This window comes from Xenopus laevis, chromosome 9_10L (genome assembly GCF_017654675.1).
Source record: "Xenopus laevis strain J_2021 chromosome 9_10L, Xenopus_laevis_v10.1, whole genome shotgun sequence".
Lineage (NCBI taxonomy): Eukaryota > Metazoa > Chordata > Amphibia > Anura > Pipidae > Xenopus > Xenopus laevis.
Genome location: NC_054387.1, coordinates 93,084,219 through 93,224,186, shown reverse-complemented (window position 1 = coordinate 93,224,186; position 139,968 = coordinate 93,084,219). Strand labels below are relative to the sequence as shown.

General features: G+C 37.1%; 3 protein-coding genes across 7 annotated transcripts; 2 read left to right on the top strand and 1 right to left on the bottom strand.

The window, feature by feature from the left end:
- The first annotated feature begins 50,629 nt into the window (after positions 1-50,629).
- LOC121398035 lies at positions 50,630-58,066 on the top strand. Of its 2 annotated transcripts, none has more exons than XR_005964084.1 (2): positions 50,630-57,709; positions 57,955-58,066. XR_005964084.1 is itself a non-coding variant. In XM_041576455.1 (2 exons), the coding sequence occupies exon 2, from the start codon at positions 51,566-51,568 to the stop codon at positions 57,404-57,406; it is 5,841 nt and encodes a 1,946-aa protein (XP_041432389.1). In that variant the 5' UTR covers positions 50,630-50,913; positions 51,159-51,565; the 3' UTR covers positions 57,407-58,066. The 2 variants fall into 2 exon arrangements, 1 of the variants encoding a protein (XP_041432389.1); XM_041576455.1 differs by having other exon boundaries at positions 50,630-50,913; positions 51,159-58,066.
- Positions 58,067-59,959: 1,893 nt separating this feature from the next.
- trpm2.L (transient receptor potential cation channel, subfamily M, member 2 L homeolog) lies at positions 59,960-114,030 on the top strand. Of its 4 annotated transcripts, none has more exons than XM_041576759.1 (35): positions 59,960-60,025; positions 60,177-60,400; positions 61,698-61,867; positions 63,239-63,327; positions 64,649-64,820; positions 67,733-67,913; positions 68,180-68,343; positions 70,539-70,719; positions 73,441-73,502; positions 77,582-77,782; positions 80,582-80,684; positions 81,281-81,402; positions 81,750-82,100; positions 83,316-83,453; positions 84,071-84,200; positions 85,116-85,261; positions 86,369-86,481; positions 86,926-87,018; positions 88,917-89,154; positions 90,305-90,423; positions 91,543-91,675; positions 92,152-92,323; positions 92,778-92,961; positions 93,740-93,921; positions 98,494-98,626; positions 98,799-98,886; positions 100,031-100,118; positions 101,103-101,245; positions 103,550-103,626; positions 103,716-103,817; positions 107,882-107,968; positions 108,227-108,332; positions 110,125-110,226; positions 111,112-111,228; positions 113,627-114,030. In XM_041576759.1, exons 3-35 carry the CDS (start codon positions 61,715-61,717, stop codon positions 113,750-113,752), a joined length of 4,596 nt encoding a protein of 1,531 aa, XP_041432693.1. In that variant the 5' UTR covers positions 59,960-60,025; positions 60,177-60,400; positions 61,698-61,714; the 3' UTR covers positions 113,753-114,030. The 4 variants fall into 4 exon arrangements, with proteins under 4 accessions (XP_041432693.1, XP_041432692.1, XP_018091702.2 ...); XM_041576758.1 differs by having other exon boundaries at positions 67,730-67,913; XM_018236213.2 differs by lacking the exon at positions 86,926-87,018.
- Positions 114,031-115,440: 1,410 nt separating this feature from the next.
- LOC121397968 (olfactory receptor 5V1-like) lies at positions 115,441-116,358 on the bottom strand. The gene has a single exon (XM_041576292.1). The coding sequence runs from the start codon at positions 116,356-116,358 to the stop codon at positions 115,441-115,443; it is 918 nt and encodes a 305-aa protein (XP_041432226.1).
- Positions 116,359-139,968: the final 23,610 nt, after the last annotated feature.

Here is a 139,968-nt window from a genome sequence, read left to right as displayed (position 1 = left end):
GGTTTAAAGTGGCGAAGTATGTAGTCAAAGTTTTTTTAAAGAGACAGTACATCGACTATCGAATGGTCGAATAGTCAAACTATTTTTAGTTCGAATCAAAGTCATATTCGAAGGTCGAAGTAGCCTATTCGATGGTCGAAGTACCCAAAAAAAACTTAGAGATTTGACGTTTTTTATATTCGAATCCTTCACTCAAGCTTAGTAAATGTGCCCCGTAAAGTTGCTGCAAGAAGAATTGACTTTAATTTTGAGTGAGAAATAACTTGAGAAAAAAATGGCCATTTACTTTAATGCATTTGGACAAAAAGTCGCCGAGACAAGAGTCCCTACAAGAAAAAAATGCCTATGTACTACTTTAATGCATTTGGACAAGAGAAAAAAAAGTTGCATGTGTAAAAATCTGTCTCGCGTCAAAAAAAATCTGTCTATTGACTTCAATGCGTTTCGCAAATTTTTCAGGCGAACTGAAACGGGACAGGTTCACTCATGAATATTTTGGAATCTAGCATGCTTTAGATTTATTTTTATGCGATAAGAATTTAGCTGTAGAAGGTATCTCATATCTGCAATGCTTTCCATTCTGAAATGTTTGCTCTTTAAAAATCTGTTGAGCAGAGCACAGAGAAAACACGTGTATCTTTTCTTTTAAAGGGGTGGTTCACCTTTAAGTTATGTTATATTAAAGAATGCCCATTTCTAAGCAACTTTTCAATCGTTCTTCATTGCTTATTATTTATTGTTTTTTAATTATTTCCCTTTTTCTTCGGACTGTTTCTAGCTTTCAAATGGGGGTCGCTGACCCCATTTAAAAAAACAAATGCTCTGTATGGCTGTAAATGTTATTGTTATTGCTACTTTTTATTACTCACCTTTCTGTTCAGGCCCTCTCCTATTCATGTTCCAGTCTCTTATTCAAATCAGTGCATGGTTGCCTAGCATTCAAATTGCTGAAATTGTAAACTGGAATGATGCTGAATAAAAATCTAAATAAGTAAAAAACTACAAATAATAAAAAAGTAAAACCAATTTCAAATTGTCTCAGAATATCACTCTCTGCATCATACTAAAATGTAACTCAAAGGTGAAAACCCCCTTTAAATGGATTATGTATTCAGAGAGATTCCATAACACAAAGACATGCAGTTCTTACAACTGTAAAATGTAAAAGGCATATTGACTTACAAGAATGTCAATTCATTTTGACAGCCAGTGGCTATAAATTCACATGTTTACTGAATGAGATATATTGATCTATTTGAAGTACTTGGGAACACCATCTGCAATGGTCATTGGTGCATAGATCTATAATTATGAACTGACAGAATGAGATAAATACATGTTTTACTGGAATTGCTGCCTAGGAAAACTGTTTTAACAGGGAGCATCAGAAAATAAACTCATACAGATGCGTACATATCAGTATATAAAAAAACACACATAAACATCTTTCTTGTACATGAATCCATTTAGCTGGCAAGAGGTGAATCAAAAGTCTTTGTTTTGGATGCAACTGAAAGGGAAACCCCAGGAAATATTATTTTTTAACGACACAGGAATGTGACCTGTTATAGCATTGAAGAAAGAACAGGGCTGCCCGGCACACAAACGGATCCACAGGACCAGAAAAGTTTTAAGTCAACAAATATTTCTTTATTTTACAAAGTTAAAAGTGTATATTTGCATTTCCATTCACCCTGCGTACCCACCAGGGCACTTAATCATTGCATAGCCCATGGATCCATTTGAGTGCTGGGCAGCCCTGTTCTTTCTTCGAATTTTCTGGCTTGCCGCTCCCTGGGGGTCTGGGGCTGGTGCACCCAGACCACATCTACTATTCAGAGATATTTAAAATATATTCTGGGGCACCTTGTCTCTCTAACCATTGTAACCTGTTATAGAATGCTTGGGACCTGAGGTTTTCTGGATAATGTATGTTTCCATAATTTGGATCTTCATACCTTAAGTCTACTAGAAAATCATTTAAACATTAAATAAATGCAATAGGCTGGTTTAGCCCCCAATTAGGATTAATAAACAGGTACTGTTTTATTATTATAGAGAAAAGGGAAATCATTTGGTAAAAATTGAGTCTGAGTCTGAGTCTGAGACTGCCTTTCCATAATTGGAGCTTTCTGGATAATGGGGTTCTGGACAGGCCTGGACTGGGAGTCAAAATAGGCCCTGCCATTCCAAGTACACAGAGACCCAAACAGCCCTCCTACCAGCCCACTCTATGGTAACTTTCTATTGAACCATACAGCAGCCCCTCTGGCATTTGCCAGAACCCACAGATTGCCAGTCCGGGCCTGGTTCTGGATAACAGATCCCATACCTGTACTTTTAGGTAGAAGATCTAGTACTTTTTAATAGTGATAGCACCTTACTCAACTCAAGTAACAAGGCTAGGGTGACAACCTGTTTTGGGCAAGAAAAAGTTTGTTGGAACATTTTGCTGCTAATTGTCCCTTTACTCAGGAGCCCATGTTGGGAGATGACTATCCCTATATGCTTGTCCATAGATGTCAACGCACCCATTTCCCCTGCAGTTACCTGCTTTCTAGTGCATATTGGCAAACAATGTTCCATTATTTTAGCAATTGTAGGTAGAGGAATTAATGTTTTCCCCAAAAACCTTTTATCCCCAGGAAGGAAGCTGATATTGTAAGAGTGACAACCAATATTTCTTCCACCCTAGAAGTGTTTTCTGGTCATGTAGAATTAGAAGAAGGTGATCAGGTACCTTATTTTGAGATTTTCACAGTTTTAGCACTGCTCACATGAGAGGTCTCATTCTGGGCAAGGCTCTAGAAAATATAAAAGTCAAAAAACAGGAAAACACAGTTTTCAGGGATAAGGTGTTCCAAACATCGCCTAGAATCAGGGTAATTTAAAGTGTGAGATTGTAGAATCGCAACAGTATAGAAAGCCAGTGTTGGATAAGGCACAAAGATAAGATCATTTTTGAATGAATAAACCCTACGGGAAAAATCCTTGACACATTTCTAGTCTCCCAAGGTGCTTTATATTGTTACCTAGCCCCATGTAAAAGTAACGTTTAAGCCACATTGGGAGTCTAATATTCGGTAATGACTTATGTGAATGTATGAAGTCGGAAAGTTTGATGCCTGCCCATGTTTACTTAGAGATGTTAGGCTCTAATAGGTACCTGACCAATCTAGATTTCACTAAAGGTTATTGACATGTACCTTACAATTATTGAGCCAAGGAAAAGACCAGTTACTTTACTCCTGAGAGTTTTTTATTATACACTGTACTGACATTTAGTTTACATGTTGTTGCAGCTAATTTTCAAATGTGAATGGACTCTGTTTAAACCCCAAAGTCGATATTTGGAAGATTTGATTAACTCCAGCCCTGATTGGGATTGTAATTTAGCAAAAGTACAGCTGTTCTAGACTCTGTACAAGAGGCAGGACATACTATTAACCCCAATAAAGAGTGCAATGGGATGGAAGAAGCCAGTTACTTAAATGGGTGGTATTATGCTGTAGAATTGACTGTCATTATTTATTTTTTATAGCTTTTGAATTATTTGCCTTATTTTTTTGACTCTTTCCAGCTTACAAATGGAAGTTGTTGATCCCCCCATCTAAAAAAACAAATACTCTCTAAGGCTAAACATTTAGGGGGTTATTTATTAAAGTCTGAATGCCATAAACTCGAAAAAATGTTAGTTTTTTACTATTAAATCCAAATTTTTAGTGGAAAAAAAACCTAAAATTTTTCAGAATTTATTAAACCCCGAGGGTGTTAAAAGTCAAAATAAAAAAGTACTCCAACTCAGACGTGTCGAGTTCATGTAGAAGTCAATGGGAGACTGTCTGAAGATCTCCTGATCTGTGCTTAGTTTCGTGCAATAATCTGAAGAATTTGTGGGGTGAGTGTCAGAAAATAAAGAGAAATATGCTCATGTCCGCTCAAGTCAAAATCAATAGGTGTGGGGATTTACAGGGAAATGCAGATGCTCTCTAAACAGTGCATTGTGAGATGGCCTATTATGCATAGCCACACAAGCTGAGGAAGAGAGGGAGAATGTATGAGCCAGAAACTATTTGAAGGGAAATATGTTTTGCCTAGGCTCCTTTCTTATTTACTGATGTACAGAAGCACTCAAAATATTTAATTCCAGAAGAGCTCTATTATGATTTTTAATATGTACAGTTATGGGATATATTATCCAGAATGCTCTGCACGGAGGGTTTTCTGTAGTTTGAATCTCCATAGATTAAGTCTACTAAAAAGATTATTCCTAATAGGATTGTTCTACCTCTAATAAGGATTAATTAAATCTTAGTTTGGATCAAGTACAAGATACTGTTTTATTATTACAAACAAAAAGGAAATCATTTTCAAATGTTTTAATTATTTGATTAAAATTGAGACTATGGCAAATGGCCTTCCTGTAATTCGGGGGGGGGGGGTCTCTTAAGTACTATACAAATTATACAGAAAAGGCAACCAATAACCCTACCCAAAAGAGCTAAAAGCTCTATAGCTGGCATATAAGTAGCCTGTCAGTAACCTGCTGTCTGTAAACAAGGACTTACACACAGAAAACCTGGGAAAATATTTTTTGTTACTGCAGAGGTACTGTAGCCAAGTCATTATTTAATGAATTTATGCACTGGAAACCCATTAGATAAACCCTATTAGGGAAACAGGATCAATTGAAGGAATCTTACTGGGCCTTGTGTGTTTGATCACTGTAATAATCCAACATTTTCATTCTGTACTGTATGTTGTTCTGATCCCACTTACAGTGTTAATTGCTAACACATTGAATGGTCCCTGCCCTGTAGAGCTTACAGTTTTAGTAATTATAACATCTCAGTAGGAAAACAGGAATCGTTATACTGTAGTTTTATGTGTGCGTAAGATACTGAAATAATAATGTACAGATGATTTAAATGCTGCAAAACGATAAGCCCTAATCAAGAAAATAATTCAGGCGCTGCAAAAGACAAGCCGTGACACTTCACATGCAGTAAATTTTTTCGAGGTAGTGTAGCTGGAATGAACAGTACTATTTGTTTAGGTTGTTTATATATCTTACCACTATATGCTGGATCACTGTGAGACAGATAAGCATCCATATATCCCATGAGTCCCATCCTCTGCTGGGTAAATTGCTACTGCTATGAACATTATCTGAAAGCCAGATCCCCAGCAGAACTCCTGTGGGGTTCACATTTTAGTTCCGACACTGATTCTGAAGAAGTTCCTCATAGAAATGTATTATTATTTATTTACTTGCTAGGCTGCTGTAAATCTGGGGATGTATGAAGTTTACAAATTTTATTTCAATGTTGTCTGTTCTACGTAAGCCAAAACTGTTATACAAATATGTTAAATATATATTAATACAGTCGTAGTAATTCATGAATGCTCTATGCAGAAGTGACATTGTTTTAATTTTTTTGCTCTTTTTATAACTCAGTTCTGTGTGTAGCACTAAGTCAAGAAAGTGCTGCTTGCTTAGAGTGACGGGAGAGGGTTTCTTATGTTCTCTGTGCTGCTGCCACAAGCTACTTCATCTTCAAAATCTTATTTCTGGTAGCAGTAAAGCTGCTGGCATATGGGGCATAGTCTACACTGACAGAGCCTGTCATTAGAATGTAATTATGTTCAGAATAAGCAGAAAACTATAGGCAGTTTCCTTTAAAAATAATGACAGGCTCCACACCAAGATAAAAATATGCCCCATGTGCCTTGAGTCTAATAGCCCCCATTTTCCAGCGAAACACTGATTGAAGTCGCATTCACAGACTTATATGACATTATGATTGGCCAGAAGGCACAGGCATATCTATATATACAGTATACTGTATATATACTGCGATCTTGAGAATTTAGGGGAATTTATGGGAAACTGGGAATTTGGATGAGAGCTGACTATATTTGTTTAAAGGCAATTTGGAAGAAGGAAGAAAACAAGAAATTGTATTATCTGAAATGGATGTAATTCAGAACAATGGATGTTTTTTTCAGTCCGAAAAAAGTTCTAGCGGTCTAGCAAAAAAACTAGGCATGATCAGTGCCACTTATCTAAATTGCTTATGATTGCTTGAAGAAGATCTTTGTATGGAGTGAGCACTTTCAGCAGCCACACAAATGTGAAGATATCATAGCCTTCATTGCATGACAATAAAATAGACAGAACTGCCAGGACTGATTTAAAGCCTGCAAAGGAAAAGAGATACTATGATCATAACCTTTTATTGTCTCATCTTTCTCATTATAGTTCTGTTAACCAATGATCTGGCTGCTGCATAATAACACAAGAAAAGAAAGTACCACTGATAACTGGATTTTTTTATTGGGTTACAACAAGTTAAAAATCATATGACTATAGTAAATAGGTTTTAATTTATCAGGAAATCTGAAATTAAAAAAAAGTTGCTATGAACGCAGCAAGGTCCACAGTGTATCATTTGCATGCAAATGTCTTTTTTTGTTACCTAAAATGCAGTGTTTTTCCCCATCATGCAAAATAGCATATGTCTTGGTAAATCAAACAAATAAATTATGACATGTCCCCCCTCATTTGTGTTAGAATGGCATCGCTTCTTTGATGCGGCTTGCGGCTACTGCAACCTGCTAAGGGATTTCTGGAATTAATCTTGGCCTACACGGACAGTAACCCCCTTGCTTCAGTGCATGCACATACATGTAATGTGTCAGAGTGGGATGAAGCAGTGCTGAGCTAAGTCGGAAATAAAACACAAAATGTGAGACATATTAACTCCCCCCCCCCCCAACAGTTGCTTCCACGGGGTGGGAATGATTACCACACAGGAGAGTGACTGAAGATCCTCCTGAAGCTATGAACAAGGGGGAGGCAGAAAGTTGAGCCTTAGTCACTTGCCTCTTCAGCCTACTCCTAGTTCCTTCCCCAAACCCCCAGAAACAGTCAAGGGGGCAGATTTTCTAAAGGGCGAAGTGGCTAACTCTAGCATCAATCCGCTAGCGTACCACCCGTAGGGACATCGCCAACTTACTAACGGGCGACAATTATCTAGCGAAAGAGACAGGCGCTAGTGGTCATTCAATAAAACATATATTGCTTACGAATGCAATTGGTTAAAAATGTCAGTCTCCTAGATTATTTCTTGCCGATCCCTTCACAGTCTCTCAACTGTATAAAAGTCCAAATCAAGCATATATATATTCCCAGGGGGATGTATATAAGAAGAGATCAGCGCCTGTGGCAACAGAAATTAAAAACAAGCATAGCGTAATACGTTCATAAAAAGGGATGTCACCCCGTGTATATATTAAATTATTGATAGGTGTGTTCCCCCTTTCCTTCGGGTAACTATTGATGGAAGAATAGGTTAAAAATAAATGTGGATAGAGAAGGTGTCTTTCCTATAAAACAAGGTCTATTCCAGGAATAAAGCGCCTCCACCTTCTGTGCAGATTGCCTACTTACAAACCACTGCTGTGGTATTATGCATGTAGAGAGAAGCCCTTTCTGGTTCCTCCTCCGGAGTCGCCGCTCCTTCCAGGTTCCAGACCAAGAATAGAACCAATAATAGAGTAATAACGTTTTTATTAAAATCTAGTTAAAATCAGTTAAAAATTTTGCACTCACATTTACCCTCACGGGATATACGCATTCAGTCCAACAAAAGTTCGTATGGGGTCCCAGGGGATAGTCCTGTCGGCTTGCTCCAGATTCCCTCGTGGTGCCTTTCTTGGGCCATTGTGTGCCCCAACTGTGCCTAACGCGTTTCGCTGTAATCATCAGCTTCCAGGCGTAGTTCCTGTTGGTTCCTGTCCTGTCCTGGTGGATATACTTTGTAAGTATATGCACCAACATTTAACATAAAGACGTCCATACAACTTTAAATTTCCCACCCTATGCAAATCGACCTGAGTGCAAGATCCCTAGCGAAGTTTCACTAGGCAGAAATGAACGCTGCCGCTTCTTCTATCAAATGCTAACATTGCAGAAGTAACGCTAGCAAAAAGTCGCCAGCATTCAGCGCTCACGACGAAACTCTGCATTTTAGTGAATTAGCGTAGTCTGAGCAGATTTTCACCTGGCGAAGTGTTGAGCTGGGTGCGAAGTGGACACTGGCGAATTTTCGCCGATTAGTAAATCTGCCCCATGGTATTTGTTTCACTTATAGTTACAGCAATAATATCAAAAGGCTCCAGACACTCTAGGAAATCCTCATGGCCACATGCAGGGGTGCTCTACCAACGATGAGAGTTGAGGCACTCGCCTCAGGCGGCAGCGCCCCCCCCCCCGGTTGCCAGGAGTGGCAAAAATGCCGCTCCTAGTAACTTTAAAAGCTGAATTTCTGGTTTTTAAACCAGAAATTTGGCTTTACAATTGCAGAGAGTGCAATTTTCACTCTCTGTGCTAGCGAAGCACATTTCAAACGTTGCCTCAGGCGGCATAACAGGCTGGAGCGTGCCTGGCAACACGTATAGAGTTAGAAAACTGTTTATTCCAATTTAGATTAAAAAGTATACCTCTCCATTGGCCCTACCCATTATTGCCCCATAGGCACTTTGTCATGATTATAGTTACACCAAAGATCTGAGACAATTAATGCAGAGTGCAAATATAAGCATGTACAGTGATTTACCACTGAGATGGATTCACAATAGAATTGAATTGATAATTTGTGTGATGAAGAATAAAATCAACCTCCCAAGTGGTACCACCCTTCTTTCCTAACCACTGGCATCCATCCTTCCAAGCTAACAGAAAATGCAATTTCATACATACTTGAATAATGGGATTTAAAACAAGTATAACTGGCAACCACTAGTGATGAGCAAATCTGTCCAGATTCACTTCTTCGAAAAATTTGCGAAACTGCAAAAGAAATTTTGAAATGGCAAAAAATTTGCGAAACACAAGTCAATGGGCATCAAAATAATATGTACTGTTAATATGATTGAAGTTTGTTAGAACAGCACCACCTGCTGGTCACTTTCCGACGATGAAGTAGTCGAGTAAATCAGGAGAAAGAAAGAGGGTTGGTCTGATCTTTTTCTGGTTAGCATTTGCTGAATAAAAAGCATCAAAATCACTGCACGTTGCAGTGCCATTCGGATTATGGTTTAATGGAATGGGGACAAACCTTATGTCAGTTTCAGCAAGGACAATCATAATATAGAACATTGTGAACTCATTTATAAACATTGAATTTAATCTGTTGAAATTATTTGATTAATGTGAGATCATGTAATTAGCCCAAAAAAAAAGTCTACCTCTACAGTTCTCCAGTAATAATAGCATATTCTGGAATACACATACAAATTCAACATTTATGGATTCTGAAAACAGATGTACGTATAAACTGCAGAGCTTTCTTGTTTGGGTTAACAACTATACCGCCATTAAATAAACATGAATATGCAAATAAATAAGGTTCCCTGTTTTATGCTTTGTATGAGAAAATTGGATATTATTTTTAGTTGTTTATGTAGCATTGTATGGCAGTTATTTCTGTCTGTGAATCTTTCATTACATTATGAAATACATGTTTTGAAACATCCATTATAAATCAGTGTACAGCAGCCATTTCAAATATTTTGAGTATACATTTTTTTGGATAAAGCCAAGCTGAAAGTTTTGGTGAAATGATTTGCAATTGCTTTGTTTAGTTCTCTATTTTTAGATTAAAAAAATTTAAAAAAAGCAACAAGAAAAATATTCCATTATACTTGATAAACATTTAAAGGGTCATTCTACAAAGATATCTTTTTGTTGTAATACAGAACTAAAGCCCAATGTTATCCACTATATGTTATTCACTATGAGGAATCAAGATGCAAAATACAAAAAAGATGCCCGCCCAAGAGGAAATGTCCCTGCCATGTTTGCAGAATGGAGTGCAAAGTCCCACCTATATACAGTATGTATGCAGTACTGACAGGGCTGAATACTGGACAGGTGGTACATGATGGGATATGGGAATTCCTTTGCATCTTTGTGTTCTATTTACTTGCCTGGCTTGCAATGTAGTTGCCAGTACATTTGTAATTACGTACCTGTTGTTTTGCCCCTGGCCCATCTCCAGTCCTTGCCTGCAGGTTAGCCCTTTTCTCTCCTTCCCATCTGCTGGATTCTGATGTATTGGCACCCAATCTGTTCCACGCTGACCTCTTTTGCCATTGCCTTGCTCTTCTTGCTTTACTCTCCCCAACTCCCTGTGCATCACCCCACGCCTAGCACTGTCCCACCCTCCATTAAACCAACCTTATATTTCTTCTAAAAATGTAACAGAACATTTACAGCGGAAGGTGGATTATTTTATTTACAAGGACCTAACATAGAGTATCTTCAATTTCCCTGAGACTGGGCTAGCGGGACAGCGGGAAAAAACCTGGAGAGCCCCGGCAGTCCATGCCCACTCCATTCCTAAGACTTCTTTGCACTGCTTCCTGGCCTCCCCACAGCCCTGATCCCAGCCGCAGGAAGGGTACAAGGGGGGGGGGGGGGGCGGAGTTCCAGCTGTGTAGGGGGTAAAGCCTGTGTAGAGAGGCCTGGAAAGACCCATGGGGTTCTGGACCCCCCCCCCCAGTCCAATACTGCCTGTTTAGCTAAAAAAATAACAAAAACCATAGATGTTTCATGTTTAAAATAATATACAAAAAATTGTTCAGCATAAGCCCTATGTATTAAACTCATTTTAAAAAAGGGGTGCCATTTATCTAGCATAGAGCACAGTTTACATTTGCAATGAAATTGGGTGGTTTATGTATTGATTTTATAGGGTTCAATTATGAACCCAGAGATTTCGTGTGCTATTTTCACTTATGTGTGTTACCCTTTCTAACCCTCTAAAAGAAAAGCTGTTCTCAGTTACTGGATTTCAGGTCAGTATAAAATTGAGTCAAAGTAATAACTTCAGCTTTTGAAAATTATGCAATTTTTCACGCAGGGTTAATGCAAATATTAAATGAAAGCAGTGTGGAATAACACTATGTCTGAGACCAGCAAGGTAATGTAAGGACAGAATATTACCAGCAGCACCTTAGGTAAATGTCAGATATGACATTCAGCTTTATTAAATGTTTGCCTGAAATACAGAAGTCTAGTATATTCTATTATGAAAGGATATGTACTGTATTTTAAACCCATCATTTAAAAAGCTCAAAATACTGCAATTACCTTTATTGTCATATTTAAACAGTTTTTAATTTTGTTACTGGTAATATAAATGCAAGGCTTGGTACATTAGCCAGCTATAGTTTAGCATTAGGAATAAAGCTGCACAGATTTACTAGTGAGATACAAAAACAAAACCCCATAGACTGTATGCCACCTTGTGATACATTTAGGCATTGCATCAGGATGGAAAAAATTTATATTGAACCCTTGAACGTTTTTGTTAATGCCGTGATATCAAAAAGATAATATCTTGAACTTGATGTTATAGGATAAGTAACGTTAAAAAATGTATATAAACTAGTGTAATGCTTCTGAAGCAAACACACCAATTTTACCAGTACAGCCCAAAAAGTACATTTTTTATTACCTATTTTAAAACCCTTTTGGTTTAGTTTTTTTGGTGTTCTTTTAACTTATTCAGCTTTAGTTTAAGCAATACCAAAATGTAATTCAAAATTCGCAAAAAAATTCATTGCCTTTGACATTTTCATTGCATTTGGCATTGGCATTGCATTTAGTAGCATGATGCATAGCATAAACGTGTAGTTGCCATATGGCATGATGCTCCACATTTTCAAAAGTGCCCTTAAATGTATACCTTGGTTACCAAGCATTCTGGACAACAGATGTGATACCTGTAATGTTATGATATGTATTTCTATAATGTCAACATATTTTGTAATGGTGCACATGGAGGCACTTACCGTACATACTCGAGTATAAGCCGATTTTTTCAGCCCCCAAAATATGCTGAAAAACTCTACCTCGGCTTATACACGGGTCAAGCGCAAAAAATGGTCACCGGCGTCTAAGAATAGTCGCCAGCGCCTAAGAATAGTCGCCAGCGTCCAAGAATAGTCGCCGGTGTCCAAGAATAGTCTCCAAGAATATTCACTGGCATCCAAAAACGAGATGCCGGCACCTCCAATGGTAGCAGAAACCCTCAATTTTTTGATTGAAACTTACCAGAAGCTGCTGCATTTCTCACCCTAGGCTTATACTCGAGTCAATAAGCTTTCCCAGTTTTTGGAGGTAAAATTAGGTACCTCGGCTTATACTCGGGACGGCTTATACTCGAGTATATACGGTAAGTATAGAAGATCCAGAGCCAGATTTACATAGCAGGCGTCCCTAGTCTCGATGCTGTTCATTGCCCCCGTCCCCTACCTCTGTGCATATGTGCAAATTTTCACTATCGGGTCCAGAGTACTGGGGATTGGCGCACAGGAAATCGATTGTATCTCCTGTGAATCCCCAGTGCTTCCAAACCAATGTGGGTGTGGTTGGGCGGCATGCCGCTCCACTAAAATTCTGCTGTCCTAGGTCCTTGCCTTTGTGGCCTTTCCATAAACCTGATAAAATGTATGATAGAGACAAACTAGTGTTGACCCCTCCCACGTGTTCATTAAAGGGGAACTCTGGCTTCCAAACCAAAATTTGATAAAGAAGCCCACATAACACAGAAACCCCTAATATACCCATCCCAGTTACCTGTTTCTTCAAAAAGTTTGAATAAATGCCATTTTCTATGCTGAAAACCAACTTTTTAACAGTTCTTCTCTTTCTGCATCATTTGAAATCCTGGCAGGGAAGGATGGACTAAAACACTACTCCACAGCTTACAGACAGCAAGCAGAACTATCTAACCCACAATGCATTGCACTGTGATGTTCCTTTCCTTATTGAAATCATGCGTGCAAAGTTGCTTGAAATTATATTTACTTTTCAAAAAGCAAATTCATGGCAGTTAATAAGAAAATAATTCAGCTTTTGTGAGGAATTTTTTTTGCGGTAAATTTTGGCTAACTCATAGGCTTGTCTATCGCGGAATCTGCCATGCACATTGAAGATCCTGTATTTCAGTTTCAAACAAATTTAGGTAGCACACACATTGTTCAATTCTTAATGATTTGGGTGCACCTCCCTCAGTGTCCTTCCAGCACTCCGGAGTTTAATTAAAATGCCTTTATTTTTAGTAGCAGGGCAACGTTTCGAGCCTGTAACGGCTCTTTATCAAGCTAACATACAAGTGTACAAAATCTCCTTTTATACTTCTTTGTTAGAGCACCACCTGGTGTTACTATAGCATAATGCACAATACAATATATCCATCTGTGATACAAAGAATTGACTTATCTGTTGCAGTTTCAATTAGAAGTCCATATTTCACATGTAGCCAAATGTATCCTCATAAAAGCTGTGAAAAAAGAAAGGTATTTAAAACCATGTTGAGAGCACATAAATTGCCTTAAAACAGGAGACAGATTGTATTCCATGTTTAACCCATTAGGAGATAAACTATCCAGTTTACGAATCCAGCATGCCTCCCTGTATAGCAATTTCTTTACTCGGTTACCACCCCTTGTCATCCTTGGAACCACATCAACAATCTGGAATTTTAACAGATGTACAGCATGTCCTGCTTCCACATAATGATTGGCTATAGGCTGGTCCAACCTTTTACATTTTATTGCTGATTTATGTTCCCTGATCCTATCCCATACGTGTCCTCTGTATTTCATGCATAATGCAGAAAGATGTTATGAATCACCTACTTACTGTAATTTCATTCCTTTTTGGCAAAATTTATATTTTCTGAAAAAGTGGAATCCCTTGGTAGTTTTATCACTAAAAACCCTAAGGAGCTGATTTATCCAAGTGTAAAATTAGAGCTTACAACTAAAAAACTCACTTTTTATTCAATCCTTTCGGATTTTTTTGTTTATATTATGTAGATCGGTATAATTACATATTGTGATTTTTTAGAAGCATATTTATCAGTGGGTGAAAGTTAACATTCGTTGTTTGATATATACACTTCTAAATGAATAGAAAGCAATTCTCACTTCTGACCCTTAGGGTCCAGCATTAGAAGACAGGACTTGAGAATCCCAATGTTAATTTCACATTCACTACTCAAAGAGCTTTGGTAGCTTTTCAAAATGCATCTTTACATGCGAAACATGTTAATAGTTATATAAGGAATGTAATGATAGAAAATAAAGTACACTGGAGAAAAATGCTGTAAAAGGACATTAAAAATAAATGAATACTTCTCTGTTGCCAAGTGCATCCTATCAACCGGGCCGAGCACTGGGAATCAGTTTTTTAGATCAAATAGCAGAACTACATTTTTTCCACTTTCAGTGTTTTTTTTACCTCAGTACTTGGAAACATGGAATACAAATCTGTTTATAGTATATTGGGATCATTTTGGCAAAGAATAATATATTTTGTTGTCCTGACTGTGTTAACTCTAAAGCCAGAAAAAATCCCGGTTGTTTTGTCTGTTTAAATTACATTAATAGCTATTCATCAACTTTCCAGTGCCTTTATAATATGTTGCCTGTTCCCATGTTGCTTATGATCAGTTCCTATGCTGGTATTAGCATTGTTACTACTCTGGCTGACATTATTTATCAAAATTCGCGTTGGTGAGGTTTTTTATACCTTGAATAAACCCTGTTGATTATTTATGAAAATTTTTTCGAATCAGTGCATTCGGGAAAAAAACCTGAACTTTTCGAGTTTTCAGTGAAAGAACTCGAATTGCACGAATTTATCAAGTGTTCGAGCACACACCACTGAAAAAAACCCATTGACTTATACATGACCTCAACAGGTTTTAATTGTAATTTGTTTGGCATAATAAATCTCAAAATTCAAGTTCTTTTTAAAACCCCAAAAATAGTTTTTTCTTAACCTGAAAATTCGAGTTTTTACTGAAAACTACCCTCGAAAACTCGAATTTTTCAGGAAATACACAACTTGACCTTTAATGAATAGGGATGTCGCGGACTGTTCTGCGGCGAACTTGTTCGCGTGAACATCGGCTGTTCGCGTCCGCCGCAAGTTCGCGAACGTCGCACGACGTTCGCCAATAGGCGTTCGCGTCAAAATCGTTCGACCATTCGACCATTCGACCATTCGGTCGCTAAAATCGAACGATTTTCGTTCGATTCGAACGAAAATCGTTCGATCGAACGATTTAAATCCTTCGATCGTTCGAATCGAACGATTTTCGGATGTTCGAAGTTCGCAAACTGTTCGCATTTTTTGCCGGTGTTCGCGAACGGCGTTCGCGAACACATTATCGGCGGTTCGCTACATCCCTATTAATGAATAAAAAATAAAGACTGTGGGTACATGGGCTGAAGGCTCCACTGCTCTCAGCCTGTGTATTTGAGGCTGAGAGAAGCAAATCTACACAGTGTCACTGCTCAATTGAATTTAATCTGATCCGCCTGCATGCACACACATTCTGTGAAGTGGAAGCAGAGGGCAGCCAAAATATGCATCTCTGGGCTGACCTCCACTGCAAGTGTGCTGCGGATCAGATTCAAATCAGTTGCACACACAGAGCAGATCTGTTTCTCTCAGTGGATACATTAGTTGATACATTTCTTATCTTTGTCCCTGCTGAGCAGAATCTCTGAGTTTCATTACCGGCAGCTGTTATAGTTGATACAATAGTTGCTTATATTCCAGAGATGCTCAGGGTCGGACTGGGAGGCCCGGGGCCCACCGGGACTCCAGTCCAGGGCCCCCCTACAGGCCCCCGTCCCCCTGCTGCAACGCGCCGTGCAGCGCCCTTCAGCGGTCGCCCCCTCTGTGTGCATGCGCACACGGCGCTGCGTCTGCACGCATGCGCAAACGGCGCTGCGTTTGCACGCATGCGCACACTGCGCATGAACGAAGATCCTTTTTTTTTTTTTTCAAAAAACAAGCATCGGGGGAGGGGGCCTGGCCCGGCGGGGGCCCACGAGAGTCGGGGCCCACCGGGTTTTTTCCCGGTGTCCCGCCGGGCCAGTCCGACACTGGAGATGCTGCTGAGAAATGTATCAACTTATGTAGCAAATTGTAACAGAATCTGCTCCTGAATGACTGAGCTGCCAGACTGAAACACCAGAGACCGGAACAGTAAACTTAAGCTTCAATTTTGGAAAAACAGTCAAAATTAAAACATGGAAAGCAATTGAAAAACAGTCTTTATTTCTGGGGAACAATCTGAAAACTACTGAATTGCAAAAAGTGTTTGGAAGATGAACAAATCCCTTAAGGGCCCTGGGGAATAGAGAACCCTTGAAATCATTACTTTAATGAAATCCCCACAAACTACTTGTTAGCTCTTTTGAAGTTGCACAACTTTCAGTTACAAATTTCCAATAGTAACAATTGTGTAGTTGAAGTTAGCTTTAGACATGCGGATGATGGAATTGCCCTTCTTTGTTACTTGAAAAATTAACTTGATGAAAAACACCCTTTCACATTTCTTTGCCTTTATAGAAGCCTTAATGGGCTCAGGGAATCCTTTATGAGACCTTCTATACAGATTGTTCTGTATAAATGGGTTTCCTGTCAACATGCCATATTGGCCTGAAAAGCAAATATATATTTCCATCATGTCTATTCTGGCTTTGTATTACATAAAAGAAATCTCAATGTCATGACCAAGTGGTTGAAGTGTTCAAAGCTTTATTAAGCTAAGAATTAATCCTACAATGAAACATTTATTGTCAGTTAGTACCAAACCAATATATCTTATAATAATAATATAATAATAATAATAATACACATACCCAGCCAATAAAAAAAATATAGACAATGTGGCTGGAAAAGTAAATTGGTTCTAAATATACCTAATAATACAAATTACAGTGTGAGTGAGTTTATCCTACCATATCCAGATTAGAGGTTTGTAGTTATATACCATTCAAAAATCTATGTTTGTGTTTGCCTAAATATGATGTATTAGAACGTATTTTATGTCTGGTACAGGCAAGCTTTTTATAATGGAGCCAAGCTGCCTATGTGTTCTGTATCCAGTATATAATGGATGAGATTACATTGCACAAAGTTGAGAAGTTCAGCTAAATCAATCAATCCATTTTTTGCCAAAACAAAATGTTTGATTTATTAGTAAAGACTGAAAGAAAAAAAACAGCTGTATAAAGCAGACATAGTAATGTTGTTGACAGGACCACAGAAAGGATGTGACTATGGGTGTCTGCAGAAGGGGGCAAGATGGCACAGTTGCCCCACCCTGACTTATTCAGCAAGTTCCAAGAAAATGTTTGTAAATTTGATTTAGAACACAAAACATTTTTTATACTTCCTACCCCAAGGCGAGCCTTAGTCATCTCTATTCACACAGTGATATCGGAAGGGACTAAATAAAAGTTAATTGGTAGGCAGCAGCTGATTGGATGAGCTAAGAACACACAGGCACTGGGGAGTGTTCATTGGCTGTTACCATGTTAGCGGGAGGGCTTAGGATGGAGGAAGTGTGTGTTCCTGAATTATATGATGTTTTAATTAAAGTGAATCAGCCACCTATGATAAGTAGAAAAGAGTAACATTTAATAACAGTTGTAAAAGTTTTCATAAATGAAAATTAATTTAGCTAGGAAAGTATTATTTTATTACCATATTATACATAATTAGGTTATCTACTGCATTGTCATGAATAGGTTCATTTTCTGTGGTAGCGGCCCCCAACCTTTTTTGGCCCGGCAAAAATTTTACAAGGATCAGGGGGTGGTCGGGTATAGGGTCGTAAGGTGGGCGGCGTCCAATTCTGGCGTGCAGGCGTCCAATTCGGCACACCACGTTAATCGGTCGATAGGCTCGGCGGGGACCCCTGTACTGTGGGATGCTACCCTGTGTTACAGTAGCTTATACCCCCCCCCGGGAAATTTTTCTGCAGATTTCATGGAGGTGATGTGTTTAACAGTGATTCAGAGTTGACCACAAATATTGTGGTCTGGCATAAAGGGGCTTTTCACTGAGATAAGGGCCAATGATTATAGTGGGAATGGAGGAGGCAAGTGAAGAAGTATGGTCAAAATAATCAGAGCAAGAAGGAACTCTTGAAAAAGCCTCTACTATTTCAGATAACCAATAAATAAAATTGTTGGTAATTGCCTGTTATTATAGCACTGCTTTCCAAAACAATCTGTTAAATATGGTTGGATAGAGATCTAACATTTTTAAAATGATTTCCTTTTCTCTAATATAATAAAACAGTACTTTTTACTTGATCCAAACTAATAATTAATCCTTATTGAAAGCAAAACCAGCTTATTGGGTTTATTTAATGTTTGCATTATTTTCTAATAGACTTAGCAATAGTGATCAAAAATACAGAAAGACACAGGTCCCGAGCATTCTAGATATTAGATCCCATACCTGTACATACATAGCCACACATGTAGGCAGAATGCAAATAACTATAGCAACCAGACTAAAGAAGGTTCCCCCCCCCATTTTTTTAGGTCACGGGGTTGCATGATACTATAAGCCTAGGGGAGGTGGGGAAATGGCCCCTGAAGCACAGACTATCCTGTTTTTATTCAGTCTATGAAATCAGATATTTCTGTCTAAAAAGTCATATAGCAATACATTTATATTTATTTTTTTAAGCTCAGATAGTTCAGGAAGCCCAACTGTCAAGAAGGAAGGTATATATTTTCCCTTTAAACAACCATTTATCATTTGCCTATCGAGCCAGTAGCCAGCAGGTTAATTAGTGCAGTAGTTATTGCTTTGGTATATGTATTTCTAATCTTGCAGAGTGAGACAATTCTTATGACATCTAAAATTGTGTAACAGAGTAGTTTAGCATTAAGGAGATATTTAATTAAGGATTCTGCCAGTGATCTGTCCAATCAATTGGATTAATAACTACAAGTACAAAACCAGCTTTCTAGTGTAAGCGATTGAGGACAAAGTGACACTGAATATATAAAACCCCATGGTAGAAATCTGATTTCACTCAATGTTATTTATGTAACAACGGTGTTCATTAACTTTTTATTGTATTCACAGTTGATTTATTTCTCTTACAGGTAAATTGATTCTTTGGATACTTTTTTTTGTAGCGCTTACTAATAAATATATTTTGTTTCGGCAAGAAATACTAGATTGACTGTATGGAGCTTTGTTATTTATCCACTGCAATGCTGTTTGGTCCAACGGTATAGTTGCTATGATTTAATATCTTGTGAACATCTGCAATATTAGTTCATAATAAACAGAGATGTGTCTTGATATGTTTCATTCCTCTTTCTTGACATGCAAGAGTAAAAGGGAATTTTATAACTTATTACTTATTCTATCTATATAATGCTTTTTTGTCATGGGGCTGAAATCTATTAAATATTAATTATGGCATTACTTTAATTATACTACAGGGGTAATTTGCAATTATTTTGCACTTTGTCCACTGTGCGGGGCATTGTGTAAATAGCATACTCTGTTAGTTGGTGTATAAGTGAGGGTGGGTGAGGCAAGTAGGCATAACCTCCTGCATCATTCAGAAGCACGAGGAATGGAAAGGCAAGGGGAGCTGTCCACATCAGGCCTTACCCTACAGGGATGAACTGCATCGCCTGATGTTGAGCAGCAGACCCCTGGGTGCAAGAGCTTCCTACATGAGCACTAATGGATCACTCTTGCACCAAATAGTACTTTTGCACTTGAGTCCAGTGGTTAAGTAAATGACCCACAAATAAATCTTAAATGGCAGGTGATTGTCCACACATATCAAGGATCTACCTTAAGGATTTGGACAGTCTCTGCCACCACTGCTGGCCCGGGGACTATGGGGCCCATTGGTCCCATGTAAGGGGTAGAAAAAGTTTACAATAGATGTTATATGTAAATAGTTATTCCAGTCACTAGATGGCACTGCTAGGTAGGGAACCCCCTTAGGTAGGTTCTAGCGCAGGCTCTTAGTCTGACTTAAAAGGGGACTTCCTTTGCTAGTAACAGTGTAAGGAGGAAAGTAGTAGGCCATGCTCTCGTTGGCTAATGTGAGATGAGAAATGTGAATGGTCCATATCAGTAATGTACCAAAGCAATCCAAACAGGTTAGCTAGCTAGACAGGTCAGACCTCTGAAGCTCACTGTAAGTAGTGAGAGATAGTTACAGAACTGACAGGCAAGCTAGTTGAGCAACTGAGACTCCAACGAAACAGTAAGAATGTGGCTAGCTCCCCAGACATACCTTTCATGACAGGGACCCAGTGAACAGAAACTACTACAAAACAGATCCTTTTACCATATAAAGGGAACCTCTTATTCAAACTGTCTTCTGTGCCTGTAGTCTGAGTGTTACCAATAGAGAAAAGGCAGAAAAGTAGGTAACAGGAGAGGGCCCAGAAGCCCGGTAATCTTTGTTCTGTTTTATTAATATCAACATTGGGATTTGTATAATAACTTTGGAGAAGCTGTGCTAGTGACTGTGAATAAAGCTGATACTATGTCCATATGCAAGATTGTGTGGATCTACAGTTTATTCTCCTCTAAGTGTCTCCTCTATCAGCGCCCTCACTCTATAACAGTGATGGGTTCCCTAAGGGTTAACTTTGTCATTTACTACAAACAATTATTTTTTACAATATCGCACCCACTGCTGCCAATAGGAGGAGCAGGCATTAACACAAAACGTTGCCAATGCATTCAGCATTAATGTCCAATACAGACACATAGGGCAATCTGCAAACGATAAGCCCTTTTAGCCAAGTAGCAACTAGCAATATACCATTTAATAGGTAAATTGGCAGCTCAAGACATAATTTAACAAGCAAAAAGTTTGGCCCATGTGGAAAAGCTACTATCTTCTGCTCTCTCAGCTGAATCTCCTCTGTTACTTTCCACCCCAATCTAGCTGCCCATAGCTAGTATCATCAATGGCCATATTATATCCAAAAATCAGGTGAGAGGGAGTGGGAGTGGTGAATGGAGCAGGGGGGAGCTGTTGATTGGTCTGACATTGGGCGAGCAGAGCACTTAGCAAGAGAGGCAGGGTGTATGTGCTACAGGGGAGGGGGGTGCTGGGAGAAACATCTGAATGGCATTGTGCTTCTATATGGTCATGGAACTCCTCGGTGACTGATAATATCCTTATATTTTACAGTAGGGGGTACTTTATTCACTATATAATGTACCCCCTACTGTAAATAAGGCTATTAGATGTTACAAATGAATTGGTTTATCATATTTAAGCAGGGGGCCAAAGATTTGTGTATGTAAATTGAGGCCCATGGCCCACCCTACAACTCACCTGCTCTGGCCCTGTCCCACCTGCACTAGATGGAACTTATGGGGGGGGGACTGGAACAGGGAATCATGGAAGATTGCAAAGGGGAGGGATGAGAGGGTTCAGATGGTCCTTAATGGACCCTATCTGTCTAAAGTTATACTACTTTTTTCTCCAGCTGTGGATCCCAATTACAATTTATTCTACACCTTATCGTGTTTAATTTTTTGAGTTGTAAGAATTTATTAACACTACCAATACAGAATATTTTTTGGGTAGGTCTGTGCTGTTACTTCTGTAGCAGGGGGGTTTCTGGTAATAATCAGTTGTAGGGTTGGAGGTAGTGCACATTGCAATGGACAAATTAATAAATTGCTCAAGTGAAAGGTGTGCAAAATAGGCTCACAGTATGGGGAGAAGTGATTGAGTAGTTTAGCCAGTTGCTTTGAGACAACCAGAAGTAAGCAAGCAGAGACAAAAAAATACAGCACTTTCTGAAGACAGTGGGGGCAGCAGGGGTGGTTGAAGCCAGAAAGGTGGGGGGGGGGTGTAGCAGCCAGAAGCAGGGGAAGTTCTTTGATGTGCAAGTGGTGTGTAAATGTGTTTGGCAGTAGCTAACAGTAATAAGGAGGTTGTGCGTGGGGGAAACAACAGGTGACAAATGCAAGTCAGTTTGTGTGTTTCTTATTAATGACTTGATCTGACATCAGAATGCACTGTTTAAAAGGATATAGTACACAAGAGCCATGAATATCCATTAAATTATACACATATAAATGGTGCCCGTATAATTCCAACCATGGTCAGGGCCTATATTACAAATTTACTGGCAATGTTGGTGTCGTGTTCAGTATCCCAAAACAAGAACAGATGCCAAGGTTCCAGTCACGGCTCACGCTTCTGCTTTTAACAGCCACCTTTCACAGCGGGAGGAGCCCTTCGCTACTTTGATGCCACCAGGACTTAAAGTGAGAGAACCAAGGAGAGAGTTCTGGGCAGACAAGGGAACAGGAACATCGGACTGGAGTAACAAGGGAAAGAGCTAAGCATAGCCGAAGAACGGGCCACAGGTGTCCCCAACGCCTTCCAGCAGGAAGGCGCCTTCCAGAAAATTTTCCCTACTGTAGATTATTTAAGAATATGATATATTTAGTTTTATTCTATTACTATTTATTTCTTTGTTAAATCATACTTACTTACAGGTATATTTAAATCTAGCTAGCATTTTTCAACATTGTCTTTGAGCAGCACCAACTGTACACATTTTGTCCTGAATGAATTCCATATTTTATTCATTTGCAACACAAGGCTTGCATTAAAACTTCTCTTGGTGCTCTAAAGTGAGCATGCCCTAGTTATTGCCTTACTGCAATATGCTGTGACAGCGCTTACAGGCACAAACATGCAGCAATACTGCCTAGAAGAAAAGTATGCACGCTGCGCCCAGAGAAGTGCCTAGAAAAAAAGTGAAATCAGAAATACAAAACACAACAGCAAGCCTTCCAAAAATAAAACTGCATTAATAAGCCACAGAAAATGAGCCAGCGTAGCATTAAAATCAAAACACTGCAATTCAGAAAAGCTATTTTCCATGTTAAAGGAATAGTTGCTGCTTTGTAAAATATACAGATCATTCTTAAAGGAGAACTAAACCCTAGAGATGAATATTTTATATAATAAACTTACTTAAATTAAAACAGCCTAAAGGTTCAGCTTCTCTAATAGCAATGATCCAGTTCTTCAAAGTTGTCACAGGGGTTTCCCATCTAGGATTTTGTGACATGCACATGCTCAGTGGGCTTGAGCAGCTGTTGATATGCAAAGCTTAGGGGTTGTTGCAAATCACCAAGCAGAAAATGAGGTTGTCTGTAATATAAGCTGATGCTACAAAGCTGATTATTAAATTCTGATGCTAATGATGCTGGTTTCTAAGATGCCATGTACCAGTAATCTGAATTCTTTACTAATCAGCCTTATATTGTGACATATGATGAATATTCAGTATATTGTGTGTTGGCCCTAAGCTCCATAACTGACAGCAGCACAGAGCATGTGTAGTGAATCAGCAGAGAAGGTGCCAATGTAGAAAAAAACATTCCCTTCCCATAATGTACAAAATCAGATACTATTAAATAATACTGTTTCCAAAGAAAGTGCAATTTTTAATGAGCTTTTTTTTTGCTTTATTAAATGTGGCAATTAGTAAGAATGATTGCTTTGAGAAGTTGAATTACATTCTTTACTATCAATGGTACTCCCATACAGTATGTAGTAAAAAGCACTAAGTTTGCCCAGTGGCAGTAACCCATAGCAACCGATAGAATGCTTGTTTTTAAATAGGTGACCAATAAATGCTACCTGATGATTAGTTGCTATGGGTAACTGCTTCTGGGCAAAGTAAGTGACTTTTATTAAATAACACCCTTGGAGTTCATTGTCAGCACTAAATTACATCATATACCACTGATTTATGATGTTAAATGATCATTAAAGAGGTCTTTGGAGAACTTAATTCATTCCAAATTATTTTGTGACATGAAATGTAATATATAAGCTGCAGTCACACTGATTATGTTTAAATCATTGTATGTCATAACAGTATGCATGCTTACTAACAGGCTAATGGCTGAAAAAAGCAATAACCAAAACAGCAGCAAAAAAGGATAAATATCTTTTATCATATGCTATTTAAAGTGAGGGTTGCTGCATTGTTGGGGCTTCATTTTATTCAAGGTTTTGCTTTCCCTGGTGCTAAGTAACAAACTTTGATGGGGCTAAAAGGCTTAAAGCAAGTTTGCCATGAAATGCAATGATTTTCAGTTAGATTTCCATCAGTTTGAGGTGGGTGGATATTAATGAGCTGGAGAGAGTGCAGAGACAGGCAACTAAACTGGTAAAAGGGATGAATTAATTAAACTATGAGTAAAGACTATCAAGGTTGTTTTTTTCTGGAGAAAGGGTGCCTGCAAGGGAAAATGTTTACTCTTTTCAAGTGCATTAGAGGACATTACAGACAGATAGTGGGGGATCTTTTTTTCACATGAGAAAATAACCAGAGGCCACCCCTTTCAGAAACAGAACTTTCATTAGAAGCAGCAAAACATCTTGTTGGGGTCAGCGAGGTTGTGGAATACCCTGCCAGGTGATGTTGTGATGGCTGCTGATTCTATTAATGACAACCCAAATTAACTATGCATCTATACAGCTAAATTGATTGTTTCGCTGTACTTGGCAGAGATTGTGGGCCTTGGCAGTATGTTTTTTTTGTATTTTTTTTTTTAGAGCTGCATTAAACTTTGATATGCCTCATTGCACTACACAGACATTCTGGTTCCTGGCAGTATAAAAGTGGCAGCCAAACTGAATATGTTTTACTGTATTTCCAGAGACTGGGTAAGACTGTGACTGCAATATCTGCAGTTAGATTAGCATAGGTATGTGTGTGAATACTGTGACAAGCTGGCTACCTGTACACACAGTTTTTGGGGGGAAATTAGCTATGGTAGGCAGGTCACCATAGGGTCAGGAGCATAAAGACAGGGACACCATGTTCTTCAGGCAAAAACACAGGTTTATTTTGGCAAACTCTTTCCAACAAAAAGATGACAGGAACACAGTTCATTAGTGTTTCAATTATATAATTCAATATGTATATAATCGTTGTCTGATTACTATCATGAAAAGAAAATACCAAAGGGGTTCAGGATAAACAATACACCAAACATAGCTCCCAACATTTTGGAAATAAAGAGTGACAAAAAAGTTGGCGCACGCAATTTTTTGACCACACCCTTTTTGTGGCCAAACCCCTTAATTACTATGTCCATTTTACAAAATTTGGCAGGTTATGAAAGTTTCAACATATTTCTGTGTTTTTTTTCTCCGGTTATACAGTTTTGCTAATGAAGGTGAATTGCCCTTTAAGATGTGAGTCTAACTACTCCCAAGGGACCAGTTATCTTATATTGTTACAATTACTTATTTGCTTGTCTCAAAATTGTAACAAAAATATTTTATCTGCAGCTGTGACTGTTCTGGGCTCTGTGCCAAAAGAAACATTGTTTCTTTTTCTGGCTGTTCAGTGCAGAGAAAAACGGGACTTTCTAGTACAAACAAGGGACTGCAGGTTGAGCTGTCAAAAGAGGGACTGTCCCTCTAAAAAAGGGGACAGTTGGGAGGTATGCTATAGGCAGAAATAATTCTGACTTCTCCAAGCGCTGGTGTCAGATCCTTGATCGTTGCTCTCTGGACCTGATCCTGCTGGAATCAGGTCCAGAACTTAAGTTGGTGAGAAGTCATCTTGAAGCATTTCAAACTGTGCTCATTCCTATTATAGCAGCGGATAACAAAATCGACTGGCAGGGTTGGCTGCAAGAACAGATAACTAAGCACAGGGCAGAGATGATAGCATTCAGGAACTACAAGAGATTGAAAGTGTACCAGGACTACAAAGAGTCCCGGGTATATAGCTAATTATCGGGCACTAGCTCCTTTACCTCTGGTATACTAGCTCCTATACCTCTGGTATACCGATCCGGAATCAATGGATCAGACAGTGAAACTGAGAGCGGAACTTCAAGAGTGCTGACCGGATGCAGTGCGTCACCTCCCGCGCCAATGACTTTTTTAGAGGAGACCGTCACCAAAGATCCAGGCAAGCCAACCGCCTGGCAGGAAGTGGCGGCAGGAAGCACATCGCCAACACACGCTCACGACATCAAGCCAGGCAAAGGGAAAAGCCAACCTAATCTTCAACCTGTCAGCATACGCACCCACACCTGCAGAGATGGCTTTGCTGCGCAGAGGATTGAGCTTTGTTCCAATGGTGAGTAATCATCCGTTTGAACATGTAGTAGATAACTATAAATTTACACACAACTGAGACTGCGGGAACATTTCCATACGGAAGGCAAGACATGGGGGGTTGAGATGCATTAACAGAAGGGAAGGGGGAATGACCCTGGTGATCAAATGCATGGAGTACCTGTGACAACATCTTCAAACCCAAGAGCACATATGATCCCCCTCTGGTAAAATCTTCCATCGACTGTTGAACAATAATACACTGGCTGGAGTATCAGAATAAGCGCAAGTGGAGGGGTAACTTAAGTCCAGTAGAAAAGGACGCTATTTAGCCTTTGAAAAATAATACAGATTTAATAATCAAGAATGCAGACAAGGGAGGTGAAATAGTGATTATGTACTACAGTTACTATAAAGCAGAGTTCTTGTCACAATTATCGAATACTGACGATTATGGTAAGATCACCTTTCACCCCACAAGTAAGTTTAAAGGGGAACTTAAGACACTTATCAATCTGGGGATATCACATGGTTGGTTATCAAGAGAGATGTTAGAATATTTAATGCCAAGTAGTCCAGTTCTTCCGGTCATATATACACTACCAAAAATACAAATACAAATTTGGAAAGCCCTCCTGGGAGACCGATTATAGCATCCACAGGGTCACTTAATGAAAAGATTGTGCAGTTTTTGGATGTTTTGTTACAACCATGTATCACCTCCATCACCATTTATTTAAAAAATACTACTGATTTTTTGAATGTGATCAGAAGTGTTGATTTGCCTGTTGATAATTTACTATTGGTTAGGGTGGACGTTCAAAGCTTATACACCTGCATACCACATGATACAGGTTCAGAGTCAGTAAAGCGATTGATCACAGACAATTCCAATTATAATGGTCCACCCGTGGAATTCATTCTGCAACTACTTGAGTTTGTTTTAAGGAAAAATAATTGAAAATTTGAGAAACAATTTTATATACAGCGGACAGGAACAGATATGCCTATGCAACTGCGTTCATGTGCGACTTTGAGAGAAAGCATATCTATGGTCACGAATTTTTAAGAAACAAGTTTTTACAGGTGCTGCAGAGACGGTCTTTTTTTTCTTTGGACTGGTACACCAAAACAATTGGAATTGTATGTGGATAGCCTTAATAAGCTAGATACACCAATTAAGCTTACGATGAACTACAGCTCACAAGAGAGAGTTTTTTAGATGTCCATGTTTATAAATTGAACAAGAGATTACAAACACGTATTTACACCAAGGACACGGCTAGGAACACATTGTTACACTTTACAAGTCACCATCCCAAGCATCTACTTAAGCATCTCCTTAACCTTAACTCAGTCCCAAATGATGTGAGTGGTCCGGATTGATAGCTATCCCAAACAGAAAGAGGAGGATGTAGGAAAAATGGGCCAGAAGTTTTTGGAGAGGGGTTATCCTCAAACACTGATTAAGAAAACTATGGATACGATAATGTCTCTGGATCATGAACAATTGTTAAAGAAAAAGGTGAATCAGTCAGAAGGTGAAAGTAAAGGTGACATGTATTATGTGATACCTTGGGACAGAGGGTTCCATGCAAACCCAGGTTTAGCTACTCTAGAAATACCAGCCTCAAGGAGCACTTAAGTCCCTCTGACCCAGTGGGGAAATATACACAATCCCAAATGCAACATTTTCTAATACCTCGTCCAGGAGTATACAAGTGCATGGTTGTGTATTAATAATAATAAGTTGTGAAGTGTAAAACACTAATTCTGGGAGCAGAATTCAGGCACCCAATGATAGGTAAAAAGTATTAAATCAGGCATAGGATGACATGCAGGCCAACCATGGTGGTGAATGTCATCAAATGTCCATGTGGTCTCATTTATTGCAACAAAACCGAAAAAGAAAGGATCAATATGCATAGGGCCAGCACCAGGGCAGCACTGGATATGTAAGATCCTGATAAACAGGACATTGCCCAGCAACCAGTAGAAAAACACTGACGAGAAACTAGGCATGATCCTTCCCAATTTAAATGCATGACCATTGAGCACATACCTAAACCGCCCAGGGGTGGTGATATCGAGAAGCTGTTATTAAAACGCGAAGCTTTTTGGATTTATAAGTTGGATTGTGTTACCCCTAATAGGTTAAATGGACAACTGCAACTAAACTGTTTCTTTACCTAACTTTGTTTTCAGACATGGTTTCATGACATTTACAAATTCTGTATTATTCCACTTTACAGGAACCTAAAAAATAATATCTATTTGAATAGGAAGTGAATAACCTTGTAACTCTGTAAGTAAAGTTGTTCTGTATTGTTTGTATGTAAAAGACAAAGTTTCTTTTTGTAAAATACAAAGATTCATTTATATTTTGCCAAACGAAGGGGTCGGTGAGTTCCGAAAGCTTGCAATTGTTTTCTATTCAGTTAGCCAATAAAAGGCATCACCAAACTTTACATTTTCTGCATTTTTTCAATGGCTAACACGGTACAACATTTCAAAACCTTGAAAATGGACACATTTCTATACACCTGGTGATGTGAAGAAATATTGCACATGTTGTTTGAATGGAGAAGGAGAAAAACCTTGTACTGACATTCTTAATATGGACTTATGACTTCATCTTTGCGCCAGTATTCACTAATGGGGATGGGTACTTAATTGCAACACTCATACTGCGCAATATCCTTGAGATAGGTCCCCATGTGGGGCCGAAACGCCAGATAAGATGTAAATTTGTGTGAAATAAATCAACATATATTCACAAACAACAGTGAATGCTGATCCTCCATTCATAAACTGCAACATATTTGATCTTGCACCTCTGGCTTTATTGGTTTGAGTGCGGGAACTGTGGGACATTTTATATATAATATTTTAGCACTTTAATAACACATATATAAGAGATTTTAGCACTGTATTTAAATTTATTAATAACCTAATGTATTTTATATATGGGTGAAAAAATGATATTGTGTAATATCACATGCTAACACTAAATATGCTGGCCAGCCATACATTGGTGATGTCACTGGCACGTTACAAACAATGTGGGTGGAGGCTATTTTAGTTGTGATTTGATATGTATCTGTACCTTGAGAAAGGTCCCAATGGGGGCCGAAACGTCGGTTGTGCATACCTTGCTATAATACAAAATTTTTTTTGCAAAGACCCTTGGTGTTGTTTTTCATTTTTCGTACATGTTTTGGTTTTACGTGCACTAGGGCAGCTATGAGGTAGCTATATGGAAGCTGCTGCTTTCAGTACGTACTATATATATATATATATATATATGCGGTATATCACACAATGTGGGTTCTGCAATGACGGCCCCATGGGCTTAACTTTTCCTGTGCCGGAGGTTGGTGGCCGCAACTCTAGTGCAGAGAGTACAATTGGGCTCTCCTGCACTAGAAAAGCCAAATTTACAGTGGGAAACATTTTTTAGCTCTTAAAGGTACCAGGAGCGGCTTTTTTGCCACCCCCAGTAACCTACCCGCCGCTTGCCTCCTGAGGTGAGTTTTTCGATTCACTTCATTGGTGCAGCGCCCCTGTATATATATTAGCAGTGAGCATGATTTGAAGGTGTTGAATTTGATAGACTTTTTTTTTTCCCAAATTAAAGGGGTGGTTCACCTTGAATTAACTTTTTTTTTTTATAGTTTTTTATGGTTATAGTCACTGGACCCATCTAAAAATCAAAAACAAATGTTTTTTTAATCAAATAATTATTTTTTTTATCTTTTTCTCTTTAATAATAAAACAGTAACTTTTACTTGATCCCAACTAAGATACTGTATATCAATCCTTATTGGATACAGAACTAATCTTATTGTTGTTGTACATATCATTCTGGGGTCTGGCGGTTTGTTGGAAAGGAAGTAGCACATAAGCGAAAGGTATCTTTTAGATTGCACACAAGACAGGAAAAAATTGCGGCTTGATCCCACTAGTAAAGGATTTAAAATTTCCAAATGTGGCTCACCCAGTGCAAAAATTGGACCTGGGTGTACAAACCCCAGGTCTATCACGTTCAGGTGCAGCATTTACACACCTAAAGCATGAATTGAAAATTATCGCAGTAAATGTACCACACTCACCGATGGCATCTGGTGGCTCGGGTGCAGCGCCCCCGAACCCGTAGCTTGGGGAGTAATGTCGATAATTTGTAGAAAGGACACGCACTCCAGGAGCCAGTCGGTGACGATAAATGAGACTTTATTCCAAAAGAGCTAAAACAACGGTCCTAACGCATTTCATATCTGAAGATACTTAATCATAGGTACCAATGATTAAGTATCTTTGGATACGAAACGCGTATCTTTTAGATTGTAAGGTTTATTAAGCAGGGCCCTCTTTACCTCTTCAATTAGTTCTGAAAAGAGGCATCCCTCAGGGGCAAGGTAGGGGATTGCCATGGGAAGTCAACATAAGGAATTTACCCATTTGGCCAAGGTCTTGAGGACCAGTACCTCAGATAATTGTCCAGGTGAGAGTCATGATAGCCAACGTCATTTCAATAGGACAGCTAATGCCAGGGTCTGTTGATGGGGAGACATAGGAGTTGAGCTCTGCAGGGAAGGAAGGAAAGAATTAGTACCATGGTGGGCAATTGGAGAAGTTATACACACTGTGGTTCACTGTTGTTGTTCATTTGCGTATCTATGACTGTGATTCAGAGCTAGACCAACAAGTAGGCATCCAACGCAAGTCCTTGTCCTTACTCCATACAACCACCTTAACAAAACCCCGCCCCCCCGCACACAAAGAACGATGTTATGGTCTTTGTACCCTAGACATCTGTTTCTTCTGCCTACCCATAGTTCCAGCCCTGGGCTGGTGTAAAACAGGATTAGTGACTGTGAATAATATAGTGAATAATGTACCCCCTCTTGTAAAATATAAGGATATTATACCGAGGAGTTTCATGACCATATAAAAACACGAGGCCGAAGGCCGAGTGTTTTTATACAGGTCATGGAACTCTGAGGTAACTTATAATATCCTCATATTTTTCAACTGGGGGTACTTTATTAATTATAATACACAAATTTTAGTGAGTCATGTGACAGAAATTACATCACTACTCACCGTTTATAACTGATGACATCACTACTCACCGTTTATAAGGATATAATTTACAAGATATTCATGGCTTTTGTGTATTATAATAATAATAATAACTGTTCCTGAATTTGCAATCTGCAAGACCTATGTGGCTCTCCAGTTTATTCATTACTAAATGTTCAGAGAAAGAGTCTCCCAGTAACTGTACTGTACACTAAAGTCTTGATTTGGCAATCCTACAACAAAAGCTATCATTCCCCTGATACACCATGATACAAGCTGATCCCAATTAGCAGAGTTAGGGTAGAAACACAGACTGCCTAGGTGGATTCCTTGTATGAGAAAGCACAGTGCATTCAGCCTGCTTCTGTAGCAGAGAGGAAATGTCAGTGAAACCTACAGCAAAGGCCCTCGGCTCAAGCCAGAAAACAGGCTGCATTTTAAAGGAGTGGGACAAACAACTTTGGAAATTCAATGTTATGAATTGAGAATTTGCTTTTAAGGAGATTTTAACCCCTGTTTTCTTTATTGGGAAGTTACCAGATGTAGACCCTTTTCCCCCGGCCTCCCATCACTGTAAAGCATTCCTAGGTTTTTGTCATTTCTTTATCTGAATGCTCAATGCACACGCACAGACATAAAACATAAAAACATGATCAGCAGAAAAAAACGGCACCTGTCTGAACTGTTAGGGCAGAGACACACGCTCAGATTCGGGGAGATTAGTCATCTGGTGACAAATCTCCTCTTCTTTGGGTTGACTAATATCCTCGAACTGCCTCCACGCCAGCTAGAATATAAAGTTTCTTTGTGAGGCAACTTCAGGCGACTTTGGAAAACGAAGCGTTTTGAGTGCCATCTCGCCAGCGATTTTCATTCTAGCCGGCAGGAATGCAGAGGATGCAGTTCGGGAAGATTAGTTGCCACGAAGAAGAGGAGATTTGTCGCCGGGCGGCGTGTCTCTGCATTTATAGGAACATTCTGATAGTGTTACTCCCAGAAACACAGTAAAACTAAAAAGAGGACTAAAAGAAGACTTTTTTTTGTTAAAAATATGAATTTTGCTTTTAAAATTGGCTGCTACATACAGATTTTTCTGATAAACTCTTTTGATATGGACATGGTTAAATATTAAACATGGTTTCACTGCCATCTTGTGGACTATGCTTGAACTTATCACAAATTGCATTGTTCTTGTAAGTTTTTTCCAATTGATGAACTTCAAGTACTACCTGGAATCAACCCTCCCCCTGCTCCCATCAAAAGGATCCTTCCAGCCCCTACTGGCATTTATTTTTTTATTGTGGTCTTTTTCTCCAGTCCACTAAAGTTTGCTACTGGCAGGGAGGGGACATATGCACAGCTGAGGGTGCACCCAAAGATTTTTTGAAGATGGGGCTCAGTCATGTGTAGTTACTGCATCCTGGTGTAATAAGCAGCAGATAAAGTGTGTGTTCCTATTCTTACCTGGGGGGTTGCTGGCTATTTCTTTTTCTGTTTTTCTGCTTATCTCCTACAGGCCATTAGGTACCAACATAAAGCATCCTTAATATGAACGCCAAAGGTCTACTGAACAGTTTGTACATTGTTTTCCTAAGCATGTGGCATGTAGGGCCCTAAATTGAAAATACAACCATAAGATCTATCATTTCATCTACTGCAAAATCATACCTCAAAAAAGTATGCTGACCCCTGAAAATGATATGATTTTGGAAAGTACACATTCTCCCCAATGTCCAATATATATATATGTATACTACTGAATATTGCAGATCTATTGGTCCAGCTGTGGAACTGTGTAAGATCAGCAGAACATGCTGGAAGTGGTTTTCCTTTTTTTTTTTTTTAATATGCTGTATGGTGGGACATTTTTTTTGACCATATTGAGAAATATTGAACCAACACCTACCACAATGGGATGTCAAACAAGATCTTTTTGGAACTTGAGTAACTGAGATGCCCATAATTTATGTGATTTCTCTTATCAGATTAGGAGGCACAAATGTACTTTAGCTGTGGAGGACCATGTGGATATATCCAAACACCCGATAATAGTCTCTGCATTTATTATGTTTATAGGACTTTACCTTAAATCAGGTGCAGAATCTTAAATTCAAGAAAGATTCCTCTGCAGACATTAGAAAAATTGAAGAATTGTTATTTAGGACTTATTAAATATATATATATATATTACTTGTTTGCTTCTTTCTTGTTGTGCTATGTTTGAGGTTGCTATATTCAATCTCTTTTGCCTTGTGTGCCAGTGTCTTTATAGTCCATGCAGTAAAATAAAATGATGGCACTACCAGGACTTTAAAAAAAATGTGCACAACAATGGGGCATTGTCAAAAAAACATACTGAAAAAAAAACCATACAAAAGTCACATACGGAGACTTTTATGGGAGAACATGGAAACCCCCAACCCCCATAGAAACATTCATTAATACCCTAAGACCTCAGGACCTGGCACTTTTGGATAATGGATCTTTCTGTAATTTGGATCTTCATACCTTGTCTACTAGAAAATCACATAAACATTAAATACACCCAATAGGCTGGTTTTGCTTCCTATAAGGATTAATTATATCTTAGTTTTGAGCAAGTACAAGGTACTGTTTTAATGTTACAGAGAATAAGGAAATCATTCTAAAAATGTGGATTATTTTGATAAAATTGAGTCAGGGCTTTCTCCATACCTGTATAATATTTACAGACAAGTAAACATGTTTTAAATCAAAAAGTACAGTAAATTAAACACAATATTGCGATGCATCACAGACCTTCAGCTTCAAGCCCTTTAATGAGAACGTGCACAAAGTGTTGCAAATGAAAACTCCACTAAGCCAATTTAAAAAGATAATTTTTTTACACCGACAGGACAAACAAACGATGTGTCAAATTAAATTAATATGGTTTTAATTTTTTTGTGTAATTGTTTATTTTAGGGATGGAGTTTTAAAATAGGTATTAAATTTGCCCCTAATTCGTTCATTCATATTAACAGTATCCTGACAATGAAGGTGATTTGGTATTGTACGTACTGATGGCATGATTTCAATAGGTAATGTCTAGGCCATCACTGCAGGAAGTATATTTCCACTAGGTGGAATGGCATTTGAGAAGTTACTTTGTAAGGTTGTTTCAAGGCAGAACACACATTAAAAGTTGGATAACTTCCGTTTTGTATGAGCACTTTTAGGTTTGAAAGAATGCCTTGGTTTTTTTCACTAGAACATATTATCTTTCCTGCTGGAGCTTTTGTATATGATGAAGTCTCTGTCCTGCCGTTCTCTGAACAATTTCCAGTCCTTCAGTGTCCAGGTCTTTCAATAGTAATAAGACTACTACATGACAACGAAATGAGAATTCAATAAATCTTATGACAATATAAATCTACACAGGATTCATTCTTTGCAAAACTACAGGTTATCCAAGCTAGGAAACCACTATAGTCTATACATACTGTCTGAAAAGAGACTTTTCAGCCTTCATATCATTTAACATTTGTTTTGTGCTCTGCAGTTTATTCATTATTCAGTACAAAGAGGTAAAAGAAAAGCTAATAGTATAATTTCATTTAATAAATATTTTAAAAACAATCACAAAACGCCTATTGCCTACTCACAAAGAGTTCAGAATCACAATCCAAGGTAAAAGTAGAGACTCCTCAGAAGGATCTGCCGTTTGCATGTGATATGACATGCTTGCTGAACATTGACTTGTACATACACATACAGGTAAGTGGAGCTTGATCTGTGTGTGCACCATGGGTGGATCCGAATAACTTTCTATCTGAACACCTTTTAACCCTATAGTGGCTGGACTGCTCTCACCAGATTTACAACACAAAACAATATTGCCCTATGTGTGCTTCCTTCTCTCTTAGACATTTTTTAGTACATTTTATATATGGGTACCTGAAGTGGGATTGTTCTTTGCAAATGTCACCTCCATTTTTTTTGTGACTTTGCTTAGAAACACATCCTGTAGATTGTGATGACAAAATTATCTGTTACAATAAATATGGGAGTTGTATGTTTTGGTCTACTGAGTGTCTAATAGGGATGTAGCGAACTGCCGTTTATGTGTTCGCGAATGCCGTTCGCGAACACCGGCAAAAAATGCGAACAGTTCGCGAACTGTTCGCGAACTTCGAACATCCGAAAATCGTTCGATTCGAACGATCGAAGGATTTTAATCGTTTGATTTCATTCAATCCAATGGCTTCGATCGTTCGATTCGAACGAAAATCCTTCGATTTTAGCGATCGAATGGTCGAATGGTCGAACGTTTTTTGACGCGAACGCCTATTGGCGAACGTCGCGCGACGTTCGCGAACATTCGGCGGACGCGAACAGTCGAAGTTCGCGCGAACTAGTTCGCCGGCGAACAGTTCGCGCGAACTAGTTCGCCGGCGAACAGTTCGCTACATCCCTAGTGTCTAACCCATTGCTAACCCTTTCTACTGAGCTATTATTACACAGAAACTAACAATATATGCAAGGGTGTGCCCAGAGAGAACACTGGCTTCTGTCTGTGGATTTGTACTTTTTAGGGGAAGTACCTTTATGACACTATTCAGGATAATTTAGCATGCAGACAAAACCAAAGAAGGAAAAGTTACTGCTAAGTCGGTTTTGTTAGATCAGTAATTATCTACCATAAGTATGTTTCAAGTCTTACACTGTACCCTAATATTTTCCAGCAGAATTGTGTTTAGTACCATCTAATATCCCTGGAATGAACTTAGAATCTCTGTGTTTAGGGAACAAGAAAGCATTTAAGTTCACATTTTTCCCCCACTTGTTTGTGCTATCTGTGTTTTAATATTTCCAGATTTTAATATTACCAATAAGCAAAAAAAAAAGGATCATCAAAAATAAACTGTTAGGTTCAGAGACGGGCCATGCCGGCCGGGCGCCCTAGGCAACCCAGCCGGCCAGCTCGCCCCCTTCTTCTCCTGTGGATCGGTGGCGTGGTGACACTCTCTGACTCCTTCTCCTGTGGCTCTGTGACACGGGCTGTAAAATTTTATGCGCATGCGCAGTGACGTCACATGCGTGATCGAAAGGGGAGCGGGCAAGCTGGGTGTAAGGTGCGTCCGGTCTAGAGGTAGGCAGAAGAGGCAGCTGCTCAGCGCCCCCTCAATCGTTGCGCCCTAGGCAGCTGCCTCTTCTGCCTACCCCTAGTTCCTGCCCTGGTTAGGGTGATACAAGAGGTAATTCTAAATTGGTCAGTAAAATTTAATACCACATACCCTTTCTTTAAAAAAAAATAAATAATAATAATTCTTTATGTAAACATACAAGCGAGATTTAGGGGCAGATGTATTAAGGATCGAGTTGTGATTTCCACAAAAAAATCATGTTTGAGGGTTTTTTGGGTCAAAAATAGATTTTTCAGGTTGAAAAAACTTAAATTTTTGAGTTTTTTTTTAAATTTAAATCGGTGAAGAGTTTTTATACCCCGACCCTGGAAATAGCTTGAATCTGAAAATACACCATATAAAACCTGCGAGGTCATGTAGGCGTAAATGCCAGAGCTCCCTTGAACCATTTGAAGATGTTAATAGCCTTCATGATGTTCGATTTTTTTTTTGGTGGGTTTTGCTCAAAAACTCGATCAATTTAAGTTTTTTTTTCCCCGACAACTTGGTCAATTCAAGCAATTCAGGTTAACCCTGAACTCGCTGATTAAATCTGTCTTAAATTCGAAACCATTCGAGTTGTGAGTTCATTTGAGGTTTAAAACATCTCACAAAGCTCTAAAATTTGACCTTTGATAAATAACCCCCATAATGTAAGCGTATTTAGAGAAGAGACCAGGTAGATACTACATCTATTTTATATACCCGCCTTTTTTGTAAACTTTCTGATTAACACCTGTTTCTTTATGTTTTAAATAAGGTACAAATGTTACACTTCTATCAGAGATCATGGCATTCAAAAAACTGTTAACGCTAAAAGTTTTTTCATAATGTTTGCTATACTCTGTTTATATTTCAGCACATACCCTTTCTTTCTGCTACCATCTCTATCTGGAAAATTTGTCCCTGGGGAGCAGTTTCATGCCTAGTTGTTTACGAATTTTGCTAAAATAAAAAGGTAAAAATATCAAGAGCTCACATTGATCATAATTTTAAAGGCCTATAATAATTGTGGTGCACAACCTAAGCAGTAAAAACTGTAGAAGCACAGATCAGCAGCATAAAGAAAACAAAATAAAGTATAAAATGGTAAATTTAACTGCAAATGGAGTTGATTTCATTATGATTAGTTAAATAGTAGCATATTGAAATCTACAGGGGAATATAAAGTGTTATACTGGGGTACTGAGAAATAATACTAAGGTGATCTACATTATATGCATTGATTTTAAAGTAATTTTTCTGGTTTACACATTCATTTTTTGTATCTGCAGTACAACTCAGAAGTGTTGGTTATCTTATTTTACGGTCCTTACAGTTCATTTACCATCTATAAAAGAAAGCTGCTGGCAGAAAAACAGGCACGAGGAAGAAGCAGTATAATAGTGTTTTAAATCAACTGGAAGACAAGAAATATGTCCTAATTAAATGACTAGACAAAAATAAATAGGAAATAATAATGAATATCTGTCCATCCCTACATTTTAAAATGACTATGCAGAACCTTATCCTTAATTTACATTGACATGGTTTCAAAATAATCTGTCTAGTGTATTACTATTTTATTTTTATAAACATAATTTGGATAAAGGAATATATACATGTAAAACAAACTTTATGTATTTTGCCAGCAAGGTTTTCTTTCCTATTGTAAATTTAAAGGTAGCAGTCATGTAAGATTTAGAATACATACAGACTTAAAACCACTCACAAAGTTAACGGTTTATCTACAAAGCCTTCTTAGAATCAGTGTTTTATGTATACTATTCTTGCAATAATGCAATTACATGCATATGCTGCTAAAGGAACAGTTTAAGTATAAGCTTAACAACTGGGTAAATAGATAGCCTGTGCAAAATAAGAACATGTTTCTTATATAGTTAGTTAGCCAAAAATATCATCTATAAATTCCAAATTGACTGGATGCCTAATATAATACCCAGAACCCAACTTCCTACTCATGCATTTTCAGTAACAGTTAATCAGTGTTTAACTCTCACCTGGGCTCTGCAAGTGTATGTATGTATGTATGCGACAAGGAAACTAAGAATGTAAGCTCCACTGGAACAGGGACTGTGCAAATATGTTGAAAAATAATTATAACCATTTAGTAAACTAGTTATAATTAAATACAATCAAATCCTTACTTACTTACGTCCATGATACAGTTTAGCAAATAATTTTCTAACTCTCTGGTAGAGCAGTTATGGTCTGTAGAAAACTCTACGGGGCAGATTTATCAAGGGTTGAATTTCGAGGGTTAAAAAACCCTCGAATTCGACCCTTGAAGTAAAATCCTTTGAATTCGAATACCGAATTCGAAGGATTTTAGCGCAATAATAAAAAATCGTTCGAATCGAACGATTCGAACGATTTTAAGCGATCGATTAAATGATTTTTATTAGTTAAAAAAACTTTGAAAGTGCTCTGGAAGGTCCCCATAGGCTAACATTGCACTTCGGTAGGTTTAAAGTGGCGTAGTATGAAGTCTAAGTTTTTTTTAAAGAGACAGTACTTTGATTATCGAATGGTCGAATAGGTGAACGATTTTTACTTCGAAACGTTCGAGTATAAGGGTCTGGTTTACCAAAAATTGAGTTATAAATTTGAGAAAAAAAACAGTCAAAAAATGCAAACGCGAATATACTTGAAAATATTCTTTGGAACCTCCAATAGTCAGGATTTATTAAAGAATAAAACCACAAAAAGTCGCGAGAAAAAAACTTGTTAAGCAAAAGCTGGCGAGGTTCAATAAGAATCGTCTTTAACAGCTTTAATTATATATTTATTTTCCCATTTCATTTAAACATTCTTGTTTTTTAGCCCCATTGAAAGTCAAAGGAGTACAGATCACTGTATAACAGTACACATATATATATACAAAGTCATAAGGAGCACACAGCCACATGTCCAAATATAAAAGAAGAAGAATATTAAACTGTGATATTAATAATATTAATAGCAGTAAATATTACATTGATATGAAACCTATAGTGAAACAAAACCAAATCCCTATTTTTTGGGTTTTAGATGGTCATGAAACTCCTCAGTGTCTTCTAATATTCTTACATTTAATAATGGGAATGCATTGCAATAAACAAGATAGTGTTATAACTTTATATCAACCACTTGTAATATGTTTTAACCTTACTTCTCATAAGCCACTAGACAGGAAAAAAAAACACAAAATAAACACCTCTTGTTCTTGTTCCACCTCTTGTTCCAGAAGGAAGGGAAGTTGGAGAATGTTTCTATCAAGAGTTACTTGAGAAAAACAAATGACACTTTTATTTAGAAATGTCTCTATTTCCAAGTCACGATGGGAGCAAGCACCACCAATATGGGATATAAAAAGATACTAAAAATACAAGTCTTTGTTGGAAAACAACAGACAGAGATTGTGGATGCTACTTAATGCAGGGAGGGTCTATTGTTGCGTCGCAATGTGATGTCATGTTTGACCTTTAAAGGAGAAGGAAAGCTACGGAGGCATTTTATTGCCAATAGATTAGCTGCAATAGTGCAAGCTAGAATGCTATATTTATTCTGTAGAATGTTTTACTATACCTGTGTAAAAAGCTCTAGAAACTCTCTGTTTGTTTAGGATAGGAGCTGCAGTATTAACATGGTGTGACATCACTTCCTGCCTGAGTCTTTCCCTGCTCTGGGCTCAGATTACAGTAGAGAAGGGAGGGGGGCGGGGGAAGAGGAGCAAACTGAGCATGCTTTTGCCCAGGGCAATGAGGTTTAAGCTGAAGGCAGGAAGTCTGATACAGAAGTCCATGTGTACACAATAGAAGGAAAGAAATGCAGTGTTTCTTTTGACAGGGGACTCAGAGCAACATTACTTTGGGGGTTTACTGGTATATTTAGATGGACCTTTCTGATAAGGCTTACTTAGTTTTAACCTTTCCTTCTCCTTTAACCCTGTGTAATTTTCTTCTTCCTCTTAGTGTGTCTGCTCTCTATGAAAAGTTCTTGTTGCACACATGTAAACACATGCAGTAAAAATTGTGGCTATGGCTGAAGCTCCCTCCTGATCTATTCTTTTCAATACTCCTTGGATCATAAAAAGGAAGGAAAAACATACAGTAAGCGAATGCACTGCTTTATTGCTAATTACAGATTTGCAGCCATACTGCTCTAGGACAGTAAAGGAACTCTCTCTGGATAACCAGACTTCATACTTGTGCTTCAGATCTGCTACTACTAAGTTGACTTCTGGTACATCAAACATCTGTCTATTACTTGGAACACCAAATAATTCAGGTTCCACTCACAGGATCTAGAGTGTATACCAGCAGGTTTGTCTTTTCTAGAACATGAAGGCTACTAACCCTGATAGATTCTATTCTGCCCAACTTAACACTCATGACAAAAGTTAATTTCTTTAGAATACTCCCATTGGCTACCCCATAGAATGTAGCAATGACAACTTTAGCACTACATTTAGGAGGGGTGGGAATGAGGAGGTATTTAGGTGTTCCCATCCCCTAGCTTGCCATATGACAGATGATAAGAACAGGGCTGACCTGCTCCTCTTGCTGCATTCATCTCCTCCTGCCTGGATTTTACATTCAGTGCAAAAAGCAGAATGCAGCATTCCTCAGGGAACAACTGCTTGTTAATTAATGACCCTCAGAACAAATCCCAATAATTTAAATAGCATATCCCTTCCTTGGCCAACTTACATTTTCATTGTGAGCCAGCCATCTATGGTTTAAAGTAGAAGAAAAGGCTTTGTGCACTTGGAGGTGCTCCCCATGTTAGGCACCCCAAGTGATTGTATTGACTTACCTGAAACCCTGAGCTCCTATCAGCAGAAAACTGCACTGGCCCGGGGTTATACCAGTGAGCACCACAGAGCGATCCTCTTCTGGCTTCTTCTTTCTTCAAATTTCCCGGGGCAATCGCATGCTCAGTTGAATGAAATAGCCAACTTTTTAGTTAAGGTTCGGCCTTAAAGATACAGAGAGCTCCATAAATCTAGCCATCAGCCATACCCAGTAAAGGTAAGTATCTGCTATAAAATCGACCATTATCACTTCATTAAGTCACATAATTAATTGTTCTTCTCATATTCAAAATGATAGCATCTTAAAGATACTTTCATTGATCTTTCATTTCATAAATACTGAGCATCAGCAAAAAGTTTGAAAACCTCTCATCTAAATAAATTACAGATTGCCCATGCTGCCTGATCATTTCATGTGCCTTGTTTTAAATGTAAAGCTAGCATTTTGTTTGTTTACCTTAAAATCAACATTTAGGGGTGTATATATACTGTATATTCATTTCTATGGGATTTTGAAAGGCATATTTATCAAAGGATGAACTTTCACTTTAACCCAATGATAAATAATCAGCGAATCGTGCAAATTCGCGCCTGCCAAATAAATTCGTAAATAATATGTTAGAAATGTTTACAAGTATCATATATACATGCATATTTTGTCATTTTCTAAAAGCCTGTCACATGTTTCAAGATTAAAATGAGATGTAATAAACATGTATACACAATGAGCTCATAAAAAACAGACAGGCAATTTTAATTGGCTCCTCATACAAACTATAGTAGGTGTGAATATGATAGGGTGGTGTATAATGTACTCAGAAAATACATCAAACTTAAATTATAGATGTCCTTCCTTAATGCTCTTGCAAGCAGATGGATCATATTTTATATTCAAACAGCTGTTCAGCCAGTACTTAGTAAAAAAAGATATACAATCTGTTGTTTTATCAATATCTCCCAAAATACCAAACAGCTGAAGCCCAAAGATGTTATATTCATTAACAAGAATCCCTTAAGAGTAGAAGGATGGATGATTATGGTTAGAGCATCCCGGTATCAGGAAAAAAAGCATGTGATATTTTACAACACACTGATTGGCTGTAACTGCTGATTTTCCTGATGCAAATAATTGTATCTGAGCTACTGTGAGTTGCCCCATCCACCGAACTGAATCTGAAGTTGAGCTACAGAGACATGTAAGCTACAGCTACAACCCCATCAGAACCTGGCATTCAGCTAAGGAAGAATGTATGATTGTGACCTGGCCAGGGTTCAGTAAACTTCATAGTTAGCTGGCTGGTACAAAACTGGACCATAAAAACCAAGGTGGTGCAGTTAAAAAAGTACCTACGTCTATGATAAAGCATCCCCTTTGGCACAAAAAGCATAAGGCTATTCCTGTTTGAATGCTTTTACTTTGAATATACACTTTTTTTTTAACTGCCCCAACTTGGTTTTGATGGTCCAGTCTTGTGCCAGACTGCTAATTATGAAGTAACAGTTTCTGCAACGTCTCCTAAACTGAAGGTCTGGGACATGTGTATCTGGGCCCCCTACATACTTTTTGAGTTCTCCCCATCGAGTGCTATTGGTTTGTTCCTGTGCCTAAATTCCAGGGTTCAGTCAAGTTTGATAAAAATGTTGGTCTGTGGAAATTTGTGCTCCTTGTGGAAAACTGAGCATCAGAAAATACCTTTGTATAGCTTCCTATTTAAATCTCTATATGTAAAACATTCCCATTTATTTATTCTGCAAAAATGCATAATGGAGCACAGTTAAGCAATGGGAATGTTTTACACACAAAGAATATACAACCTACAATTGTATTTCTTGAGCATTTTGTTGCCCATGGGAAGCACAATTTCCAGCAGGACTACATTTTTCTAGAACTTTACTAAACCCTTGACAGGTCCACATTATGAACCACAACAAGTTTCTTTACATAGGAATATCTCTATATAAACAAGCACCTTTCAACAGCTAAATCCTATGTATCAGACATGGAAAATGTCATTATACAGGATACTTAACTGGGAGATTTTACTTCCACAAATTCTCTGTAGAACCAAGAAGTTAGAAAATGAAATAAGTTGCAATATTATGGTTTCCCGATTTAGGACACAAAATATCGAACACATTTACAACTCTTTCAGCTTCCTGAATCACACCAAACACCCCTCCGCCCCATTATAGCCTGCATTGACATCTTGAGCCACGTTGATGGCAAGCATAGGGGATATGGGAATTTACAAACCAGTTGTATCTTTGTGTATATTAAAAAATAGGTTTTGGATTTATTCTCTATAGGTATTATGAAAATGTAATTTCATTTTCTGGGTTAATGTTTTGAAATGAAAATTTAGGAAGATGTAGAAAGCTTCAGTTGTCATAAAACATTGTTATAGGAGTTGAAGAGAATGGCTCCATTTGGTCAAGATATTCAAAGGAGAGGATCTAGGAGGAAGCACAAAGGCAAAAGTATATGATATTGTTTTTACTATCACAATAAATGGAACCAAACTTCTTATGAGTAGTTAAGTTAAAGAGAGAAACAAGGGACAGTGCTGCATGTGCCAGTTAATGTTCGACAACAAAATATATCAATTAACATGAATACATTTCCCATATTATCTCATTTTTGGTAAGACTCTTCTAACAATCTGTAGAATGTAATGTAACAATATTGCAAAACACCAATATTGCAAATGTTTTACTAGTAACTTTTTAAATTAGAAACATTTGTAAAGTCACCTACACTTTTCTTAGTGCCATGTGTTTTTGTTAGTAATTATTAGGAGGTTGAAGGTGTTATGATCCAAATCAATGGGGGCTCAGAGTGTTAAGTTTCTAAATCTGATGTTTCTCTTTTTCTAAGTTTCTCAAGGGTTTAATAATACAAATAATAAAACAAATCAGAAACCTGCACAGATTCTCCCAAAAGAGGCTGAGAGTGGCAGTACCACATGGTATGAAAAAAATGGCTTTTACACAGACACTGTCTCACTGCAGGCAGGGGGGGGTCAAACAGAAGAGACAAAAACAGAAAGTTTAAAGTGCCTTGAGGAGAAAAACATTGGTATTATTGGTGGCCTAGTAACAGTCTTATTAAGTGATGGGCGGATTTGCGCCGGCATCTCGTTTTTGACGCCGGCGCCCGTTTTTTGACGCCGGCACCCGTTTTTGACGCCGGCGCCCGTTTTTGACGCGAATTTTCTCAGGCGTTTCGCAAATTTATTCACTGCCGGCAAATTCGCTGCGAATTCGCGCCTGGCGAATAAATTCGCCCATCACTAGTCTTATTGTTTGCCAAACCTCAGTTAAATTTTTAAAAGAAAATCGCTAAGAGCAGTGTCTGGTGAGAGTTGCAAACAAACACGGTATGAAAAAACTGGCTTTTGCAAAGTCAGTGAGCTCCTCCTCTCACTGCAGTGAGCTCCTCCTGTCTCATTTGCTCTCAGCTATGCACTGGGCAGTCTTTACTTTGGATCTCGCTCTCGCTCCCCCTCCATGTCCCCTTCATCTAGTTCTTCCCATGCTGCCTCTCCAGTCTCCCTCCCTCCTCGCATAGTCCCTCTTCAATCCACTGCCTCCTTTCTTCCACCCACCATCTAAAATTTCGCTTCATGGGGCAGATTCACTAAAAGTGGCTAATGCTAGCAGGGACATCGCCAATTCACTAACAGACGTAGGCGCCAATTCGCTAGAGAACAGGACCGTCACTAGCATTCAGTCGCACTTTTTGCTCTGGCGAACGATCGTTACTCCGCAAATTAACTAAAGTGAGGATTTTACTGAACTTTATCTCTTTCGCCAGAGTTGCCTTCACCACCTCAGACCAGGCAAAGTGCTAAAAAGAAGCTAGATCTTCCTCAGTCTTCTGTCACTTACATCAAATCCTGTGTGCTGAAAATGCATTAAAGTTCCAAAAATGCTGACGACTTTTCCTTTTTGAAGCAGACTTACCTGCAGAAGTCCTTACTTGAACTTTTTTTGGCTGACAAACTTTTTTTTGGGTAAGGGTAGGACTACATGGATGATTTCTGTGCGGGCATCACGTCGGATGCGACAGAAATAATGTAAGTAATGGAAAAGTCGGAGGAAGTCGCAGCGTTGATCTGATGCGACACGACAGTCGTGTCGTGTCGGATAAACACTGCGACACCATCCGACAATGCTATTACTTACCTTATTTCTGACACTTGCGACGTGATGCCTGCGTTTTTGAGCAGCACATCAAATCGCCCAGAAATCATCTATGTATTCCTACCCTAACCGGTTTTCTCAACACTTTTCATAATATATGGAACGTTAATTTTGGGCTCATGTGTAGGGTATTATTTAAACTCTCTTGTCTTTATTAAGGTTCCCTGGACATGTGTAATAAAAGTGGTAACTTCAAGCATTTGCACCAACATTAATAATAAAGGCTTTCATACAACTAAATTACCCGCCCTATGCAAATTGACCTAAGCGCAAAACCACTAGTGAATTTTCGATAGGCACAAACGAACACTATATTGCTATTAAATGCTCGCACTGTCGAAGTAATGCTAGCGAAAAGATGCCAGCGATCGGCGCCCATGGTGCAACTTCGCATATTAGCAAATTTTCACCTGAGGAAGTTGTGCAATTTTTGAGAAGCCATCGCTGGTGACAATTCACCCTTTAGTAAATCTGTCTGACTTCCACTCACAAGTTCCCTCTCCAGTCTTGCTCTCTCCTCCCACCTTCAATCTCTGGTCCCGGTTTCAGTCTCCTCTCCACCCCCTTTCCCCCTCATCAGTTCATGAGGTCACCCATAGCAGGCCACAACAAAAAAACCCAAAAGACTACCAATGCAGGTACTTAGTCCCAAATAAGGGAAACACAATACACTGAAAATTGAAATCAGCCAGGGGGATAAAAGCATTACAGGCTAAAAAGTATAATTGTGTAGAAAATAAAGCCAGGCATGTAGTTATAAAGTCACCTCTTTAGGAAATTAACCACTGTGCACAGAAATTGTAGATTATAATGCATAATGTACCCCCTACTTAAATTTATAAAGATATTAGCATACCTCCCAACTGTCCAGTTCCTCGTGCGACAGTCCCAATTTTGACAGCTCAACCCGCAATCCTGAAATATTACTGAAATTTCCCAACTTTCTCTTTGATCTCCTGCACTGAACAGCCAGAAAAAGATACAAAGTTTCTAAAACCAAATTGGCTTTTAGCAGAGAGCCTAAAATACATGGCAAGTGCACTTCAATACTTTTGTAACAATTTAAGATAAGCAAAGAAACTTTTGTAACAAATTAAGATAAGCAGGTCTCTTGGGGAAACTTTGACTTGCAGTTTAAAGGGCAATTCACCTTCATTAGCAAAATTGTAATAACACATAAAAACACACAGAAATGTGTTCAAACTTTCATAACCTGCCAAATTTTGTAAAATGACCATGGTAATTAGGGGGTGTGGCCACAAAAATCGGCATGGTTAACAACTTTTTGTCCCTCTTTCTATTTCCAAAATGTTGGGAGGTATGTATTAGTTGTCATCTCTGAGTTATGCGACCTGTATAAAAGCACATGGAAGCTCAGTGCGCTTGTGCACATCCACCTCTGCTCTCCTTGGGCAAAGACTTTGTTGCACTAGGTGTGCCCATTGCGTAGCAGAGTAGCAGAGGATTCTCCATTCTCTGATACATACAGACAGGCTATGGCATACACAATATAACAGGGCTATATTGCTATTGCAGTTTATCTGATCTTTCTCTAGTTAACTGGTTACACTTTACTTTTCTGATGATGTCTTGTCTTGTGTTTTGTGCGTGTAATTACATTGTGATTGGTTACATAGCAACCATTTTGGCACCATTTTCAGGCAAGGGTCCATATTCTGGAGTCTTACTACAACTCTATTTGTTACTTGTGTACATGATCCTGATGAAGGGCCCTGTATAGGACCTTAACGTTGAGTATTCTGCATGTATTTTCTGTTTAAATAAATATTTTTTGCTATTTTTCAATAACAGCAGCTTTGTTCGTTTTATACGTAGGTAGATATAGATAGATAGATAGATAGATAAGATTTATATTAATTATAGCTTAGTTTGGATCAAGTACAAGCTACAAGCTATTAAAGAGAAAAAGCAAAGAATTTGGATTATTTGGATAAAATGAGGTCTATGGGAGAGGGCCTTTCTGTAATTCTGAGCTTTATGGATAACAAGTTTCTATATAACATATCATATATTGGACTAAAATGCTAAATACCATTGCCCCTAGAGGACTAAATGAATACTGCTCATTTTCTTGCTTTTTATAAGTAACTATAAAGCTTATATCATTCTATGTGTTGCTATTGACAGTCAGTAATGTACTTTTATGCAAACAGCTTATGTCTTATGTATTTATGATACTGGTTTTAGATGATTTTATGACACTGTTAACACTTTATTTACCACATCGTTAATTTAAAAGAAAAACGTTTTCACCATTTTTTACTACAATTTTTTAAAAAAAGTATTTGTAATATGTGATTACGTAGTTTTATATACTAAATTATACGGTTCTATGCATTTTGTTTTTCAGACCAAGTTAATATTATCCATGTTCGCTGGAATATATATATATATATATCTAAAATAAAGTTTTAAAAATACATGTTATATGCCACTTTTATTAACTTTGTATGTCTAAACTTTGTCTAGGGCCTTCTTCCATAAAAAAATCTATGATTTGCACTTGTGGTTATTAATTGCACTCTGAAATTTAGCAATCATCAATAAATTATTAGGCAGGCACCTGCCATTTTCTTCAGCAACCACAATGTGTGAAGTTTGTCTATTCTCAAACATCACTTTCTGCTTGCCTAAATATACATAGACATTTAGAGAGTATTCAGTTTGTTCACATTAAGACAAATAGCAAGATGTTTCAGTTCGTTCACATTAAGGCAATAGCAATTATTTGTGTCATTAAAAATCAGGGACAATCTGTTAGTGCATGCATGGTGCCATGTGGCCAGTAGAATTGTTTTAAATAGCTTTTCTTTTTCATATAAACCTTAATCACTGAAGCATTTTGTTTACTGTAATTTGAAATCTAATTCTAATTGAAATATAATGAAATATAATCATAAGCAATGACTTGTACATTTATTGCAAAAAGCAAAGTTGGGGCCTCACACACAAATTGTGTTATATAAGTGCTTCACCCATTTATTTTACAGCCATCATCTACTGACTTTTAAATAAGGGGTAAACTGGCAGGTTTAGTAACTGAGAAATGTTTACTAGAGGGTGATCTACGTAGCCTCAGTCCCAGAAACTTTGTTTACAGATCATCTTGCAATTTTTTTTAAAAATAGATTCTACAGAACATATCACCATCAGAAGAAATATGAATCTTTTACCACTACTAGTGTTATAGTCAAGGGTTTACAATAATAAATAAAAAAAAGTATGTATATACATATGAATATGTATGTGCTAAACCACAGGGGATTCTACACTCTATGCCCCATATGTAATAAAATTCACTAAGTTTGCCCAGGTGCAGTAACCCATAGCAACCAATAAGAAGTTTGCTTGTAAACAGGTGACCAGTAAATCCTACTCGCTGATTACTTTTACTTGCTTCTGGGTTATTGCTCCTGGGCAAACTTAGTGCCTTTTATTACATTACCCCTTATAACTGTTGCACACTGCCTTTGCACCGCATGTCTATGTGCTTTCATTATTAATTATTAGTAATTACATACAGCTGGATGGTGTGCAAGATATTGTACTTGCTTCCTGCTTGTGTAACGGCCACAATAATGTAAATGCAACACTTGTGAACCTCAGAAATAAGGTTAGTATGGCTTGTGTCTAGAAGTAGGTGCACAATTTTGCAGTGGGCAGGGAAAAGTGTTGTTTGTTGTACTGATGTTTTACATGTTGTACATAGGCATTGACAGCAAATGAGGATTTACTTTTTGTGGCTTAATAAAAGGTGTACCCCTTTTCATGGGGACTAAAGTGGACTGTGTTGTTGCTTTCAGGAATTGGCCAGAAAATTCATCAGGATTTTATTCATGTTCCCCATGTTCCCCAGCCACAAACAGTCAAACACGTGTTGTACTCAAATTCAGAGACTGCATAGAAAGTGATGGATCTGTAAAGAAAGATTTAAATGTGATTTGTGTTGTAGGTAAATATGTAAGTGTAAAGTAGATATTGAAAACAAAAATATTTTAACTAAATAGGCAGTGTAAAAGGCAAGGGCTTTAGGGAGTAAGTAGCCAGTTGATATTTAAGATTTAGTAAATTTGTTGGTGCCTCTGATTTGGCACCTTTCACCTTAAAATTAACACCACTCCAGAAGGGGATATAAAACAGCCATGTTGGGGCACACTCATACTCATAATGAGCAAGCTGAGGCACTCACTTGTTATGTACATGTGTGTTCCCTAAACTGTCCGATCTTGGAGCAGCCATACCAGGAAGTATTCTCTTGTTCCTATGTTATGTTGAAGACTTCTTACTGAACAAGAGGGTGGTGCCTTCCCAGTAGTTACAGATCTCTGCTAGGTTAATCACCCATCTTAATATTGTTTTTCTCCTCCCCTTAGCAAAGCTAACATAGCTTTTATCTGTTTGCCTTTCAATTGTATTACCATGGTCTGTCCCTTCTTATTCACGCACGCACGCACTCAAGCATGCACGCACACACACACACACACACACGTTTTAAATGGCTGGAGTAGAGGGTTGAATCAATGAATGTAGGGCTATGTGTCATCCTATCCTATATAATAAAGTTGAAGTGTCTCTGTGTCCAGTCCCTGTGTCCGTCGGATTGCGCTACTGCACATGTGCCCCACGGACCGTCTCTGGCGAATTCGTCCAGTCCCTGTGTCCGTCTGTTTTTATAAATGTTTGACTACATATGTTCTAGCGCCCGTTAATTTAACGGGCTTAATATCTAGTACCATATAAGTTCCACTTATATACAGTATGATACAGTCCTGCATGATAACATGGAAATATTAAAATCATATTTGAGCAAACACCAGTGTATCACAATAGAAGTGGTACATTAGTAATGTATTTTGTCATCATCTAAACATTGGACATTGTAAGAAATGTATTCGCCAGGCGCAAATTCGCGTCGAATTTGAATGATCCGCCGCGGGAGAATAACTTTGCGAAATGGCCGCGAAATTTGATGGCGCATTTTTGTCAAAATAATGGATGCGAGCATCAAAAAAAGGATGCCGGCGTCAAAAAACAGACGCCTGCATCAAAAATGGAAGCCAATGTCAAAAACGAGACGCCGGCGCCGTTTCGCAAATTTTTTTTTTACAAATTCATCCATCACTAATTGCAGGCACTGTCACACATGTGCAGGCATACACAAGCACTGTCATTCTTCTCTCTTCTTGCACACATACACAAGCAAAATCAGTCCCATAACTACGAGTAAACTTAACTAGACAATGTAGGAAATTGATGTTTACCCTGCATTGATGCAGGGTCCTGTTAGGTCTAAGGAGTGATCCTCAACCAGTGGCTCGTGAGCAACATGTTACTCACCAATCCCTTGGTTTTTGTTCCCAGTGGCCTCAAAGAAGGTGTTCTGCCCCACATCAAGGGTTGAAGAATCATTACTACTTCAACAAGCTAGAATCTGTATAGCTAGTTACGTAACAGCGCCATCTAGCAGCAGTAGAAATCCACTGCAACCTATGTTTCTTACATTTGTATAAATAAAGTTCTTAATTATGCAACTACAGTGCATTGTGGGTGGCTAGTGCATTCTGGGAAGGAGAAGGGAGACACCATACTGTTTACAGCACATTTGCATAGCTGTCCTAGCATTCCTGCTTCTTAAATCTCCACTACCCCACAGCCAGCATATCTGGTAAGAATTATACAAGTCTCAGGATAGTCTGTTCTTTAGTGATGTTTTTATAGTTCTAATCTGCACTTAGTAGTTGTTACTCTAGTAGATAGCCAGTCATGCGGCCTTATAGGTTGTCAGCCATCTTCAACATGTGCTTGTGCTATGTAATATGTTCAGACATGCTGATTTAGAATGAATGCTGCTGTATATGTTATTCATATGTTTTTGCTATATACTTATACAAACCATTTGTATCTTTATAGTTTTACCACATGAACATACATCGGCACACCTACGTCGATGCTCCTGTTTACTAATTGCAACTGACCACTTACAGTCAAACAACCTGTTATCAATAAACAAGTTAGATTACAAGACAGTCTGCTTATTTGGAAGACAGTGATGGTTAAGCTGAATGTTGGATTGCACACTGTGAGAACGTGTATGAAGGCAGAACAGTAAAACAGATGCTGGTCAGCAACGATAGTGGATGTGACCAAACGGAGCTGCCATCACACACGCGGTTCTGCGTATACGATTGCAGCGTCTGCCACACGGTCAGTGACAAGAAGTGAGAGTGCAGCTCAACACGATCCAGACCACGCTGAAGCCCGGTCCTATATAGACTGAGTCCACAAAGAGACATTAAGCGGCCGGCAGAACAGGCACAATGTCTGTTAGCCGAGCATCATCATACAAAACCAGATCACGAGCAAGCTGCTCTAGCAAATCCTCCATAAAAGAAATGGCTGCTCTCGCACGTGCAGAAGCTGAAGCTGCAAAAGTAAAGTCTTCCTTCGCTGCACAAGAGATGCAACTAAAGAAAGAGAGGGCATCATTAGAAAAGGAACGAGTAGATCTGCAAGCGTCGCTAGAAAGACTAGCCGCAGAGAAGGAAGCGGCAGCCGCAATAGCCAAAGCAGAATACCTGGAAGCCCTGGAGTTTTCCGGATCTGAGAAACACAGCCGAGTACTTGGGCCAGACCTAGATGAACAAGATCCAGCCCAGCGTGTCTCAGAATACGTCCACCAACACCCCAAGACAGAGGGCAACTATGAGCCAGGACATCAGCCAGCTTATAAAGAGTGCCAAAGATCCTACCTTGAACCACAGTACCTTAGGCAGGACGATATGCGACCAAACGATGCTGACAACTACCGCCCTATGGAGCAGAGACTACCACCTTTGCCCCGAATTAAAGGGACACCTTTTGCATCAGAACGGCATTATACTGACTGCTCTAAGCCAGAAGCTCTTAAGAGGTATGGTAATACACCACACGTGCAGCATAACAGCACACCGGATTGTACTAATGCTAACTGGGCCATCATGGACTTTGCTAAGTTCTATGCTAAACGGGAGCTGGTTACCAAGGGACTTACAAAGTTCACCGATCAGGCTGAGAACTACAGGTCATGGCGAGCCTCCTTCCAAAACGCCATAAGAGACTTAGACCTTTCCCATCAGGAAGAGTTAGACCTCCTGGTAAAGTGGCTTGGAAGCGAGTCAGTTGAACACGCCAAAAGAATCAGAGACATTAACATAAACTATCCTGACAGAGGCCTAAAGATGGTGTGGGAAAGACTTGATGAGTGTTACGGGTCCATAGAAGCCATTGAAAATGCTTTGTTCAAAAGGATTGATAACTTTCCCAGAATAGTGGGTAGGGGTTACCAGAAGCTCAGAGAGCTCAGTGACTTGTTAAGAGAGGTACAGGTTGCTCAAGAAGAAGGAGATCTACCAGGGCTAGCTTTCCTAGACACCGCCAGAGGGGTCAATCCTATTGTTCAAAAACTCCCTCATAACCTACAAGAGAAGTGGGTCACACATGGTTCTACTTATAAACGGGTTCATAATGTACCATTTCCCCCCTTCGAGGTGTTTGTAAACTTTGTCAGTGAACAGGCAAGAATCAGAAATGATCCCAGTTTTGATCTCACAATGTCATGCCCCACTACCCCTGGTGTCAGACCTCATAAAACACCAGTGGCAGTCCATAAAACTAACATTGCCTCCACAGGTTCTCCATACAAGCCGTCTAAGTCTTCTCAAGAAGGGAACGGACACAGAGATCTTAACAAAGAATGCCCCCTGCACAAGAAACCACATTCTTTACTAAAATGCAGAGCCTTCAGAGAAAAGACTTTAGAAGACCGGAAAGAGTTCCTCAAAGACAACAACATCTGCTTCAGGTGCTGCACTACAACATCGCACTTTGCCAGGAACTGTGAGGTCAGTGTGTCATGCTCAGAATGTGGTAGCACAGAACACAATACGGCTTTACACCCTGGACCACCCTCTCAGGCAGTGCACCAAACAGAGGATCATGAAAAGAAGCAGATAGACACTAACAAAACCAATACAGTAGTCACTTCTCAGTGTACCGAAATCTGTAAAGGAGTGGTAGGAGGAAAGTCCTGCTCGAAAATCTGCCTTGTCAGAGTTTACCCGGCCAGTCACAGAGATAAGGCGATCAAGGCATACGCAATCTTAGACGATCAAAGCAACCGGTCTTTAGCAAAATCCACCTTTTTTGACACCTTCAACATCATAGGACCTGGTTCTCCCTACTCCTTAAGGACATGTGCAGGTACAGTGGAGACGGCGGGGAGGAAGGCAACGGGATACAAGGTAGAGTCCATAGATGGGCAGACCTGCTTGTCACTGCCAACCATACTGGAGTGCAACCAAATTCCTGACAACCGTTCTGAGATACCTACACCAGAAGTAGCAGCATACCACCCCCACCTGAAGCGTATAGCTCACCAGATACCAGAACTGGATCCAGAAGCACCAATAGCCTTACTCCTAGGAAGAGACATACTACGTGTTCACAAGGCTAGAGGACAGATTAACGGTTCCCAAAACGCTCCATACGCCCAGAGACTTGACCTAGGGTGGGTCATCATAGGAGATGTCTGTCTAGGTGGAGCACACAAGCCGATCTCTGTCAACAGCATGCTCACCAACACACTTGAAAGTAGACGTCCTTCCTTATTCCAACCATGTCAGAACAGTTTCCTGATAAAAGAAATGCCACATAGAGATCCTGTCCCTTGTCCCTTCATGGATCCTTCCAGCGAAGACCATGCCTGTGATGGTGAACGAGATCACTTAGGGTGTACAGTTTTCCATAGGTCAAGAGAAGACAACAAGGTCGCAATGTCCATAGAAGACAGACTGTTCTTGGAGATCATGAATCAAGGAATGACAAAGGACAAGTCAAAAAGCTGGGTCGCGCCTTTACCATTTAGACCCAAGAGACAACGCTTACCTGACAACAAAGAACTTGTCTATAACAGATTTATCTCCCTCAAGCACAAACTTCAGAAGACACCAGAGATGAAAGAACATTTCTTTACCTTCATGGAAAGAATATTCCAGAACAACCACGCAGAAATGGCACCCGCGCTCCGAGACTCAGAGGAGCGTTGGTACTTACCCACATTCGGCGTATATCATCCTAAAAAGCCAGGCCAGATACGAGTAGTGTTCGACTCAAGTGCCAGGTGCAAAGGCTTATCACTAAACGATGTCTTACTGTCTGGTCCAGACCTCAACAACCGACTTCTAGAGGTACTTCTGCGTTTCCGTAAAGATTCCATAGCATTCATGGCCGACATACAACAGATGTTCCACTGCTTCCTTGTCAAGGAGGAACACAGAAATTACTTGAGGTTCTTCTGGTACCGCAACAATGACCCTAACGAAGACATCGTAGAGTACCGAATGAGGGTGCACATCTTCGGAAACAGCCCTTCACCTGCAGTCGCTATCTATGGTCTCAGACTTTCAGCTCAAGAGGGTGAAGCGAAGTATGGGTCAGATGCCAGATCCTTTGTAGAGAAAGATTTCTATGTGGACGACTGCTTGAAATCCACACCCACGAATGAGTCGGCAATCAGTCTCTTAAAAAGGACTCAAGAGATGCTAGCTTTGTCTAATCTGAGGTTACACAAAATTGCCTCCAACAGCCGTGAGTTAATGGAAGCCTTCTCAAACCAAGACCATGCAAGCGACCTTAAGGACTTGGATCTTGACACCGATTCCCTTCCCATGCAACGGAGTCTCGGTTTGCTCTGGGATTTGAAGGCAGACACCTTTACCTTCCAGATCAACAAAGAAGAAAAGCCCTTCACACGCAGAGGAGTTCTATCTACAATAAACAGCTTGTACGATCCTCTGGGATTTGTAACACCTGTCACCATCCAAGGCAAAATTATGTTAAGAGACCTCACCACAGAGATGTCCGATTGGGATGATCCGCTTCCCACAGAGAAAAAGGACCTGTGGACAAGTTGGAAAAAGTCTCTTGAAGCTTTGACCAGCCTTCATGTGACACGACCCTATGCTTCCATACCATCTACAGAAGTCAAGATGCAAAAGCTACATATCTTCTGCGATGCTTCAATCAAGGCAATTGCTGCTGTAGCATACCTGAAGACCATTGATGCCAAAGAACAATGCCATGTAGGGTTCGTCATGAGTCGGGCCAAACTGACACCTCTCCGTGAACACACGATACCCAGACTGGAGCTCTGCGCTGCTGTGCTTGCGGTAGAGTTGGCTGAACTTATAACTTCAGGAATGGGCCTAGAAATCGAAGAAGTCGAATTCCACACGGACAGCAAGGTAGTCCTAGGATATATCTGCAACGAAATTAGACGCTTTTATGTCTATGTCTCCAATCGAGTGCTGAGGATCAGGAGATCCACTAGTCCTCAACAGTGGCACTATGTGCCTACACAACATAATCCCGCAGACTACGCAACCAGATCCGTCGCAGCCTGCCACCTGAAAGCCACAACATGGTTCACAGGTCCTGCGTTCCTGTACCGTTCAACGGCTTGCAACATCGGATGTGACACATTTGAATTGATAGACCCAGACGCAGATGAGGAGATCCGACCCGAAGTGTCTGTTCTTAACACAGTGACTTCAGATCGTCAACTCGAATCCCATCGTTTCAGCAGGTTCTCCACCTGGATGTCTCTGGTCCGTGCGATAGCCATCTTGATTCATATAGCATTCAAGTCCTACACATCTACATTACCTGTGAGTCAGAAACCTTGTAAAGGTTGGCATCACTGCAAGAGCGCCTTTACAGCTTCCAATCTGGAGAGGTCCAAGGACATAATAATCCACACAATTCAACATGAATGTTACACTAAGGAGATAGAATACCTCAGGAAAGGCCAAACAGTCTCTAAAGACAGCGCTTTGAGAAGACTTGATCCCGTCATTGACCAAGGTGGGTTGATGAGAATAGGAGGCCGCCTTCAGGAAGCCAAAGTAGACTTCAGAGAAAAACACCCTATAGTAATTCCGGGACATCACCATGTCGCGACCCTACTCATACGACATCACCATCTTCAAACAAAACACCAAGGCCGAATGTTTACCGAAGGGAATCTACGAGCCGCTGGACTATGGATTGTTGGAGCGAAGAGACGTGTAAGCCAGGTCATTTTCAACTGCATTACCTGTCGCAAACTTCGTGGTGTGTCTCAGAACCCAAAAATGGCCAGTCTCCCAGCTGAAAGACTCAGCACAGATCCTCCCTTCACTAACGTTGGCTTGGACGTGTTCGGCCCTTGGTCAGTGGCTACCAGGCACACAAGAGGTGTTCACACCGGTGCAAAGCGTTGGGCAGTCATGTTTACTTGCATGTCCAGTAGGGCAGTCCATATAGAAGTGATCGAATCTATGGATGCTTCCAGCTTCATAAATGCATTCCGACGGTTTATCGCCATTAGAGGACCTGTGAAATGTATTCGTTCAGATAGAGGCACAAATTTCGTTGGAGCAGTAAAAGAACTCCAAATTCCTTCCAATTTGGATACGGCCAAGGTGGACAGATACCTAAATGAGCAAGGATGCACATGGACCTTTAATCCACCGCATTCCTCCCACATGGGCGGCGTCTGGGAAAGGATGATAGGGATAGCAAGGAAAATCTTGGATTCCATCTTCTCGCAGGTAGGGAGTACGAGACTCACACACGAAAGTCTGGTCACATTCTTGGCAGAAGTCTCAGCCATCATGAACGCAAGACCGTTGACTACCCTTTCCAGTGACCCTGAAGATTTGACGATCCTTACCCCTGCCATGTTACTCACACAGAAGACCAGCACCCTGAGTGCTCCATCTGGAGAATTTACTGAAAAAGACCTGTATAGACGTCAATGGAGGCAGGTGCAAAGTCTTTCTAATGTCTTCTGGGACAAATGGAGAAAAGAGTATGTCTCTACCTTGCAGTCGAGAAGGAAGTGGCAAACTAACAAGCCGAACATCAGACCTGGGGATGTCGTGCTCATGAAAGACCACCAATCACATCGGAATGAGTGGCCACTGGGCCTCATCACCAACACTTTTCCAAGCAAGGATGGGAATGTACGTAAGGCCGAGGTCAAAATCTGTAAGCTTGGCGAGTGCAAACTATTCCTCAGACCAACAACAGAGCTCGTGTTGTTGTTTTCACCTGAGAAGACAAGTAGTGACATCTGTTGACGCCAGACGGGGAGTGTTCTGCCCCACATCAAGGGTTGAAGAATCATTACTACTTCAACAAGCTAGAATCTGTATAGCTAGTTACGTAACAGCGCCATCTAGCAGCAGTAGAAATCCACTGCAACCTATGTTTCTTACATTTGTATAAATAAAGTTCTTAATTATGCAACTACAGTGCATTGTGGGTGGCTAGTGCATTCTGGGAAGGAGAAGGGAGACACCATACTGTTTACAGCACATTTGCATAGCTGTCCTAGCATTCCTGCTTCTTAAATCTCCACTACCCCACAGCCAGCATATCTGGTAAGAATTATACAAGTCTCAGGATAGTCTGTTCTTTAGTGATGTTTTTATAGTTCTAATCTGCACTTAGTAGTTGTTACTCTAGTAGATAGCCAGTCATGCGGCCTTATAGGTTGTCAGCCATCTTCAACATGTGCTTGTGCTATGTAATATGTTCAGACATGCTGATTTAGAATGAATGCTGCTGTATATGTTATTCATATGTTTTTGCTATATACTTATACAAACCATTTGTATCTTTATAGTTTTACCACATGAACATACATCGGCACACCTACGTCGATGCTCCTGTTTACTAATTGCAACTGACCACTTACAGTCAAACAACCTGTTATCAATAAACAAGTTAGATTACAAGACAGTCTGCTTATTTGGAAGACAGTGATGGTTAAGCTGAATGTTGGATTGCACACTGTGAGAACGTGTATGAAGGCAGAACAGAAGGTGCTTATTTTTGAATTCCCAGCTTGGAGGCAATTTTTGGTTGCACAAAAACCAGATGTACTGCCAAACAAAGTCTTCTGTTCCAGTTAAACAAATGTCCAGTGCTAAAACATAATCTTCACAATCAAGCAGTTAGTGAATTGCAGATTCCTGAATCATCCCCTGTGTGCAGGATTCCCAAATCTGATACAGATATAGTAGAATAACAAGGAAGTGCACATTAGATTAAAACTATATAGTGTAGTAAGTTACTACAACTTGTGTATATACAAAAAGAAGTGTGAAAAAATAACCAATAGCATCCACTTAAAGTGACTAGTGCACTTGCGTAATCTCTCCTTTCCGCACACTCAGTGAGTCAGCCTACTCACCAGATATAATAAAGGTGCATCTGGTCCTGCAGCAGATCTTCTAACGCCCCAGCATTGAAAAAATCCAATGTTCCAATGCTCCACAGGTTGGACATAAATCTTAAAGGAAGCCAGTATATAGTGTAGCAATATGCCACCACACTTTCTCAAGGACATGATGAATCCTGTATGAAAGTTTAGTCTAGTACTGATCATAGGAAGAGTCAGTAAGAACTTAGGTGTAGTCTCTCTGAGATATGGGCACACATTTAAATGGGAATGTGGTCAAGACAATAAACAAGCAGAAAGGGAGGAAAATGCTGATGTCAGGTACTAGAAGAGTAGTCAAAGTCAATTGCAGAACATAAGCAGGCACATAAATAAGGAAGATCAGGCATCATGAACAGTGATGTGGTGGCATACATACTCGGCACCCAATGGAGTGTCAGTAAAGTGTCCTGGGGTTCAGTAGAGACAGCTGTCGAAACATACAAGGCCCAGGGTGAGCACTCAAATAAACCCAAAGTCTGGGAATTTGTGAATTTCAATGAGACAAGGTGGAAAATGTGGAAAAAACAAAAGACCTACAATTAGGCATTGAACTCCAGTATAGTTTCCTCTCTTCTTCTAGCTGGATATCTCTCAGATACCTTGCTCAACCTAAATAACGAATGTGGAAATGCTGCCTGTCTCTCGTCCATCTGGCTACAGCATAGTTGCAGCATTTGGGAACTATAACATAGAAAAGGTAATACAATTTGGTAGTATTTTACACTTACCTTAAGCAGGTGATTAATAATACTTGTCATTGCTAGTGATGAGCGAATCTGTCCCATTTCGCTTTGCCAAACAATTTGCAAACAGCAAAAAATATGTGAAACACATTGAAGCCAACGGGAGTTAAATGTTTTTTTTTTTTTACATGCGACAATTTTGTCGTGTGCAACATTTTTTTCACATTCCAAATGCATTTAAAGTCAATAGGAATTGAAAAAAAATTCTCAATTTTGTCTTGTCGACTTTTTTGTCACTGCAACTATTTTGTCCAAATGCATTAAAGTCAAGGGGCGGCAATTTTTTTTTTTACAAGCAACAATTTTTACACGCGCAGATTTTTTTTCCGCTGCAAAATTTTGCCGCAGATCCACAAAAAGATTGGCAGGTGACGGAATACAAAAGTTGGCCGCCTGTGGATTTTGCTCAATACTAGTCATTGCATGCTGTTTATCAAAACTTTGTATGCGGCACCATTTAAACAAATTTACTCTTGTTTCCTTTATATATAATTATTTTTTGGGGTGGGTAGTAATGATTTTTACTGTTTAATGTTATTTGTATGATAAATATCCCAGTTTATCTAAAAACAGAATAGAAACTGAGTCTAACATGGTTTTGTTTTCTTGTGCATAAGGGAGGAATTTTTAGTCTGGAACACTTCCTACAATGATACTGCATTCCTGAGCTGATGCAGACTTACTGGATGCTCCATTACAGCAATGCTGAGACTGCATTTACACAGGAGGTAAGGTCACAAAGACTTACATAGTCAATAACAAATATTACATTTACTGTAAGCAGCATTTGATTCTTAGATAAAGACTGATGTTCTGTTCTGCTAGTCAATATATACATTATACATTAGCTGATCATCTTATGTTCTATTTCTGCTGCAGTGCATGACTCTGCTTGGACTTATGCCAGAATCTGCCCTGTGTAAAGAACGGCATCTTGGCTAATGTATCCGGAAACTATTTTGTTCCATTGATCTCATAAATAAGTGTAAAAAAAAAAAAAAAATACCACAAGAGATGAGCTTTAAAATCCAGCTTTAGAAACATATTTTTTATTGCTAGAGGCATCCTGAGATATCTGAACAAGAGGAGAGTCAATGAGAAAGGTATGGCTTTAAACAACTTCACTTATATATCCACTGGCGTACTATGCCTTTTTACTTTGCTGAAATGTTAAATAATTGCAGTCTTATGTTTGTTTTTTCCTAATATTATCTTCAGAAATGAAGCATTCTATTATATTCTCTGTTCTTACTTTACTTATTCTACTGATGGTGTAGAATTATGTATTTTTACAAAAAATGTATCCTTTTTTTTTTAATAATTTTGATGCTTTGTAAAGGGAAAGTCAACCTCGAAAATCATTTTTGCCTGATAAAAGAAAACATAATTCTAAGCAAATTTGCAATATATGTTCATTAAAAAATGTTCTGTGTGTTTAAAGTTATTTGTATATGTATTGCTATTGAAGGCAGTGTTTGCCTGTCCCTTTCTATTCTTTCCCCCACGAGTCACATTTTTTAAGAGGTAAAAAAAATAAAAAAATAAAAAAACCTTAAAAAAAAAAGGTTTTCTTTGAATGACAAAATCAATGTACAAAATTGTCATCCTCTCATCAGACCTGTCTTTGCTGGGGAACTAAGACTTTTGCAACATTGTTAAAAAAATAACCAGAGGTTAGGTTAAATGATGCTTTCAAAAGCAATTGTTTTTACATAGACAGTGAAATGTATAGTGGAAAGTTGATTACAATAATGCTTTCTTTTATAAGGCAAATTTTTATTTTAGGGTTGACTTGCACTGCCTAGTTTAGGGGGCACATTTACTAAGCTCGAGTGAAGGATTCGAAGTAAAAAAACTTTGAATTTCGAAGTTTTTTTTTTGGGTACTTCGACCATCGAATAGGCTACTTCGACCTTCGACTTCGATTCGAACGATTCGAACTAAAAATCGTTTGACTATTCAACCATTCGATAAGTACTGTCTCTTTAAAAAAAAACTTTGACTACCTACTTCGCCACTTTAAACCTACCGAGGTACAATGTTAGCCTATGGGGACCTTCCCCATAAGTTTGCTAAGCTTTTTCTGATCGAAGGAAAATCCCGATTTGTTCGGTCGAACGATTTTTCCTTCGATCGTTTCGATCGAAGTATTTGCGGTAAATCCTCCAACTTTGATATTCGAAGTCGAAGGATTTTACTTCGAGGGTCGACGATATTCGACCCTTAGTAAATGTGCCCCTAAATGTCTGAGCTTGATAGAACCAGTTAAGAATCTGAAATGTTCTTATTATATTAGAGTAATGTAAGCACTCTTGATAACTCATGCTGCTAAATAATGCAAATGTTTCACTTGACATAAATATTTTTTTAATGAAAGCTTATTACTGTTTCTACCACCAGAAGCTGGAAATAAAAAAATGTCTTCTCCGGAAATTACCATTATTCAACAAGAAGAAATCACTTTAAGACAACAGCCTAAAAGAATTGCGGATTTAGTATCCAACCTGAAGCACACAAATAAGATAAGACTAAGGAAAAGAGCTAATTATTCTCCATTCAGTGGGGAGAAGGTATTGTGTGGCAAAAATAGAAATCAACAACCTACAATTATGAATGCATCCCATATGGGCAATTTAAACAAAGAAAAGCTTTAGGTGCCAAAGTTTTTCTTTGTTCCAAGAGCCGGTTCAGGGAAACTTACAAAGATTTCAGAGCTTTTTATGTGGGGAACCCAGCGTGAGTTAAGGAACTCACACGGGTTTTTGTTAAAGATTGCGGGGGTTATTTACCAAAGGTCAAATTGTGTTTTCTACAAAAAATTAGTTTTTGATTACATTTTTTGGTCAAAATTGATTTTTCATGGTTAAAAAAAACCCTCAAATTTTTCAGGAAATACTACATCTAAAACCTGTCATGGTCATGTAGGAGTCAGTGGCAGAAGTTCCTTGACTATTTGAAGATTTTAACAGCCTTCATGATGTTCATGTTTTTTTTCGGTTGGTTTCACTCGAAAACTCAATTTGAGCGATTCAAGTTTTCGCTCAATTCGCTCAATTCAAATATTCGGGTTGTTAACCCCAAACTCGCATATTCAATTTTTTTCTTAAATTAGAAACCATTTGAGTTGTGAGTTCATTCGAGTTCATATGCAGTTTAAAAACGAAAATTCAACCTTTGATAGATAATCACCTGTATGTGCCGAAAAGAACAAGCAATCATAAATGGGCCTTTAATCTTACATATAATTGTATACACTGCATATAGTTTATTTATGTTCAAATATTTTTAAATTATATAAATATTTAATTTTGAAATTTTGAAATCTGAAACAAGGCTAGACATATTGTCAGTTTCCCTGGTGCTCTCAGTCATGTGCTCTGATAAACTTCAGTCACTCTTTACTGCAGCACTGCAAGTTGGAGTGATATCACCCACCACCCTTTTTCCCTAGCAGCCCATTAGCAGAACAATGGGAAGGTAATCACATAACATCTCCCTGATAGATATAAGAACAGCACTCAATAGTAAAAACTGATGTCCCACTGTGACTCCTTCAGTTACATTGAGTAGGAGAAACAACAGCCTGTCAGAAAGTAGTTCCATAATGCAGCACTGTCTCTTTCTGAAAGCACATGATCAGGCAAAATGACCTGAGATGGCTGCCTGCACACCAATATTACAAGCTAAAAACTTGCGGGTTAGAAATGACATTTTACATGATAGAGCAAATTATTTGCAGTGTACACAGTGTAATTTAGAAATAAAAACGACACTTTAAAAATCACGACCTTTCAAAAAATTAACCTTTCAAAGCAGCCACATTTACACTTAACACTTTCCTTGTTCTTTAATGCACAGTACTGCCTACATAAGCGGGGCTATATAAATAAGATTTACATGCACACACATACATTACTGATTTGCAAATTCTAATTTAACAGCAGGAAAACCTATCATCTTGGATTTCAGAAAACATCAAAAAGAAGCAGTGTGTGTATTTTGTGGAAAACCCTTGCATATCTGATTTAGGGTAAGTAATGTTAAAAGACAAAACAGAAATAATTTGCTTATAAAGTATACAGAAAGGCAAATGGGCTTAAACATGTGCTTTCTTCAGTGTATACAATTGAGTCAGAGTTTCCAGATCCATTGATAGAGGCACAGAGGGCTCAGCTCAATCTTGCCAGTGGTTTACACAGGATATGGTACACAGGGCTGCCATCAGGGGGGCACAGGGTGGTACTGTTTTATTGGGCGGGGCCAGGTCCCCTTTGACTGAGCCAAAGCTGTGCTGAACCGGACAAAGTCCCGAAGAGCTGAATTCCAAGAGTTCAGTTCTACTTAACACCACAGTGTTTTTTTTTTCATTTCATGAATATCCTGGCCACCAAAGTATTATTTTAATACTCTAAAGGCCCCTGCCACCAATGTTTTTTTTTTAAAATATTCTCTGGGCCCCCAATGTTTCTTTTTAACTTGTAAAGGAGGCCCTGGTGCTAATGTTTTTTTAAAAAAAACTTTTAGGGGTCCTGGCACCAATGTTTTTTTTAACTTATGGGGGCCCTGACCACCAATGATTTTTTTTAACTTATAAGGGGGCCCTGACCATCAATGGATTTTTATAATATATGTGTGTGGGGGGGTTTACCATTTTTAGCGCTGATGTCTTTGTGGTCTTTTTACTGTGGTGTGGGGTGGACAGGAACTGGGGTGGGGCTTGGGTGGGTCTAGAACATTTTGTTGTATGGGGCCCTGATGTACATAAAGGATTACTCAAAATGAATGTGAGCAAGGCCTCTACTACTGATTTTCTCACACTCGTTTTTATCTGGTGACAGGGTGACAGAAGTAGTAGTAGAGAAAAGTGAAGTTTGCAAACAAGGTGCTGATCTGGTCATCAGATCATGAACCAATACCAATTTAACTGAATTAACCAAAGAATGTTCTTATTGAGAAAGGGTCCATTCATGTAGTCTTGCTGCTTTGTCAGATGATAATTTCAAATTTAAATATGATTTTAGCGATTTTGTGCAGTCTTGGTAATTTATATATACTGAAAACAGAGACAAAATATGGAAACTGAATTATTAAGTCAGCAAAGTGCGCTTACATTTGTGTATATATTTATATTACTCATTTTGTAATAGTTCCGTCAGTGAATGTTTGGCTGCATACCTCATCATTTTTTCTTTGTTTATTTTATTTTAATATGATGTTAAATGTATTTAATTATTTTTTCTCAGAATTTTGCGATGTGTAAATGTAAATGATATTCTACCTCTTGCTGACCATCTAGCTACTGTATTATGCTTTACTGGCTATCTAGCTATTTTTTCCATACTGCTCTACAGGAAAAATGTGTGCATGTGTGGATATACCAAAGAACAACATATGGCTATGGCGATTAGATCACAGTCTTTTGAAAGCAAAGATTCATGGAATGTAAAACAGCATATAAAAGAGATGCCTACAGATGCTTTTGGAGATATCAGTTTTATAGGACTAGGACCAAGAATTGGGAAGGTTTGTCATAATAATATTTGTTAATATTTTTGTGTCAATGTGATGGAATTTACTGTATATGTCTGTATGTATAGCTTTATTTACAAAACACTACAAGTATACTTCAGTAAAATCTACTGTATATAGTACACACAATGAACAAAGTACACATAGGGAGACATACACAGAGATTAAGTGCCATGTGATATGAGACAAGCTGGCTTCTGTAAAATATTCTGCTCTATTCTGCTCTAAATGCAGAAAAAGTGAAAACAAATACAATTTTCATAATACGGAGGAATATAATTTAAATCTGCATGGCAGTAACAAATATGTATAGTTCATGGCCATCCCTGAAAATACACAAAATAAGCATACTAAGGGGCTGATTCACAAAGAGTCGAATATCGAGGGTTAATTAACCCTCGCTATTCGACTGGGAATTAAAATCCTTCGACTTCGAATATTGAAGTCGAAGGATTTTAGCGCAAATAGTGCGATCGAACGATAAAATCCTTCGAATCGAAGGATTTTAATCCAATCGATCGAAGGAATATCCTTCGATCAAAAAAACTTAGGAAAGCCTATGGGGACCTTCCCCATAGGCTAAAATTGAGTTCGGTAGCTTTTAGATGGCGAACTAGGGGGTCGAAGTTTTTTCTTAAAGAGACAGTACTTCGACTATCGAATGGTCGAATAGTTGAACGATTTTTAGTTCGAATAGTTCGATTCAAAGTCGTAGTCGTAGTCGAAGGTCGTAGTAGCCTATTCGATGGTCGAAGTAGCCCAAAAAACACTTCGAAATTCAATTTTTTACTTCACTCGAAGTTAGTGAATCGGCCCCTAAGTATATATATAAATTGCAAAATATGGCCCATATATATAAATTGCAAAATATGGCCCATATATGGCTGGACACTTTGTCTCCCTTAAAAAGAAAATACCTGCTGTATTAAGCCACTAACACCACTAAATGATAATTTTATTTATGAAAGCTACAGATTCTATATAAAATAGGTAAATGTATATTTATTCTCAAAGTTAACAATTTGCAAATAATTACAGATGAGATGGTTGTGGGGATGGTCAAGATCATGGATCAGTAAACTGACATTAAGGGGCTGATTCACTAAGCTCGAGTGAAGGATTCGAATGAAAAATACTTCGAATTTCGAAGTATTTTTTTGGTACTTCGACCATCGAATTGGTTAAATTCGTTCGAATTCGAACGAAATCGAACGAATCGAACGAAAAATCGTTCGACTATTCGACCATTCGATAGTCGAAGTACTTCCCCTTTAAAAAAAACTTCGACCCCCTACTTCGGCAGGTAAAACCTACCGAAGTCAATGTTAGCCTATGGGGAAGGTCCCCATAGGTTTGCTAATCTTTTTTTGATCGAAGGATTTTCCTTCGATCGTTGAATTAAAATCGTTCGAATCGTTCGATTCGAACGATTTAATCGTTCGATCGAACGAAAAATCCTTCGATCGTGCGATCGCAGGATTAGCGCTAAATCCTTCGACTTCGATATTCGAAGTCGAAGGATTTCAATTCGAGGGTCGAATTTCGAAGTATTTTTAACTTCGAAATTCGACCCTTAGTGAATCTGCCCCTAACTATTGCACTTAGCAAGATGAGGTATGCTATTTTTAATAAATGTGAAAAAAATCCTCCTAATATCAGGGTCAGTAGTTTGACTTTCACCCTGAATAAGTAAAAGCAAAGTTGTCAAAAAGACATGAGGTTGATCAAAAAGGTTGATATCAAAGAACAGTGCAAAGCAATACAGGAGAAGAGTCAAGTGCAGTGAAAAAAACAGGTTTCACTTATAGCTTAGGTATATAATAGCTAAACAGACTGATAATGGACAGGAAATAAAGTTAGTTTTGTTGCATATAGAATGAGTATCTAAGGGAGGCACAACAGAGCATGTTATATATATAAATGTAAAAGCTGCCCGGGTCCACAATGAGACAATGATTAGCTATAAAAATAGCTACAATTTCAGCTTAAAGCAATACAGAACTGCTACTTTATTACAATGATGTATCCTCTATACTGGAAAACCACTACTGGTCTATTGGTGCAGATATCCATACTGGGACACAAACATGCATATAATGAGTGGGACTTCATGTGAGCCAGGACACAAGCTCCCACACTGGGAATGTGCTCCAGGTGAACAGGGCACAGCATTCAGTAGGGGCTATTTATAAAAAAAGAAAATATTTCCCACACCGCCTCCAATGGGAGAAACAAATTGTTGTGATAGGTGCCCTTTAAGCATTTGATTACACTTTTGCAAGTAGAAAAGTAAATAGGAAAAAATTTAAGTAAATAATTTTCTGCAAGAACTCTTCTACAAAACATTAGATATTATTTTCAGTCACAAACTTTTTTTTCACAATATATTCCCTTTAAAATAATAGCATAAAATGAACTTATTGTGTATTGTATACTATTCCATGCACAGCTAGGGGATCCTTACAGGATGGGTGTAGCCAATGGTATGCTAGAGCCACACCCATTAAGGGCAGTATTGCTCTTTAAAGCTGGCCATACACAGACAGGCCTGCCCCACCGATCTGTGGATAAAAATTGGGCAGATGTATATAAGGAAGGTTTGCTTTTCTAAACCACCAAGCACCACACCGGCATGTTGATGCAGCCCTCACCTGAATAGGTCTGAAGGCTCCGTCATATGATCCAACCGCAGAACCCTGGGCCAATTATTAGCTCAGCCCCATATGGCCCAGTGTGTGGATGGTCAAATTGGGCCCTCACCAAACAGGCAGCTTAAGAACAATGAGGTCTTGGAAGTGGCTACCAGCACATTGGTCATTTGGTAAGATAGCAACTCGTCCTCCTGTTTAAAATTTTTAATTCTTACAAAACCAACATTTTTTATTACTTATCTTTTTATTTAGCAGTATGTGCGAGTGTCCTCTGACACCCCATCTGATGTCCTTTATCACCTTATGACCGAGCAGTGGGGTCTGGAAGTACCCAGCCTTTTAATTTCAGTAACGGGAGGCGCTAAGAATTTTCGCATGCAGATGAGACTGAAAAATATTTTTCGGCGTGGCTTAGTGAAAGCAGCACAAACAACAGGTAACTTGTCATTTTTTAGATAATGGTAAAACTCTACTCACTCAGTACTCAGTTACTAATTGTAGAGCATTTTGATCTTGTTTTACTCAATTTAAACAGTTGACTTTATTTTGCTTTACAAGTAATATTCAAAAAAACGTTTGGGTTTCTAATTAGCAGCCTTTTCATTTGGTATGTGGGCCAGATCAGATTATGAGCAACTATACTAGAGCGTGTTAAATATGCTGATACTGTCAAACTCTTAATACACCCTCACAACTCCCCAGGTGCTTGGATTATAACTGGAGGCTCACATGCCGGTGTAATGAAGCACGTTGGAGAAGCAATAAGAGACTATAGTATTGGAAGCATTAAAGACAGTGAAGTTGTTACAATTGGTATAGCCACATGGGGAATAGTTCATAATCGTAGCAGTCTGATATCTGCAACAGTAAGTACATATTAAATCAAGTCATTTTAGTGTATTAATCAACGGGGAATTGGATTTTCTTTACTTTACTGATTGATTAGTTAAATATGGAAACAGTGGACAGTATTAGTCACACTTCTCATTGTTTTAACTCTGTTAATCACAGAACATGCATTGTGGGAACTGGTAACTACTAATGCATATTAGCATTTGTAGGGGATCAGACAAATCTATCCCGTTTTTCTGTCTATGACATCATCCAGCCCAGTTATAGGCTGGAGAGCAATCTGATTGGTTGGGCAGGTAAGCCTTGGACACAAGAATTTACTGAATGAGCAATAAGCAATTCCTTATTGCCCTAGCACTTACACCTAGAGCAGATGTAAATGAGGTCCAGTGTTTCAGAGGTATGAGAAGTCAGATCAAGCAGTGGAGGAAACAGTAAGACATGGACAGATACAAATCTCAATAGCAGTTTACAAATAACTGTAAAATGACTGACAATTTTTATTAATGTCTAATGGAAACTTGTTTTAATTTTGTTTCCTTATACAATATCCCCTTTAAATTGTGATTTCAGTGTAAACTAAAAAAACACAAGGATTTTTTAATTTTTTATTATTTTAAAGGCGGTGGACTGGTCAGATGTTGAAATTATGTAAATAGTTAGTTGATTCTCATTTACATTACTAAATAAACCCCATGATTGGTGTAACTTTTTACTGCTGGACGTTTTTGGCTGGCACCCTATATGCATTATCTTCGTAAAAATTTCTCCTGACCAAATCATTCATCTCATAGGCTGATTTTTTTAGGGGAGGGATTTCCAAGACCAATGAAAGGGTTTGGGCTACATTCACATAGAGGTGCCTTCCTGTAGAATAAATACAGAAATACAAAGGGAAATCATAGCACTTCAACACTATTTAAAGTATCAATAAATATCTTGACATGGTGGGTGGTTTTATCTCGACGGGTGGTGCGCTTCTCCACAAGGCGAAACGTGCCTCATCTGACCCTAGCCTTTGGAGATAGGGATTTCAAAATAAATAAATAAAACAAAATATTTTTCTGATATATACTGTATATTATGAAAAAATATGACTTTTTGCATTTTTTTAAGTTCACTTGGACTAATTTACTAACATAGATGCTAAACTTACATTACCAGTAGCATCCAATCAACAATTAGATTTGTTCAGACTACAACTTGATAGAAAATAAAAGAAACTGATTTGTTGCAACTGGAAACTGCACTAGTGCAGTCAAGCACTTGTGTTAGTAGTAAATGCCCAATAAATATAATATTCCTAGGTAAAGCAAATATTGCTCCAGAGCGAAAGAACATAAAATGTAGGCTGGGAATAGGTTACTAGGAATACGACCAATAATCCTGAATAAAGAAGGACCTTGTAGAAACCAATTCAGCAGCTGAAAGACTATTAAGATAGTATCCTGGGTTAAAATAGGGGTACAAATACTGCATCCTTTATAAAAACTTCAGCTGAACTGAATCCAAACCCTAATTTGCATATTAAAAAAATATGCAAATTGAGCTGGTCTCATCCTCCTTACCCTGCTCTTTAAGCTGAATGTTGACGTGAGAGTTTCTTAAATTCTCATGACATTTCTGGCTGACAGTCTACTTGCACCGTTCTTAACGTTCTGACACCATCTTTATAATTGTCTAAGCCATTCTCCCAAAGGAGTGCGATTACTACTACTAGTACCTGCTTGAAGGTCCTTTGGGACTTTGATAACCAAATTTTGCTCAAGGTGTACAAATTTGTAAAAAAGATCTACATTCAGAGCTTTACAATTTGCAGGATTCCAGATCCTGCAAAAAGTGATAGGATTTTGCCAGCTTTAAGTAAATCCTGGATTGGGTGCATCTTTAATTAAAAATTGATGTTGCTTAATGGGAAGAAGGAGTACTTCTTTCCCATTCCACATACTGGTAAGGCCTTATCTAGAATAAATGTAATAAGTTACAGAAGGTTATGGAAAATTATGATAAAATGTTGTGAAAAAACATGGCCAAGTTGGGATTTGAATTATTATGAGTTGGGCATGATTAGCATCATTGAATAGAATATAAGTATGTATACATGCTTATTGTTGGTAGAGCTAATTTAACATTCTGTCAAGGAAGGTGTTGTGCTAATGTTTGATTTATTTAAATTTCTATAATTGCTTATGTTTATGCATCTGTACAGGGAGCATTTCCAGCTGAGTACCTACTAGATGAGGAGAACCAAGGAAATCTGTCATGTCTAGATAATAACCATTCCCATTTCATTCTTGTGGATGATGGAACAAATGGAAAATATGGAGTGGAAATCCTTCTCAGGACCAAGTTGGAGAAGTTCATTTCAGAACAAACCACAGTAAAAGGAGGTGCTGCATGGAAACTTGATTTTAGTTCTTTTTATGCATTATAGTCATTAGGAATTTTTTTTCTTGTGTTTTTTTTTCCGCACTCCAAATGCATTGAAGTCAATGGGCATTTGTTTTTTGAGAAATTGGCTTTTTTTTCCTCACATGTTTTTGCTGTAAAACAAAATGCATGGTGCACATTCACGAAAAAAAAATTCCAACACTTACAAACCCACTGATCTTACAGCAAATCCATACCAAGCAAAAACATCCCTTGTGAATTTGATGTTGTTTTCCTTAGAGTAAATGGGCAAATTCATCAGCGAATTTTCTTCAGCAACCGCTTCTCACATTCTGCACCACTTCGCCAGATGCAAATTCGTTACCACTAAGCTAATTCATTAAAATGCGAAGTTGCGTCTCAGCAGCCTAACGATTGCGAATTTACTGTGGCTGGGTGAGCATTTCCTAGTGAATTTTCTCTAGCGTTCATTTCTGCCTAGCGAAACTTGACAAGGGGACTCCTCAATTGACCCTTCGCCTTCAGACATCCCATTGAATTCCTTAGTTACACACAGTAATGAAACACAAGGAGCCAGAAATGGTGAAAATGGCCACAGCATTTATTAACATTTTATCAAATAATTAGGACCTTGCCAGCCTCACCCCAAGGCAATATTCAAAGCAAGAATTCCATAAGGGATCGCTACTATGCTCTGCTGCTTCTCACTTGAGATCAGCACTATGTCATTATATCCACCACTGAGTATTAGGCTGCTTCTACCTACAGAGAGGATGGCCCCAAACTCTGCTACGAGCAGGAGCTGCATCTCCCACCATGAGAGAAGTTCAGCAGCCCTGCTGTCGGTCTGGAATCTGCAGTGTGTCGATGTCACCTAGCACAAGCAGTAGTAGCGTCTGTCTCAATCAACCCACTGTGCAGTCACAGGAGAGAACCTCCTTTTTCCCTCTTCTAAATTTACCTGTACAGTACTCTGGCAAGGTCCTACCATTGCTGTGACAAAAACTTAAATACATTATCATATATCCACTGTTTTGATCCAGAGGAAGGCAAAAAACCCAACCTGAAGCCACTGCCAATTATGCCTCTAGAGGGAAAAAATTCCTTCCTGACCCCAATGGTGATCGGAAACATTCCCTGGATCAAGCACTTAACATTCATTTAACATGAATAATAACATGCAAACACTCTCATGTTTATACTGTATAGCCCACAATATAACAGTACATGCAGTAATACCTCCACATTTGCTTATTAATTGACAATATGGGAACATAATGAGAAACTCCTGACATTTCACAAAATATGCAAAAAAAAGGGGGTAGGGGGTGGGTGGGATGTTTCTACCTGCTCAGAAGATAAGGAAGTGAACAGCTTCTTCCCCTGACATCACACCCCTCTTTCTCCACCCCCAGCCCAGCTTTCCCCTGCCTTAACTCATTCCTTCTCACCCACTCTCAGCTACATCTGATTCTGCCAATCTATAAATATAAACCAGTGCTGGTCATTCGGATCCCTTGTCATGCAGCCCCTGCGTTTATAGCTCCAGGGCTTTACTAGCACTAGCTAGTTCGGACTTTTGAAGGCAATCCCGCTTTAAAAAAAGAAAAGTAGTTTTTTTACAACATTAATGCATTTCCAGCATACAGGATATGATGTCACTGACATAAGATTGAGGAAGATGTAACTTTGTTTTATCAGTTAGCGTGGTCTGAGGTGGTGAAATAAACTCTGGTGAAATAGGTAACATTCAGTAAAATTCGCACTTTACTGAATTTGCAGAGTAACGACCATTCGCCAAAGCGAAAAGTTGCCTGGTGATAGGGTGCGAACGAATGCTAGCTATGGGCTTGTTCGCTAGCAAATTGTCCCCTACGCCTGTTAGTGGCGATGCCCCTGCAGATGAGATTTCTGGTGAATTGTCACAAGTGATAGCCACTTAGCCCTTTAGTGAATCTGCCCCTATGTGTTCAGTAACTAAAGAGGTCTGTGAGGTTTACATCCTATGCAAGAAAAAGAAATGTAGACATTCGCCTGAGGAACGCTCGTTTGGTTGAAAAATGTAGTGCATAAAATCCCTGAAATTAAAAACACTATGGGGGTTATTTACTAAATTCCAAATGCTAAAATCACAAAAAATTTGTGATTTTTTTTTTTAAAATCAGAGAATCTGAAAGTCCGGCATCTCAGACCTGTCGAGGTTGCATATAAGTCAATGGGAGAAGTCCCAATGATTTTTTGATGAGCGCTGGGTTTTTGGCAGTACCCCGAAGTTTTCGGAGTTTTCAGGCGCAAAAATCCAAAAAAAACTCGTGAAAATCAGATTTTTTACGATTTTTCGGATTTTTTTCCACATACAAAGTATTAATAAATAAGCCCAAAAAACCTGTGCGGATTTGGTCTGAGTTTTTCTCAGAAGATATGCTATTTTCTGCTCCCAGAAATATGAAGACTTCTGCAGTGTACAGCTGAAAAATACTGCCTTTAATTTAGAATCCTGTTTTCCTTTTTTACTAGATAAATTATAATAATGATGTGCAAGATTTAGATTATTCAGTTGTAGCATCACCTGTATCGTCTGTTACAAAAGGGCTTTGTAAACTACTAATATATCTGTTTTTATGATGTCTGTTTTGCTTAGTTATACAGTATGCACCAAATAGCTTGACTACATTGTCTAAATCAGTTTTAATTTTGGTTTGTTTATTATTTCATTTTAGGAGTTGCAATTAAGATTCCAATTGTTTGTGTAGTTCTGGAGGGAGGGCCCGGTACCCTTGATGTAAGCCTTACCATATTAAATATTTGAAGAAGCATGTTTAAATGACAATGATTTTCTTATTTTATATAAATGCAGTCTTATGCAAATATTTTTAGCTATTAACTTGTGTCAGTTACCTTAATCCTCATTTTATATTACAGGTATGGGACCTGTTATCCAGATGCTTGGGTTGCCTGGATAAGGTGTCTTTCCATAACTGGGATGCTTTAAGTTTTCGAAAAAAAAAATATAATTTAAAACGTTAACTAAACCCAGAAAAGGAAGATACATTTTAAAAATGTGAAACAAACCTAGCAGTTCAGTTAGGACCCATTGCATAAAGATCTAGGCTCTGTCTTATACCTTTCCTTTTCCTTTAAACACGAAGGGGCAGATGTATGAAGGGTCGAATATCGAGGGTTAATTAACCCTCGATATTCGACTAGGAACTAAAATCGTTCGACTTCGAATATCGAAGTCGAACGATTTAGCGCAAATCCTGCGATCGAAGGATTATTCGTTCGATCGAACGATTAAATCCTTCGAATCGAATGATTCGAAGGATTTTAATCCAACGATCGAAGGAATATCCTTCGATCAAGAAATCTCAGGCAAGCCTATGGGGACCTTCCCCATAGGCTAACATTGACTTCGGTAGCTTTTAGCTGCCGAAGTAGGGGGTCGAAGTTTTTCTTAAAGAGACAGTACTTCGACTATCGAATGGTCGAATAGTCAAACGATTTTTAGTTCGAAACGTTCGATTCGAAGTCGAAGTAGTAGTCGAAGGTCGAAGTAGCCCATTTGATGGTCGAAGTAGCCCAAAAAACACTTCGAAATTCGAAGTTTTTTTAATTCGAATCCTTCACTCGAGCTTCATGAATCGGCCCCGAAATAAATCCAATAGGATTGCTTTGCCACTAATATGGACGTATGCTTCTTAGTTTGGATCAAGTACAAGGTACAGTTTTAGTATTACAGAATAAAGGAATTACTTTTCAGTATTTGATTAAAATGTAGTGTATTAAACGCCTAATGGATGACCTGAAGTCCTGGGAGAATTTTTCAGTTTCGTGGTTCGGCAGGGTTAATATTGTAAAGATGAGTATTTTACCTCGGATTCTTTATCTGTTTCGTACTCTCCCTTTAGCACCACCAGCTGATTGGTTATCTAGATTGCAAAATGCTTGTCTCCGGTTCATTTGGAATAATAAACGGCCTAGACTTGCTCGGAGCCTATTATATAGGCATAGAACCATGGGGGGATTGGGTGTCCCAAACCTTCGTGAATACTATATGGCTGCTCAGATGGCTCAAATGTTGACCTGGTTTGTTCCTCTTCGACCTCCCAAGTGGGTTATTCTGGAACAAGCTATATGTCAATGTAATTCTCTGGGGGATTTTCTTTGGACACATAAGCATTCGCATAGGTCAGTGACTTTTCCAACTATAAAGCATACATTGTCTCTATGGCACAAAATTAGAGTTAATCCCCATTGGCTCTCTAAACACCAACCGATGGCACCTTTATTTGATAATCCGATTTTCTTGCCTGGGCTTCAACCGACTCAGTTCCGTTGGTGGAGTGATAATAACTTTACACACGTACGGCATTTCATACTACACAGCAACATAATAAGTTGGTCAGTTTTGAAGGATAGATATAATGTCCCAGATCGGGAACTGTATAGGTATCATCAAATCAGACACTATTTGTCCTCGGTGCAGAAGAAATGCTCCTTTGGCCCTAACACTTTTTTTGAAGCGTTATGCCTCCATCGCCCACGTATGAAAGGCTCCCTCAGTTACATATACTATCAAAGCGTTAATACCAAGCCCATAACCTCTCTAAAATTTGTGCAAGGATGGAACGTGGAACTGATGTTGACGTTGCAAGATCGAGACTGGCAAGATATTTTCCTGAGTGCCAAACGTGCTTCCACCAATGTTTTAGCACAGGCAACTGTATATAAAGTTATCAGCAGATGGTACTTAGTTCCGAGTCGTGTTGCTAAATGGAACCCCCAAACTAGCCCTAATTGTTTTAGGGGCTGTTCCGAGACTGGAACGATGGCCCATATATTTTGGCATTGTACCAGGGCACGTCGCCTATGGATCCGGGTGTATCACTTGATATATTCAGTCCTGCAAGTTAATTTACCCAAACGGCCTGCAGATGCTCTCTTACATAGGAGAATTGATGCTGTCTCTCGAGCCCAACACTCTTTAATTACACATTTTTTCACGGCAACGAAGCAGGTGATAGCAATAGCTTGGCTGACTCCGACTTTGGCTTTTTCTGATGTGAAAACTAGGATAGATGGAGTATTTACTATGGAAAAGTTAACGAGCATAGTATTAGACAAGCAGGACCAGTTTGTGAAGGTTTGGGACCCCTGGATCACCTACCGCTATCCGACTGGGCTTAATCGATCAGCACTAGTCTATTGAGTACAGGTTGCAATGTTTCTAGGTGGGCGGACATTGACTGATTAGTCCTCATTCATAAAGCCTAGGTTGCCACGGCAGTGGACTTTAACCCCCCCCCTTTTTTTTTTTTTCTCTTTTCCTTTCTTTTTGCTTTTCTTTCCTCGGTCCTATGCTTTGTAGTTTTTCTTTTTTCTCTTGATTTCTATGTAAAAAGGGAAACGTGTACTGTTTACTCTTCGTTTTATTTAGCCTTGACACATGTTCAGTATTCATGTTATGTACTATGCTTGTTGTTACGGTTGGCCTCAGCTGTTTTAATGTTCGCTATAGAAACGTTTTCGATACTATCTGTATTTACGTAGTAACTGTAACAATGATGCCGACTTTGTTGTTATGCACGGTTTCCTCAATAAAAATTATTGATACAAAAAAAAAAAAATGTAGTGTATGGGGGAGAGCTTTCCCATTATTCAAAGCTTTCTGGATAACAGGTTTCTGGACAATGAATCCTGTACCCTTACAGCCCATTTTAGTGATTTCTGGCTAAAAGGATCCTTAACCATTCAACCAAAATGACTGATGTTATAGGAATATATTTATAAAGTTGGATAAAAGTGGGGTATTAAATGTGGAAACAGAATTGCACATTTTTATTAGCAAACATCTGTCTCATTCGCACGCCATTTGCGAATATTTGTGCACAATGTGAATTCGCAAAAAATGGGAATATTTCAGTTTTATACAACCATATGCAAATAAATATGTGCTGCGTGAACTTTATAAATGACCCCCAATGTCACTATATTTATATAGTAATTTATGTGAAGTTTGGTCTTACCAGCAGGTTTACTGTTTTGCCAGTAACTTAAGCGAATGGAACACATGCATCGTAGTTCCATTTCTACTCAGGTTCCTTCAAACTTTGGTTGTAATCTGGGGATTAATAACCCTCTAATATTCCTGCTCAGTGAAGCTCTTTCTAGCTAATCTCACACTTTTGGAACATGCTATTATACAAGCTAGACTGCCATTTTCTAAAGTGTCATTCATGGGATTCCTGTCCCTGACTTCCACTGAGGTGTTGGTCTTAGGGTTCCAAGTTTTCCTCCTTCACTTTCCTCGGGCCCTTCATCATTTTGCCCCCACCCCCCTGTAAGGTGGAGTGCAAAGATGCAAGATGAGAATCTAGGTAATATCCATACTACCTCGGGCCAATGGCAATACTTTCCTCCCAAAGGGCAGAGATTACCTTGATGAAACTTTGTGCATAGTAGTTGAGATAAACTCTCACATCCCCTGCATATTCTATAAAGAAATAAAAGTACTTTCGCTCTTGATTTTCTTTGGTATTGATTGAATAAATGTAATACTATGAAATAGTAATGTAATAGCTCCCAAGTCCCAAAACATAGTACATCTGGGTAACCTTGAGGCAAAGAATTTGCTGTAGTTCATTTAACTCACAGTGATAATAACATTACCTAGTTTACCATTTGTAATTAAACATTTGAATGTTTACAATGCATTACTAGACCCTAGAACCTAACCCCTTTACCATTAAAATAGTTAGCATATCACTTGTAACTTTCACTACTTGTGATGAGGTGGTGGGGTTGCTGTAGTTTCCATTTAACTAACCTAAATAAAATGTTTTTCTTCCTGTTTGTATGCAGACAATCTATAATGCGATTAGTAACAACACTCCCTGTGTGATAGTGGAAGGATCAGGGAGAGTGGCGGATGTGATTGCCCAGGTTGCCCACCTTCCTGTTTCAAAAATCACCATCTCTCTTATTCAGGAGAAACTGCGAACTCACTTCCCTGATACATTTGACACTTTTACAGAGCAAAAGATTGCTGACTGGACCAAAAAGGTACTTAGTTCTTGTCGCTTGATAAAATTGCATATTTTAAAAAGCAACTTTAATTTAACTAAGGACATAAAGTTTGGGAACCGGATATCGGATTATTTAAGAAACACCACAACCCGGTCCACCAATTCCAGTATATTTTAAAAAAGCCAGAGTTGTGGCCTTCTATTGATTTTTCTTTTATATAAACAGATAGGGGGTAATGTAAAAATGCTGCTTAGTTTGCTACTTGTCCAGCAATCACCAAGCGGCATTTACTAGTCAGCTGCTTGAAAACACACATCTAATTTGTTGCCGTGAGTTATAAGATATGGGGAAACCTCAGAATTTAGAACTTTAAAATTTTTTGCTAATCTCACACATGCTGAGATGCAGGTTTTAGCACACCTAAACAAAGCTAACATTATATTCTGCTTGGTCGTCTCTATGAGCATCCAGAGTTGAGCTTCAATACATTTGCATTTTGGTGCATTAGATGAAATATGCTGCATTTTCTTGCACTTGACATGAGGGCCCATAGTTTTAACAACCCCAACCGTATATACCCTTTATTTGAAGTACACATCTTTGTTCAAAATTAAATATAAACTGAATATAAGTTCTCAAAGAAACTGCTCATCTAAACACTACACATTCGTTTTCAGATACAAATTGAGAGATGCCAAATAATCCTATGACATTAAATTGATAAAGATCCACTCTAGGCATTTTGAGACATATTATTGTATGTGATTACATGTACTAAGAGTTCTACAGGAGGCATATAGTGATGGGCGAATAAATTCACCAGGCGCAAATTTTTGGTGAATTTCAACGTTTCGATGCCGGCGAATAATGTGTAGTGAAAATTCGATGGCAAAAAATCTGCCGCAAAGAAATTTTGGCATAAAAATTGTTGCGCGTCAAAATTATTGACTTTAATGCATCTGGACAGTATGGGCACACGTATACAAATTTTGCAGGTGTCGAAACTGACGCGAGTCAAAATAATTTTGAGGCCCATTGACTCCACTGCACTTTGCAAATTTGTCATCAAAGCAAAACGGGACAAATTCACCCATCACTAGAGACATATACATTGGATAAGATTAAGATCAAAGCATGTGATACATCAGTGGGGCAATACTTCTGCAATCAAAATCACAGCCTTCGTGAAGGTCTTCATTCTAAAAGGGAACTTTAAAACTGAACGGGAAAGGAAGATCTATGAATTCAAGTGTTTGGAGTTATTTAACACATTATGACAAAGCCTGAATTTCGGGTCAGATTTCATCTCATACTATGGGGCACATTTACTTAGCTCGAGTGAAGGAATAGATTAAAAAAAAGTCGAATTTCGAATGATTTTTTTGGCTACTTCGACCATTCGTTAGTCGAAGTACTGTCTATTTAAAAAAAACTTCGACCCCCTACTTCGCCAAGTAAAACCTACTGAACCTCAATGTTAGCCTATGGGGAAGGTCCCCATAGGCTTTCTAACAATTTTTTGGTTGAAGGAAAATCGTTCGATCGATGTATTAAAATCCTTCAAATTGTTCGATCGAACGAATTGCGGTACATCCTTCGACTTCGATATTCAAAAGTCAAAGGATTTAATTTCGACAGTCGAATATCGAGGGTTAATTAACCCTCGATATTCGACCCTAAGTAAATGTGCCCCTTTGTGACCTGATTAAATCCAGACCCCTGGACTATTTACAACCCACCCTAATTATTTTTATTATCTTTACAAATCATCTCTGTCTATCTGTAACTTTCTAGTTTATTGTCCATGAATATTTTTCAATGATCTTACAGTATATATTCTATGCCTTACCAGCTTTCATTTGTATTTTTCCTGACGAAGAGGCCTTGGTGCTCCGAAAGCTTGCAATGTATTTTTATACCTTTGTAGCCAATATAGGTATCACTTCTATAATACTTTTATATTTGTTTTTTATTAATTATAGTTAACAAGGGGAGCCTAGTTATCAAATTTAGAATTTCTAATTTTAGATTTTTTTTTAAGCAAACACAAATATTTGCTTATTTATTAAACACATTTGATTACTATTTGACTTTGCAGGTTTTTAGATGCCATAGTTTTACATCCAAGTTTTTAATTTTTTTTGCCCTTAATAAATATCGAACATTCGAGTTTTGGAAACCTTAATTCAAATTCATGACTTTTACACAAAAAAAAGAATATAAATCCAAACATTGATAAATCAGCCCAAACATTGAATTAGGTTTTAAAAACTTTAGAACTAGACTATTATCATTCTAATGATATGCACTTTGCTGCCATCTCTGTATAATCCATTTGATGATAGCGTTTGTAATAAGAAAAACACCAATTCTTTTTCTTTCTTTTTTGTATACCTATTTAAAACATATAAGGCTACATCATAGCTTCCCTGTTGACTTTCTTTGGCTCTGCACCCCTTGTAAGTTCTAGGCAGGCACATCTGTTTAGTTATTGTCACAAATAATTAAAGTGTTATATTAAACACATAGCGGCATTATGAGCATTAGATCATATACCCCATAATATCACTTGTCATGAATAGATAGGCTACTGTAATCCTCAAAGCAGGTGTATCGCAATTCTGAGCAAGATTTTTAGTTAAATCAGATTTTTTACTTGCACACTGAATGCCAAATAAATTAATACAAGTTTATTTATAGACTGAGAAGATGAATGTAAACAGAAAATTTCAAGAAATCATAATTACAAATCTAAAAATGGAATGGAAAATGTATTACAAAAAGTTCCTGATAACTTACTTTTTCTATAGTGAGATCTCCCACTTTTTTCCTTAGATTCAGGATATCATGAGACACAACCAGCTTCTCACTGTCTTCCAAGTGGACAAAGATGACCAGCATGATATCGATGTTGCTATTCTTCAAGCTTTACTTAAAGGTACTGTAAACCTCCATTGACAGTTTTTTTTATATTTATGACAGCAGAAACCACTGCTTCCATTAATATAACACCATCAGTTATCATATAGTGAATACTCACACTACAAAACAGCATTAACATATACTGTATATATATATATATATATATATATATATATATATATATATATATATATATATATATATATATATATATATATATATATATATATATATATATATATATATATATATATAGATGTAGTTAAGAGCACTCACGGGTAATGTAACAAAAAGACTTTTATTGGAGTATTACAATCTACCCCACATCAACGCGTTTCGGTTCTCTCTGAAGTACAGTTGCATTAAAGATTAATAAGCTAAATATAAAAGAGACAAGAGGATGGAGGTCCATACCCCTTAGAGTTTACAATCTAAATATTAGGGCAACTTATAGAAAAGACAGAAATACAATGGTTGACACTGCAATATACCATAAGTTCCAGTTTTGATAATATAATTATTTTGTACACCGATCACTTTCTTTCAAACTTCATGTTTCATGTACTTCATGTGTTTTTTTTGTCTAAACATGCACATTTTCTTTTTCTTCAGCATCTTTAGGTCATGATCATCAAGGTCATGAAAACTGGGATCACCAACTGAAGTTGGCTGTAGCTTGGAATAGGGTTGATATAGCAAGAAGTGACATTTTTACAGATGAACTTCAATGGAAGGTTAGTTTCATATAAAATCAAAAACAAAATGACAGAAGAATAGCTAGACTGTTCTTCAAATTTTGTATAAAAACAAACAAAAAAATAACCATAAACTGTTCTTTGTTATGAAATTGAGAGAATCACAGTATACACTGTGACCTATTTTGTGCCATTATCTCTCAGTTTATTCTGCATATCTGCATATTTGTCAAAAACATTTCTGAACAAAGAAGATAAAATAAATAGGCTGGAATGACCCAAGTACTGTACATTTAGGCATGGTAATAGCTCATATTGTTGAAAACATATTTTTGAATAAGTTTGCACTACTTTGTAATGTTTAGCTTATTAGTGTTTTCCTTAAGCCCTCAGATTTGCACCCACTGATGACAGCAGCATTGATTGGCAATAAGCCGGACTTTGTAAAGCTTTTCCTTGAACAAGGGGTCCGTCTAGAGGAGTATGCCACTCAGGAAACAATAATTAACCTCTACAATAATACCGATCCATCCTGCCTATTCTATAGTAAACTTGCAAAGGTTATTGAAGATGAACGGTTACGATTAGAAGACTCCAATAATTTCAAACTTCAACTTCATCATGTGTCACAAGTCTTAAGGGAACTATTGGGGGACTTTACAAAGCACCTATATCCAAAGCCAAAGAATGCAGAAAGGCCTCGTGTATCTATTGCGGTTCCACATATAAAAATAAATGTAAGTGAACTGATAATCTCCTTAACAAAGAGGTTGCTTATTTTTTTATCTTTTACTTTAACTTAAGACATCTATATATCAAAACTTGAAAACAGCTGCACAAAGTTAACCCTGATGCAGCCATGCTTATCAACCACAGACTATTTTTTAAGATTTGTGAATAAAAATGAAAAGGACCCGATCTTATCCGCATGGCCAAAGTATTCCGCATGGGTAGAATCAGGAATCAGCTGTCCTTCAAGAGTGAAAAAAATCATTTTCATGCCCACATATAAAGTTTGTAAGCACTAAGTAAATATTGACTTGGATTTAATGACATAGGCTGTTGACTATCCATGAAGACCTCATTAAAAAATTAATAGGTACAGCTAAGAGTATATTAATACCATGTGAAGGGGAAGAGAAGTAACCCAACAACCAGATTTCAGAAATTGCAAACTGGAGAGCCGGTGAGTAAGCTAAAAAGCTTACTCAAAAACCAGAAATAATAAAAAAACAAATTGCAAATTGTCTCAGAATATCACTCTCTACATCATACTAAAAATTAACTCAAAGATAAACAGTTCTGACAGGCTTTAAACAGTTCAACAGCATACTCCTCCTTCACTAATTTCTGTTGATGGTCAACCTGAATATTTGATTCAGAGGTTAGTGGATTCTCACCTTTCCAGAGGTAAACTACAATATCTGGTACACTGGAAAGGTTATGGTCCTGAGAAGAGATCTTGGGTTCCTGCCTCTGATGTTCAGGCTGATCGGCTTATACGGCAATTTCAAGCTAAATTTCCTGATAAGCCTAGGGCCGTCGACCTGCAAGTCTCCTCCATCCTCAGGTGCGCAACACTTCATGGTTGATGTGCACGAGCACGTGCATCTTTTCTTCTGAGCACACGCTGTGACCATTGTGCTTGGCACTTGTTGCGAATTTCAAATATTTAAAGGTACCACGTTCCTATTCACATTATCCAATGTTTATTGTGAGATAGTTCTTGGGTGCACTCATTGCTTGATTTCTTATTCTTGACACTTGCGTGTCCCTGATCCCTGCTGATTTTCTGCCTGTTCTGACCGTAGACTGTCATTGATGCATCTCTAATAAAACACAGAAGTTACACTTGCTTGCTTTCCAGTGGACTTTATTTGTTAGTATTTTGGTAGTATTTTGTATGTAGTACAATTGATTTTCATTGCATTCGTTTCTCACTATCCTTTTAGGTACAAGGAGTTACTCTTAGATCTTTTCACAAACGATCCCAAAGCCGTGCACCATGCACTATGGATCCAGTTAGAGATGTTCTAATCTGGTCTGTTGTTCAAAACCGAAAAGAAGTTGCGGAAATCATATGGACTCAGGTTAGACACATAACTTGTTAGCATTTATATGTTACATGTGGTCTGTCCTAAAAAATATTTGTCTTTTTGTTCTTATACCTTAATCTCTGCAACCAACTACTTTATTTGCTGTCCTTGTTTGATGAGCACTAGGTCTACTAAGGGGCCTATTTATCATGCAGTTAAAAATTGGAAGAAAACATCATTGGTGATGTTACCAATAGTAACCAATCAGCAACTTCAACAGTCGCTTACAAGTAATACATCGGATTGGTTGCTGTTGGCAACAACACCAATGTTGTTTTCAAATTTTTACACAGCGTGATAACCAAGCCCCTTGTTGTTGTATCCTTTGATATATAAACCTTCACCATTTAATACTGATGCCAAGACATATTCGTCTTACAGAGCACATGATCAGTTCAAGTGATCGTGTCCACACCATAGAAAGTAGAACTTCATTCAATTATCTCACGGCTTTTGTTGTTTCTGTGCAAAAAAGAACTAATAATTGTAAAATCTGTAGCAGATAAGTAATTTTGATTTGGTATGTTAATTTTAATTTGGTATGGTAATGGTAATTTTGATTTTGTCTGGTTGTCATCGTGGTAATAGTTCATTTGTCATTATATTTCTAGTGTCACGACTGCATTGCAGCAGCATTGGCTTGCAGCAAACTTCTAAAGGAGCTTTCAAAAGAAGAAGAGGACACCGATACTTCTGAAGAGATGCTTTCCGTAGCTGAAAACTTTGAGCAGCGAGCAATAGGTTTTAATGGCAATTCAGTTTGCATATGGATAGGGAATCACTTTATAACTTATTTTAACTTTTGCCGGTCTTTATGTTGGATGAAAAAAGCTTATGCACAGTACTATGGGACATTACAGGGTTCTATATTGGGTACACTTTTATTTATTTCTATTTCTAAGTAGAAAAAGTTCTGTTGACAACCACCCTCATGATCCTTTTGTCAGTTTCCTGTCCATGTATTGTATATATTACTAAGACCAACAGACAATAGTTTAGAAAGCACTTGTTTATGTAGCACTGTAACAATGCTTTGCTGTTAATTGGAGCACTACATTTTTTCACTGTTAGAACATACCATTGCTCTCCTGAATGGAGAATGGAGCAACAAAACAATGATAAAAGGGCACAGTGGTATTTTGGTATTTCTGTGTAGGGCATATCAATAACTACATTTCTGCATTGTTTGGGCATGTTTACAGTGTTAAAGAGAATAGAAAAAATAGTCTGTGGAGTATTAAAGCTGTACAAATTATTAATAACAGGGAATAAAACTTAAAATGATAATGGTACAGGTATGGAATCCATCATCTAGAACCCTGTTATCCAGAAAGCTCCGAATTATAGGAAGGCCATCTCCCATAGACTCCATTTTATCCATATAATCCAAATTTTTATAAATTATTTGCTTTTTTATTTGTAATAATAAAACAGTACCCTGTACTTGATCCAAACTAAGATATAATCCTTATTGGAAGCACAACCAGACTATTGGGTCTATGTAATGCTTACATGATTTTCTAGTAGACTTAAGCTATGAAGATCTTAATAATGGAAAGATTTATCTGGAAAAACCCAGGTCCCAAGCATTCTGGATAGCAGGTCCCATACCTGTAGTACAAATCAGTAACTACATTTCTGATCACTTTTGTTTAGGTGTTTTTTCTGAGTGTTACAGAAAAGATGAAGAGCGAGCTTTAAAGCTTCTTATTCGGGTTTCTGAAGCCTGGGGAAAGACCACAAGTTTAAAATTGGCCTTGGAAGCTAAAGATATGAAATTTGTTTCCCATGGGGGAGTCCAGGTATATCCAAACTGTGATACTTATACCTTTTTAACCTGTCAAATTATTCCTCTGTTTTTCCATGTTAGCTATGGTTTTGTTTTAGGTTTTTTAACATATTGGTGGTTAAGTCCCAGTTCTCATTGCATAAAAAAATCTCAAACATCCAGTAAATATTATTTTATTTCTAAACATTATTATTTCTAAACAATGGCACAAAAATTAAATAAATAACCTATGAAGAGTATGATGATGATAAACGAAAAAGATTGAAAACTAACTACAGAAGATATGTGAAATACGAGACCATATGAGAATTAATAAGCAGTTCATTTAATTCATACAATTCATGCACCTTTCAAAGCCAGTGCCTATCCCTGGATATAAGTAAATGGAACAAATAAATTTGCTACCAATTGTAGGGGTTGTACAGTGTGTAACTTTCCCATACTGTGTTAAGTGTAACCTATATCCTATGGCAGGATGTGTTGCTAAGGGCAGTGGACACTGTTTTAACTGCAATTTTATTCATTTTCATTCAATATGATATGTAATGTATTTAAAATGCCTGTCCATGCAGGAGTTGTTGTGAAGAAACATTTAAATCATATTGCCAAAATAACTTTTGAATGGTTCAAACACCATGTTCAATATATGTGTACACAATGCAATCCATTTAATTTAACAAATTCATTTGTGCAACCCCAGAAATAAGGGATGTCTATGGGTATCAGTGGGGTGTATCATGTAAACCTGTTGCATTGTATCCTGTGCCTTTAAAATATGGAGGCAATACTGCAATATATTCCATCCAGAAAATCTTATAAGTAGCAATGTAAATGGCCATTAATGTCATCGTTCAACTAAGACCAAAGTTATTTTTCAAGCACCTCAAAAGAGTGATGAAAAAGTATTACTTTCCACTAGTGTGCAAAGGGGCATAAATAATAAAATAGACTTGTTTTCAAAAGATATTATAGCAGTAAAATTATCCTCTACAAATATACAAGGGAAAAGAGTTGTTTATGCTTTTTTTTGTGCTTTTTTTACTGATACCATTAAAACATGCAATTATACCCACATTGTTATATCAAATTACTTGTCATATTTTTTTTGTTTCATTTCCAGGCATTCCTTACAAGAGTGTGGTGGGGAAAGCTTTGTGTTGACAATGGTCTATGGAGAGTGATACTCTGTATGCTATTCTTTCCTCTTATCTATACTCGCTTCATAACGTTCAGGTAGTTGTTTAAACATTCAGATATGAATAACTGTAAGGTAAAGAAAACAATACAGGTATGGGACCTGTTATCCAGAATAGAAAGCTCAGAACCTGGGGTTTTCCGGATAACAGATATTTCCGTAATTTGGATCTTCATACCTTAAGTCTACTAGAAAATCATGTAAACATTAAATTAATGCAATAAGCTGATTTTATTTTATAGTTTGGATCAAGTACAAGATCCTGTTTTATTATTACAGAGAAAAAGGAAATCATTTTTAAAAATTTGGATTATTTAATAATAATGGAATCTATGGGAGATGGCCTTTCCATAATTCGGAGCTTTCTGGATAATGGGTTTCCACATCCTATAACTGTATAAATATTTTCTGTCATTTAGTTGTGTAGTAGGTGTTCACTCACTTGAGTTTCTATATTCGAACATTTTTTATTTTATTCACAGGAAAGATGAGGAAGTCTTTCAAAACCATACAAAGAAAGGAACAATTAGAAATATGATAGCTGTGAAATCTGCATTGAATGAAAGAGACAAAACGTAATCTATTCCAAATTATTTATATTCTAAGTATCTTTTCTTAAACTATGGGATTTCCCCCATGGGTAACAAAATGAATAAACTTTGCCTAGGTGCAATAACCCATAGCAACCAATAAGGTATTTGCTTTAAAAAAGTGAAAAGTAAATGCAACCTGCTTATTGGTTGCTATGGGTTATTGCACCTGGGCAAAGTTAGAACCTTTTATTGCATTAGCCCATTAATCTTTTATTGCTATTGGATACTGACAATTCCCTTGTAATGTACAGTGCTACAATTGATATCATAACAAGCTAGAGTTATTTAGCTGCAGATGCTTGACCCTGCCAGGAGTGGGCAGGATTCTTACCGATAAGATACTCAATTATTTACAATAAACATACTGTTTCATCTAACATTCTAGTTGTACCTTAAAATGTATCATGTAGAGTAGTGCTGGAAATAATTATTTACTTCAGTCTTAAAAGTATTAGCACTTTTTAACTTAAAGGAAATCTATACCCCAAGCAATGCAGGTCTGTGTATATTGCATAAAACAGCCCATATGGAAATAAAACATTTTCATAATAATATACTTTTTTATTAGTATGTGCCATTGGGTAGTCCTAAATAGAAAATTGCCATTTTAAGAACAAAGGGACAGCCCCTGAGATCCTATGATTCATGGTGCACATAAACAAACCATACATGTTAGGTCACATGAGCCAATTCATGGACAAATTTCTATCTATACCAGACTTCTTCCTAGTTACAGTAACAATATTTCTGGTCAGGTGATCTCTGAGGAAGCACACAGACCATCACAAAATGGTGGTTCAAGGTAAGAGATGTAAAAGAGCAATATTTACTATTCCAGTTTGGTAAGATTTTTTAATAGGCCATATGAACTATCTGTTGGTTAAGTATTCTTTCTGGGGGTATAGTAATGCTTTATGGATGATATCATTCTAACATATAATTCCTTTCCATTGCTCACAGATTTCAAAAGCTAATATTTGGAATTGTATACATGCCTCTGAGCTATGCTTAATAGTAATGTAGATAGTACAATATATGGTGAATATAGTAGAATATAATTCACATGAGCCATGAACATCTTGTAAATGATATCCTGTATAAATGGTGCCTAGTGATGTCATCAGTATAAAAAAAATAATATACAACCTGTAGAATATGAGGATATTTAGGGGCCAATTTATTAAACCTCAAATTTTTCTGGTAGAGGTTTTTAAGAGGGAAAACTTTCATGGAAAGAAAAAACCTCAAGATGTATTATCCCCCAAAGCTTCAAAAAATCTGAATCTGAAAATACTCCATCTCAAACCTGTTGAGGTCATGTAGAAATTAATGGCAGATGCCCCTGAAGTTATTTCCTGACATTGTGATCTGCACTGGATAATCTGATCAAGTCAGGGTTTTCGTCCGAAAAGGCAATAAAGTCGAGTTTTCGCAGTGACAATTCGATAAAGTCTGATTTTGGAGTGTCAATTGTATGAAACAAATTCACACTTGATTTTGTTGCAGCGTTTTTTTTGCTCCGACCGTTACAAGAAAAATGATTGATAAATTAGTTCATGAAAGGGAGTTTGGTCGGATTTGTTTTAATAAAAAAATTTGATTAATCTTGCATAGTGATGCTCAAAGGTGCCCAAAAGCAGTTTAGATAACATTATCATCCTTTAGCAACAACTCTATTTTCATTGTATATTATAATTATCATTCTGCTGTCTTAATTTTAAATTTCTGCATTTTAAAGTGATACATTTCCCCCACGGTCGGGGGCCACCATACAAACATTTTGCCCAATTAAAAGGGATCTCTTACTTGCCTGCACACTGGATTAAAACCAGGATGGGTGGGGGGAATCACTCTTGTTTACAATACTTTATTTTTAACAGAACTTTTACAACTACTCCATGTGGGGCCAAAAAGATGCAAGCGATGACCTGCACTGAGCGTCTTCAAGCTTTCTTCATGGCACCAATTGTCATCTTCCACTTGAACATTTTATTTTATTTTGGATTCCTTCTACTCTTTGCCTATGTACTCATGATTGATTTCCAACCCTATCCTTCATGGAGGGAGCATGTTATCTATTTCTGGCTCTTCTCCCTTGTTTGCGAGGAGATAAGACAGGTAAATTGTACAGCTTATGAAAATGTAATTAATGTTACATTGTTACTCATAAACTTCTGCAATACTTTAAGTAATTAAGCAATTACTAGATACTAAATATAATCAATTTATAAAAAACATATAGATAAAAATATCAAGAAAGGTGTACAAAAGACAGCAAGGAAGATTGTATCATACAGTGGGCCTGTGCAGAGACACAGTGTAGTTGTTGGCCAGTGAGTTTTCCATTTCCACTTCACCAAGGGACCACAAAGAAGTTGGTATTGGCAAACGTATGTGTGTCAAACCTCATGAATATGCGTTGCTTGATTTTCATGAATAACTGTATGGGGTGGTTACTAGTACTAAATACAGAGTGGGGTCATATAAAAGCAGAGCTCTAAGTCAGGCCACGATAAATTCCGTGAATAACTGTTCTAAGTTTATAGATGGAGCTATTCTAAGGAGATTTTGAAATATTTTTTTTATTATCATATGTGTATTTTTGTAATTCCAATTCTGCCTATTTTCAGCTGCAGACTAATTGATGGCAACTAAACAAAAGATATTGACTGTAAGGGTCCAGTTTTCTTGTTAACTTGTATTGTGTATCTTTGTTTTCAGACCCTCTTCATGCATCTTCCATTCCGACTTTCAAACTGCTGAGTAGTTTATAGGGTAATTAAGCCCTAGTAACCAGATAACACTTGCAATTGCAAACTGGCAAGTTGTAGAGCCAATAAATGTAAATATTTCAATGAGCCTCTAAAAAGAAATTACTAATTGAAAACTGACAAGTTTGTGAGTTTACAGTAAACTAACTACTTTAACTGGCTGGCATAGGGGCACAGTGCTTAGCATTGCTGATTTCATCATTGGGGCTGTTGTTTGGTAGAAAATATTTACAGAAAATGAAAATTTTGTTAGTTCTCAGATTTCTTTATAAATAGAAGAAAAATACAGGCATAACTGGATTGTGATAAAATGAACACTGATTGTGTGGATGTAATTAGATTGTTAGCTCTCTAGGCCATGGACAGATACTTTAAATCCAGCATAGCATCTTTTGTTACTTAACATTGGAGATTACAGACCATTTAACAATAATGCACAGAACCAGGAAAAGATGCATGCAAAAATACTTACTTGAAAAAAAAAAACATTTTAATAGGTAATATATGACCCAGATGGATTTGGATTTCTGAGACAGGCTTCGATATATATAAATGACTTCTGGAATAAATTAGACCTCTGTGCAATTACTATCTTCGCCGCTGGCCTAATTTGCAGGTGGGTAGTTAAACTTAGATTTGATTTCACATATAAATCATGTGCCTTTTTTCACCCTTATCCCCTTTCTTTGCATATTTCAAAATGAATGTGAGTTTTTTCAAATCGTCATTGCTTTAAATATTTATAAATCTACATGACCATTTTTCAGTGTAATTTCTGTAATTTTGCTTTACTATAACACGCCCTATTTTAAAATATAAAGTCTGTATATATATATATATATATATATATATATATATATATATATATATATATATATATATATATATATAATATAAAATCAGAAACATTTTAAGACATTATACTCATTTTAGATTTAGCTTTAATTAAACTTACTTATTTTTCCATAGATTTAAGAGAGATAATATGATAGTAATTTTGATACCCCGAGCCAGTGATCCTGTTAGCAGAAAACTGCACCAGCCCTGGTTACTTGTGAGTAAACACCACAGAGCAATCATCTTCTTCTACTTCTTCTTTCTTCAGTGCCCCTTGGCCAAATCATATACAATAGAGTGAGAAAGTTGACTTTTTTTTCTTAAAGTTCAGTTTACCGTTTGACTGAGCACATGCACCTGTGTGAAGAAAGTTTGCTCCATATTGCTTGCTGTGAAGTACCCTGGGCATGTGCCATTTTTAGTGCACATGAGCACCAGCCCGGGGTATTGGGTAAGTGATTATAATCACTGGGAGGTGCCTAACATTTGGCACACCCTGGTGATTGAACTTTTCGTTCTCCTATAAGCATTTAGATGTCAACATTATCCACCCCTGAAAATACATTTTGGAGTAACCTATGTTCAGGGTCAGACTGGACCTTTGGGGGCCCCCGCGGTGCGTGTGTCACAAATGCGTATGCACATATGCATGCCGCCCTGCTGGCCAGCAATTTTTTTTTTTTTTTAATGGACCAACAAAATGGGACCCAGTCTGACCTTGCGTGGCAGCAACTGGGGGCCGAAAGGGAGTATAGGAAGCAGAAATACTAGCAGGTCTTGGCCGGCCGGACCCACAAGGACCAGGGCCCACCGGGTTTTTTCCCGGTGTCCCGCTGGCCCAGTCCGACGCTATGTTTTTTATTGTGTTTCCTTTATTTTCTATCCTTTTCTTGTTTAGGTCAGTGCCAGCTACGTTCTATCCTGGAAGAATCATCCTGTCATTAGACTTTGTTATTTTCTGCTTACGCCTCATGCATATTTTTACCATCAGCAAAACACTTGGGCCAAAAATTATAATTGTGAAGAGGATGGTAAGAATTATTTGTTATTATTATGATTATGTTTTAATCAATTAAACTCTTACTGTATTTTGTGGATTAACACATCATTTCTGTCAGGTTTTAACATTTGTGTTATAATTCAGTTTAGTGTAACAAAATACTTAACTGTATGCTTTATGTTCTGCTTTTTATTATCTGTAATATTAGAAGGAATAAAATTATCTTTTTGTATGAAGGAAAGCATAGCTAATAACTGTAAAGTGACAGATGTTGTCTAGTACCATTTTATATAACTGGGTCCTGCACTTTATGCCCCCCCTACGTTGGCATTAGCCTCTTGTACTGCCTCCACCTGGAACGTAGTGTCATTTTAGTTTGCAAAATAAAACTACAATTTCTCAGTCTATAACTATTGGCTGTCTGTGATACTTGTTTTCTAATTTGCTCAAATTACTTCATCTATTGGTTATGTTATTCATGTTTCTGTTTATTTTCATTATTTCCAGATGAAAGATGTCTTCTTTTTTCTGTTCCTTCTGGCTGTGTGGGTTGTATCTTTTGGAGTGGCTAAACAAGCAATTTTGATCCACAATGAGGTCAGAGTGGACTGGATATTTCGTGGAGTTGTGTACCATTCGTACATGACATTATTTGGGCAGATACCTTCCTATATAGATGGTATGACATTAATTTGCTGTCTATACTGAGAAATTTAGAAATATTTTTGTATTGGCCCAAAATGAAAATGAAAATATCTAAAGCTTGCCAAGCATGTAGCAATACTATTGCACAAAAGTATATTGGTATGTGTATGATGGCCTGGAAAACTAAAGAATTCCTAAAACCTTATTTGGTACTTTATTTGGTAAATTGTACTTATTTAAGGATTTGTGTGTCACATTTGGTGTAGTATATCTGTTGTACCATCTCTCATTTTTTGTGAGTTACAGAGTATGCAGACTACTAGTATGTTTGTTTGTATGTGTGCAGCCATACTTATGTATTTACAACATTACCATAAATAGGTTTTGGAGCTTTACTACTATATACATTTGTTCCTTACTACAAATATACATTTATATAAAACTTAACATAAACATAAATGCTTTAATCTTTTTTATTTTTCTCCAAGGTGTAAACTACAGTCCAGACCAGTGTACCATTAATGGAACTGACCCAAATAAGCAGAAATGTCCAGAAACGAATGATGACAATAACCAGACAGCCTTTCCTCAGTGGTTAACAGTGATATTGCTTTGTCTCTACTTGTTATTTACCAACATCCTACTTTTAAATCTCCTGATTGCCATGTTTAAGTAAGTGATGTCTAATTAGAAAAGATAATATGGGGTTTATATTTGATAAACAAGTATAATAGATTTTGAATTAAAAAATGTTAATAAGAAGCTTTTGAATACTATGGGGCAGATTCACTAACTTCGAGTGAAGGATTCAAATGAAAAAAATTCGAATTTCGAAGTATTTTTTGGGTACTTCGACCATCGAATTGGTTAAATTCGTTCGAATTCGAACGAAATCGAACGATTCGAAGTAAAAATCGTTCGACTATTCGACCATTCAATAGTCGAAGTACTTTCCCTTTAAAAAAAACTTCGACCCCCTACTTCGGCAGATAAAACCTACCGAAGTCAATGTTAGCCTATGGGGAAGGTCCTTCGATCTTCGATCGTTGGATTAAAAATCCTTCGATCAATCGATCGCATGATTTGCGCAAAATCGTTCGACTTCGATATTCGAAGTCGGACGATTTTAGGTCCCAGTCGAATATCGAGGGTTAATTAACCCTCGATATTCGACTCTTGATGAATCGGCCCCCAAATGTTGGAACAATACATACTTTCTTAAAGCACAGCCGAAAACACCAATAACAACAGTAGTTTTTAAAATAAATCATGGTTTCATAAATACAGTATGAGAATCTGATTTTCTGTTGCTTATATGCTCACTATAATTTTTTAATAGTGTTGCTGGAGTGGATTACCATTTGCTAAGGCTCAGCTAGACAATAGAATAATCACATATGTAAACCTAATCAGATGAGATCTGGTTAAAAAAAATACTTTTGTTGTCTAGCTACACATTTCAAGAAGTCCAGGAACACACTGATCAAATCTGGAAGTTCCAACGACATGATTTAATAGAGGAGTACCATGGGCGGCCTCCTGCACCACCACCTTTCATACTCTGCAGTCACATGTATCTATTTATTAAACAAGTCATTCTCCATGAACCAGCTGGAAGACAGAAGCAACTAAGTAAGATCTGAGTCTTTTGTTCCTTGTGTATGTAAAACTATATGTATATCTTTATAGAAGTATATTTTGCTTAGAATAGGGATTCTAAACATCACCCTTTTATTTAATAAAGTGCCTTGACCAATCACATCATGGCAAGTGTTTACAACCTCTATATATATATATATATATATATATATATATATATATATATATATATATATATATATATATATATATATATATATATATATATATATATATATATATATATATATATATATATAAAATATCTATTATCAGATAAGATATATACTGCAAATATACAGTATATATAGTATAATTGCTCACTACTGCCCACAGGACATCAACTTTTAATTTAATAAAGTGCCTTAACCAAGCACATCATGGCAAGTGTTTAATAGTAATATTCTGATTTCAAGCATTAAAGTAGGAAAAATAACAAAATAATGTCAATGTTCTGGTCATTAATTGGCAGACAATAATTATATAAATATTATGCCCTGGAAATAGTAGTGACAGTCACCCACAAAAGTTTGTTTCATATGATTGTATCGGCGACTGTTTGACCAGCTTTAGAGGAAGCCGCACAGGTTAGGACTTCATTTTAGCTCACAATCAAACAATGTAAACTATACATGAAGAAAACTGAGAACACCTACATAAAGGCCTGGCTTTTCTTATCCACCATGGATTGTACACATATTACATCTTCGAATTAATTATTTACCATCTCATATACAGTCTTCCTGCAAGAATTTCAGGAATCAGCTATTTTTATTCCAGTGCTTAATGTAGACCATAACAATACCCCTTCCACAAGGAATGAATGCTGAAGGATGTGATTTTGCACCACTTAGTGCTCCTTCACTGCTGCTGACAAGTTATTTATGGCTGATTATCTCATAGAGACAACATTGGTGACATTATTTACATTTATACCAGTTCAAAGAGATGTCAATAAAGCAAAGTTACCTCCGTTGGAGGGTGATTGCTATACAACAAGCAGACTTTCATTTTTAAATGTCTGAATAGGGATGTCGCGGACTGTTCGCCGGCGAACTTGTTCGCGCGAACATCGACTGTTCGCGCTCGCCGAATGTTCGCGAACGTCGCAAGACGTTCGCCATTTTGGGTTCGCCTTAGCTGGCGCTTTTTTTTTACCTCTCACCCCAGACCAGCAGATACATGGCAGCCAATCAGGAAGCTCTCCCTCCTGGACCACCCCCACACCCCCTGGACCACTCCCCTTCCATATATAAACTGAAGCCCTGCAGCGTTTTTTCATTCTGCCTGTGTGTGCTTGGAAGAGCTAGTGTAGGGAGAGAGCTGTTAGTGATTTGAGGGACAGTTGATAGTAAGTTTGCTGGCTAGTAATCTACTTGATACTGCTCTGTATTGGAGGGACAGAACTCTGCAGGGATTTGAGGGACATTTTAGGTTAGGTAGCTTTGCTGGCTAGTAATCTACCTTCTACTGCAGTGCTCTGTATGTAGCTGCCTGCTGTGGGCACTGATCTCATCTGCTGACTGCTGTAATAACCCAATAGTCCTTGTAAGGACTGCTTTTATTTTCTTTTTTGTTTTTTTACTTTGCTACTATAAGAGCCCAGTGCTATTAGTCTAGCTGTGTTGGGGAGTGGGACTGGTGTGCTGCTCCTCCTAGTAGTTCACCACTACCAGCACCAACCAGAGTCAAAATTGTTAAAAAAAGTATCTTATTTGCACCTGTTAGCTGTTCTGAGCTCTCTGCCAAAAGCTAATTAAGTTAGAAACTGTTTTTTTTCTGGCTGTTCAGTGCAGAGAAAAGAGGGACTTTCCAGTACAAAAGAGGGACAGGGGGTTGAGTGGTCAAAAGAGGGACAGTTGGGAGGTATGCAAGTGCCACCTAGCTGTGTGAGCTTTTTCACATTCTGTCTAAATAACAATAATAATTCCGTGTCCGTAAACATCACCTGAGTGATGTTTTTACAGCAGCAATAATATATTCCGTACCCACTACTGTATACGTTGCCCTTGCAGGCATTGTTTGCCCAGTCTTTAACCAAGTGCCACCTAGCTGTGTGAGCTTTTTCACATTCCGTGTCCAGAAACATCACCTGAGTGAGGTAGTGTGATTTCTGCCCTTTACAGCACAAAACGCAGCGCTGTGTCAACAATGTATTTTTCAGAAACATTTTTGCCCTTGATCCCCCTCTGGCATGCCACTGTCCAGGTCGTTGCACCCTTTAAACAACTTTAAAATCATTTTTCTGGCCAGAAATGTCTTTTTTAGCTTTTAAAATTCGCCTTCCCATTGAAGTCTATGGGGTTTGCGACGTTCGCGAACCGTTCGCATTTTTGACGCAAGTTCGCGAATATGTTCGCGAACTTTTTTTCCGACGTTCGCTACATCCCTATGTCTGAACAGTGATTTTTTTTTAAATAGCTTTGGCATGAGACTTGGCTTATGTAACTTCAACTCTAGACTAGCCCCAATAATGAAAAGAAAATATTGTTTAATGAAGATAATTGTGGATATATAAGTAACATTAGATGAGTTATGTCTAAATCAGTTATATTAGGGACTACTGTGCTTTTAAAAGACTCTCTACTCCACATATGTTTATCATAAGCATTTTTATATTATGTTTAGGGTCATTTACCAAGTCAAAGGCAGGGTGCAAATGCAAAGTACAAAAACTGGGCTCAGTGCACTTTGCAACCTGAAGGCCTCTGCACCCTGTTTTGGACCACAGAGGCCTCCTTTTCTCTCCAATAAATACAGTGCTGCCTGTGTATGGCATACCTTCATTCGTGAGGGATGAGATGAAGCAATAAGCCACCCCCAATACTCATCCCCTATCTGGCTCACAGGCCATGCTGCATTCAGGCCACAGTGCAAGATGCAGAGCACAGCCAGCCGCAAATGTCAAACTGCAATTGTCTTTGGAGTTTCTGTGTTTCTGGTTGCTGTGGCCATCTTGGTAATGTGCCATTGTGATAGCTTGTTTCTGGAAATTTCTTCATGTTGTGATGCAAGTGTATGTTTGAATTAGTGTCATTACATGAGGTTGATGTTATCATGCATTTTATTTCCTGTGCATGCACGTATTGTAATGTAGCCTAAAAGATTGCCACATGGCTTTCTGGTCAGCTGACCCAATAAAGTACAAGTTTACAAGATATGTGTTTTCAGAAAGCCATAAGGAACGTTAAAGGAGAACTATAACTATAAAATGAAAATTTAATATAAGCTTCAGCATACTGAAATACGTTTTCTAAATATAATCATTTCTGAAATAAGTTTATCTTCACTATCCCTCTGTCAGCATTTGTTTCTTTTCATTCTCTCTTCATGCAGGAGTTTGGTGTCAGATTTTCATTGACGGTTAGATCCAATGTATCTTATAGGGGGGGGCTCTTTTTGACTATCGCTTTATTAAAATCACCAGACATCATGTCTCTCTACATGCAGAATTTATGCAAAAGGCAGTTATTTTGTTAGATTTTGTTTATACTGGAATCAGTTATTTGAGTGAGCTCTAATTCATCTGCTAGGAAAGGAAGCCCCTCCCCCCATAAGATACATTGGATTTAATGGTCAATGAATATCTCATACCCAACTCCTGCAAGAAGACTGAAGAGAAACAGATTCTGAGAGAGGGAAAGTGAAGATGAACTTGATTATTTCAGAAACAATGCAGAATATTTAATTGATTGTAGTTCCTTATTTCAGTACGATGGAGCTTATATTAAATTTTCATTTTAGTGATAGTTCCCCTTTAAAAAGAACTACCTAGACGTAGATAAATAAGGACAATGACTGTGCCAGCAGACTCAGAGACTCAAGAATCAGGTTTGGTTCTTCAAGTACAGACAAATTTTCGCATGACTGCGGAGCCATATGTTGTCTCCCAAAAAGTTCTATGAGCATGTGCAGAACAACTAGCCGTGTATACACACTCATATTTAATGAATGTCTAAGTCAAACTGTGGTTCCTCACTGTTTTAAACACTCCACAATAGTTCTGGCCCCCCAAAAGGCAAAGGGAGAGTCTAAATGACTTCAGATCAATGGCTTTAACATCAGTTGAAATTAAGTGATTTACTGTAGGCTTCTTACACACAGGCATTTTTTACCTGCATTTCCTTGTGGTGGATCTTTCATGTATTCTGCCCATACCCCAGCGAGTACAAGCTATTTGAATAACTTGGGCTGTGTATATGTGGCCTGTGATTCTTTCTGTGTTCAATGGCAAAATGAATGAAAGATCCACCACAGGGGGACACAATTAAAAATTGCTTGCGTGTAAAGACCCTTTAAAAAGCTAATTCTAAAATTCATCAACTCTATACTCCTATCTGATTAGAGCCGTTTGGGTTATCTTACAGGAAATGAGTTATGTAATTTGGTAATACCAGTAACTAGAAATGTGGCATTTTCATCAGAATACTGTCTCTTCCTAATATACCTCCCTACACACTGGAGAATTATTGGGGGAAGCTGCCATTCAAAATAACAGTATATATTAGTATACATCTTAATATCTTTTGCATGTTGACCTTTTAAAATTTACTTCTAACATGACAGAAGAAAAGTTAGAAAAGAATGAAGAAACTGCACTTATTTCTTGGGAAACATATCTTAAGGAAAATTATCTACAGAACCACCAGCACCTTCAGAAGCAAAGCACAGACCAGAGGATTAAGGACACATCTGAAAAGTAATATCAACATCTATAAACATTTTTCAGCGCACATTTTTGGCAATCATATAGTATATTGTCACACCAGTGCTTACTTGTAGCAAACTTGGTGGCGTTTCATTTAGCCATTATCCCACTGATAACACAATTAACACATTAATAATCCCTTGTTACTTTTACCCTTATTTAGAGTTACTTCAGTGTTAGAGATGTTGGAACTGGAACAGGCAAAAAGAACTGGGTTGATGGAGAACAAGCTGCTTTTCTTGGAAGAACAGGTTAAGTGCCATGTAATGCATTGTGTGTACAGTATGTGTCATTTTTGTTAAAAAATTCTACAGGATTACTATAAAACTATTTTTTTTTCTGTATTTCAGTTTAGAAATAAATAAATAAATGGCATGAATAATAAATTGCTGGTCATATGATTGACATGACAAAAATGTATGAACTCTGCACAGTTATAAACACAGTACTCTGTAATATGTATTTGTGGTAAGAAAATAAACACAGGTGCAATGTGCTTGGAGAAAAAAAAAACACACGAAAAATGCCTCATTTGTGGCAGAGCAAAAAAGGGCACACATAAATGACAAATTCACACCCTGCTTACTCGCAGCACCCATGAAGTCAGTGCTGTATATATATATATTTATCAAGGGCAGAAAAGGGTGGTATGTGGACATTCCCAGAATGCCCCCAAGCTTGTCTCTCATTCAGAGATAAGATTTTTTACTGAGCTCCTACCTGTGGCTTGTGCACGTCATTGTGACCACAGTAGTGAACTTTTCACCAAATTCAGTGTAAAAACAGTGTTAAAAACCCTTGATACATATTCTCTGTTAAGAAATAAGGGATTATATGTTTTTTTCCCCAAAATGAAACATTTTCCCAAGAATTTTATTGTAATAGCAGGCCCTTGCAAAACAGAACATTCCACAACTTGATGTTAAATTATACACAATTTGTGTTTGAATTCGGTGTGTTTGCAAATAGCTTAATTTTGAGTGCAGAGGTGCCCAAAATGCCACAAATGTTGCGTGCAATGTACTAGTTGCATTACTATATGCAAGTTGCATGTGTAGGCGCAGCACTCAAATGAAGCCCTGTAATCATCAGCTCCTCAAGACAGCTTTTAATTGTAGGGCTCCTTTGCATGCACATGCCCTGTAGCTTGCAGCTTGCATCTTTTTTGGGAAAGTGCAGGTAACCATCATTTAAAAAAAATGCACAAACATAGACGGTATATTGATGTTGTGCATTAATCTTTGTGCTTTGCACTTGTGCATGTAATTGCAGATGAGCACAAGATGTTACTAGTTAATCACTATCATTTAGCTGAATGTTTTTATTGTATTTTAATATCCAATATATAATAGAAATCAAGACAGCCATGGAATGCTAAACATATTTTTAATACAGGTACTAAGGTCTGCTAAAGCTTTGAACTGGATTGTTAACACATTGCTGGAAAATGGATTTGGCGCGAAGGAGTCTGCCCCTGTCATTGGTATGGAACATATAATTATATATATATGGAACTTTATATTAATGGCTTTAGTCTTTGTTTTTTATGCTGTAGGATAAATTAAACCCCCCTAATTTTTAGGCAATAATGTATACTATATGGTGCTGGTTTTAATATTGGACAACAATTTTAATTATCTTAAAGGAAAACTGTACTCCCAAACCACTTAAGCAACAGTTTAAATCATCAAGTGGCATATTAAAGAATCTTACCAAACTGGTATATTTACGTAAATCTTGCCCTTTTACATCTCTTTCCTCCAGATGGGCAGGGCTAGTAGGGTTTTTGCAGAAATGTTCAATACAGTAATCAAAAACACAACTTTTTACATTCCTTCTGTATCTAATGAACTAGTACATTCTGTTTTTTACATAAAATGTTTTTTAAAACTGAATGAAGGGAGGTAGTTGCCGAAACTGCAAACGAAATTGCATTTTACTCATATCTCATCACCTGTATTTTCACACTGTTTTTTTAAAAATTTCAATTGCATTTGTGATGAGTAGGAACATTTAAGTGTTTTTCCACCCTTTTTACTAAGAAGCAATCTCTTTAGTCCCCATAAGAAATAAAGCTTTTACCTGATCTGGAGCAGAAAATGTTCATAAACATTTTTGTTTTTTGTATCCATAATAATTATTTTAAATTGAAAGAGATGTGGAAAAAAATAGTACACTGAAAAAAAATGTTTATGAACAGCAGAAATTGTACTGTTTGTAAAATATAGAAGGCTGGTAATGCTTTGTTTCTGAGGTGTGGAAGATTAATATTTAGGGAAAGAAATGCTAAAACTATTCTGTTGGTTACACGTTCAGTTTAGGATCAACATAATAAAGTAATCTGGTTGAGTTATTTTTTGTCAGTTATTGTGAAAAGGTGCTGTCTTGTGCAGAGCAACTTTGCATATCCTATAAACATTATATATCAAACTGTCTTGTGTTAACTAAGGCACTAATTTATTTTCAGTATCCAGTAAATTTGATGAAACTGATTTAAGGGATACCGAGGACTCTGTTAAAATAGAAAGCCATGTCAATGCACGGGATATTTGGTATCCTAATTCTAACATCACTCGATTTCCTGTTCCTGATGAAAAGGTTCCATGGGAGGTGAGAACATCTTGAATGACAATTAATATGTTTTATTGGTATCAACGCTGTGGGTATGATGTTTGAAAGTGGAGATAGAAACATTTGCTGCAAGGTTATTAATCCATATTAAGAGAAAAAAAGCAAAAGTTAATTGATTATCTGAGGCATTGCTACAAAATTCACATTATGGGGCACATTTACTAATGGTTGAATATCGAGGGTTAATTAACCCTCGATATTTGACCCTCGAAGTCGAAAGGATTTAGTGCAATTTGTTCAATCAAACTATTGAAGGAATAATCTTCGATCGAACGATTAAATCCTTCGACTCGAACGATTCGATGGATTTTAATCCATCGATCAAACTATTTTCCTTCAATCCTAAATTGGCTAGAAAGCCTATGGGGACCTTCCCCAAAGGCTAACATTGATGCTCGGTAGGTTTTAGGTGGCGAAGTAGGTGGTCGAAGTTTTTTATTCTAATCCTTCACTCGAGCTAAGTAAATGTGCCCCCAAATGTTGTAAAAAATGTAAATGTAGCAGTCACGTGAAAAAGTAAGTACATCTCAAATAAAATTTTTACTTTTTTGAAATATGTGAACACATTAATATTTGACCTTTATCTTTATTTAAACAGTATATAGAGATAAAGGAGAATATTTTCAATAATTTATTTCACAAAAAAATAATAGATATAAAATTTCCTTTTGTGTAAAAGTTAAGTGCACCCTTGGCTCTAACACCTGCACTTATTCGACAAAGCATCAAGTAGACATTTCTAATAACTGTCTACCAGTCTTTGACATTGGCTGGGAGATTTTTTTTTCCCCAGCTCTTATATTTTTCAGGTAGTAAAATGTTTGAAGGGTTTCTTGCACGCACAGCCCATTTCAAAGCCACCCATAGCATTTTGATGCTATTAGATCTGGGCTGTGAATTGCCCAATTCAATTCCATTCATTTTTTAGCAATTCCCTGGTGGGATAACTGAAGGGTTAGAACCTGTTGTTCCAAAAGTTGTGGTCTTTGCACAGGTGTTATGGACAAACTTTAGGCTTGCAAACGTTTCCTTCCTTCTGACCTACCTCCAATGTAGGTCTTATTTCTGCAGCCTCTTACAGTATGCACATGTACTTTGGCATCAGTAGTGGGAAGAGTTATCAGTAAGTCCCATGATTAAATTCTAGGGTTCTTAGATACTTCTTTTAGCATCATGTGTTCTGCTCTCAGACTGAACTTGCTGGAAAATCCTGGTCTGGGCTAGTTGGCAATTATTTGAAATCATCTACACTTGTTGATGATCTTTCAGAGAGTGGAACTAAATTAATAGAGGTCTCTGAAGCCTGTAAAAATAATATTATAAATGCCTATAAGTAGGAAGGGATGTCCAACAGTTGGGCATCTATAAGCTTATTTTTACAGGCCTCAGAGACCTCTATTAATTTAGTTTTCCTTAATGGTGCATGATATTTGCTTCATTATTATCATCTTTATCTGTCAATATTGTTGAAATGAAGATTACATGTATGTCATTTTAATATGTTGAAAAAGTTGAAAATTGCCATGGTATATACTTATACGAGAGGAATGGAGCCTTGATGGTGGTAAGAAGGCAGGACCTGAATAGGCTAAGGGCAAAGTTTGGCAATGGTGGAGAAAGGTAGATGGAAGCATTTCATAGTAGGATGTGAGGTAGAAGAAAGGATCAGCAATAAGATTTGGCAAGAACCCCCCTTCTACCTTGCATAGTGAGAAACAGCATCTCACCCACCTGCCCCTGGGTTAGGCTCATGGGATAAGAAAGTCAAACAGCATTCTTCTCTAGTCACAGTTGGTGAAGAAATGCTTGCTAGAGGTATGGGCTAGGAGTATGAGCTAGGTCCCAGTATTTTGGCACAGCTGTGCCAGTGGTGGGTGTTTAGCTCTGTTAATTTTACATCAGTAAGCAGTGAGTGAAACTTTCAATGTTATTGTTTAGCTTGCGCTTTATGATATATTAATGGTGTATGTTTGTTACTTTTATCTTTGTCTGATGATAAAAGCTGTGGTCATTTACATTCCAAACTTGGATGTTCTTACTGTCTCCAACAATAAGATATAAAGGGAAGGTGGTAGGGGTTGGTTTACAGGAATTAATGGTTGGAAGCTGACCTTCTTGATGCTGCACAGTCATGTATACTCAAATTCCACTTTTGTGCATTGTACCCAGTGTTTATAATTGAATACCTGTTTTGCATTATGTAGTATTACAATAGAATAAATGCAGTATCCTTATTACATACCAACATTTCACTTTTGTATTTTATTATTTTCTTTCTTTTAGGTGAACTATAAGATTTATGATCCTCCTTTTTACACTGCTCTAAGAAAAGATAAAAAGTATTATGACCCTATCAATGAGTAAGTCACACGTTTTTGAAAATAATTGCATAATTACAGTGACTAAAAACAATATATAGATATGTTTATATAAATTCTGCTTTTTCTAGTTCCTTGGAGACCCTTTCAAAAATCAATTACAATACTATGGATGGAAACATTAACCGTCAAAGCTTTTGCGCACCTTATGAGGTTATAGATGGACTGCCTCTGTAAGTGTTTGAATAATGGGGCTAATATACAGTATGGTGTAAGCCTGTTTGGGGGAATTTAGTAAAAGTTATTCATAGGAACATTTGTGCAATGTGGACAAAGTTTCCTCCATGCAAACAATTTTTTATAGTAAACTGATTTCTGCCACTGGAGGCGTGGGTTGACACTATTTGGTCCAGAAAATGTTCCTATTTAGTGATAGCTATTTTGCCTTCACTGGGAAGGAGCTCCCGATGCGGACACATAATGAGTCTACTGGTTCACTGATTATGTGCATGTGTGTGATGCAACTGTAATATATAAATACGTTCTGCACACACTCAATGTTTTACAGTCGGGGAGCTTACCCCATTTATTACATCACCAAAAGTATTAAGCCTGGTCAACGGTTAACTAGCACCACCGGTACAGTGTAATTGAAACATAGGGGTGCGGTAGACCAATAATAAGCAAGCTAGGACATCCCTCATATTCACATGCTTCAAATCCAAATGGCTGTCTGCACCCAGAGCTCCCCCAATGCAGGAGGCATAGTAACAACAATAAATAATATTGTTTGTTGTTCATTATATATTAGCCCTTACCTCCAGTAATTCAAACAATTTTTCTATGACTGGTGTCCTTTAATATAAACATATTCTATGAACTATGAGACTTTAAAGGTGTTTATTAATTTTACAAACAATATAAAGTAGGTATAAGTGAGACACAATAGGTAAAAGTATGTGCCAGTATAAGATATAACTTCATGTGGGAGAAATAGCTGCATGGCTGTTAATAATGAAATGAAACATATATTTGAACAATGTTTAAAAGGATCAGCAAATGGTGATGTCAGAAGGCTAGTGTGTTCATAGTGGGAACTAAAGACCTTTATGTGGGAGCTGGTAGGACTTAGCAGGTTAGTATGTAGGCATGGTGGAAGGGCGACTTTTGGGGTAACATTAAGAGGCACATTTCGAATTCATGTGAGTTTTTTTTTAACTCCCGTAAACTCCCATGAACTCGAAATTTGACCAATCGAAATTTATCATTAAAATTAAATCTTTATAGTCGGTTGAATAGGACACAAAAACTCAAATCTAATTCTATTTGAGTTGTTTAAAAACTCAATTCAAGTTTTTTTCTCTAAAAAAAACCCCCTCAAATGTAGGAAAGCTGCACACATCACCAAATTGATGCCTGGACCTCTCCCATTGGCTTATAAAAATTTGAATACGAAATTTGAATTTGAAATTCAACCGTTGATAAATCTGACTACTAAACATCTTCAAGGTAGCGGAATTTGTGATAATGTGTGGTAATTAATTCCATTGTTATGGAGCTGCCCTGGTTAAGTTTGGAGAGAAAGCTAAGATGGTGTTGAAGGGAATCTTATACTCTATGTTTAGTAAGGAGCAGCTCAAACAAAAAATAAAATAAAAACATTGTGAAGTTGTTGCTGTTTCCCTAATGCGCAGTGTTTTTAAAACTTCTTACTGAAAAAAACTGCTAGTTTGCAAAAAAGAACTAAAATCCACCTTCAAACTGATTTTAAAGTGTTGCTCGGCACAATACAAATATAAACTATAGACTGATATTGCAGTATATCATTGTTTCAATAATATATTGCACAATTAAGATTCCTACTGTATGGTGAACGTCTTTACTTTGTACAAAACTTTGTACTTTGTACAAAAACTGTGTGGGCAAACGCATTCTAAAACTGAATGTCCTTAATGGAGAACTCATTGCTTAGTTCTAAACTTTTCTCTGAGAACAACATTAGCACAAGAATTATGTGTAATTGCTTTGCTGAGATTAAAGTGAAAGAACTTTTTTTGGCCTTCACAAAGCAGTTCACCTCAAGCCACCTGCAAGCTAGGACTGATCAACCAACATCATTGTCCATCCTCATTACTAATCTTGCAACTGAATGGAAGTATATCTGAATGGAGTTTTCTTTCAGCACAAGCAATTATTAAGGAAACCTTGCATGTGTTTATTAATCATGCTGGGTTTCATGGTGAAAAAAATTGTCAGTCTTTATCATTTTACTTGAATGGGCTTTTGAAAGGAATTGAAAATTAGGCAGCATTTAGGTACCATTTAGGAATCTTGCAAATCTCTCAAAAACATTCTGACAATTTGGTTGGTGTAAGTGTTTTTGGCAGATTAGCAGATTTGTTGTTTTTTTTGTGTGCATACAAAACTGTAACTCAAGGCAGTGTCATTCTGTGGCTACTAAAGCAAATAAAGTAATGTCATGCATAAAAAAGGGAATTAACTTAAGGGATGAAAACATAATTTTGCCTCTTTATATGTAAGGCCTCAATCAGGGTATGCAGTCCTCTTTTGGGCCCCAGTTCTTAAGAAGGCTATTAATGAGCTGCAAAGAGTGCATTCAGAGAGACATTCAGTTAAACTGGTAAAAACAATGCAACAATTAAATTATGATGACAGACTTGGGGTGATTTCTCAGGAGAAAAGATGAGGAAAATGTTGAAGAATAGCAGACTTTTTTCACATGAAAAAGAACACAGCTCCAGAGGCCATCCCTTTAGGCTTGAGGAACTGAACTTTCATTTTAAGCAATACTAATTTATTTCTCAGTGAGGTTTTCAAATGATTTGCCAGGTGATGTTGTGATGAAAGATTGTATTAATGTATTTAAGAGTGGCTCCTTGAATAAGCTTAATATCCAAGGCTATTGTTATCCTAAGATCCGCAGTTGGCAGTTGGCAGCTGTGTGCGGAGGGTCATTTGTAGGGGTTAAACTTAATGGCCTTTTCTCTTTTTACAACCCAAATAACCTGTGTAACAGGGGCACAAATTATAAACATTACATGTACATTGTCACTGGTTATTCTATTAGTATTAAATAAATTAGGGGTATAAAATAAAAGCAGTTTACAAAAAATATTTGCAATGTGCATATTTATGCTTGTATGAGAATTGAATATAGATTTTGCAATGCAGAATCAGTTTAGCCACCACTTCCACCAGTGGAAGAAATTTTATTGATTCCTCCAGTGCTCAGTGTATGTAATTAAACTTCTTACAAAAAAAGCTATTCTTGCTCAATGCAAATAACTTTCTAAAGAATGTAACACTGCAAAATGCTATTTTTTAATTTTTATCTGTGCCTATTTGTCAGTTTAAAACTTTTGTACTTTATCGTGGACTTCAGAAATATAATTACTACTCTGAGGGCATCTAATTTAATGAATTCCTTCATTCATATTTATATAATGTGTCTATTAGGGAATGTGCATCTATGGGCAGCAAAGTGGTGCAGTGGTCAGCATTGCAGCCTTGTATAGCTAGGGTCCTTAAAGGGCACCTATCACAGCCAAAATCAAACACATATTAACAATTTGACCAGTACAACCTAAACATGTTTAACCAAACAGGTTCTAAAAAATCCCTTACTTTGTCAAATGGGTTCTTTCATTGAGGGAGGCCATACAGTGACTATAACATAGACTATAACATGCAAATATCAGGAGCATGCTCAGATTGCAGCATTGCCTTGAGTATTCTACCCAGAATGCCTGGTTTTAGTAAACCCCTCCACTAGAAGTATCACGAGATTTCCCTATTTGTCCCCTGCTGGTGAAGTTATTATGCAAATGAAGGGCACACACTAACTTCTAGACAGGTGGCAGCACTACTGAACAGCAGCTAACACAGAAGTTTGGCTGATTTGAAAATAGCTTAGAAGCTTTCAATCCAAGATGCCTGCCTCAGCTAGAACTGCAGTGGAGATAGGGGAGATCTTGCAGAAGGTATAGTGAGCTGATCATTTACATTATACAAACAATTCCAACTGTTTTAAAAATTAGATTTCTTGTACTTTCACATAGTTTCTTTACTTAGTAAATGATTTTGGTTATGATTGGTGCCCTTTAATTAGAATCCAGCAAGGATACTATCGGAAACAACTTTCAATTTCTTTTAACTGGGGATGGTGATAATTTTCACTTTAAATTGCAATTTTAGACATTGTAATTAAATGCTTAGAGGTTTCTGTAAACATTATCATGTTTTCATACACTGATTTCTTTTTTTTGGGCTCTGACAGGAATCCAGTTGGGCGGACTGGTTTGAAAGGAAGGGGAAGTTTATGTTGGTTTGGTCCAAACCATGCATTGCATCTTATAATAACCAAGTAAGGACAGTTTTGCCATTTCAAATCCATTTTATATATTATATTACTCAAAAAATGCACTGTATACAGTCATTGTAAATAATGTATCATAATGTATCATAATTTACTATTACATAACTAATGTATCATAATTTACTGTTAAGTTAATTGTGTATTACAGCATTTGAAATAACTTGGGGATAATGTTTAAATAATACAAATATTGTTTGCATTATGCACTCTTATGTAATTTTAATTTTAAATGTAATACATTTACAGGTGGAGAAGAAATAAAGATGGATTAATATGTAGAAAGAGGTCAAGGAAAATGCTGGAAACCTTAGTTATAAAGAGCAAGCCATCAGAACACTGGGCCCTACCTGGGGTAAGCTTTTTTTTTTAATACATATTGTTAACTGTCATAGTATGAGTTGTTGTATTATAGTAGATGAGGATGAAAAAAAAGAAGACTATCAAGTTTAACAGCACTGAAAAGTAAATCTGCTAATTGATCTAAAGAATGGTGAAACAAACTCTCATTTAAAGTCTCCACAATTTGTCTCAGAGGGGGAAAATATTCTTATGTATACAGTATGTATATAAACATCCCCTTGTATATTTGTACAAAGTCATTATATAATCTTCAGCACCTTTTCTCTGGAATAAACAATCCCAGCTAAGCCAACTTTTCCTCATAGCCAAGTCTTTCTATACCCATTATCAACATCACCCTTCTTTGGACATTCTTTATTTCATTCATTTACACACTGAAGAACATGGGGTAGATTTATCAAAGAGTGAAGTTAGAGATCTACACAGTCCTCTAAAGTGAAATACCGCCTCTCTCCATTCATTTCTATGGGAATTTTAAAGGCATATTTATCAAAGGTGATAGTGAAAGTTCACCATTTGATAAATACGCCTTAAAAAATACCATAGAAATGAACGTAGATAGGCGGTATTTCACTCTGCGGACTATGGAGATCTCTAACTTCACTCTTTGATAAATCTACCCCCAAATCTGCACTCTGTATTCTAGATGGACCTTTACTTGTGCTATGTAAAGAATTACACAAGGTTATAAACCTTTTAATACAGGACAAAACCTTGCTGACCTTCCTGCTGCTGAACATGTACATGTACCCCCAGGCCCTTCTCAATCACAAATGTGACTAACTTTATGGCATTAAGGGGCAGATTAAGTTTTTTTTAGTGAAATTCGACTAGGGAATAGTCGAAATTCGATTCGGTTTTTAAAAAAATTCAAATTTGATTTTTGAAATTTGTCATGTGCTGGCGCTTTAAGAATTCAAATTCGACTATTCACCACTTTAAACCTGCCAAATTGCTGTTTTATCCTATGGGGGACATCCTGGGATCAATTTGGAGTTGTTTGGTGGACTTCTGACATTCGAGTTTTTTTCGGAGAAAATAGCTCAAATCGAGTTTAAAAACTCAAATTGAATTAAATTCAAATTTGAGTTTGCAGGACTATCCAATTCACCTGTAAAAGTAATTTTTTTAAAAAAAATTCGATTCGTTTTTACAAACTCCCATGAACTCTAAATTCGACCCTTGATAAATCTGCCCCTAAGTGTAAAAGTGGCATGCATATTTGTGTATCCCAAAAACATAATCAACATTGAATCTCATGTGCTACTTAAATGCCAATTGTTTGTCTAGATTCTCTGCAAGAATGCTACATCTTGAATGCAATTAATTGGCCTGCATAGTTCTGTGTCATCAGTAAACACATCGGTACAATGTGCTCCCCCACAAATCATTGCACATCTACTGGAACACCACTGTTTAAGTTCCAACTTACTTCATCATACAAAGCTATTTCTGACATTATCTATCTATAAAGCCATGCTGATACTTATAATGACATTCTCCAGAACATACTCTTAGATATAATTCCATGACAATCATTCAAGCAGTTTGCCCACAACAAATGGATGATTTGAACCCTGCTTATTGCACTGCCTTGTTCAATTGGCGAAGCCAAGATTGTATACCTTAAACAAAAGGTGATTGTTATAATCAGAAGATTATTTATACTGAATTGACTTTCTAATCAGAATAAATTCACAATGAGGTGAATTTTCTACAGTGCAGTTTACCAAACTACTCATGAAACAACCAAATGCACAATCTTGTTTATATTCTTTTAACAGGGGTCAATGGAGCCTGGAGAAGCATTACCTTATAAATTAAGGAGTATCTTACAATGTGACTTTTGGTTAACTTTTCAAAACATGCTGGAAAATGGTGTTGAAGTAAGTTACAAGACATCATTTTATTTTATATACTGTATTAGCTCCATGACAATTCAATGCCAAATACTGTTGAGGGTCCAACCATAAATTTTGCTTTACTGTATCTAGGGGCACATTTACATAGGGTTGAATATCGAGGGTTAATTAACCCTCGATATTCGAATGTCGAAGTTAAATCCTTCGACTTCGAATATTGAGCGAAAAATCGTTCGAGGATTTTAATCCATCGATCGAACGATTTTTCTACGACCAGAAATTTGTTAGAAAGCCTATTGATGTTCGGTAGGTTTTAGTTGGCAAAGTTTTTTTTAAAGAGACAGTACTTCGACTATCGAATGGTCGAACGATTTTTAGTTTGAATCGTTCGATTCGAAGTCGTAGTCAAAGGCCGAAGTACCCAATTTGATGGTCGAAGTAGCCAAAAAAGCACAACGTTTTTTGCATTCGAATCCTTCACTCGAGCTAAGTAAATGTGCCCCCTAGTGATCTCTCATTGTAGTAAGGTGTTAAATTGTGTTAGCCATTGAAACAAATGCAGAAACTGTGAGGTTAGGTGATACATTTTATTGGCTGAGTAAGTAAAAACGACAAGCTTTTGAGATGCTAGTATTACATCAATTCATATGGAAGAAGAGATGTAATACTATCATCTCGAAAGCTTGCAGTTTTTACTTACTCAGCCAATGAAATGTTTCACCTAACCTCACATCTAGTAATCAGCCCTGAGGGAATTATAGTTGAGCAAGTACTTTTTTTTTTTTTACAATTGGGGATCAGTGGCTACAATATTCTCATTTAATGATTGTTCTAAAGAAACAAGCATACAGTGCATCAACAAGGAATACTTTGATTCTAACTATTTATTTACTGTTTTACTATTTTAAGGTATACAAAGGATATGTTGATGATCCTAGGAATACAGATAATGCTTGGATAGAAACAACTGCCATCAGCTTGCACTTTGATAACCTAGATGACCCTCACCTACATGAATTAAAGAAAGTAAGAGCGTACAGTACATTGTATGTGCTACATACTGTGACACAATGCTGGTGCCCCATTCAGCTGTTTGAATGAAGTGTAAACAGGTGAACAATGTGGGCACTTTGAGGCTGAGGTATGAACAGTACAGGGCTTTAGGAGTTTGAACAGTAAAGGTGTTACAAGTGTGAATCATGCAGGATGTTACAGTCTTAATTTGAGGTTTAAACAGGGACCAGTTAATCTCGGTACTGATACCTTTCAAAGCTTACACAAGGTAAGCAGTCACAACAGGCAGAATTTAATAATTCAAAAGAAAATTTAAAAGTCCCAAACCAACCTCTCCAACCTCCAAAAAATTCAAACTGTTCCAAAAGTGCTATTGATCGTACCTCAAGAAAGGAAAATAGAGAGAAAAAAACCCCAAGAAAAATATATTGTGTAGCGTTCTTTGTAAATTCACAACTCAGTGTAATTGTATTCAAAAATTATCAGTGTAGTATTCCCCACCTAACCTTTAAGTACAGGTGAATTTTTTTCAAACATACTCATACACCATCGGTATAGTGCATCGTGTTTTTAAGACAGAAAAGGCTTTGATAATACTCACACACACAGAATACGTTTCACTCATCAGAAATGTAATTGCTCACATATTTCTTCCATTGGACAACAAAGAGTGACATGCTGAAAACTTTTTCTGATTCTTTAATCCTAAAAAGTATTGCACTTACTATATTTCTACTTAAAAGAAACTTTAAAATAAAAAATGGCTCTCTTGTGGCATAGGCTGAGATATCCATGGTGTCCCATGCATGCACTTTTTATTGTCCAAAGTCTTTAAATTTAATAACTTTATCAATACATTCACAATATTCACAATTCAAATATCCTCCTCTCCAATGTGCCTTAACCCTCTCTATGCCATACAATATTAAGCCTGTTGGACACTCATTGTGTTGTTCCAAAAAATGTTTTGGTACAAGGTGATTTGTATAGCCCTTACTGGTGTTATTTATATGCTATTTATATGCTCCCCTATATTTTTCTTTTTGTTTTGCCCACATACTGGAGGCCACAGGGGCACTCCAATAAGTATATGACATCAGTTGTATCACATTTCATTAAATCCTAAATAGCAAATGTTACTCCAGTTATCTTACTATTAAACGTTTTGGTATATCTACAGGAAAAAGAACCTTTAAAGCAATCATTCGAGATTTTTGGTTCTTTATTTTCTTATGGGCACATACCAAATTTTGTTTCAAATTAGGGGTATTTTGGAAGATAGTCTTCAGTTTTCTGGAAGCAGGGGTCCCAAAGTTTTGTCTAGACTCAAATCTTCCCAATGTTTCTCAATCATATTCCTAATTTCCTCTGCTCTGTGGTTATACATTTTTTGGAGTGACATTTTGATTTATAAGTATCTATTAAAAGATTAGGATTAAAGAATCGTAAAACGTTTTCCACACGTCACTCTTTGTTGTCCAAAGGACAAGCATTTTCTGTCTTAAAAACAAAGTGCACTATATCTGATGGTGTATGAGTATGTTTGAAAATAATTCACCTGTACTTAAATGTAAGGTGGGGAATACAACACTGATAATGTGTGAATGCAATTACACTGAGGTGTGACTTTAGAAAGAATGCTACACTACATTTTTTTCTTGTTTTTTTTCTCCATTTTCCTTCTTTGAGGTTCAATCAGTAGCACTTTTGGAAAAGGCAGAATTTCATGTGAGGGCCGCACAAGGGAGGGTGGCCCATGGGCGACCAGGTGGACAGCATTGATCTGAAATGTTTGGAACCTGGGTTTTTGCAGATGAGGGATCTTTCCACAATATAAACATTAAATTAGCCCTAGATGATTGTTTTGCCACCAATATGGTTTCATGCAGACACTGACAAGACACTGATTTGTTATTAAAGCAAAAAAAAAAAAAAAAAGAATTAGAATTATTTGCTTATAATGGGCCCTATGGAAGCCAGTCACTAATATATTTATGAAAAACATGAATCAAAAAAAATGTATTTGAGTGGAACATGTGAATGTAAGTTTTCTCCAGTCATGGAAAAATAAACAATTTGTTATTTAGATTGAAAACAGTGATATTCCTTCACTAAATGTGACAGAATAAATTATATTACATAGGAGGCTAGTAATGAGAAGCTATAACTAGTAGCAGGAGCAATGTAAAAGCCCCACAATGTTTGAAAACTCCCATTATACACATGGTAGCAATTCATATTGTATGACAAACTACATAAACATCACAGGTGGTATTAACCTTTGGCTGGTCAGTCCATAAATGTTTGCATTCCAATAACTATGGTTATTTTAAACATTAAGCTCTATTTTTTTATATTTCTGATTATTATTTAACCCCTAACCTTGCTGTCCTCTTCTGATTCTTTCTAGAATTTACAGATGCATGATCAGGAGATTTTTGTTCGATGGCAAGTGGCTGACCAGAAGATATCACTTTATGCAAGCCACAAATATATCCTTCAGAAAGCAGTGGGTTATTACCATGCTTACTATTAATATCTTTGTCCGATGATACTGTAAAACATGTTTTAGTTTTAATAAGGATAAAGAAAATACATATGTTTTTTAAAACAATTATTTCAAAATGTACAAATATTAAATATGTACAAAATATTATTTTACTTTACTTTTTATCCAATCAGGAAGACAAGGTTTGGATTGTCACTTATAGACACGTATAAATTCTTATATCTGACAGTGTTAGTAAATTAGCCCCATGATTAACACTACCAAGACTCTAATAAATTCAAACATACTCACAACTCGAACGAGAAGTTATTTAAGAAAAAATGTGAACATCTAATATTTGATCGAATAGACGCCACCCGAAAATTTGAATCTGATTTGAATAAGTTTTCCCCCAAAAAAACTTGAATGTCAGGAAGGCAATTAACATATTCAAATGGTTCAACTGACCTCTGCCATTGACTAGTAAATAAACCTAGACAGGTTTTTGGTGGCAAATATTCGAATTCGAAATGTATCCATGGTCAAGCTGTGATACATCTCACATTCAAATTTAAATTCGAATTGAGGCTTTAAAATTCAAATGTGTGAATTATGCCACCGCCATTTTTTTTTGGAAAATTCTAATTAGAATTTACTATTTGTCTCTTAAAGGAATTGTTCAACATAAAAATAAAAACTGGGTAAAAAGATAGGCAGTGTAAAATAAAAAATGTTTTGAATATAGTTAGTTAGCAAAAATGTAAATGTATAATGGCTGGAATGACTGGAAGTCTAACATAATAGCCAGAACACTACTTCATGCTTTTGTTTTATTTTTACACTGAACTGTTCCTTTAATTACTCTGCCCCTAAGTATATAAAAACCCATTTTCTACCATTCAGTATATGCATAGACACTGGCTAAACTGTCAAAAATAAATACATATTTTTTCTACCCAGACATAATTACTTCCCTGATAGTCTTCCTCTGACTCACAGGTGGCATTTCCCTACCCCCTAATTAGAAAAGGAGAATCATTACCCTCCCCACACACACCTTATTCCATGCTGAAGCGATGGATTCTCAAATTTTAAAGTCTCTCTGCTTTCCAAATTATGTATGAAAATTAAGGGAGGGAGGTGATTTCATTGCTTTTGAGTTTTATTCTATTTTTTTAGTCACTTCATTTTTGGGGGTTTCTTAAATAAGTGCACATTTGATAATATCAAGTGTTTTATGCAATATCTATTACTATTATTATACTATATACTATATATTATTTAATACTATTATAATACTCTTTAATTTACATGAAATCCGTATACTGTATGTTGCCTTTTTTTTAAAATATGTTTGAATTAAAAAGGAAGACCAACTAATAAAAATATTTTTATCAATCATCTATAATCTTTATGTGTTCCTTGCAAAAATACTTCATTTGTTAAGAACCTTATATAATGTTTATTGCTAACAAAAATCTATTAATCTTTAACATTGTAAACACAAATACACTCATTGGATACCTCATGACTTAGAAAAAATCCATTACTGGAAATAAAATCTTTGACCACTCATGCGACCAGTCTGCTCCCATTACCATAGACTGTAGTAAAATCAGACACATGACATTTTTTGCCACCTAGCACTCTTAAATTTTTACTAAAAACTATTTTTTTTTTAAAACTACTCATTTGAATACAATTCTAATAAATATCTATAATGGATATATAAAATATCATATGAATCTATCTAACTTTATAAGAGACTCTCTAACATCTTTATTTCTGATCGTATATATAAAGGGATTCAACAATGGTGTTAGAAACGCATATAATACAGTAATTATTTTGTCATTGTCAGGTGCGGAACTTGATTTTGGTTTCATATATGCAGCCATAGCTGAGCCATAAAATATTGTAACCACCATAATGTGAGAGCTGCAGGTAGAGAAGGCCTTTTGTTTTCCAGCACCAGAAGGAAGATTTAGGATTGTTAGGATAATTCGTATATAAGAAATAACAATAAAAGTTACTGGTGTCAATAAAAGCACAATGACACCTAAATATATCACAAATTTAACAACTGATATATTTTCACATCCCAATGAAAGAATTTCTGGCACTTCACACATAAAATGGTTTATTTTGTTTTGTCCACAGAGATTGACATTCAATGTAAGACCAATATGAGAAACTGATAGCAAAAAACCACAGATATAAATACTTATAGCTATCTTAATACATAAAGACTGTTTGATAATAGTTGTATAATGTAAGGGGTAGCATATAGCTATATAGCGATCATAAGCCATGACTGCAAGTAGAATGCATTCACTTATCCCAAATGAAAGGGAAAAATACATCTGGGCTGCACATTCTCCATATGAAATGGATTTATGCAATGAAAGTAAATCCTTCAACATGCGAGGAAGACTTGATGTAGAATACAAAATGTCTAGTAAAGATAGATTAAAAAGAAAAAAATACATTGGTGTATGGAGACATTGGTCTGTTATAGTTAAAAAAATTATGAGAGTGTTTCCAAGCAAGATTAAAATATAAACAGTTGTGAAAACCACAAAAAGCAAGATTTGGGTTAGTGGATCATTTGAAAGGCCAAGAAGGATGAATTCTGTTACTGTGTCATTGTTCATTTCCAAGCTGTCTATTAAAAAAACAAGATGTATAAGTTTGTCACTAGGGTGCTATTGTAAGAATATCATATATGCTAAACAAGTCTTTCTAAAGATTACATATATATACATTTACTAACTACCTTGGGAATTGTGACCATAAAATTATCTCACGTAATGTTTGTTGCAAATACAAATATACATTGGGTCAACACCTACTTTAAATTTCAGGAACTGTCTGTCCCTCTGGCTTGTAACTTAAAAGTTTTTGCCTTGATTTATATTAATTTCCTTTATATAAGGAACAACCCTTAAATAAATCATAAATTTTACAGTTTTAAAAAATGGGGATTTTTTTTTTTAGAGATTTTTGAAAAGAAATAAAATTCAATTGTCAAGAAGGAAAAATTGCACAAAACATTTTTAAGTTTGCAGACAGAGGAAATTGAGATATATTGGTTACAAAACAGCACAAACAAATGTGCTTAATGAGTTATTTTTTTAAAGAATACAATAGAGTAATTGTTACAAAAATGATTCTGTAATGAAACAATACAACTCATTAATGGATCAACACATTAATGTGAGCTTGGGCCTGGGGCCTAAAGAAACGCATGGTTGAGAACTTAAAGAACATAATTCAGTTGTAGCCTCACCATTTTTTTTATTTTCAACAGAACACCAGAAATTAAATGAAATTTTTACATATATCATTTCATAATCTTTGCATACTATTTATAATTTTGTCATAAAAGTATTTGTCTGATGCTTTTACATTACCTTTCTGCTCCCCTATGTTCCTCTATGAGGGGTCTATCATATTTGTGCAGCAATAGCCCATTAGCATTTGGGAACCTCAAGCAACAATTACTTACAAAAGCTGATCTATCAATGACAAAATATCAGCATGACCTATACACAACTTTTAATGCTTTAAATTAATATTTTGATGAGTTGTTTTTTTCAGTGTCAGTATCACTTTAAGGGATCACATTCAAGAATATGTTATGAAGAATGGTACTAAGTAAGTTAAGTAGTTATTAACATGACTTTATAAAAGACACATGTTAAATAAATGTAATTGCTTTTTATGATGAAGTAAGTAGGAAACTGGACAGTAGATTGCATTATACTGTACGTGTTCTACTTGGATCTTTGATTCAATGCTGCATAAAGCTTTTTCTTTATAAAGTATATGTTGATGTCGGTAATTGTGTTTGACCATGAACAAAGCAGAATGCACTCACAGATTTCATGACAGGCAAAGTAAAGTAACTGCAAATTTTTATTTAAGGCAAGGAGTGACCAAACACAGCCTTACTCTTTTTGTTCACTCAGGCACTTAATCATAGGTTATGGTGTTTGTACCTGGATAGAAAATGGCCTAAAAGATTATATATAGTGGGTGATTTGAACGTTCTCACAGGGCTCTTACTGGGGGGCCACACATTCTGTATTGGGTCCAATTTATTGAGTATTTTAATTAATGACTCAAATAGTAAATTTATTTACTAAGTTATGCAAGAAGTAGAGATCGGCCTGGGTACTTGTGAATAATAAAATCAGCTGTAGTAAACAATGCCAATCGGCACCAGGGATGGCCATAGGAGAACAAGGTGTTTTGTCCTTTTTACAAAGCACTGGTAAGGCCACATCTACAATTTACAGTGCAGTTTTGGTATCCCATACTTAAAAGGGATAATAATGGAATTTTAGAAGAAATGTCTGATAATGATATGGAACATCTCAGATATGAGGAAAAGCTTAGCCAAGTTTACAGTGGAGAAAGGGGAGATTTAATAACTATGTATATATATACAAGGGAGCAATAATATACATACATACATACATACATACATACATACATACATAAATACATACATTTTCTGATGCCTTATTTACCAATGGATCCTGCCAGCAGACAAAAGAGCATCCAAATAGATTAGAAGAATGGAGGTCTAATTTTAACGATTTCTTACAGAGAGAGCTAAAAAGTTATAGAATTCTCACCTCAAAGCAGTTTTTCTCACAAATACATTTGTGCAAATAATAGCCTTCAGGTAGAAGGATGGTCTTGAGCTGATAGCAAATTCTTAAAAATTCAGAGAGGCCTTTTCAAAGGCTGCTACCAGAGCATTGTTTCAGCCAGTGTAAACTTCAATGCTTTTAAAGTAAGGTGCTAGGCAAAGTATGGGTTTCTTGGTGTATAATTTGAAACTGAGAAAACTCAACTGAGATAAGGCCAAGAGCATCTTCTTAAGGTGCTAATAAGAACTTCTTAATCCACTTGTTTCAGTAATAGCCTCATAAAATAGCTTCCCCCCACCCTCACTATTTACTCCTCAGTCCTTTCACTTTAATGAGTTACATTACTGAACAGGTTTAGTTATGAAAAATAATCTACATCAAAATACAAACCTTCATTAATATCACCACTTTTAACTTTTCAATAGATTCAATATAAATAAATAGATTTCAGAAAAAGTGATTAACTTTTATGCAGTTTTATATGAACAAACAAGAGTCATAATATAAAACAGGAGAGGGCTATAACTGTATGAGCTAAAGTGGATATAAAACCCAAGAGAATAGAACATAATTTAAATTGCAAATATATTACCTATTTTATGGTGTTATTTTTCAATATATTGGTAAAATAATAAAAACATGTAATTTTAAATTTCAGCCAAGGTAATCAGTATTACATCCCTCTCTGAATGATTAACTACAGATATTTTAGGAGTGAGCTTTCAAATGTGTAGCATTGGATTGGAAAGAGACCTTCATACACAACCTGCATATACAATTGGGGTTAAATTTATTGACGATGCTATGGTATAAACATTTGTATTTCTTTTGTTTACAGTGCAGAATTTGACAAACACTTTGCAATGAACTCACAAAAGTATAAGCTTTTGATTATAGTTTCAGTTGAAAACATTTATTTTTTCAGACTGTCAGGAAAGTTTTGAACAATATCAAGATTCCCTAGTATGATCTATAATAAATCTGCCCCTTATTAATTATGTTGTGCAATAGGAAAGCTTCTGTAGGTTTTCAAAGTGCATTAAATATGTCACTGTTTGCCAGTGGCACAATAAAACCAATAAACCCAACCTTTGTCTGTAAAACAGTCAAATGCCTTACCTTCATTTTGAAATGCTGAAAGGGACACGTCTTATAAATCACAGTGTCAATTAGCAGAGTACAATATCAAATCTCAAAAGTGCAATTATGTCATTAAAGATAATATTTTGAACTTCTCTGGGATTTCTTACAAGTCAGCAACAAAGGACTCCCTAAAAAGCAAACAAACAAGTTCTGTCTCAGAGAAAAATATTTGTCTTATTGAAGAATCTAGTTCTACCAAAACAGCGCAAATTATAGCTTATACATATTCATCATATTTGAACACAAAACACAGTAATGGAAACCCAAAAATTGGGAGCATCCCTATGGTGCAAAACCATGAATTAATCATAGGGCCCATGAACAACTCTACTACCTATTCTGAGCTGCGCCAAATGAACCCACCAGAACAGCCCTTCTCCTCCATACCTGAACTGAAAAGGCACAGCTGCACAGCAGGTTTGACAACCACAATTTCTGACAGCTTGACTTGGCATTTTAGTCTCCAATCAGGAGCATGAACACTTGGGACATATTTATCAAGGGTCGAATTTCGAAAAAACTTCGAAATTCGAATTCAAAATGATCAACTGAAGTTAAGTCGAAGTTTTTTTTGGTTGAATAGGTCCGTTTCGATCGAATAGGTCTGTATTCCACCGAATTCAAATCATATGAATCGAAGGAATAGCACAATCAATCAAATTCGATTCAACGTTTTTCCCAAAAATAAACCTTTGATTTTTCATAGTCCACCAAATGACTCCAAATAGGTTCTAGGAGGTTCCCCATAGGCTAAAACAGCAAATCGGCAGGTTTTAGATGGCAAATGGTCGAAGCTGAATTTTTAAAGAGACAGTACATAATACATTTCGATTTGAATTTTAGAATTTTTTTTCAAATTATAATCAAATTTGGACTATTCCCTAGTTAAAGTACACAAAAAATATCTCAAAATTCTAATTTTTTTCATTCGAAAATTCACCACGACATTTGATAAATCTGCCCTTTAAAGCAAATATCAAATATATAGCTAAAGTTATTCCTAAAATGGGAGATTTAGGGCATAAAAATGTATATAGTTATTTTAGTTACAGAAATATATTCATTGAAACTACATGTACTTTTAATTCATCTACTGATATCATTTATGCCCTATGTCCCCCTTTATGGGGCAAATTCACTAAGCGCCGAAGCGCCTAACGCTAGCGTCAATTCGCTAGCGTTGGTCATTTTTGTTACTTCGCAAATTCACTAACGAACGCTGGCGTAAATTCGCTAGTGTTACTTCCCACCCTTAGGCCTGGCGAATTTTCGCAACGGACGTAACTACGCAAATTCACTAACACGCGCATTGTACTGAACGCTACCTTTTACGCTAGACTTCCTTCGCCAACTCAGACCAGATGAAGCGCAATAGAGTAGATAGGGATTGCTTCAAAAAAAGTTCAAACGCTGGCGTTTTTTCTATATTATGGGTGATAGGCTGAAAAAGATCGAAAAAATTTTTGTGGCTCCCCTCCTTCCCCCCTACATTTCCTGACTCATGGCAACTTAACTATACAGTGGGCACATGTGTAGGGCAAAAAAAAAATTTTATTTGATGTTTTGAAGGTTTCCCAGGCATTTGTAGTGATTGTACGTATTCCTCCATTGAAATTTGAATTTGGTGCCGTATGCAAATTAACCATCGCTAGTGTAACTTTGCTTCGCTTAGCGAATCAATGCTAGTGCAACTTCGCAACCTTACGCTACTCCTGAGCGCAACTTCGGATTTTAGTGAATTTGCGGAGCGCTGGCGAAACTACGCCTGGCGAAGTTACGCCTGGCGCAACTACGAATCTTAGTGTCTCTATTTAGTTCCAACCCCACAGTAAAGTATTTAAAAAAATTTTAAAAAAAATTTGGATTATTTGGATAAAATTTGGAGCTTTATGGATGACACATTTCCGGATAACAAATCCAATACCTGTACTCACAAAGGGTTGTGGTTTTTAAGTAAGACTGGAAGACGTAGTTTTTTTTCTAAATTATAGTTATAATTGTGTCTAATATCTTCAAGAGGACGTGAGCAAATTGAAAAATTCAGAAGTATTTATGGCAATCTGATCTTTTTTCCAATGCCTGATAAATAAATAATCTTTATTCAAGTTTAGCCTTGTCTTACCAGCTATCATCACAGGTTAGCTACAAAAACTAAGAGGCGTTCAGGATAGCAGTCCAAGCAGCACTGCATGACATAATAAGGGTAGTGTCTGGTCAAATAAGGCCTAAAAGGGAAAATGCTCTAGGTTGGGGTTAGCAGACATCTCTAATGCCTTCTCTTTTTCCCTACGTTTTCATTAAATGGAGGAAATTAGGTTTCAGAGCCAGCATCATTTTTATTTTAGCTAGAAGTTGGAAGTTATGTTTAAGTTTTGAGTGCCATCCTGATTTCCAGAGTCTCTTAACTCTTAGAATGGATTGTTCAGTTTGGTTATGGTGTGAGCAGTGCATATGGAATGGTTTTCTTTGTATACAATGAGTAGTGGAAAAGCAATGCATGTCTGTATATTCAGTGAGCAGTGCATTTCCAATGCTGGTTGGTGCAGACAAAAGCTGTAGGTAATCATATAATTACTCTGGAGGTCAGTGTTCAGGTGCAGGTAATGAGTAGGTTGGTTCCCCTCTCACTCCCTTCCTTAGCAGTTCAGAGTGAAGCTCAGAAGCCTCAGGTAGAAGTTTTTGTGTTCCAGTTCTGTCCTGTTCGTTACTGTTCAGGGTTGTTAGTTTTTTTTTTTTTTTATAACTTGTATTTATTGTAAATGATAAAGAAAAATCACATGAAATACTTATTTTCGTAAAGCAGAAAGTACAGTGATTATGATTTCGAATATAAAGCATGTCAATAACATTTTAATAACATTTTAAACATTCAGCTCAGTTATGGTGTCTAGCATTGGGGGGAGGACCTATAAGGATTAGTTCAGATAGGAGGTCAGTAGTCTGTTAGTTTGATGACTTCTGGGAGGCGCAGTATCGGGACGTAAAGGTTCTTGTTGTTGTGTTGTTATATATTGGGACGATTCCATGATCAAAGGGTGATCCTTAAGAACTTCGATATCATACCATGACGTATGTCTAAAGGTGTAGATTGTGAGGCATTTGATTTGTTGTGGGAGATGTGCTATATAGGTAGACCAGGTATCAAAGAATTTTGGTGTGTTGTGTTCTTTCCTGGTTACGGTTTCCAGCCAGACCATATGGAAGATATGGTGTAGTTTTTGTTTCACCAATTTCAGTGGTGGGGGGTCAGTGTGTAGCCACTGTTGCAGTATCGTTTTCCTGGCAGCTGCTGCCAGTCTTCCCATGAGGTGTTTGTCAGTTTTTGTGATTTGTGTGAATGAAGTAAGGTTGCTAAACAGAGCCCATTCTATGTGTGTTTGGAGGGGTTTCCCAATCATCTGTGCACCATACGAAATTACCTCCTTCCAAAAGGATTGCATTAGGGGACAAGACCACATGGTATGTATTAGATTTGCTTCAGGAGTATGGCATTTTAAACATACATCTGAGGAGAGGTTACCCATCCTAAATCTTCTGAGCGGAGTGAGATAAGAGTTATAGAGAATTTGCAATGACATTTCCTGATACCTGCTTGCCGGAAGTAATGTCATAATTTTAGTATGTTGTTTCAGGATGTCTGATTCTGTGGTATTAGGTATCTCCGTAATCCATTTGAAATTAGGTTTGTCTTCGTTGTCTATGTCTAGAAGTGGTCTGATGGCTTGGTAAATGTGTGAAGTTGTGGGTTTCTTATTCTTGTTTTTCCATAGTTGGTTTAATAAGTTATTTTTGTCAGTATTAGTTAGGAGTTTGATTGTGGTGGTAGCGAAGTGAATAATCTGCAGACTGAGGTATAAGTGGGTGTGTGTAAATGGAAATTTTTCTACCAGTTTACGCAAAGAGAGCACTGAGTAGTTATTGTCTAATATATCGTGTATGTTCTGTAAGCCATTTACACTCCAGTTGTATAGAATGGGATTCCGCATACCTGGTGGGAAGTTTTTATTGTCTATCCATGATAGGTAAGGGGAGGTGTATCGTGAGAGATTCCGTGTTTTCCTGACAGAATGTCATGCGTTATACATGTCTAAGAATAATGGATTATTTCTAATATGTGTTGGAATGTTCTGTATAGGTGTATGTAGTAAAGAGTTTAAAGAGTGGTTGTCAGTTCGATATTGGTCTAAAGAGAGTGTAGTGTATAAGTCTCTATTAAGGATCCAATCTCCTGCATATCGAAGAAGGGCTGCTTCGTTGTAGGCCTTAAAGTTGGGGAAATTGAGCCCGCCTAGAGTTTTAGGTTGTTGTAGTTTAAAGAGGCTAATTCGTGAGCGTTTTTTATTCCATATGAAAGTTCTCAATAGGGGGTTGTTAGTTTTAAACTAAAATTGATTTATTTGACTCTATTTTTCTATCCAGAGTCCAGCTAGCATAGAAACTAGGAACAAGCTTTTTTAACATGTGTTAACATAACTCAGGATACTGACTAGCTGGAAATTGGAAGCCAGAGAGACTGTGCTCTTGACTCTTTAGCAGAGTGCTCTCAGGCTGGGGTAACAACCTTGCATAATGCAACAACCAGACCGAATGTGTATGCTAGAACATCTCAATGGTTTTGGGGCTGGCCAAGGTAATAACCAAATATGAATGTACATGTTATCAGTGGCGCTTTTAGCAGAGTGCTCTCAGGCTGGAGTAACAGTCTTGCATAATGCAACAACCAGACTGAATGTGTATGCTAGAACATCTCAATGGTTCTGGGAATAACTAAGGTAATAACCAAATATGAATGTACATGTTATACTGTACATTTCTTCAGTTTTGAACACTGCTTAAGATAACATCCAAACTGAATGTATATGATACTCAAAATTAATTTGAAAATGTAGATAGATAGTAAAATTGATAATAAATATTAGTAAATTACCAATGCCCTAGAAAAGTGATTAGTGACAATAGTTAATAAGGATGGTCACAAACAGTTTTGCATTAAAATATGCATTTACATCAATGATTTTCACAAATCCATCCTAGAACTGCACTTTGAGTTCTATTTTGTTGGGATTAAATGCAGTCTGTTGCATCAGGGAAACAAATGCATAAAAATGGCAGCCATCATTATCTGCACTGTCCCTTCCACATAAAACAGATTTTGTGACCACCCAAACCAAGAAGGTGAACAAGTGTGAAACACTTAAGGCCAGACTGGTGCTATTAATTCTACAATAAATACTTTTATTTCCATACAAACTGCATTTGAAGTACTCTCTTGCCCACCACATTTTGTATACACAGTTGAGTCCGTCTCCTATGCTGTAGGCTTAGGGCAGTTCCCCCGAGACCTCCATAATACAGTTTTCTCAATATTCCAGAATACCTATTAAATAAAGAAATATTTTACCTAACACTAAGTACCATCTCTACAAATATTTTACCACTTTTCTGCTATAATCTAACTAATTAGTGAAAGCCATAATAAGAGAAAAGATTAGATTCCTCCCAAATAGTTCAATTAGCCTGTGTCTTGTTGCATTTCATTTTAAGAGATTTGTTATTGTTTTTTTTACTTTCTTTAACCCTACATAGAATCTATGTTCTGAGGCAAAGTAACTTGAAAAGCCACAGAACGTAGATTCTATGTTCTGCAGTATTAAAAGGCTTGGGAATGGAGGAGTGGCTTTTAAAGCTGCTTGCTCCATTCAATTTCATTCCCCAACCCTTAGGCAATGAGCCTTGGCTGGGAACAAGTGGCCCCTGAGGCGCGATTTTCCAGGGGCCAAAAAGGCTACAGCAGTTCTATATTTGCTGCTGCCTGCACTTCCTGCCACTGTAGCTCTGCCCTTTTACCAGATCAGCAAGAAGATGTGCCATCATGCCTGCCAGCCCTCCTGGATGATTGGTGAGCCGGCCACCCCAGGTTAGTGCCCCCACACACACAAACACACACTTATTTTACCAATACACACTTAAATTCACACTTACACACATACACATACAATTTTTGGGGGTCGTGGGGGGTCACACACATTCACATCACTCAAACATGCTTGCACACACACACATCCCGCAATTTGCCAATTGTACACACATGCACCTTCTGTTTTTTTGCCTGAAAAAAATTGTTTTATTGCCATTGCGAAAAGCGTATTCACTAATTGCACTGTGCAATACCTTTTGTATGTTATTTTGGTGATTATATTGCAAAATTGGTGATTTTGGTTAATTTTTAGCCATTTTATTGCATGTTTTGCCATTTTATTACATTTTCAGCTTTGTGTAGGTGTTGTTAGCTTATTTCTGTCTGTAAACCCTATTTGGCCATGCTAAAATATTCTGATTCTGACTGCTGATTACAGAAGACGAGGAAAAAAAAGCATTGATTTTTGTGGTTTTGTTGGATTTTAGTGATTTTATTGTATGTTCTTTGATCATTTTGCCCATGGAAATTTTATCTGCTATATATCCATTTGGGGATCTCTGTGCATGATATAATTTGATTTACATATGCATTTCAGGCATCAAACTGTTCAGTAGATCCATGGCATTCATATTTAGGATACCTTTTGCTGGTATGCTACGAAATGTGGGGTATATAATGGGGTAAAATGCAAGCTTTGTGATGATTTTAAGAAATTTCATAAAAAGCATTATGTTTGGCATAGCTTTGCAGTTTTGTAGTTTGTAGTAGAAAGACATATTTACCCATTTTAGATTTGTCAGAATGTGTAATTTTGGAAAATATATGATTTTATAAGGTCTCCAAAGTGTTAGGGGATGTAATGGCACATAGTACACATACCGTGTGTTTATATTGCAGTAGCCAGAGTGTCATACATGAGAATGTATTTGTACTATTTGGTTTGGGGGTCTCTGTATGCCACCTAGTTTGTTAAATCTATGCATATTGGGGATCAAACAATTTAGTAGACCCCTGGCATTCATATTTAGGATGCCTTTTGCTGGTACAATGGGGTATATAATGGTGTAAAATGCTAGCTTTGTGGCAATTCTCAGACATTTTGTAAAAATGTTGTGTAGCATAGCTTTGCAGTTTGGTAGTATGCAGAAAAAAATACATATTTACCCATTTTAGATTTGTCAGAATGTGTACTTTCATATAATTTATGGTTTTCTAGGGTCTTCATACTGTTAGGGGGGGGTCTCATGGCACATAATACACACACTGGGTGCTCATACTATAGTAGCCAGTGTCATACATGAGAATTCATATGCACTATTTGGATTTGGGGGTCTCTGTATGTCACATAAAGCTCAAAAAAGAGACGGCACTTCTGAAAATTGGGATTTATTCGAGTTCCTGCAAAAAACCTTAGGTTTTTTGCAGGAACTCGAATAAATCCCAATTTTCAGAAGTGCCGTCTCTTTTTTGAGCTTTTCGTGGAATCTACAGTGGGGACACTGCTGGACTGTGCACCTGAATTGCGAGGGGGGAACGGTGAGCTGTGCGGTCCTTATCTCTTTCTTTACGTATTGTATGTCACATAGTTCTATGCATATTGTGCATAAAACTGTTTAGCAGAACCCTGGTGTTCATATTTAGGATGTCTTTTGTTGGTATGTTATGAAACATGGGGTATATAATGGAGTAAAATGCAAGCTTTGTGGCAATTTTCAGAAATTTCATAAAAAGCATTAGGTTTAGCATAGTTTGCAGTAGAAAGACATATTTACCGTTTTAGATTCATTGGAATGTGAACTTTCAGAAAATTTATGGTTTTCTAGATTCTCCAAACAGTTAGAGGGTCTCATGGCACATAATACACATACCGGGTGCTTATATTTTAGTAGCCAGAGTGTCATACGTGAGAATTCATATGCAGTATTTGGATTTGGGGCTCTCTGTATGGCACATAGTTTTGTAAATCTATGCATATTGTGCATCAAACTGTTTAGTAGACCCCAGAGTTCATATTTAGGATGCTTTTTGCTGGTATGATTCATGGATGACACAATGCTGGAAAGTTGAAGCTTTGAGGCAATATTCAGATATTTCACCAAACCCAAGAATTTTAGGAAAGCTTTGCGACTCAGTAGTTGCTGAAAGGTATGGGTACCCATTTTAGATTCAGAAGAATGTGAACTTTCCAAAAATATACGGTTTTAGGGGGTAAACATATATATATATATATATATGTGTGTTTTTACCCCACAAAAAATGCAGTAAATGTGTTGATTTTACAGTAGCTGAAGTAAAGCCCTGGACAATTTGAATATGCTAACTTCAGATTGGGGTCTCTAAATGCCAGATGCTTTGGTAAACCTATGTACAATGGGCATCAAACTGTTGAGTCGACCCCTGGCAATCATATTCAGGGGGCTTTTTCTTGGTACCTAATACAGCGTGCGATATGCGGAGCAGCAAAATAAAACCTTTGAAGTGATTTTTCAGAATTTTAATACATTTTTATAAAAACTGCTACGTTCAGACAAGCTTTGATAATGTGATGGTAGTTAGGAGTAGAGAGACATAGTTACCCATTTTGGAATCAGCCGAATGTGAACTTTTCAAAAATATATGGTTTTCTGGGGTAAACCTATTGTTTCAGGACTTTTTGGCCTTGGAATCTAAAGTATGCCGTTTTCTGCCTTAGTGCTTTCAAAATTCAGTAATATACTGCTGGGAGTTTTTGCTATACAGAAGTCCTAAATCTCACTAAACTATACATATCTGCTATTGGCATGTTTAAAACACATGAGGCTTTCCAAAGCAGTTGGATTTTCATGTGTAAAAATTATTATAAATTCATATATTATGAAAAATAGGAATTTTTCATATTTTTTTCGTATTTAGCGCTATAAATCTTTTTGCAGAGGTGAAAATAAATGACAACTCAGATTCTCCTGAAAAAACAATGTATAGTTTTCCTAGGTAAACAAAATGTTTCAAAAATATCTGGCATTTCGTGAAACTAAAATGTGAAATTCTGCTGGCACTTAAAAGTTTAACCAGGGGCCAGTTAATCTCAGTACTGATACCTTTCAAAGTTTACACAGGGTAAGCAGACACAGTAGGCAGACTTTCGTGTGGGGGGCCACACAAGGGAGGGAGGCCCACAAGATGCCAGTTTGAAAACACTGATCTGGAATGTTTGGAAACTGGGGTTTTGCAGATGAGGGATCTTTCCACAATATAAACATTAAATAAACCCTAGATGATTGTTTGACCACAAATATAGATCATGCAGCTTAGTTACCATCAAGTACAGGGCACTAATTTGTTATTAAAGCAAACAAGGAAATTATTTTTAAAAATTAGAATTATTTGCTTATAATTGGCCCTATGGAAGATGGCCTTTCTGAATGTTGGCCCTTTTTGTATAATAAGTTTCCAGACAAGGGATTCCATACCTGTATGAACTTCTTTAATTTTTTTATTTACAGTCACTAATATATTTATCAAAAAACATGAATCAAAAGAACTTGCATTTAGTTATGGAAAAAATTTAATTTGAGTGGAACATTGGAATTTAAAAATTATTTTCTCCAGTCATGGAAAAAGACATAATTTTTTATTTAGATTGAAAACAGTGATATTCCTTCACTAAATGTGACAGAATCAATGATACTACATAAGAGTCTAGTAATGAGAACCTAGAGCCTAGAACTAGTATGTAAAAGCCACAAGATTTTTGCAAACTTCCATTATACACATGGTAACAATTAATATAGTAGACAGACCACATAAACATCACAGATGATATTAACTTTGCCCACTTTGCCCAAACATTTAAAGAAGGTCATAATCTATGTTTATTGTACCTCCCAACAAACCAGTCACATGATGAAATACAATTAAACAAATAAAATAGTCCCATAAACACAGGTTAAGGGCTGGTCAGTCCATAAACCATTTGCACTCCAATAACTATGGTTATTTTAAACATTAAGCTCATATATTTATGATTATTGATTAACCACTAACCTTGTTGTCCTCTTCTGCTTCTTTCTAGAATTTACAGATACATGATCAGGAGATTTTTGTTCGATGGCAAGTGGTTGACAAGAAGATATCACTTTATGCAAGCCACAAATATATCCTTCAGAAAGCAGTGGGTTATTACCATGCTTACTATTAATATCTTTGTTCGATGATACTGTAAAACATGTTTTAATTTTAATAAGGATAAAGAAAATCCATATTTTTACTTTTTTTCCAAGGAGCAAGACAATCGGATTGTCACTTATAGACACGTATAATTCTAATAATTACCAGTGTTAGTAAATTTGCCCCATGACTAACACTATCAAGAGGAGCTCATTATACAGATAATATTCTGTTCTCTTAAAACATACATGCACAGATTCTTCTATGTTTATGCTTTACTGGTTTTTTTTTTACATGCTATGTATCTAATGGCATTTTAGTGGTGTTGTCATATACAGTCTTCATACATCTTTAGTTTATTTGAAAGCAAATAAAATAATATAAAATATGCTGTTCTAATATCTCATTGATTTCCCTTTTACTTTCATAAAATCAAGTCAAAACCTCATTGTCGATTCTACCAATTATACTTAAAAAACAACACAAACAACAAAACTGGCAGTACACGTTAATGACAAACTTAAAATAATGCTATCACACACAGATCTAGGTGAACATTTATCAAGGGTCGAATATCGAGGGTTAATTGACCCTCGAAGTTAAATCCTTCAAATATTGAATTCGAAGGATTTAGCGCAAATACTTCGATCTATTGATCGAAGTAAAAATTGTTCCAACGATAAAATCCTTCGAATCGAAGGATTCGAGCGATTTTAAGCGATCGTTCAAAGGATTTTTTTTCGATTAAAAAAAAGCTTAGAAAAGTGCTGGGGAAGGTCCCCATAGGCTAACATTGTACCTCTGTAGGTTTAAACTACCGAAGTATGTAGTCAAAGTTTTTTTTAAAGAGACAGTATTTTGACTATCGAATGGTCGAATAGTTGAACAATTTTTAAGTTGAAGGTCGTAGTAACCTATTCGATGGTCGAAGTACCCAAGAAAATACTTTGAAATTCAAAGTCTTTTATATTCGAATACTTCACTCGAGCTTAGCAAATGTACCCCCTACTTTATTCATTTTACTCTTTACAAACAGATCTAACATACTAAGGGGCAGATTTATCAAAGGTCAAATTTACATTTTTGTTTAGCCTAATAAATTTGAACATACTCACAACTCTAATGAGGTTATTTAAGAAAAATTGTGAACATCTAGGGGCAGATTTATTTAGGGTCGAATATCGAGGGTTAATTAAATCGAAGTCAAAGGATTTACTCCAATTCGAATGATCGAAGGAAAAATCGTTTGATTCGAAAGATTTTAATCCATCGATCGAACGATTTTTGTTCGACCAAAAAAACATTAGAAAGCCTATGGGGACCTTCCCCATAGGCTAACATGGCACCTCGGTAGGTTTTAGGTGGCGAACTAGGGGGTCGAAGTTTTTTTAAAGAGACAGTACTTCGATTATCGAACATTCTAAATACACTTATTGGATACCTCATGACTTAGAAAATATCCATTACTGGAAATAAAATCTTTGACCACCAGCCTGCTTCCATTACCATAGACCAGGGATCCCCAACCCTTTTTCACCCGTGAGCAACATTCATATGTAAAAAGAGTTGGGGAGCAACACAAGCATGAAAATGTTCCTGGGTGGTGCCAAATAAGGCATGTGATTGGCTATTGATAGTCCCTATGTGGACTGGCAGCCTACAAGAGGTTCTGTTTTGCAGTACATATGGTTTTTATGCAACCAAAACTTGCATCCAAGCCTGGAATTGAAAAATAAACACCTGTTTTGAGGCCACTGAGAGCAACATCCAAGGGGCTGGGGAGCAACATGTTGCTCCCTAGCTACTGGTTGGGGATCACTGCCATAGACTATAGTAAAAACAGGACATATGGAATTTTTTGCATGAATCTATCTAACTTTTTAAGAGACTCTTTAACATCTTTATTTCTGATCGTATATATAAAGGGATTTAACAATGGTGTTAGAAACACGTAAAATAATGCAATTATTTTGTCATTGTCAGGTACAGAACTAGATTTTGGTTTCATATATGCAGCCATAGCTGAGCCATAAAATATTGTAGCCACCATAATGTGAGAGCTGCAGGTAGAGAAGGCCTTTTGTTTTCCAGCACCAGAAGCAAGATTTAGGATTGTTAGGATAATTCGTATATAAGAAATAACAATAAAAGTTACTGGTGTTAATAATACCACAATGGCACCTAGATGTATCACAAATTTAACAACTGATACATTTTCACATCCCAATGAAATAATTTCTGGCAATTCACATATAAAATGGTTTATTTTGTTATGTCCACAGAGATTTACATTCAATGTAAGTGCAACATAAAAAATTGATAGCAAAAAACCACAGATATATATACTTATAGCTATCTTAATACATAAAGACTGTTTGATAATAGTTGTATAATGTAAGGGGTAGCATATAGCTATATAGCGATCATAAGCCATGACTGCAAGTAGAATGGATTCACTTATCCCAAATGAAAGGGCAAAATACATCTGGGCTGCACATTCTCCATATGAAATGGATTTATGCAATGAAAGTAAATCCTTCAACATGCGAGGAATAAGTGATGTAGAATACAAAATGTCCAGAAAGGAGAGATTAAAAAGAAAAAAATACATTGGTGTATGGAGACATTGGTCTGTTATAGTTAAAAAAATTATTAGAGTGTTTCCAAGCAAGATTAAAATATAAACAGTTGTAAAAACCACAAAAAGCATGATTTGGGTTACTGGATCATTTGAAAGGCCAAGAAGGATAAATTCTGTTACTGTGTCATTGTTCATTTTCAAGCTGTCTGTTAAAAAAACGAGATGGATAAGTTTTGTCACTAGGGTGCTATTGTAAGAATATCATATATGCTAAACAAGTCTTTCTAAAGATTACACATATATACATTTACTAAACACCTTGGGAATTGTGACCATAAAATCATCTCACGTAATATTTGTTGCAAATACAAATATACATTGGGTCAACACCTGCTTTAAATTTCAGGAACTGTCTGTCCCTCTGGCTTGTAACTTAAAAGTTTTTGCCTTGATTTATATTAATTTTCTTTATATAAGGAACAAACCTTTAATAAATCTCAAATTTTACAGTTTTAAAAAATCGGGATTTTTTTTTAGAGATTTTTGGAAAAAAAAAGTCAGTTGTTAGTAAATAGGCCTCTAAGTGTTCCAAAACAATGGTCAAGAAGGAAAGATTGCAAAAAACATTTTTAAGTTTGCAGACAGAGGTTGGCTCCAGTAGAAATTGAGATATTTTGGTTACAAAACAGCACAAACAAATGTGCTTAATAAGTTATTTTTTTTATAAAAATACAATAGAGTAATTGTTACAAAAATGATTCTGTAATGAAACAATACAACTCATTAATGGCTCAACACATTAATGTGAGCTTGGGCCTGGGGCCTAAAGAAACACATGGTTCCGAACTTATAGAACATAATTCAGTTGTAGCCTCACCATTTTTTTTATTATCAACAGAACACCAGAAATTAAATCACATTTTTACATATATCATTTCATAAACTTTGCATGCTATTTATAATTTTGTCATAAAATAATTTGTCTGATGCTTTTACATTACCTTTCTGCTCCCCCATGTTCCTCTATGAGGGGACTGTCATATTTGTGCAGCAATAGCCCATTAGCATTGGGAACCACAAGCAACAATTACTTACAAAAGCTGCCCTATCAGTGACAAAATATCAACATGACCTATACACAACTTTTAATGCAGATTAATATTTTGATGAGTAGTTTTTTTCAGTGTCAGTATCACTTTAAAGGATCACATTCAAGAGTATGTTGTGAAGAATAGAACTAAAAGAAGTTATTAACATGACTTTATAAAAGACACATGTTCAATAAATGTAATTGCTTTTTATGATGAAGTAAGTAGGAAACTGGACAGTAGATTGCATTATATGTGATCTACTTGGATCTTTGATTTAATGCTACATAAAGCTTTTTCTTTATAAAGTATATGTTGATGTTGGTAATTGTGTTTGACCATGAACAAAGCAGAATGCACTCACAGCTCCAATGACAGGCAAAGTAAAGTAACTGCAAATTTTTATTTCAGGCAAGGAGTGACCAAACACAGCCTTACTCTTTTTGTTCACTCAGGCATTTAATCATAGGTTATGGTGTTTGTACCTGGATAGAAAATGGCCTAAAAGATTATATATAGTGGGTGATTAGAACATTCTCACAGGGCTCTTACTGGGGTGCCACACATTCTGTATTGGGTCCAATTTATTGAGTATTTTAATGAATGACTCAAAGAATACATTTTTAAAAAATGAATTTCCTAAGTTATGCAAGAAGTAGAGATCGGCCTGGGTACTTGTGAATAATAAAATCAGCTGTAGTAAACAATGCCAATTGGCACCAGGGATGGCTGTAGGAGAACAAGGTGTTTTGTCCTTTTTACAAAGCACTGGTAAGGCCACATCTACAATTTACAGTGCAGTTTTGGTATCCCATACTTAAAAGGGATAATATTGGAATTTTAGAAAAAATGTCTGATAATGAAATGGTTAGCCAAGTTTACACTGGAGAAAGGGAAGATTTAACAACTATGTATATATATATATATATATATATATATATATATATATATATATATATATATATATATATATATACACACAAGGGAGCAATAACATACATACATACATAAATACGTACATTTTCTGATGCCTTATTTACCGATGGAATCCTACCAGCAGACAAAAGAGCATCCAAATAGATTAGAAGAATGGAGGTCTAAGTTTAACGATTTCTTACAGAGAGCGCTAAAAATTATATAATTCTCACCTCAAAGCAGTTTTTCTCACAAATACATTTGTGCAAATAATAGTCTTCAGGTAGAAGGATGGTCTTGAGCTGATAGCAAATTCTTAAAAATTCAGAGAGGCCTTTTCAAAGGCTGCTACCAGAGCATTGTTTCAGCCAGTGTAAACTTCAATGCTTTTAAAGTAAGGTGCTAATCAAAGTATGGGTTTCTTGGTGTATAGTTTGAAACTGAGAAAACTCAAATGAGATAAGGCCAAGAGCATCTTCTTAAGGTTCTAATAAGAACTTGTTTCAGTAATAGCCTCATTAAATAGCTTCCCCCCTCACTATTTACTCCTCAGTCCTTTCAGTTTAATGAGTTACATTACTGAACAGGCTTAGATATGAAAAATAATCTACATGTTGTATACATCAAAATACAAACCTTCATTAATATCACCACTTTTAACTTTTCAATAGATTCAATATAAATAAATAGATTTCCCTCTACCTGTATGCAGTTTTAAATGAACAAACAAGAGTCATAATATAAAACAGAAGGAGAGGGCTATAACTGTATGAGCTAAAGTGGATATAAAACCCAAGAAAATAGAACATGATTTAAATTGCAAATATATTACCTATTTTATGGTCTTATGTTTCAATATATTGGTAAAATAATAATAACATATGTAATTTTAAGTTTCAGCCAAGGTAATCAGTATTACATCCCTCTCTGAATGTTTGACTATGGATATTTTAGGAGGGGTCTTTGAAATGTGTAGCATTGGATTGGAAAGAGACCTTCATACACAACCTGCATATACAATTGGGTTCAAATTTATTGATGATGCTATGGTATAAACATTTGTATTTCGTTTGCAGTGCAGAATTTGACAAACACTTTGCAATGAACTCACATAAGTATAAGCTTTTGATAAATGTTTCAGTTGAAAAATTTTTGGTTTTCAGACTGTAAGGAAAATTTTGAACAAGATCAAGATTCCCTAGTATGATCTATGTGCCCCTTATTAATTATGTTGTGCATTAAATATGTCACAATTTGCCAGTGGCACAATAAAATAATAAACCAAACCTTTGTCTGTAAAACAGTCAAGACTCAAATGCCTTACTTTCATTTTGAAATGCTGAAAGGGACACGTCTTATAAATCACAGTGTCAATTAGCAGAGTACAATATCAAATCTCAAAAGTGCAATTATATCATTAAAGATAATATCATTTTGAACTTCTCTGGGATTTCTTACAATCAGCAACAAATTACTCCCTAAAAAGCAAACAAACAAGTCCTGTCTCAGAGGAAAATATTTGTCTTATTGAAGAATCTAGTTCTACCAAAACAGTGCAAATTATAGCTTATACATATTCATCATATTTAAGCACAAAACACAGTAATGGAAACCCAAAAATTGGGAGCATCCCTATGGTGCAAAACCATGATTTAATCATAGGGCCCATGAATAACTCTACTACCTATTCTGAGCTGCACCAAATGAACCCACCAGAACAGCCCTTCTCCTCCATACCTGAACTGAAAAGGCACAGCTGCACAGCAGGTTTGACAACCACAATTTCTGACAGCTTGACTTGGCATTTTAGTCTCCAATCAGGAGCATGAACACTTGGGGCATATTTATTTAGGGTCGAATTTCAAATTGAAAAAACTTCGAAATTCTAATTCAAAATGACCAACTGAAATTAAGTTTTTTTTGGTCGAATAGGTCAGTTTTCAATCGAATAGGTGTGTATTCCACCAAATTCAAATCATATGAATCGAAGGAATAGCACAATCAATCAAATTCGATTCAACGTTTTTCCCAAAAAATTTTTTCATAGTCCACCAATTGACTCCAAATAGGTTCTAGGAGGTCCCAGGCTAAAACAGCAAATTGGCAGGTTTTAGATGGCGAATGGTCAAAGCTGAATTTTTAAAGAGACAGTACATAATACATTTCGATATTTGAATTTTAGATTGTTTTTCAAATTAGAATCGAATTTGGACTATTCCCTAGTTGAAGTACACAAAAAATAGCTCAAAATTAAAAAATTTTTCATTCCACAATTCACCACGACATTTGACATATCTGCCCTTTAAAGCAAATATCAAATATATAGCTAAAGTTATTCCTAAAATGGGAGATTTAGGGCATAAAATGTATATAGTTATTTTAGCTACAGAAACAATATTTATTGAAACTACATGTACTTTTAATTTATCTACTGATATCATTTATACCCTATGTCCCTCTTTATGTCTCTATTCAGTTCTAACCCCACAGTAAAGTATTTAAAAAAATATTTAAACAATTTGGATTATTTGGATAAAATTTGGAGCTTTATGAATGACACATTTCCGGATAACAAATCCAATACCTGTACTCACAAAGGGTTGTGGTTTTTAAGTAAGACTGGAAGACTTAGTTTTTTTTCTAAATTACAGTTATAATTGTGTCTAATATCTTCAAGAGGACATAAGCAAATTGAAAAATTCAGAAGTATTTATAGCAATCTGATCTTTTTTCCAATGCCTGATTAATAAATAATCTTTATTCAAGTTTAGCCTTGTCTTACCAGCTATCATCACAGGTTAGCTACAAAAACTAAGAGGTGTTCGGGATAGCAGTCCAAGCAGCACTGCATGACATAATAAGGGTAGTGTCTGGTCAAATAAGGCCTCAAAGGGAAAATGCTCTAGGTTGGGGTTAGCAGACATCTCTGACACCTTCTCTTTTTCCCTACGTTTTCATTAAATGGAGGAAATTAGGTTTCAGAGCCAGAATCATTTTTATTTTTGCTAAATGTTTGAAGTTATGTTTAAGTTTTGAGTGCCATCCTGATTTCCAGAGTCTCTTAACTCTTAGAATGGATTGTTCAGTTTGGTTATGGTGTGAGCAGTGCATATGGAATGCTTGTCTTTGTATACAATGAGTTGTGGAAAAGCAATTCATGTCTATATACTCAGTGAGCAGTACATTTCCAATGCTGGTTGGTGCAGACAAAAGCTGTAGGTAATCATATAATTACTTGGAAGTCAGTGTTCAGGTGCAGGTAATGAGTAGGTAGGTTCCACTCTCACTCTCTTCCTTAGCAGTTCAGAGTGAAGCTCAGAAACCTCAGGTAGTTTTTGTGTTGCAGTTCTGTCCTGTTCGTCACTGTTCAGGGTTGTTAGTTTTAAACTAAAATTGATTTATTTTACTCTATTTTTCTATCCAGAGTCCTGCTAGCATAGAAACTAGGAACAAGCTTTTTTAACATGTGTTAACATTACTCAGGATACTGACTAGCTGGAAATTGGAAGCCAGAGAGACTGTGCTCTTGACTCTTTTTAGCAGAGTGCTCTCAGGCTGGGGTAACAACCTTGCATAATGCAACAACCAGACTGAATGTGTATGCTAGAACATCTCAATGGTTTTGGGGCTGGCCAAGGTAATAACCAAATATGAATGTACATGTTATCAGCTGCGCTTTTGGGGCTGCTGCCAACTGAGGCAGCAGCCATGATACCACCCCTCCTCCTGCTCCGCAATTTTAACTTTTAGTGGGTGGGTGGGTGCCGGGTTGAGCACACCTCTAGTGCAGTGAGCAATATTGCATTCTCTGGACTAGCAGAGCAGAATTTCCATTTTAAAAAATGGAAATTTGGCTCTTAAAGTTACCAGACGTGGCGTTTTGCCGCCATTGTAATTGCCCACCCCATGCCGCCTGAGGCAAGAGTCTCACCTTGCCTCATGGCAGGAGCAGCCCTGCATGTTATACATTTCTCTGGTTTTGGACACTGCTTACGATTACAACCAAACTGAATGTATATGATAATTCAAAATTAATTTGAACATTTAAATAGATAGTAAAATTGATAATAAATATAAGTAAATTACCAATGCCCTAAAAAAGTGCTTTTTGACAATAGTTAAAAAGGATGATCGCATACAGTTTTGCTGTAAAATATGCATTTACATCAATGATTTTCACAAATCCATCATAGAACTTCACCTAGATTTATCCTTTGCTTGTAAAATATGCAGTCTGTTGCATCAGTAAAGAAATGCAGAAAAATGGCAGCCATCATTATTATCTGCACCATGCCTTCCACATCAAACAACGAGATTGGTGGCCACCCCATCCAAGAAGTAGTACAAGTTTTTGGAAGAAATTGTAAGACAGCATGAAACACTTAAGGCCAGTGTAACTTTCTCGTTATCAGAACCTTTGCATAGTGATGATTACACTCGATTGCACAGCTTAACCCTGCGGTCTCCGGTGTTCACCGACACCCTTTAGGGGCCCCGGGCTTTCTGCTGTGGAAAACCAACAAGGAAATGCAGATTAAACAAATAGTCCGAAAACTAGGTACCGGCAAGGATTTTAGAATAGGCGTAGTCAAACAGGCGAAGAGTCAAAGCACGCTCAGCATCATGACGGCAGCGTCAGGGCACCTAGCATCAGACGCCAGCATCAGAAGAATCAAGCAGGAAGTGCGTGCCTACGCACATGAAAAGAGGTGTGCCAGGAGGTAAGTGAAAGATTAGATCTCCCGGTGCGTCTTACAGCCAGGCTGGTGCTACAATAAATACTTTTATATCCATACAAAAATTTGAAGTACTCTTTGAGTGTCCACCAAATTTTGTTTACACAGTTGAGTCCATCATCTATGCTGTAGGCTCAGGGCAGACCTCCATTATAACTACCATCTGTATAAATATTTTACCACTTTTATGCTATAATCTAACTAATTTAGTGAATTTCATAATGTGTGAAAAGGTTAGATTCCTTTAGATTTGTAATTGTTTTTTTTACCTTCTAAGAGCCACAGAACATAGAAGTAACTTAATATGCCACCGAATGAAGATTCTATCTTCTGCAGCATTAAAGGGATTTTGAACGGAGGAGCCGTCCTCCATTCCTTATCATTCCCCAGCCCCTAGACAATGCCCATAGACTTGTATGGCGGCATGTGTCAAAAAAAAAAAAAGATGCGCGCCAATGGGCGTCGGCAACATTTTGTCGGCGGCGGATTTTTGGTGAAACGAAACGGGTCAAATTCGCCCATCCCTAGCAACAAGCCTAGGCAGGGAACGAGTGGCCCCTGAGGCGTGATTGCCCAGGGGCCCCAGAAGCAGCAGTAGACAGCTCTGCCCCTTTTTATCATGCCGGCAATCCCTCCTGGATGATTGGTGAGCCTGCCACCACAAGTTAGTGCCCCCCCCACACACAAACACACACTTATTTTACTAAGACACACTTACATTCACACTTACACACATACACATAAAATTTTGGGGGATCAGGGGGGTCACACACATTCACAGAACTCACACACACTTGCACAGGACACACCATTTGCCAATTGTACAATTTGCAGTTTTGTATTTTGCAGTTGAAAAACATATTTACCCATTTTAGATGTGTGTTCTTTCGGAAAATATATGGTTTTATGGTAGTGTCTCCATACTGTTAGGGGGTTTTATTGCCCATAATAAACATACTGGGTGCTTTTATTGTAGCAGCCAGAGTGTCATACTTGAGAATTCATATGCACCATTTGGATTTGGGGGTCTTTGTATGCCACATATATATTGGGCATCAAACTGTTTAGTAGACC

Coding starts and splice junctions, on each gene's coding strand:
- LOC121398035 (XM_041576455.1), top strand. CDS start 51,566: ATGTCTGTTAGCCGAGCATCATCATACAAAACCAGATCACGAGCAAGC.
- trpm2.L (XM_041576758.1), top strand. CDS start 61,715: ATGTCTTCTCCGGAAATTACCATTATTCAACAAGAAGAAATCACTTTA. Junction 81,403..81,749: donor CAGATGAACTTCAATGGAAG/GTTAGTTTCATA, acceptor GTTTTCCTTAAG/CCCTCAGATTTGCACCCACT. Junction 107,969..108,226: donor TTGCATCTTATAATAACCAA/GTAAGGACAGTT, acceptor ATACATTTACAG/GTGGAGAAGAAATAAAGATG.
- LOC121397968 (XM_041576292.1), bottom strand. CDS start 116,358: ATGAACAATGACACAGTAACAGAATTCATCCTTCTTGGCCTTTCAAAT.